A 144,179-nucleotide genomic window follows, 5' to 3' on the forward strand; every position below is an offset into this window, starting at 1 on the left:
GAAGGAATTAAAAGTAGTGAAAATCAGTAGTCTCAAAATGGTACGTCATCTTTAATTGTAGGTAAGAGACTGGCAACAGACCCTCCTTTATTTTACATCCTCCATGCACAAATCTGTTTAGCATAGACTCTTTTCAATATAGCCCATTATACATTGCCAAGTTTTTGAGCCAATATTGCCATGCAATTTTGCAGGCTAGAGGGTATGAGACACTGGCACAATGCTGGGCAACAGGCAACACGGAGACAAAATGTAGTAAGATGCAAAGGCTCAGATCTCATCCTACCAAGACGGCAACTCAACACTTGTGTTTCATGCGCTTCTGTTTGTTTGTTTTTCTGGTGTTTTTTTGTTAGAATCATTCCAAATGCTCTGTAATGGTAATGTATGTGTGTCTACTTCTATATTGTGTTATTGGTGTGTCTATGTCCATTATGGTATGTCTAATATCTGCTGTCTTGGTTGGACCAGGTCTCTCGTGAAAAATATAACTAACCTGGATAAATAAATGTTAAATAAAAATATACATGTCAAACAAACTTGCACATGTATTCATCTCATATAGCTTTTTGTCTGTTGTCTGCCACATGTACTAAAATTGACCATCTAAAAATAGGACTCTCAAGGGGGAGACACTCTAGACCCAAACTGTTACAGACCTATACCCATCCTGCCCTTCCTTTCTCAAATCTTCGAAAGCCAAGTTAATAAACAGATCACCGACCATTTCGAATCCCACCGTACCTTCTCCACTATGCAATCTGGTTTCCGAGCTGGTTATGGGTGCACCTCAGCCACGCTCAAGGTTCAAAACAATATCATAAGCGTCATCGATAAAAGACAGTACTGTGCAGCCGTCTTCATCGACCTGGCAGACTCAATAGCCTTGGCTTCTCAAATGACTGCCTCGCCTGGTTCACCAACTACTTCTCAAATAGAGTTCAGTGTGTCAAATTGGAGGGCCTGTTGTCCGGACCTCTAGCAGTCTCTATGGGGGTGCCACAGGGTTCAGTTCTCGGGCCGACTCTTTTCTCTATATACACTGCTCAAAAAAATAAAGGGAACACTTAAACAACACATCCTAGATCTGAATGAAATAAATAATCTTATTAAATACTTTTTTAATTACATAGTTGAATGTGCTGACAACAAAATCACACAGAAATAATCAATGGAAATCCAATTTATCAACCCATGGAGGACTGGATTTGGAGTCACACTCAAAACTAAAGTGGAAAACCACACTACAGGCTGATCCAACTTTGATGTAATGTCCTTAAAACAAGTCAAAATGAGGCTCAGTAGTGTGTGTGGCCTCCACGTGCCTGTATGACCTCCCTACAACGCCTGGGCATGCTCCTGATGAGGTGGCGGATGGTCTCCTGAGGGATCTCCTCCCAGACCTGGACTAAAGCATCCGCCAACTCCTGGACAGTCTGTGGTGCAACGTGGCGTTGGTGGATGGAGCGAGACATGATGTCCCAGATGTGCTCAATTGGATTCAGGTCTGGGGAACGGGCGGGCCAGTCCATAGCATCAATGCCTTCCTCTTGCAGGAACTGCTGACACACTCCAGCCACATGAGGTCTAGCATTGTCTTGCATTAGGAGGAACCCAGGGCCAACCGCACCAGCATATGGTCTCACAAGGGGTCTGAGGATCTCATCTCGGTACCTAATGGCAGTCAGGCTACCACTAGCGAGCACATGGAGGGCTGTGCGGCCCCCCAAAGAAATACCACCCCACACCATGACTGACCCACCGCCAAACCGGTCATGCTGGAGGATGTTGCAGGCAGCAAAACGTTCTCCACGGCGTCTCCAGACTCTGTCACGTCTGTCACGTGCTCAGTGTGAACCTGCTTTCATCTGTGAAGGGCACAGGGCGCCAGTGGCGAATTTGCCAATCTTGGTGTTCTCTGGCAAATGCCAAACGTCCTGCACGGTGTTGGGCTGTAAGCACAACCCCCACCTTTGGACGTCGGGCCCTCATACCACCCTCATGGAGTCTGTTTCTGACCGTTTGAGCAGACACATGCACATTTGTGGCCTGCTGGAGGTAATTTTGCAGGGCTCTGGCAGTGCTCCTCCTGCTCCTCCTTGCACAAATGCGGAGGTAGCGGTCCTGCTGCTGGGTTGTTGCCCTCCTACGGTCTCCTCCACGTCTCCTGATGTACTGGCCTGTCTCCTGGTAGCGCCTCCATGCTCTGGACACTACGCTGACAGACACAGCAAACCTTCTTGCCACAGCTCACATTGATGTGCCATCCTGAATGACTTGCACTACCTGAGCCACTTGTGTGGGTTGTAGACTCCGTCTCATGCTACCACTAGAGTGAAAGCACCGCCAGCATTCAAAAGTGACCAAAACATCAGCCAGGAAGCATAGGGACTGAGAAGTGGTCTGTGGTCTCCACCTGCAGAACCACTCCTTTATTGGGCGTGTCTTGCTTATTGCCTATAATTTCCACCTGTTGTCTATTCCATTTGCACAACAGCATGTGAAATGTATTGTCAATCAGTGTTGCTTCCTAAGTGGACAGTTTGATTTCACAGAAGTGTGATTGACTTGGAGTTACATTGTGTTGTTTAAGTGTTCCCTTTATTTTTTTGAGCAGTATATATATCAATGATGTCGCTCTTGCTGCTGGTGATTCTCTGATCCACCTCTACGCAGACGACACCCTTCTGTATATATCTGGCCCTTATTTGGACACTGTGCTAACAAGCATCCAAACGAGCTTCAACACCATACAATACTCCTTCCGTGGCCTCCAACTGCTTTTAAAAGTGTATGCTCTTCAACTGATTGTTTCCCTCACCCTCCCGCCCGGTGTCTGGTTAGACTGTGAACTCTCCTTCCAGCCTTCTTCACTCATGCCGCTAAACATACCCTCGTAAAACTGACTATCCTACTGATCCTCGACTTCGGCGATGTCATTTACAAAATAGCCCCCAACACTCTACTCAGCAACCTGGATGTAGTCTATCACAGTGCCATCCGTTTTATCACCAAAGCCCCATATACTACCCACCACTGGAACCTGTATGCTCTCGTTGGCTGGCCCTCACTACATATCAGTCGCCAAACCCACTGGCTCCAGGTCATCTATAAGTCTTTGCTAGGTAAAGCCCCGCCTTATCTCAGCTCACTGGTCACCATAGCAACACCCACCTGTAGCACGCGCTCCAGTTGGTATATTGCACTGGTCATCCCCAAAGCCAACACTTCCTTTGGCTGCCTTTCCTTCCAGTTCTCTGTTGCCAATGACTGGAACGAATTGCAATAATCTCTGAAGCTGGTCTTATATCTCCCTCTCTAACTTTAAGCATCAGCTGTCTGAGCAGCTGTTGTTTTTGTCACACTGCTTTGCTTAATCTTGGCCAGGTCGCAGTTGTAAATGAGAACTTGTTCACAACTGGCCTACCTTGTTAAATAAAGGTGAAATAAATAAATAAATAAAAAATGTTCTGCAAGTACACAAACTTCTGCCAGGCTAACCAACAACGCCAATGCAGACACAACAGCACATCTTGCTCAATTCTATAGCAGTGGAGGCTATAGAATGTCATTACCATGAGCACCTCCTCCCCAATTAAGGTGCCATCAACCTCCTGTGTTCTATAGCTAGAGGACTCCTGATGTCTCCAGGAGTGATAAGTATATATATATAAAAAATCTGTTGTCTAGTACTGTCTTTTTGCTAGCTAAGGCCATCTACTTTATGTGCTGCCTGTGTTCCCAGAAGCTTACTTGGTGTGTGAACTGCTGACTGCTCATAACTTGTAGATGTTTGTTGACACATCAACCAGGATTAAGGGGCAGGGCAATTCTTTGTCATCAGTGTCTGTACTGGAGGGGGAGTGGTTTCACCTCTCCTAGGCAATCAGCAATTACTTCCGGGAGGTGTGCTCTTCACCTCTGCAAGGCAATTATCAATTAGTATTAGCGCTTCAGTCTCTCCCCACTCTCTCACTTCAGTATCTTACCTTGTTATTTTCAGATGATCTAATTTAGCTCTTTTGTAGCTTTGGCAACTGTGTGTGTTTTTTCTATACCTGTTTTCTCCCTCCCTGTAGGTGTTAGAGACACTCCCACCCCTTGGATGCAGCAACCCTTCTAATTTAGTGTACCCTACGCACACAACCCATATGGAATTGCTGGTCTGCCGATTTCATCTCAGCCTACGCTGCCCTTCAGTCTGGTCGTCGCTGCTCATTTCTTCTAAGTGGAGATTTTGTATTTTCTCCCTCATTCGCCTGTCCATCTTCATCTCCTCATTTGTATTCCATGCTGTCACTGTCATTTTTCCACTCAAGCTTAACATTGTTGTCATCTATCACCCACCAGGTTCCCTTAAAGAGATCCTCAATGAGCTTGACACCTTGATAAGATCATTTCCTGATGATGGCTCACCGCTCTTCATTATTCGACTTAAACTTCCCGACGTCTGTCTTTGATTAATTTCTTTCCAACTCTTTTGACCTCACCCTTTCCCAATCCTCTTCCACTCACAAGGAAGGCAATACGCTTGACCTCATCTTTACTAGAGGCTGTTCGCCTACTAATCAAACTGTAACCCCCCCCTCCCTCCAGCTCTCTGATCACTACTTTGTTTATTTTTCTGTCTTCCTCTCCTCCAACCCTAGCTACTCCTCTAACCCTAGCTAAATCTTCTCCAGCCTGTCTCCTGATTCTGCCTCTTCGACCCTACTCTCCTCTTTCAACAATTTATGTTTTGCACTGTCCCCTTTCCTCCCGGCTGGGTCAGCCCTCCCCTCCTGCTCTGCGGCTGAGTGACTCATTGAGCTTACAGAACAGGGCTGCGTGCAGCTGAGCGAAAATGTCGGAAAACTAAACCTATCATCCTTTCACTCCCTCCTCTACCATCCTGTGTATCCGCTGCTAAAGCCACTTTTTATAACTATCAAGCTTCTGTTTCTAACCCTAGGAAACTATTTTCCACCTCCTCCGTCCTTAATACTCCTCCCTCTTGTGGACAACTTTGTCAACCACTTTGAAAAGAAGGTTGACGACATCCGCTCCTCATTCGCTCAGCCCATTGAGTCCACTGGTCCCACTCACACAGAACTACCCTACATTTGACCTCTTTCTCCCCTCTCGCTCCAGATTAAATCCTGCAACTAGTGAGGTCCAGCCGCCCGATAACCTGTCCACTTGATCCAATCCCTTTCTCAGCCAACAGCAAGTGGGAGCCAGCTAGCTGGCTACTGTAGCTATATCACATCTCTTCCATTGAGCTCTCTTCTAGAACAAAAACAATGCGCCCATGTTCATTAGCTTCTTCTCTTCTATGGTATAAGAAGGTGCTCAAAAGCAACTGGGTACTCACGAGCGCCAAACTGTGTTCATATTAATGACTACACTACAGTGAGAATCCTCAAGAGTGCCACCCTGTCAGTACACGTCAATTAACTGAGAACTCACTAGCGCGCCTATGACAGGAAACATTTTTAACACGTCAGCTAGGTAATCAGCTCACTAGCGCCCCTTTGACAGGAATAGTCACCTGACAATTACTAGACAGTAGGAACGGAATGACCTCAGCGAGACTGCTATTATCTTTGACTGCAAAACAAACAAACAAAAAATCTCTCTCTCTCTCTCTCTCTATATATATATATATATATATATATATATATATTATGTTTAGTTGTAGTTTTTTTCTTCTAAACTTTGACCAAAAATCAAATGGGCTTTTCAAGCTTTTTTTTCTAATGGGGTTTTCAAGCTTCTGAATTTGGCGGGTAGATGCTGCCAGTAGTTGCTGATGTTTCAAATAGGCCTAGCTTGTGCATCACTATCACTAGCTATCACTAGCTAACAGGGAAGAAATCTGAGGACAAGCGTGGAGCGTGACTGGGCCAAAATAGAGCAACTTTTGAAATTGCTGGAGCCATTCGCAAACCACGCTAGAAACTTTAAACTGACAGCCAGTCGCTGTCTGATGTGGTGCCATGCCTTCTCAACCTTGAGGCACACTTGCAGTCAACTTCTGCTGCAAAACAGTTGGCACAAGTCCTCCTGACATCACTGCGTGAGTGCGTCATATGCATACTCTAGCAGCCAACTTCGATCCACTTTTTAATCTGATGATTATCTCTAGTGCCGTCCCCAGGGGTTTGAAGGCGGCCCATGTGCTTCCTCTCCACAAAGGTGGTGACCCCTGTGACCTAAAGAATTATCGCCCTATCTCAAAATTGTCTTCCCTATCAAACATTTTAGAACCATTAATCAACTGTCAGCTTAGATCCTTCCTCACTACAAGATGTGTTCACCAGTCTTGTTTCAGGCAGGGTCATAGCACCATATCTGCTGCAAACTTGGTGTTAACTGATGCGGCAAAGGGCATGGATAGGAGGAAGCACTGTGCTGCCCTCTTTATTGACATATCAAAGGCTTTCGATACTGTTGATCGGTCTTTATTAATTCAAAGATTGTCTGCAATCGGTATGGATCAGTTGTCATGTAATTATTTCTAATATTACTTGACAGACAGGACACAATGTGTTTTTTCTGATGGTGTTAAGTCAGGTTTCCTTGATATTACAAAAGGTGTCCCACATGGATCAATTTTAGGTCCTGTACTTTTTACTGTCTATATAAACAATGTTGGTCTATCTGTAAAAAAATGTATCATACACCTGTATGCAGATGACACTTGTGTACACCATAGAAGGTTGGTAGCACCTTAATTGTGGAGGATGGGTTCGTGGTAATGGCTGGAGCAGAATGGGTGGAATGGTATCAAATACATCAAACCCATGGTTTCCATGTGTTTGAAGCCATTCATTTGCTCCCTTCCAGCCATTATTATGAGCCGTCCTCCCCTCAACAGCCTCTATGGTGTACACTATTGACCCAATGGTTGACCAGGCTATTTCAAAGCTTCAATCTGCCTTCATTGCTTTGCAGAAAGCCTTTGTTGAACTGAAATTGTTACTTAATGCAGGTAAAACCAAGTATATGTTATTCTCCAAATCATGTAATAATGTATCTGATTTATGCATACACTACATGACCAAAAAATGTGGACACCTTCTCGTTGAACGTGTCATTCCAAAATCATGGGCATTAATATGGAGTTGGTCCCCCCTTTGCTGATATAACAGCATCCACTATTCTGGGAAGTATTTCCACTAGATGTGGGAATATTGCTGTGGGGACTTGCTTCCATTCAGCCACAAGAGCATTTGTGAGGTTGGGCACTGATGTTGGGTGATTAGGCCTGGCTAGCAGTCGGTGTTCCAATTCATCCCAAAAGGTGTTTGATTGGGTGGAGGTCAGGGCTCTGTGCATGCCGGTCAAGTTATTCCACACCGATCTCGCCAAACCATTTCTGTAGAGACCTCTCTTTGTTCACGGGGGCATTGTCACACTGAAACAGGAAAGGGTCTTCCTCAAACTGTTGCCACAAAGTTGGAAGCACAGAATCGTCAAGAATGTCATTGTATGCTGTAGCGTTGACTTCCCTTCAATGGAACTAAGGGGCCTAGCCTGAGTCATAAAAACAGCCCCAGGCCATTATTCCTCCTCCTCCAAACTCCTCCAAACAACTCTATGCATTCGGGCAGGTAGTGTTCACCTGGTAGCCGCCAAACCCAGATTCGTCTGTCAGACTGCCAGATGGTGAAGCGTGATTCATCACTCCAGAGAACGCATTTCCACTGCTCCAGAGTCCAATGGCGGCGAGCTTTACACCACTCCAACCGACGCTTGGCATTGCAAATGGTGATCTTAGGCTTGTGTGCGGCTAAGTTTTTGTGCTGACTTTGCTTCCAGAGGCAGTTTGGAAGTCGGTAGTGAGTATTGCAACTGAGGACAGACGCTGAACATTTCAGCACTTGGTGGTCCCATTCTGTGAGCTTGTGGCTGAGCCGTTGTTCCTAGACGTTTCCATTAAACAATAACAGCACTTACAGTTGACGGGGCCAGCTCTAGCAGGGCAGAAATGTGGCCACATACTTTTGTATATACAGTTGAAGTCGGAAGTTTACACACACCTTAGCCAAATACATTTAAACTCAGTTTTTCACAATTCCTGACATTTAATCCTAGTAAATATTCCCTGTCTTAGGTCAGTTAGGATCACCACTTTATTTTAAGAATGTGAAATGTCACAATAATAGTAGAGAGAATGATTTATTTCAGCTTTTATTTCTTTCATCACATTCCCAGTGGTCAGAAGTTTACATACACTCAATTAGTATTTGGTAGCATTACCTTTAAATTGTTTAACTTGGGTCAAACGTTTCAGGTAGCCTTCCACAAGCTTCCCACAATAAGTTGGGTGAATTTGGGCTCCTTCCTCCTGACAGAGCTGGTGTAACTGAGTCTGGTTTGTAGGCCTCCTTGCTTGCACACAGTTTTCAGTTCTGCCCACAAATTTTGTATGGGATTGAGGTCAGGGCTTTGTGATGGCCACTCCAATACCTTGACTTTGTGTCCTTAAGCCATTTTGCCACAACTTTGGAAGCATGTTTGGGGTCCTTGTCCATTTGGAAGACCCATTTGCGACCAAGCTTTAACATTCCTGACTGATGTCTTGAGATGTTGCTTCAATATATCCACATAATTTTCCTTCCCTCCTGATGCCATCTCTTTTGTGAAGTGCACCAGTCCCTCCTGCAGCAAAGCACCCCCACAACATGATGCTGCCACCCCCGTGCTTCGCTGTTGGGATGGCTTGCAAGCCTCCACCCTTTTTCCTCCAAACATAACGATGGTCATTATGGCCAAACAGTTCTATTTTTGTTTCATCAGACCAGAGGACATTTCTCCAAAAAGTACGATCTTTGTCCCAATGTGCAGTTGACAAACGTAGTCTGGCTTTTTTATGGTGGTTTTGGAGCAGTGGCTTCTTCCTTGCTGAGCGGCCTTTCAGGTTATGTTGATATAGGACTCATTTTACTGTGGATTCCTTTTGATTTTCCCACAATGTCAAGCAAAGAGGCATTGAGTTTGACGGTAGGCCTTGAAATACATCCACAGGTACACCTCCAATTGACTCAAATTATGTCAATTAGCCTATCAGAAGCTTCTATAGCCATGACATAATTTTCTGGAATTTTCCAAGCTTGTCAACGTAGTATATGTAAACTTCTGACCCACTGGAATTGTGATACAGTGAATTATAAGTTAAATAATCTGTCTGTAAACAATTCTTAGAAAAATTACTTGTGTCATGCACAAAGTAGATGTCCTAACCGACTTGCTAAAACTATAGTTTGTTAACAAGACATTTGTGGAGTGATTGAAAACGAGTTTTAATGACTCCAACCTAGGTGTATGTAAACTTCCGACTCCAACTGTATAGTGTGTGTACATTGGATGGTGCCCTCATTGATCATGTCCCCGCTTAAAAGTATCTGGCTATCTGGATTGACTGAAAAGAATGATTGAGGATCTTTTTACTGAAGAATGTGTTTGTTTTCTATGATTGGGTTTTGCTTTTCGTATATTGATGTGAATATTGATGTGTGCTCGTGTGTAATGGTGTGTGGACAGGGCTCATCTGTGAAATAGACCTCGGTCTCAGCATGACTCCCTGTCAAAATAAGGGTGAAAAAGGGGAAGATATTTTCTCTCAACCGAATGTTCTTTCCACAGGGTACAACAATCAAACTCCCTAAGGGACAATACCTGCAATAAGCAAATACATTTTCTAAGGTTTGCCTGATGTTGGGCCTTAATAGCTTCATGACGATAACAGCATTGTGTTAGGATATTTTCATAATCTCATGTTGAGTTGGGTTAATAAACCGGGAATTCGTTAACTCGTTCCTCTGTCTGGACAATTGTTCATTTATGAACTAGCCAGGTCATTACAATGGTGTCAGAAGTAAAAACGTGGATAAAAGTTAGCTAGCTAGCTAGCTGACTACCGTGGCTAGCTAATGCTTTGTGGAGAACAGGGGTCGAAAATGCTTTGAGGGAATCCGAAAGGGAAGGTGGAGGATGATTATGGCCAAGGAAGTGCGTGTATGTCTGAGGAGATCACCAGGGCCAATTGTGTGCTACCCTATGGGACTCCCGATTGCAGCCAGTTGTGATACAACCCGGGATCAAACTAGGGTCTGTAGTGACGCCTCTAGCACTGCGATGCAGTGCCTTAGACCGCTGCGCCACTCGGGAGCAATCTACTGTGCCTTATGTATCTGTTTTCTGTCTGTCCATCCGTTCGTCTTTTAATCTACTATATTCAGTCCCTCAACACATATTATTTTTTACTCTACTGTATTTGTTTCAAGGTCAAGAAGGACCTGTGCCTGTGGCCTGACCAGCATGCGACAGCCAGATGCTGAGCCCCATGTCTGGAAGCTCTTCCAGTGCTCCACATGCTTTGTCTTTCTGTCTCCAGACAGAGTATTTTCAGAATCGCACACCAAGCAACAGAACAACAGATGAGAGCGTCTGCTAAATGACTCAAATGTAAATAAGAAACAGATAAGATTAGCATTCCTGCAACATTATTCTGTTGAAATGTAATTTGATCTCTGAAAATGTAAGCTAATTGATTACTCACTTGATATGTACATGCATATTGTACTCTCGACATAACTCACCCTATATAACAACTGTTGTACACTACATGGCTCGTCGAACATCTCATTCCAAAATCATGGGCATTAATATGGAGTACAGTACAGTTACACTGATTTGAAGGGGTGTCCACATACTTTTGGCCATGCGGTGTACCTTATTCCTACTTATATATTGTCTGTACTGTCTATACACACCACATATGCATATCCCAGACTCTGATATTGCTCCTTCTGATATTTCTTAATCTCTTGTTTCTTCTTCTCTTTTTTTAATCTTTTTTTTCTTGGGATTACTTGTGTATTTTTAGACATTATACTGCACTGCTGGAGCTAGAAACAAAAGCCTTTCGCTGCACCTGCTTTAACATCTGCTAATCTCTGCACGCGACAAATACACTTTGAGTTGATTTGATTTGTACAAGGTTAATCAATGCATTATGAGTTACAGGCCTTCAACAGAGGAATTTATCCATAAATATCAGCGTGATTACAGGAGCGTGACTAGACATTAACGACACGGCCAGCATGAGCATAAATCCTTCACTAACAGGGTCTGGTGGTGGCAAGGACACAGGAAGACGCACCGCACCGTACCACTTCTCCTTCACTGCCAAGTTGGTAAATTGGAAGACGCTCAGAGCTGTTTCACATTGTCAGGAAAGAGACTATCGACTTAGTGGAGAAGGATGATGATGAGGTGATGAATATGATGGTGATGGTGGTAATGACGATGATGAAGCACTGCACTACTTCTCCTTGACTGCCATTTTGATAAATGGGAAGATGCTAGGAGCTGCCTTACTTATATGCTGTTTATACACACCACGTATTTCTATTCTGACACATGCTCACTCTAATATATCTACTCTGGGTTGTTGATTAGACCCATTCTGTCATTTCTTCAGTTAATCTTTTTATTATTTGTGTATTTGTATTCTATTGTGAGACATTATACTGCACTGTTGGAGCTAGTAACATAAGCATTTCGCTGCACCTGCTGTAACACCTTCAAATCTGTGTACGTGACCAATAAACGTTGATTTGATTATTTTTACGTCGCCAGGGAAGATCGTTTGGTGAAGGATATTGATGTGGTGGTGATGATGGTAGTGGTGATGGTGGTGGTGGTGATGATGGTGGTGATGGTTATGAAGAAGAACAAGACGAACAAGAAGATATTATTAAAGCAATAAGACATGAGAGGAGGAGCGTCTGTAACGTGGCAAAGCTGTGCTGTACAAAAGTCTGAGTACCATCGACCAGCATGGATGTGTCTAATGAAAACTATAGTACATTTTGCAGCCTGTGAAAAGGTGTTCGCTATACGTTTGAACTCGGTCATATAACTAGTTAGTGTGCTAACATGTGATAACATGTAAAAGCAACACGTGATAACATGAATCTATCTACACATGTGAAATAAATGTGACAACATGGGGATGCAACATTTGAATGTGATATCATGAAACTACACCTGACAACTTTTGAACGTTTTTCACATGTATAACTGCAAATTCGATTGTCATGTGAATGTTTTTCACATGTGAAAATGCAATTCCACATGTGAGAGTTAGATTTTCCCATGTGAAAATTTTTTTACATGTGAAAGTGGAAATTACATTTTTACATGTGAAAATGCAATTCGACATGCGAGTTATGTTTTCACATGTGAAAGTTTTTCACGTGTAAAACTGCAAATTTCAAATGTGAATCTAAAATTCACGTGAGGTGAAAACATGTTATTATCCTTCATGTGAAAGGTGGTGTTAAGATGTGAACTCTAAATGTAATACAGGTGAACATATGGTTTGAACAACTGACCTCACGTGTCTCTTGTTTTCATGTGAAAATTTCAGCTCAACATGAAAACTGCACATTTCACATGTGTTTTTTTGTAAGGGAAGTAGTAAAATGGCATGGGGGGGTTAAAGGTAAGTGTTTACCCACCATAAAATAAGCTACCAGGGGCTTCGACTTGTTTGCGTGATAGATCTCAGAAATGACTCACCTATCAGGGAATGGGTGAGTTATAACAACACACAAGGGGGAGGCTACAATGCTTTTTCTCTTTGCTTGATAGCTTTTTTATTGCGTCAAAATGTTACACTCTAGTCGCCTTCACGACAGATAAGCGCAACCCGTTGGCGCTACTAAAGGGAGGCCAGCCAAGTAAGCGCGCTCAGTCTATGCATTCTAATCTGAATGTGGTGGAGATATGAGAAGAGAAGTGCCATTGGATTGCATTCGTCTGTGCCATAGCTTTTGTAGAGAGACAGGCCAACTAAATTCACCTTATAATAATAGTCGTATTATAAGGCTTCGAACAGTTTTATTTTACGCAAGTTTGGATTAATCTGGATTGATCGGATATTAGTGACTATTATTGTTGATTGTTATCCTTTTATCATTATTATTTCTATTTGCATTATACATTATTTTCAACTCCAAATTGCCACACCATAATTGTCTACTACAGTTTCCAAGCGGAATGAGCCTGTTTTGCACCTCCTGAGGATACAAGGCTTGAGTCTGGATTCATGTTCGGAAAAATGAAGTTTAAGTTTTTTTTACGGTGGGCTCTATACGACCACCTCTATCCTACAACTCCGTCGGCAGTTGATATTTCCAATTGAAAACGTGATGCTGTAGCCTATTGTAGTTAATTGACGGTAGAAATATTATAATTGTATCTCCATGTGAGACATTCTCGAATGTGGATCACTGAAAACGATGTATACCGAGGTGGCTAATTTAAACTTCAGCTCTAACGGAAGCATCGACGATCCACTGAGCTCACTGGATCAAGAATGGAACGAGCCCCCAGCGAAAAGACTGTCTCGGACGGGACACCATGTGATGTCCGTCTTCCTTGGATCTATTATGGTTTTTGGTTTCATCAATAACCTGGTGGTATTGATCCTATTTATTAAGTTCAAAACTCTGCGGACTCCGGTGAACATGCTTTTGCTGAACATCAGCGTGAGTGACATGCTGGTGTGCCTCTGTGGCACCACGCTCAGCTTCGCCTCCAGTCTACACGCGCGCTGGTTGTACGGGAAGCACGGGTGCATGTGGTACGGCTTCGCCAACTCTTGTTTCGGTGAGTTTAGTAAACTGTTACGTAACAAAATATTCACCAAAGTAACTATATGTGTTTCTCACAATTACACCATCAAAGCCTCGATGCCTCACCAATGCGTTTAAAGAAATCATTGTGCCAAATAGTAGATTCATTTTATCAACCTGCTAATAATCAGAATCAGCTGCGCTAGGACGTTTAACTCTCCAGGAACCGGGTTGGAGAGTCCAGAACTAGGGACTGTCTGTCTATAGGTCATTTTATCAGATAATGTTGCCGATGAAAGGTGTAGTGTGGGGTACATAGATTACATTATTGGAGCGAAGTGATGGACTTCCACTTTCAGATCTCCCACGTGCCACCATGACTGGGTTAGCCCACTATTGTTCCTGATGTCACACACAGCAGAATTGTTTTATGGATAGTGTGTTGTCAGCAGTTACATCTGTGCCCCACAGACAGTTTAATTGTGACTCATCTGACGTGTGAAATCATTGCTTCTGTACTCTCACTGCCAAGCAGAACAGAAAGAGAGGGAGAGAAATATAGAGACCCATTCTGTCAGCGTGATGATGTTAGTTATCTCACTGTACTTTAGAGATATCTTCAATGAATCTGTCTAGACCCAGATATTGGACGCGTTAGGTCTGTTTTGCTATGCAGTGTGTGTGAAATTGTTTAGTGGAATGGAAGTGGATTCAGGGGGCGGCTATAGGCTACAGATGTAGGATCTTAATTTGATCACCCTTTTGTAGCAGGACATTTTCTTAAAATTCAGGTTTTAAAAATGCTTCTAAAGTTTGTCATTTCCACTATACATTTTGAGACTTGATTTGCCCCTACAAAAAAAGTATATTATTTATAATCCAAATCAAATGCATTGTATAGGTTGTGTACACATATTTTGCAGACGTTAGGGTGCAGTGAAATGTTTATGTTTCTAGCTCTGACAGTGCAGTAATACCTAACAATACATACAGTTGAAGTCGGAAGTTTACATACACCTTAGCCAAATACATTTAAACCCAGTTTTTCACAATTCCTGACATTTAACCCTAGTAAAAATCCCCTGTTTTAGGTCAGTTAGGATCCCCACTTTATTTTAAGAATGTGAAATGCCAGAATAATAGTAGAGCAAATGATTTATTTCAGCTTTTATTTCTTTCATCACATTCCCAGTGGGTCAGAAGTTTACATGCACTCAATTAGTATTTGGTAGCATTGCCTTTAAATTGTTTAACTTGGGTCAAACGTTTCAGGTAGCCTTCCACAAGCTTCCCACAATAAGTTGGGTGAATTTTGGCCCATTCCTCCTGACAGAGCTGGTGTAACTGAGTCAGGTTTGTAGGCCTCCTTGCACTCACACGCTTTTTCAGTTCTGCCCAGAAATGTTCTATAGGATTGAGGTCAGGGCTTTGTGATGGCCACTCCAATACCTTGACTTTGTGTCCTTAAGCCATTTTGCCACAACTTTGAAGTATGCTTGGGGTCATCGTCCATTTGGAAGACCCATTTGCGACCAAGCTTCAACTTCCTGACTGATGTCTTGAGATGTTGCTTCAATATATCCACGTAATTTTCCCTCCCTCATGATGCCATCTATTTTGTGAAGTGCACCAGTCCCTCCTGCAGCAAAGCACCCCTGCAACATGATGCTTCCACCCCCGTGCTTCACGGTTGGGATGGTGTTCTTCGGCTTGCAAGCCTCCCCCCTTTTCCTCCAAACATAACAATGGTCATTATGGCCAAACAGTTCTATTTTTGTTTCATCAGACCAGAGGACATTTCTCCAAAAAGCACGATCTTTGTCCCAATGTGCAGTTGCAAAATGTAGTCTGGCTTTTTTATGGCGGTTTTGGAGCAGTGGCTTCTTCCTTGCTGAGCGACCTTTCAGGTTATGTCGATATAGGACTCGTTTTACTGTGGATATAGATACTTTTGCACCCGTTTCCTCCAGTATCTTCACAAGGTCCTTTGCCGTTGTTCTGGGATTGATTTTCACTTTTCGCACCAAAGTACGTTCATCTCTAGAAGACAGAATGTGTCTCCTCCCTGAGCGGTATGACGGCAGCATGGTTCCATGCTGTTTATACTTGCGTACTATGGTTTGTACAGATGAACGTGGTACCTTCAGGCGTTTGGAAATTGCTCCCAAGGATGAACCAAACTTGTGGAGGTCTACAATTGTTTTTCTGAGGTCTTGGCTGATTTCTTTTGATTTTCCCATGATGTCAAGCAAAGAGGCACTGCGTTTGAAGGAAGGCCTTGAAATACATCCACAGGTACACCTCCAATTGACTCAAATTATGTCAATTAGCCTATCCGAAGCTTCCAAAGCCATGACATGATTTTCTGGAATTTTCCAAGCTGTTTAAAGGCACAGTCAACTAGTGTATGTAAACTTCTGACCCACTGGAATTGTGATACAGTGAATTATAAGTGAAATAATCTGTCTGTAAACAATTGTGGGAAAAATTACTTGTCATGCACAAAGTAGATGTCCTAACCAACTTGACAAAACTATAGTTTGTTAACAAGAAATTTTATGGAGTGGTTGAAAAATGTGTTTTAACGACTTCAACCTAAGTGTATGTAAACTTCCAACTTCAACTGTACATAATCCACAAAAAATCGAAATAAAGAAATTAAGAAAGAACTATCAGAACGAGCAATGTCCATGTCCGGAACATAAATATATATATGTATATAATGGTGTGTATGGACAGTATATGAGTAGAAAAGGTGTGTACAGCAGTAGTTATATGATGAGCCTTGACTAGAATACAGTATATACATATGAAGTGGGGCTCACTGTAAATCAAATGGAGATGAAAGATCAGCAGGAGGAATGGGGATTCACACACTTTCAAAAGGTGGGCTTTGAATATCGTTATTATCATTCAATATAATTGAATATCAAAAAGGACAAATGCATAAGGTTGCCCTGTTGCTTCAAATGCCATTCTGTTACTTCTCCTAATTGCCCCAAGAGGTTTTTCCACCAAAGCTTTCCACAAAAGGTGCACTCATGAGTGGGAATTGAGGAGTGCAGGCCAGGATTTTAATATCATTATCATTTAATTATCATTGAATAACAAAACAGGAGAATGCATAACCATGTCCTGTTCCTTAAAATGCCAATCTGTTATATCTTCTAACGACCCTAAGATTATATTATTCCACCACTGTTCTACAACCTGCTATATTGCCCTTTACCACAAAAACGTTGAACAAATTGTCTCAGCAATAAGTCTGCCAAGGCCTCTTTGCAGCTGTAGTCAAGAGTACAACACTGAGGCGACATGTGTGCCCATGCACACGAGGCTAATTCAGGAGACAGTTTGTAGTTTTTATCCCCTCTTATATCAGGAACTGGTGGCGAAAAGTTTGATTAAACGATTCAGAGACTAAAACCAATAAATCATAATTTTAAAAAGAGCTAATCGATATACAATCCCAAACTCAGCGGCTCTTCTTGCACGCTATATTTCCCTATGTCGGAGCATTGCGAACTGTAGGTTGTGATTTTTGACCTGTTTACTTGTACATTGAACAATACAGCAACTTTTCAGCATGTTTTGTTATTTCTGTACAACATAACATCTACTACGAATTTGGCTCTTTTACAACTGGGGGGGGCGATGGATGTGGTCAAGGAGAACTCCTTCAATATCTTCAATATCTACTCGGAGTATCTCTGCCTTCTAGAATACCTCTCCTCCTCTGTTTATGGTTGGTAAGAAGGTCAGTCTGTTCATGGGATAGCAGAGCACTGAGCCCAGCACCAACTATGCCATAGCCCTGCCTGGCTGTTGGCTTGCTAGGCTACCCTCTGCAGTTGTTAGATAGAGAAGAAGTCTTCTGTGCCTTTGTGTCAACATGATAGTGTTGCACCAATTCTTTTCAGTAATATCAACTGTTGGAGTAATTGTGTCTTATTTTCTGAGCTGATTATTTAGCAAGCAGCTAATGAGCACACCATTTCAAACAATGTGTTAACTGTTTATGACAACCGTTTATTACAGATCTACAAACTAGAAATGAACAGTTTATAAAATACTTCTAAACCCTTATAAATAACCCCTGGTGGGAAGGGTGGGCAACAACACATCCACCACCCTGACCCTCAACCTGGGGGCCCCTCGGGGGTGCATGCTTAGTCCCCTCCTGTACTCCCTGTTCACCCATGACTGCGTGGCCACACACAACTCCAACACCATTATTAAGTTTGCAGTCAACATGATAGTGGTAGACCTGATCACCGACGACAATGAGCCAGCCTATTTGGAGGAGGTCAGAGAGCTGGCAGTGTGGTGCCAGGACTACAACCTCTCCCTCAACGTCAGCAAGACAAAGCAGCTGATTGTGGACTACAGGACTACAGAAATGGAGGGGAGAGCACACCCAATTCACATCAACGGGGCTGAAGTGGAGTGGGTCGAGTGCTTCAAGTTCCTTGGTGTCCACATCACAAAGGACCTATCGTGGTCCAAACACACCAGCACAGTTGTGAAGACGGTACGACAATGCCTCTTCCCTCTCAGGATGCTGAAAAGATTTAGCATGGGTCTTCAGATCCTCAAAAAGTTCTACAGCTGCACCATTGAGAGCATATTGACTGGCTGAATCACCGCTTGCTATGGCAACTGCTTGGCATCCGACCGTAAGGCGCTACAGAGTGTACATCACTGGGGCAGATCTCCCTGCCATCCAGGATCTCTATACCAGGCTGTGTCAAAGACTCCAGCCACCCATGTCATAGACTGGTTTCTCTGCTACCGCAAGGCAAGCGGTACCGGAGCGCCAAGTCTGGGACCAAAAGGCTCCTGAACAGCTTCTACTCCCAAGCCATATGACTACTGAACAGTTAATCAAATGGCTACCCAGACTATCTGCATTGATCCCCTTTTGATCAGTCTATAATTTTAATGGTAGGTTTATTTGAACAGTGAGAGACAGAATAACAACAAAAAAATCCAGAAAAACGCATGTCAAAAATGTTCTTGTAGTTGGCCACCAGGTTTGCACACATCTCAGGAGGGATTTTGTCCCACTCCTCTTTGCAGATCTTCTCCAAGTCATTAAGGTTTCGAGGCTGACGTTTGGCAACTCGAACCTTCAGCTCCCTCCACAGATTTTCTATGGGATTAAGGTCTGGAGACTGGCTAGGCCACTCCAGGTCCTTAATGTGCTTCTTTTTGAGCCACTCCTTTGTTGCCTTGAACGTGTGTTTTGGGTCATTGTCATGCTGGAATACCCATCCATGACCCATTTTAAATGCCCTGGCTGAGGGAAGGAGGTTCTCACCCAAGATTTGACGGTACATGGCCCCGTCCATCATCCCTTTGAAGTTGTCCTGTCCCCTTAGCAGAAAAACACCCCCAAAGCATAATGTTTCCACCTCCATGTTTGACGGTGGGGATGGTGTTCTTGGGGTCATAGGCAGCATTCCTCCTCCTCCAAACACGGCGAGTTGAGATGATGCCAAAGAGCTCCATTTTGGTCACATCTGACCACAACACTTTCACCCAGTTATCCTCTGAATCATTCAGATGTTCATTGGCAAACTTCAGACGGGCATGTATATGTGCTTTCTTGAGCAAGGGGACCTTGAGGGCGCTGCAGGATTTCAGTCCTTCACGGCGTAGTGTGTTACCAATTGTTTTCTTGGTGACTATGGTCCCAGCTGCCTTGAGATCATTGACAAGATCCTCCCGTGTAGTTCGGGGCTGATTCCTCACCGTTCTCATGATCATTGCAACTCCACGAGGTGAGATCTTGCATGGAGCCCCATGCCGAGGGAGATTGACAGTTCTTTTGTGTTTCTTCCATTTGCGAATAATCGCACCAACTGTTGTCACCTTCTCACCAAGCTGCTTGGCGATGGTCTTGTAGCCATTCCAGCCTTGTGTAGGTCTACAATCTTGTCCCTGACATCCTTGGAGAGCTCTTTGGTCTTGGCCATGGTGGAGAGTTTGGAATCTGATTGATTGATTGCTTCTGTGGACAGGTGTCTTTTATACAGGTAACAAACTGAGATTAGGAGCACTCCCTTTAAGAGCGTGCTCCTAATCTCAGCTCGTTACCTGTATAAAACACACCTGGGAGCCAGAAATCTTTCTGATTGAGAGGGGGTCAAATACTTATTTCCCTCATTAAAATGCAAATCAATTTATAATGTTTTTGACATGCATTTTTCTGGATTTTGTTGTTGTTATTCTGTCTCTCACTGTTCAAATAAACCTACCATTAAAATTATAGACTGATCATTTCTTTGTCATTGGGCAAACGTACAAAATCAGCAGGGGATCAAATACTTTTTTCCCTCACTGTATGCTCACACACACACACACACACACACACACACACACACACACATATTGATGCCTCACACATAAGCACACTTTTACACTCTTTACATATGCTGCTGCTACTCTGTTTATTATCTATCCTGATTGCCTAGTCACTTTTACCCCAACCTACATGTACATAGCACCTCAATTACCTCATACCCCTGCACATTGACTCAGTTTTTTTATTATTTTTATTTCACCGTTATTTAACCAGGTAGGCCAGTTGAGAACAAGTTCTCATTTACAACTGTGACCTGGTCAAGATAAAGCAAAGCAGTTACATATGGAATAAACAAACGTACAGTCAATAACACAATAGAAAAAATCTTTATACAGTGCGTGCAAATGAGGTAAGATTAGGGAGGTAAGGCAATAAATAGGCCGTAGTGGCGAAGTAATTACAATTTAGCAATTCAACACTGGAGTGATAGATGTGCAGAAGATGAATGTGCAAGTAGAGATACTGGGGTGCAAAGGAGCAAAAAAACAATATGGGGATGAGATAGTTGGATGGGCTATTTACAGATGGGCTATGTACAGGTGCAATAATCTGTGAATTGCTCTGACCAGGAGATATGAGTCTCCAGCTTCAGGAATTTTTGCAATTCGTTCCAGTCATTGGAAGCAGAGAACTGGAAGAAAAGGCGGCCGAAGGAGGAATTGGCTTTGGGGGTGACTAGTGAAATATACCTGCTGGAGCGCGTGCTACGGGTGGCTGCTGCTATGGTGACCAGTGAGCTGAGATAAGGCAGGGCTTTACCTAGCAAAGACTTATAGATGACCTGGAGCCAGTGGGTTTGGCGACGAATATGAAGCGAGGGCCAGCCAACGAGAGCATACAGGTCGCAGTGGTGAGTAGTATATGGGGCTTTGGTGACTGCACCCAATTTTCTGAGTAGAGTGTTTGAGGCTATTTTGTAAATGACATTGCCGAAGTCATCGCCAAAGTCAAGGATCAGTACCAGTACTCCTTGTAAATAGCCTCATTATTGTTATTTTATTGTGTTACTATTTCCTTTTCTTTGGTGCAAATGTATTACTTTTTAACCCTGCATTGTTGGGAAAGGGCTTGTAAGTAAGCATTTGACGGTAAAGTCTACACCCGTAGAAAAAAAGGGTTCCAAAAAGGTTATTTGGCTGTCCCCATAGGAGAACCCTTTCTGGTTCCAGGTAGAACTCTTTTGGGTTCCATGTAGAACCCTCTGTGGAAAGTGTTTGTCACGACTTCTACTGAAGTTGATGCCCCTCCTTGTTCGGGTGGTGTTCGGCGGTCGACGTCACCGGCCTTCTAGCCACCATTGATCAGTTTCCATTGGTTTTGTCTGGTCTCTTTACACACCTGTTTCATATCCCAGTAATTACATGTTGTGTATTTAACCCTCTGATTCCCCTCATTTCTCTGTCGGTGATTGTTTGTTTGTTATGTACGTGTTGTTTCTGTATCGGTGTGCGACGGGTTATTGTTTTACCCGGATTCTTTTCTACGTTGGTTTTGGAAATAAATATTCCATTTTTAAACCACTCTGTTTTCTCCTGCGCCTGACTTCCCTGCCACCTACATACACGGACTATGACAGTGTTCTACATAGGGCTGGGCGATAAATCAATATCAATAATTATCTAGGTAATTACTTCCCTCAATGACAATATAAAAACGTTGAGATTAATTTTCGATAATGTCGATGTAGAATAATTAGGTACAGCAGTCCATTTCACCACTGTGATGCAGCAAGAAAGTGCGGAGAAGTGACAATATGCACGTGGAGAGGTATACGCCCACTAAAAACCACTTAGCACCTCGAGTGATGGAGTAGCCACTGTTAACCACGAAAATGAGTGATGTAGGCAAAAACAGTGGCAGTGATAGCCATGGAGAAGGAGCGGCTTCCAACGAAGAAATTATTGATTAAAAAAGGGTTAAACTGTTTCAGCTATTTGGAAGTGGTTTGGCTTTTTCAAGTCCGACAAAGAGCAGAGCAATGTTCGGTGCAAATTGACAGGTGGCTACCAAGTCTGGTAATACGACAAACCTTTTTCACCATCTGAAGCAAAATCACTCTTTGGAACATGCAGAAAATTTGACTTTGCGCCACGGTATTGATAAACACCCCTCAAGCACCACCAAATCTAGGGATGTTTGCCCGAAACAGTCAACACTGACAGCGTTTATACCTACGAGCAAACATCGGAAAGACACAAAGACATCACAAATGCTATTATGCATTGCATTGCTAAGGACATGCTACCAATTAGCACAATCGAAAGGGAAGGTTTCAAGAGGCTTATCAATTTAATTGACGCCAGGTACGTGCTACTTGGCCGCAAACATTTCTCACACCACACTGCCTAAACTCTATGCCGAGTTTAGGGAAAAAGTTGAGGAACAGCTCAAGACAGATTTTATTGGTGGAAAAAGAAGTTGCTCAAAAAGAACCAAACCTACCCCAGCACAAGTTGGTGACAGAGTCGCCTACCAGGTGGGGATCACGTCAAAAGATGGTGCAAAGAGTACTGGAGCAGTAGAAAGCCATTTCACAGGTCTTGTCCAGTGACAAGAAGACCCGGCACTTAGCTCCCACCTACACAGATATACCGTAATTTCCGGACTATAAGCCGCAACTTTTTTCCCAGGCTTTGAACGTCGCTTAAACAATGACGCGGCTAATATATGGATTTTTCCCGCTTTCAAATGTTTTTTTCCAAAAAAACATTCTGTGACGTGCTCAGTTTTTTTGGCGGCATGAAGCTTTCATTAGACCAATGAAATTGCCGAACGGGTTAAGGTCAAACAACTATTTTTGTTTACTGTTTAGATTAAATCGAGCGCTCTCAAACTTCCCATCATTCTGATTACGGTAGTCATTTTGTCACCCTGATTCCTGGGGGTACAAGAAAGTATTTGCAGCCACTCGACATCAGTGTAAATCGTGCATTTAAGGTGGCGCTCCGTGTTCAGCGGGAGGCTTGGATGACAAGTGGGGAGAAATCCTTCACTAAAACGGGCCGCATGCGAAGAGCAACTTATGGTCAAGTCTGCCAGTGGGTCCTGACAGAGTGGAGCATTGTCAAAAAATCCACTATCATCAACGGGTTTCGAAAGGCTGGACTGCTGCATGTTGAAGAGGGCTCAGCGGGGGATTTGCCTCCGGATGAAAGTGACGAGAGCGACAATGAAAACGATCCAATATCGGATGAAGCAATTCTGAGGCTATTCAACTCCCACACCGAAGGAGATGGTTTCAGTGCACAGGAGGAGGAAGATGGTGACCAATGACTTTCTTGGTAGGCTACTGTTTACTGCAAATTTTTTATTTTTTGTTACAAGCCGTGTTTCGTTAAAGCCTATTTATTTTTGTTACAAGCCGTGTTTCGTTAGAGCCTATTTATTTTTGTTACAAGCCGTGCTTCGTTAAAGCCTGTGTAAAGTTCATTTGTTTCAATGTACCGGTAGGCACCTGCGGCTTATAGACATGTGCGGCTTATTTATGTTCAAAATAATATATTTTTTTAAATTCAGTGGGTGCGGCTTATATTCAGGTGCACTTAATAGTCCGGAAATTACGGTAGATGTTCTTGAGTCCATCAACCAGGCATTGACCCCACTCCTAGAATTCACAGATGCTCTGTCTGGCGAGTCTTATGTCAGTGTGTTTTACCTGAAGCCAGTACTACACCTGTTCAATACAATGTGTGCCTATGTGTGAGTGTGTGTGTGTATGGCATCAATATGCATGTGTGTGTGTGTTTTGTGTGTGTGAGCATATGTAGTGTGTGTGTGTGTGTGTGTGTGTGTGTGTGTGTGTTGGAATGTCAGTGCAGCATGTGTGCATAGAGCCAGTGCAAGAAAAAGGGGATCAATGCAGATAGTCTGGGTAGCCATTGATGAACTGTTCAGTAGTCTTATGGCTTGGGAGTAGAAGCTGTTCAGGAGCCTTTTGGTCCCAGACTTGGCACTCCGGTACCGCTTGCCTTGCGGTAGCAGAGAAACCAGTCTATGACATGGGTGGCTGGAGTCTTTGACACAGCCTGGTATAGAAACAGAGCTCACCCAAACCATCAAAACGATAGTCATGGACTATCTGAATGAGAAATATGATGACTTCCTGGACTTATCCTTGTTGGTCGACCCTCGGTTTAAAACACATTACATCAAAGAGAAGGTGGGCCACATAAAAGCAAGAGCTGTCTCAGAGATGGTCAATGAGGGACATGAAAACCCAAGCCCAGCACAGGGAGACGTTGCTGCTGCTTCATCACAACTGCCAGCTAAAAAGAGAAAGTCACTGGGCAGTTTTTTCAAAAAGCCATGCTCCACCACCACAGGTCTTACTGAAATCCAGCTGGTAGAAAAGGAACTCAGCTGCTACCTTCAGTCTCCTGATGCTGACAGTGAAACTAAATCCACTGGACTGGTGGAAGATCCACCCCCAAAAAACTTTTCCGAAGTCATCCACCTGGCAAAGCGCTACCTGTGGATTCCTGCGACCAGCTCCCCCTCAGAGCGGGTTTTTAGCACAGGTGGCAACATAGTGACCTGCCATAGGGCAGCTTTAAAACCAAATAAAATGGGATTTTGATTTGAATATGAGTATTTGAGAAGGGTTACACTACTGCAATTTGGATTATACCAATGCTTCCCTCTATTGGAGCATAGTAGTGCTGATGTCAAATTGTAGACAGACTTGTCTTTCTTGCTTGTAACTTGTAAGACAACACCTACTTCAACTCTGATGTGCCATTAGGCTAACAGTTATAATGCATATTGACTTGCACTATTTGTTTTTTCATTTTTTATTTCTTGCTCATGACTTGTAAAGGTTTACAAGTTCAAATGTTATTTGTGAGTTCTACTTCTGACAAATAAATAAGAAACATTAAAAGCCTTGGGTTTGTTCAGGAATTCTTGAGTCTGAAGCAGATATGACCCTTTTTAAACATTATTTGATTAATATCGTGATAATTATCGTTATCAAATGAAGAAAAAAATATATATCGTGATAATGTATTTGCCATATCGCCCAGCCCTAGTTCTACATGGAATTCAAAAGGGTTCTACCTGGAACCAAAAAGGGTTCTTCAAAGGGCTCTCATATGGGGACAGGCGAATAAACCTTTTAGGTTCTAGATAGCACCTTTTTTTCCTACAGTTGTTTTATTGGGCACATGTGACAAATAAAATGTGATTTTGATTTGAATGAGTATTTGAGAAGGGTTACGCTACTGCAATTTGGATTATACCAAATGCTTCCCTCTATTGGAGCATAGTAGTGTTCATGTCAAATTGATTTGTTCATTTAATAGGGTGCAGTACATGGTGTTCCAGAATCCAGGATCTCCAAACCACATTCATTTCACACCCTGTCCTTTTAGTGGACAAAATGTACCCAATATAGGTGTGAGTTTTCCAGAACAGCGGCCCATTCCACAATGACACAGTGAAGGGGACAGACATTTTTCTCACCTACAAGTCCATATACTCCTCCCCTGGCAAAAAAACTGCCATCCAGCCCCCTCTCCACTGGCTGTCACTATTGGACCACCAAGGTGACCTCAACCTCCGAGATGGAATCTGCAGGATGGCGTGTGAACTGTGAATGGCATTGAAATACCAAGACATTTCTCCCTCTGTGAGTCACCCCACACCGAGCACAAAGTCAGCCCCACCCACTCTCTCCATCCATTCCCTGATTCTCAATAGTGCTCAGGGCTTAGCTTAACTCATCCGCAGGTTGTGGGTGGTGGGATACCATAGAAATAAACTTACTAGAACCGGCATCTCCGTTGAAGTCAATCTACCATGATGGGTGGACCAGCGGCCACAAAGTAAAGCAGGAAGAGTAATTATATTATATTTCTATGTGCCATACTGTGCGCAGTTGAAACCCTCTGCAGAAGACGTGCACACAAACTGCACTGCAGTGGTCAGTAATATGCTTTTAGTTAGAAGATCAATATAGATGTAGGAACTTTACTTTGAGCAAAGTGGACGCACCTTGCATTTTCATATAATATCATGTTCAATACTTTAGACTTTTTGTGGCTACTACTGTTGAATAATTAACAGATGTCCTGGGCCTCTGAAGCATCTTGGGTAGTTAAATTAAGAGAGGTTTCCATGCAAAGTCATTATGCCCTTGGCAGATAGCGACGTAATGGGTTACAGCTGTTGAGTGGGGTCCTCGTTCCAAACCTGGCCTCCCGACCATCCGCTACCCAGCAGTACCTAAAATGGAGGTCTGAAGCAAAAACTGTTCCCGAACATCTACTCTTCTCCAAAAATAGACTACAACCGCAAACTTGTAGGTCTATTCTCCAAAAAAACAGCCTCCAAACAGAAGAAGGGATCCACAAACATCTGCACAACCATAGACATTTCTCTTTATCTGGAATGTGGCTTTCTTTTTCTCCTGTGCTCAAGCGTGGCAGGGCCCAAATCTCTGTTCAGAGAGTAATCTGGAGGGGCGCTGATAGACATTATTAAAAAAGAGCTTTGAAGATTAGAACATGCTGTGAGGAGAGGACAATCTTCTGGAGTGTAGGAAGAACTCTCACAGAAATGAACTAACATGGGATGGAGATGGTGGGAGATTGGGATTGAGATTACACAAATCATTATGGTTCAAAGCACGGCGTAATAACTGCTTTAGATTTAAACCCAAAGTGACTGTATGTACGTAGAATGACATACAAGTGTAGAACGATGTACGTGCGTAGAAGGAAGTATGTACACTACAAAATGACTCTCTGGATCAACCCCAACATTTTTTACAAGTAAATGAGTTAGGTTCTCTCAATTGAAAAAAGTACATTTGTTAAAACCAGATATATGATTCAATGCCAACCGTTATATTTGATTAATAAAAAACCTAGATTTCAAGTTGCAACCTATTTCTTTCAACACTCAACTTACTTTTCCCCTTTGGTTAAACCTAATAAATAACATAACTACTAATATACCACAAGATTTTACCAAGTTGATTTTTCACTTTGGAATTAACTAATAAGATTTTCTGCAATTGGGTTTCAAACAATTAAATATATTTCCCGGTAGTCAAGATACTGTATTAAGTTGGTTCCATAACTCAAAACACTTTCTTTAAATAATACTTTTTTTAACCAAATTGTGACCCTTTCTTTAGTATCACAGTACGTACACAGATATCATTTAAGATTTAGTGCTGGCAGTAAACATATAATCATAAAAAAACAAAATACACACGGGTGGCCAAAAATAACCAATCGAAAGCCACGTCCCACAATAGGCCACACACCCAACTCTTCTGATAGGCTGCCGCTACTACATTGCACCCACCGCTATGCAATGCAAATGTCCATGAAGTATTGAAAGCAATTTAGAAGCTTTCCTTCAATAAAAAAATAACATAAACTGTCAAATTTGGCTAGAGCTGGCCGTCTGGCCAAACTGAGCAATCGGGGGGAGAAGGGCCTTGGTCAGGTAGGGGACCAGGAACCAGATGGTCACTCTGACAGAGATCTAGAATTCCTCTGTGGAGATGGGAGAACCTGAAGGACAACTTTGTCTGCAGCACTCCACCAATCAGACCTTTATGGTAGAGTGACCAGCCAGAAGCCACTCCTCAGTAAAAGGCACATGACAGCCCGTTTGGATTTTTCCAAAAGCCACCTAAAGACTCTCAGACCATGAGAAACAATATTCTCTGAGCTGATGAAACCAAGATTGAACTCTTTGGCCTGAATGCCAAGTGTCACGTCTGGAAACCTGGCACCATCCCTACGGTGACGCATTGTGGTGGAAGCATCGTGCTGTGGTGATGTTCTTCAGCGGCAGGGACTGGGAGACTAGTCAGGATCGAGGGAAAGATGAACGAAGCAAAGTACAGAGAGATCCTTGATGAAAACCTGCTCCAGAGCGCTCCGGACCTCAGACTGGGGCGAAGGTTCACCTTCCAACAGGACAATGACCCTAAGCACACAGCCAAGACATCACAGGAGTGGCATCGGGACAAGTCTCAGAATGTCCTTGAGTGGCCCAGCAAGAGTTTGAACCCGATCTAACATCTTTGGAAAGACCTGAAAATAGCCGTGCAGCAAAGCTCCCCATCCAACCTGACAGAGCTTGAGAGGATCTGCAGAGAAGAATGGGAGAAACTCCCCAAATACAGGTGTGCCAAGCTTGTAGCATCATACCCAAGAAGACTTGAGGCTGTAATCACTGCCAAAGGTGCTTCAACAAAGTACTGAGTAAAGGGTCTAAATACTTATGTAAATGTGATATTTCAGTTTTTTTATTTTATAAATTAGCAACAAAACAAATGACCTGTTTTTGCTTTGTCATTATGGGGTATTGTGTGCAGATTGATGAGAGAAAAAAACAATGTAATCAATTTTAGAAGAAGGCTGTAACGTAACAAAATGTGGAAGAAGTCAAGGGGTCTGAAGGCACTGTATGTCCTTTGTGACTCCATACATCTAATTGAATTATAAATTAAGAATGTATGTAATGCCCACTGATATATGTATCACATATATTCAGTCTGTGTGAGTTACTGGATGCTCTCATACATACTATAGTTTGGTAAGTTATCGGTATTGGTTCAATATTTCTTGTTGATCTATTTATAGAAAATAATAATGTTGAGATATTTACATTCTGATACATGTGAGAAAATGTAATTACTCTGTAAGGGCGACTCGGAGGTTGATGAGATACCAAATAAAAAAATGAAAGGGCAAATGAAATGATGAAAACCTTGGGAAATTCATAATGTATAATTTGGCAGGGGGGTTTCTCAAGAGGGAAAATGTTGCTATATATACAATCAGGGACTCTTATGAGATTTCTAGATGGAATTCAATATGGAATATTGGCATATGAGAAACCTGGGCATGATAAACGGACCATGGTCTGAGTCTGACTGTCTTTCTAGTCTCTTGGCGGAGGGAAGAGGGTTAAATGACATGGATGAACTCGGCCGCTTCCTCATCTGCACTGACAGGTCGGCTCCCCTAGGGGTCAACCAGAGGGAAGAGCCAATCACTGGCCTTGCTGCTGTTGCGTCTTTTCCGCCCTCTGGTCCTCGAAGGAGGGAGTGTGATTGTGCCTTGCACTGATTGAGTCAAAGAAATGTAACTGGGGAGCGGAGCCGAGTAGATTGAATATCCAACCTGTAATGACAGGCATGCAGCATGTGCCCACTGTTGCGAACTACAGAGCTTAGCCAGGCTGTTTCTGAATTACACACCGCTTTCTCACCCCTCGATAAATTTGTGGACTTATGTTGAAAGATTACAAGTCGGGGCTCAGAGGTCCTTATTAAAGCAACAGCCTCAGCAGCTTCCTACAGCAACATTTTCAGTTGCAGCAGCATTTTATATAATAATAATACATTGTATGTGTGACTTTCAAGATACCTAGGGACACTTACAGAGTAAAACATAAAATAGCCAAAAGAAACACGACAATACTAAAAGCAAAGTGCGTTACAACAAAGGCGCATGGCACCCCAACAGCAATAACAACGTCAAGCTCATGAAGGCAGTTCAAATCGAGAGGCTACTTGAACGACCTCTGTAACCCGATAGGTAGAAAAAAATAAAAAGAGCTAGACGGTTTAAAACGCTATAGGCTGCTAGTCTGAAAATGTTGTTTTTGAAGATTAGGATGGAGTCCGGATCGGGGAGTTCAGGGGTGAGAGAGTTCCATAGAGTGAAGGCGCAATCCCCCATGAAGCGTAGTCTGGTGAGGGGGGTGACCCGTAAGCCTGAGTCAGAGGATGGAAGGCTGCGGTTGGGGGTGTACATGTGTAGCATGTCAGAGAGACAGGAAGGAGCCAAGCCATGCAAGGATTTGTAAGGTGCGAATTTTGAGCTTCAGAAAGTTTGAGTTTCTCCAACGATTTTCTTTATTTCAAACAGCTGATGCGTGATGGTGGGGGGAGGTCAGAGGTAGGTTTGGATTGAACATAGATTTGTGTGTCATCAGCGTAACAGTGGAATTGGAGACCATGTTGGGGGATGATTTGGCCAAGGGGTATATGTAGATAATGAATACTGTCGATATAAACACCTGGCTTCCCAGTTACCGCTCCAAAAACAAATTATAGAACCTAGATAAACTGTATGGTTAATCTTCCACAATATACAAGCAAAATGTATATTTCTATTCAATGACTTCAACTTTAAGACCTATACATTGACATAACATTACCATTATAATATTCAATTGTCCAACACAATTATCCATTTCTCAAAATGTATGGCCATATTCCACACCATAGAATTCTAATTAAATATTTTTTCTATTACCTAGAATTATAATTAACATTTTTTTTTTCTGTTACCTAGAATTATGAGTGACAATTATTTCTATTAACATAATATATTACATGAATATGAATTGTTGGGCCTGGGGGTTATGTGTGAAGAGCCTGAAGACAGAGAGAGTTGATTAAGATGGGTGGGCATGCTACTGCATGTAGAGAGGAGTCAGTTTGGGCTGATTACTGTCCTCTTGGCAGGACAGGGTAACCGTGACAGGGGGTTTGTTACTCATCTCTGTGTGTGTGTGTGTGTGTGTGTGTGTGTGTGTGTGTGTGTGTGTGTGTGTGTGTGTGTGTGTGTGTCTTCATTATACAGGGGGCTGGAGGACCACAGGGGGTTCCTGTTTGGGCTCTGTAAAGAGTTGTCATTAGCATAGACAGGTTATGTAACTGATGGAGAAAGCAAACGTTCACAGCCGGGAGAGCATCGTGTGACATTTTCCATTGTGTGATCCACTGTAGGAAAAGCACTGGCACATCCGAGTTGCCTTTTTACAGGTGTCTGGAAATAATTTGATTATATCTCAGAAGAAAAGAAAGATCCACACACTGCTATGACCAGTACCACTTCAGTTTATCCATTGTGTGATTCACTGGAATCGGTTCTGGGTAGGATGGAATACAGAATACCACTAGCTGTTGTGACAGATAATGGACCTACGTTATTGGTGGCAGTGATAGGAGTATCAGTAAGGATTTAGAGGGATTTTGACACTTCAGTTGCTCAACTTTGGGTTTTGATTAAGCCATATGTACATGTTTTGGTACCCTTCTCCAGATCTGTGCCTTAACACAATCCTGTCTCAGAACTCTACGGACAATTCCTTCGACCTCATGTCTTGGTTTCTGCTCTGACATGCACTGTCAACTGTAGGACCTTATAGACAGGTGTGTGCCTTTCCAAATCATGCCCAATCAATTGAATTTACCACAAGTGGACTCCAAGTTGTAGAAACATCTCAAGGATGATCAATGGAAACAGGATGTACCTGAGCTTAATTTTGAGTCTCATAGCAAAGGGTCTGAATACTTATGTAAATAAGGTAAGACATTTGCCAAATTGTCTAAAAACCTGTTTTCGCTTTGTCATTGTGGGGTATTGTGTGTAGATTGAGGGAAAAACATAATTTAATCCATTTTAGAATAAGGCTGTAACATAACAAAATGTGGAAAAGGGGAAGGTGTCTTAATACTTTCCAAATGCACTGTAGGTTTAAACTTTAGAACTATAAAGGAAGTTATTATCATGTAAGTGTTTTATAAGTATTTATATTAGTATTTATTTACTCTTTACAAGTATTTATATTTGTAGAAGACTTTGCAGGTTTGAGACATGTAACATCAATCAAATGTATTTATAAAGCCCTTTTTACATCACCTGATGTCACAAAGTGCTGTACAGAAACCCAGCCTAATACCCCAAACAGCAAGCAATGCAGATGTTGAAGCACGGTGGCTAGGAAAAACTCCCTAGAAAGGCCGGAACCTAGGAAGAAACCTAGAGAGGAACCAGGCTCTGAGGGGTGGCCAGACCTCTTCTGGCTGTGCCGGGTGGAGATTATAACAGAACATGGCCAAGATGTTCAAGCGTTCATAGATGACCAGCAGGGTCAGATAATAATAATCACAGTAGTTGTAGAGGGTGCAACAGGTCAGCACCTCAGGAGTAAATGTCAGTTGGCTTTTCATAGCTGAGCATTCAGAGTTAGAGACAGCAGGTGCGGTAGAGAGAAAGTCCAAAACAGGAGGTCCAGGACAAGGTAGCACGTCCAGTGAACAGGTCAGGGTTCCATAGCCGCAGGCAGAACAGTTGAAACTGGCGCAGCAGCATGACCACGTGTACTGGGGACAGCAAGGAGTCATCAGGCCAGGTAGTCCTGAGGCATGGTCCTAGGGCTCAGGTCCTCCGAGAGAAAGAGAGAGAGAGAGAGAGAGAAAAAGAGAGTGAATTAGAGGGAGCATACTTAAATTCACACAGGACACCGGATAAGACAGGAGAAATACTCCAGATATAACAGCGTGACCCTAGCCCCCCGACACAAACTATTGCAACATAAATACTGGTGGTTGAGATCGTTTGCAAATGCACATACAGTACAAGCATCACATGATATTGCCCTTGAAGTGATAAGATATGTTTGGGGTTTTTAAGTGGCTAAATTAAAGTATTACCCGGTAAAACTTGCTATCTAGAACCCAAAATGGTTCTTCGGCTCTCCCCATAGGATAACCCTTTTTGATTCCAGGTAGAACCCTTTTGGGTTCCATGTAAAACCCTTTCCACAGAGAGTTCTACACAGAACCCAAAAGAGTTCTGCCTGGAACCAAAAAGGGTTCCTGTTGGAATCTTTTTTTCTAAGAGTGTAGAAATCCAGTATAGAGGACCATATGCATATGATTACTGGACTTATCACTCCTAGATGATAACATAATACACTGCACAACTTCTCACAGATCCCACTGGACTTAGACTACTGAAGGCAGTTAGCTTTCAAAATGTAACTAAAACATACAGTACTGTTTTCATAATTGCAGAAGCTGCAATATTCTTCTTCATTGCTGTAATGCACACTGGGATGTGTTCATGGGGCTGCTTAAAATAGCCGTATAAAATAGGGAATTTCGTATGTTCCCCCTTCAAAGGTGATCGTTTACTTGGGTGTTAAGGCTCAGTTTAGAAAAGCCAAACAGAACGCATGCAGTTAGTCTGTTTTAAAGGGTAGCCTGCCAGTGCACCATAATCTGTCTCAGTGACTGTCTCGCAATAATCCATGTAATGGGTAATCACGGTATACCACCATCCCTCTTGTTCTCTCTCGGTCTGTCTCTCATTCTCTCTCCACCTCCCTCTCTTTCTCTATCCATCTCTCAGGAATTGTGTCGCTAATCTCGCTGGCCTTCCTCTCCTATGACCGCTACAGCACCTTAACCGTGTACAACAAGCGGGCCCCCGACTACCGCAAGCCTCTGCTGGCCGTGGCGGGCTCCTGGCTCTACTCCCTGTTCTGGACAGTGCCCCCCCTGCTGGGCTGGAGTAGTTACGGCCTGGAGGGGGCCGGGACCAGCTGCTCAGTCACCTGGACATCCCAGACTCCCCAATCTCACTCCTACATCATCTGCCTGTTCATCTTCTGTCTGGGGCTGCCTGTGCTGGTCATGGTCTACTGCTATGGGAGGCTGCTCTACGCTGTCAAACAGGTGGGCTGTCTCACCTGTCCACATGTGTTCAAATGAAAAATGGCTGGAAATCAATCAAACACACCATGCAATGTTTAGCCTACACATATTCTGTTTATTCGCGACTCTTCACGCAAACTTCTTATTCTGAAAGCTGTAATCATCTACCTGTGAAGAAGTGATCTGTAGAAGTGGTAGGTGTTAACAGTACTTACAACCAACATGGATGGTTGGATTTGCCAGTGCACGTGTGCGATTTCATCAATAAAACATCATTAGAAGTGAGGCTTGAACAGAAGGGATAGGAACCAGAGGAGAGTCAAGTTTACTCATGCAAGCCCCAGATCAGCATGTTGGGTCAGGGTCTGAACCTGCTGATAAACCACTGATAATCAGAATGACTTGCAGCATTAAAACTGTCAGTTATTGGGTAGAATGCTGAAGCGCTGTCTAGTGATATCTCACCCTCCTAGTCAGCGTTATCTGGTGTCTCCACCCTCCCGTGTTTAAGTAAAAATGTGTTTGACATACATTAAGATAGTGAACCCAGCTACCCCCGCAAAGTCAATGTATTACTGATTACTAGCACTGTCACCACCGAATTATAGAGGACTAAGCACCGCGAGTAAGTAGCCTTGCACAAGCGAGCCAAAACAGCTCTCCTGTTTCTGTAGCATGAGGCAGCTTGATGTACATCTCCCTGACAGGACGCTAGTCTATCGCAGGGCCTTGCCTCCAATCGATCTCCTTCATGCTGAGTGCCAAGCAGAGACACACCGAGTACCATTTTTACTGTCTTTGGAATGACTCAGCCGGGGATCAAACTCTCAACCTTCCAATCTCAGGGCAGAAACTCTAACCAATAGAACACTGAGTTGGTAGCAGCTACCATCCATTGTTAGGCTGCCATTCAAGTGTCTAATTGCACATACTACCACAGTGGTGATCCTGCAGTTTAACTGCCAAATCACACTTGCATGTTCACAGTCATGTATTTATAGAACAGCTAATGGGCTATCTGCCCACAATATGAATAACATAATGCTGCATCTATACATGTATATATAGAGACGTAATATGCACTCAGTACTACTCCTTCATATGGACTTCCTGTAGAAAGATGCCCTGTCTTCAGTGGTCTGTAGACTGAGATGCATGGAAAGGAAGTTGGTGGTTACAGATTGGTAGGGTTGAGAGAAGAGTGTGCACAAAGAGAGAAACTGAACACTACTTTTACATGATTAAGACTGTGTTCATTGGACAGATGGAGTATCCTTTTTTTTTTTTTAAACACTTGCTTCCATTTCCTCCACTGCAATTAAGACTGATATCCAATTAAGAAAACATCTTGTGACTAGATAATTAGGCAGTTGCCTAGTGCCTGTTTTTTTCTCAGCTGGGATGAATCTTAAGGCTACATGTGTTTCAGAATACTCAGATCAGACAGGTCTGGCCTGGTAATGAGATTGGAAGTGTTTTCCACTTGCGTGACTAAAGCGTAGCCCCGTTAGAATACTTTTTAAAAAGCGCTCTGCCTTCCTGGAAGTTCAAACAATAACTGACGTGATAGGATAGGTAAAGGTAGTGAACTGGAAACCCTGCTTCACTCATCCAGTCAGGTCATTTAATAGCCTATTTTAAAGACAATTAGGGAAGGAAGGGAAAGTCTTTATTAAAATAATTGAAATAGTGATTAGCCTATTACAAGGAAGGATTGTTTTTTAAGTATTGGTGATAAGTATGACACCGATTAGCCTATGTCAAGGAGGCTTTTATATAAAATTCAAATGTAAACATTGATTAGCCTAAGCAGTGAAGGAAGGAAATTACACTTCTCCAAGTATTGGAACAAGACCTTGTATGTCCTTCTACATCCTATGTGATTGGCCTCTCAGGACATACATTCATATACATTTGTGCACAACTTTACGTATGATAATTTCCTCTCAGGTGGGGCGGATCCGTAAGTCAGCGGCGCGGCGGAGAGAGTTCCACATCCTGTTCATGGTGATCACTACAGTGGTGTGTTACCTGCTCTGCTGGATGCCGTACGGCGTGATCGCTATGATGGCCACCTTTGGACACCCGGGCCTTATCACCCCCATCTTGACTGTGGTGCCCTCCATCATGGCTAAGAGTAGCACCGTCATCAACCCCCTCATCTATATACTCATGAACAAACAGGTGAGCAGAACCTAAACCAAAAGTGTCCTCTACTCACCTCCTCTCCTTCGTTACGTTGATGTGAAAGACGTGACCAGATGAAAGCCAATGAGGAGCTTCCACCATTATTTCGTCCACTGGTCAAGTATGTTTCAATCAAAGGGAGGAGACGAGCAGGTAATATGTTTTTAAGCAATTGAGATACAGCCCTTGCCTCTTGAATTGTGGGATATGTAGTTAAACAGCTAGTTACACAAGGGTGAACTCACAAGGCAAGTACGATATCTTTATTCACAACAGTTTAAGTATAAAACAATGGAAAAGAAATACAAATTTTAGACAAACTAACAAATTATGTTCAGTTCAAACTGATTCTGGCTATAGAAAATTCTGTAAAAACAGGATTTTTGTTTAAAGATCCCAAAAGGTGTCAATATTAGTGTTTACCCTCAGCAGTAGATCAGCCAACACTTGACATTTCTATTGCTGGGTTTTTGTGCATTCCATTCACAATGTACACAAACAAGTGAATCATCGTTAAGGACATTTTGTCCATTTATATTTCCAAGCTGAGGCCTCTGCTTTGCTTTTGTAGCGGTTAACTCTTAGACGACGTAGTGCTAACTAACAGTTAACTTCACACAGGGAACATTTTGCACAGTATCAAGTCTATATCACCATTACCAAAAGCCTTAGACCAGGAGCGCAGCGGTCTAAGGCCCTGCATCTCAGTGCATGAGGCGTCACTACAGTCCCTGGTTCAAATCCAGGCTGTATCACATCCGGCTGTGATTGGGAGTCCCATAGGGCGGCGCACACCAGGTTTGGCCGGGGTAGGCCGTCATTGTAAATAAGAATTTGTTCTTGACTGACTTGCCTAGTTAAAAGGTTAAAACATTTATTTAAAAACAATGTGCCTCAAACTATTCCTAGCTGCATTCATTGCATTACACTTGACCAGACTTCTATAGGCAAACAAACCACATTTACATTCTATTTACACAGTGTGGCTGTAGAATCATGTCAAGGCCAGGAAAAGTAACTGGTCAGTTTTACCATCTGGTATCGCGGTACAGTCATTTTAAATAGTGTACGTACGTCGAGGACATGAGAACACGGATAAGAAAGTTTGAGTTCCTTACTCACATACACGAGAGATCAGTGGTTAGGTTAAGACTGGTCCATACAAAAAAAAAAGAGAAAAGTGGTTGTTTTTCCTCATAGACCTACATACACTACTATGCCTGAATTGATCAAATAAGGTCTGCAATATTTTAAACCAAAAGGAACACATGCTTTTTGAACTGCATAAATTCAAACCGACCCTCTCAAGTAAACCCTTTACACTGCACGTTTTCAATTCTCTATTTCAATGCACCTCGTTGAATCAGCAATACATGCCTTTGACCGATGTTCAATATTTTAATCTATAGATCACTTTTCCACATTCATACACAGACCTCTCCCATGTACAACAGTATGTCACAAGAACGATACCTTAAAAAGATGACCCATCTCTCCAGTAGGAATACATCCCTGAAGGACTACTTCATTACACAATACAACATGATATTTCACATGCCCTAAACCCCCCCCCCCCTCCCCCCCCTCCTCCTTACAACAATGACAACTATTGCTATCCTAACCAGCAGGAACAGGCTGGTTTTTCATTTTCCCAGGCTCAGTGAAAACAAAATACATTTCTCTGCAGGCGTCACTTCAGAGTTCGGCCTTTAAACTATTTCACTTCTTTTAATGTTTAAAAACGGCTTGTGAATCAACTATCAGTTAAACACCCTGACAGTCTCTGGTCTCCGAACCGGATGGCCAGAGCAGCTTCAGTTGTTGACACTATCCAGTTCTCGAGCACGCTAGCTTAGCCTCTACAGCCTAAGATTGATTAGTATTGGCACCACTCTCCTCCTCTTCACTTTCATCCCGATTTGCGAGAGAGCAGTCCAGGTCAAAGGTTAAAACGCCAGATCGTGGCCCACAGACGACAGTGCTGACTCAACTTAGCTTCTTCAGTCGCTTGATTAGTATCGGCACGCTCAGTCTCTTGATGGCCATAGGAGGTCAAAGGTCAGGGCCCACAGTTGACCGCGCTGAACCCCGAGAGCGTGACCTTGCCCTTGGTTTTGAGGTCGTGTTGGGAGGCGCTGTTCATCCTCTGGACCAGTAGCTTCTCAAAGAGCAGGGGATGGTATGCCCCAAGGGTGCAGGCAGCGTCGTAGTGGTGCTCGTGGTAGTGGCACAGGTCTGTCTGACGCAGAGAGGGGATGTACTCATAGACATGGACCTCCTCGCACAGCGACATCATCAGGACGATGCCTGGAATTAAAACAGGGCATATATTAATTCATTACAGCAATCTATGGGTCAAAACATTTTAGGGCCAGTTTCCCCAGACAGACTAAAAATAATTTACCACGGAAATTCTCTGGAATCCGACCTTTAGTTTACATCTCTTTTTTTATGTTAGGAAATGTAATGTCTGAAGAAATGGGTTTACACTCTGGTGTTGAAAAACGGGGAGTGACTCACTCTGTGTCTGACACACACACACACACACACTCTTTGTCCCTCCCTTGCAGTTCTACAGGTGTTTCCTGATCCTGTTCCACTGCAAACGGCCCAGTTCTGAGAACGGCGTCTCCTCTATGCCTTCCAAGACCACCGTCATCCAGCTCAACCGCCGGGGCCACAGTAACAACGTAGCTGTCACACCCCAGCTCTCCACCGGCGCCAACCACCATCCCCACACGGTGGAGTGTAGCACTAACAACCGTGAAGTCACCACCCCCGTCTCCGAACAGACCAGCCCAGACACCAACCAAGAGATCACCTCCTGTGGACAGCCGCGTACCCCCCTCACTACCCCCCAAAGCCCCTCTCAACCCACCCCCCCTTTCCCCCACGTGACAAATGCTATCCAGTGATCCACTGTGTTATATGATAGCGTCACCACCGAGAACTCTACAGAGGATACGGTGTTATCCCTGGCATTTGTCATGTGGTGTCGCCCAAAAACAAACTGTCTACACAGTGATCTCTCATGTGGCGTCACGCAACAACTCTCCATAGTGATTTGTCATCATGAGAACGCCTTAGACTACCCATAAAATGATCCATCATGAGGCATTGTGTCAACAGAGAACTCTTCTATACAGTCAGTGACCTAATCCACAACGTTACCCAGACAGAGAAACATCAATATCTAACAAAGGGATCTATTCCACATCATCACCCCAGAAACTAAAACTGTGATCTATTATCTTATAGAACAGGGTGTCCCAAATGGCAGCCTGCGTGTGGATTTATTTGGCCCAGCAAGTTCATAGCAAAAGACTAATAATAATAATAATAATAATAAATTGGAATTTTCATTGTTGGACATAAGACTAAAAACACCATGAAATCAGCTCCAATTGATTTTAAGTTTTGAAATGATTATGCTTTAGATAATGTTATCCGTTTTGACTTGCTGTCAATTGGCAGTAATTATGGTTCTGGCCCCCTGCCCATCCGCTCAAAAACTAAAAATACGTCGGCCCGCGGCTGAATCTAGTTGATGATCCATGTTATAGGTGTGTCAACCGCCCCAACCCATCTAGATGGTCAGCTGTTACGTTGTTACTCAGTAAAGGTGTAGATATCTTCCTGTCAAGTCTTGCCGTGAGAACGCAACAGTGTGGTGCTGTTTACTTCAAAATAAAATCTGGGATTTTTCCTCAACTTCTGTTTTCATATTGTCACACGTGTTACGGTCGATAGACCCCAGAGTTGTGTTAAGACTGCAGCGGCTTTACACTGTTGTCATTACTGTTACAGTACCAAAAAGGCTGTTGTCACAACTGTTACAGTATGCGGTCATAACTGTGGCCATTTCCAATGAAGTGCAATAATAGACGGTTCATCTTCATTTGTTCTAAAGCATCTATGAAGCCTATGTGAATGATGTTGGTGAAGCGGAATGCTTTGTACCGCATCTGTGAGATCAAATCACCTTGGGCCTCATTTCTTTACTCGGTTTTTACATTACACTTCATATCATCCGTTCTTGAAACAATACGAAGGATAATCAATGTTTATACACATAACTAAGGGAGTAAAAATCACACACAACCACGTTCATTTCTAGATCGCACTAAGTTGCTAAATAAAATTTCTCACGCCTACTTCATGGGTATTAAAATCACTATATAGCTGTGGATTAACTATTTAAGATCATATCTGTGCGTAAGAACATTTTCTAGATGATGCACCTGGGTGAACTATGTAAAACTGGCTATTATTACACTGAACCGTTATTAAATGTATGACAATGTGAAGGGACTTCCCATTTCACTGCAGGGTGGGTAGGGTAATAAACCAGAAACAGCTGGAGAATTGTAACAGAAAGTGTGCATGTTTGCAACACTTGAAGCCATCATCCCATTGGGCAAAAGACATATCAATGTTCACTTGTCAGTTTGAAATGTTTAGTTATGACGATGTGGAAACAATGCTGATCCAACCAATATTTGCATGTTGGGATGACAGCCCGGCGTTGTATGAAAGCCACAACCTGTTAAAAGTGACCATCTTTCTGTGCCTGTAGTGTTGAGTCATGCAGTATCTGGCTTTGCATGTTAACATGTGCCTCAGTCTACAAGTCTAAATTATGTACATCGGTACCTACCAGATCCCAGCAGGCAGTCGTCAGCCTCGCACCCCACTGGGCTGCCACACAGTGGCTGCTTGTAGCCATCATACGGCACTTACTTGTCTTTATCCACATGACAAACTGAACAGCACTGCCTCTCACTGCCTAATAAACTGTAACCCAAAAACAGTTAAATAAATGGACTGCAACCCAAATAAAATCCTTCTGTGATTTATGGTCTGCCTCACTGAGTACTGCTGCTGGCAGTGGTGTGTGTGTGTGTGTGTGTGTGTGGTGGTGGCACAATAACGTGCTGAGGGTGACACGACCCCCTCAAGCCCTCCTGCTGGGATTCCAGGAATTGCCATGGTGGCCTATGTTGTAACACCCCCCCCCCCATCCTCATGTAAATTGAGAACAAAACAAGAGGGGAAAAGAAAAACACACAGGAATGAATCACCATTCCGCTGTTCTTTCTGGACTCTCCTATGTACATTCGGTCCGTGTGGACATATTTTATGCAGGTTTAGAATGGTATAGATACCTAAGTATAAACATATGATGTAACTGTGAACTCGCTTTGAAAAAGCGATTCAAAGTGAAAACAGGTTGCTTCGCTTTGACAATAGCCAATTTTTTTGCCTTGCCATAATCTTACCCCTAGTATTCACATCATTTCTCATGTCTCACCGCTCCGCTCTTCCCAGAGTTCCAAAACAGCAATATGGGACACAATACGGGAAAGGGGGATACCTAGTCAGTTGTACGAATGCATTCAGTTAACTGAAATGTGTCTTCCGCATTTAACCCAACCTCTGAATCAGAGAGGTGCGGGAGGCTGCCTTAAATCAACATCCACGTCGTCGGAGCCCGGGGAACAGCGGGGTAAACTGCCTTGCTCAGGGGCAGAATGACAGACTTTTACCTCGTCAGCTCGGGGATTTGCTCCAGCAACCTTTCGGCTACTGGCCCAACGCTCCTACCCACCAGGCTACCTTGAAAATGAGTATTTGCTTAATGACGTTAGAAAATCGATAATCTATTTGATGGAACGCCAATCGTTAACGAGCACCTGTGCCCTCTTGACTGTAACCTTGGAAATAGATGTTGGGGTTGAACACACACGTAATAACAATGAAGCTCTGTTAGATTTTTACCTTGGAGCAGTCGCAGATCTCACTAAAGCAAAGAAACATGCATCCTTCTGGTTGCCATTAAGCAAGCTTGTTTCATTGAACCAAGGATACCACCATATGTGTTCTGAACTAGGCCTGCGGTATGTGCTGCATCTCAACAGTTAATAAAGTTTTGTGAATTCGATGCACGTTGGCTGAAGGGTGTTCCCGTCATAGGGAACAGGGTACCATTTCAGACACAGCGGTCAAACAGATAAACGGATTGGGTGGGTGCCCAGGTGGATGATCAGAGGCGCATGCCCACCTATGAACCCAGAGGATGGGGGGTTAGGCTGGATGTTCTCCTGGGTGTTCCCCTGGATCACGTCCCACAGCTGCCAGATGAACTTGGGGTGGAGGACGTAGAATGGTTGTGTGGGGTGGAGCCGCCGGCGTTCTTCGTACGGGGTGAACAGGTCATAGTCTGGGTTCCTGTACCACTGAAGAGAAGAGGAGACTGCAGTCAGCACCAAGCATCTCTCTTTACGTTATCTGAAATAGAACGCTGCTACTCTCTACAATCACGACAGCATCTCCCGAGGGTCAGACTCACTCCTGTAGCTCAGCAGGGTCAGCATGCTACGCAGCAGTCTACCTGCTACTGTATTTCTAGAGCACCTAAAATCAGTACTTGTATTATGGTTTTATTTGACTACGGGAAAGAACGCATGTTAAAACGCTAATGATATTGCACCAATACTGTGATGCAGATTTGCTTGAATCCATCACCACCATACTGACTGACTCACATCACCACAGGAATCCCCACGCCCCGAGCTAAAATGTTGCATGAATACATGTTCCTTTCATACGCCACAGCTTACACAAGAGTCCGTTAAATCCATGATTCAGTGAACAAAGTCAGGCATGGATATTTCCCTTGAAATGATGACGAGAGACTTTCATAGCACAACATTTTAAAGTCAAGGTTTGTTACACCAATACTCATTCCCTCATTCCCATAGCAGGTATTGATGAATGACTACAGCAGAAATGCTTTAATTAACTCTCTATTCTGGAAGTTAATCTTATTATGCATCCCACATGGCACCCTATTCCCTACAGTACAAGGGCACTAAAATAGGCAATATGGTGCCAGAATTTGACAGAGGTAATCTGCTCAATAAACGTGGGGATGCTTTGACCGCAGTGTGAAAATATCAGCCTTTGATCTGACACCCAGTAACGTTAAGCTGCTAGGTGACAGACACCGTGCTGGTAACTCTTTGGTTCTTCAAACAGTCAGGATAACATGGGGCAAAATTGAGTAAATTATGCCCTTTAAGAATTAGATACAGAACAGTGAAATGTATTCTAGGTCTGGAGCAAATTTCTTGGTAAAGTCTCAATGAATGTGTTCAACCACCCATACAAAAATTGGGTGCATGTAGTACAGTAGGCGATACAAAAACACACATGCACTGCTGCGAGCGCACAAACATGCACGCACGTGCACACAAACAAAAACATACAAACAATGGCTTTCACTTTCAAAGTGGATGCCATTAGAATAACAGCCCTTGATCATTGGCCTTATGCGTGTGTGTGTCCAATCTGTACTTTAACTATTGCCATGCCATTGTGTGTGGCAGACAGCAGAGGTAATGTAAAACACGCTATAACATTGTTCTCCATATACGGTGCCTTCGGAAAGACCTCTTGACTTTTTACACATTTTGCTACGTTACAGCCTTATTCTGAAATTGATAAAATAAAACATTTCTCAGCAATCTACACACAATACCCCATAATGACAAGGTGAAAACTGTTTTTTTGAAATTCTAGCAAATATATTAAAGCTTAAAAACAGAAATATCTTATTTACATAAGTATTCAGACCCTTGCTATGAGACTAGACATTGAGCTCAGGTGCATCCTGATTCCATTGATCATCCTTGAGATGCTTCTACAACTTGATTTGAGTCCACCTACAGTAAATTCAATTGATTGGACATGATTTGGAAAGGCACACATCTGTCTATATAAGTTCCACAGTTGACAGTGAATGTCAGAGCAAAAACCAAGCCATGAGGTCAAAGTAATTGTCCTTAGAGCTCCGAGACAGGATTGGGTTGAGGCACAGATCTGGGGAAAGGTACCAAAACATTTCTGCAGCATTGAAGGTCCCCAAGAACACAGTGGCCTACATCATTCTTAAATGTAAGAAGTTTGGAACCACCAAAGCTTCCTAGAGTTGGCCAAAAGGCCCCTACAGACTATCAATCAGACCATGAGAAACAAGATTCTCTGGTCTGATGAAACCAAGATTGAACTCTTTAACCTGAATGCCAAGCCTCATGTCTGGAGAAAACCTGGCACCATCCCTACAGTGAAGCATGGTGGTGGCAGCATCATGCTGAGGGGATGTTTTTCAGGGGCAGGGAGACTAGTCAGGATCGAGACAAATGAGCAGAGCAAAGTACAGAGATCCTTAATGAAAACCTGCTCCAGAGCGCTCAGGACCTCAGACTGGGGCGAAGGTTCAACTTCCAGCAGGACAACGACCCTAAGCACACAGCCAAGACAACGCAGGAGTGGCTTTGGGACAGGTCTCTGAATGTCCTTGAGTGGCCCAGCCAGAAACCGGACTTGAACCCGATCGATTATCTCTGAAGAGACCTGAAAATAGCTGTGCAGCAACGCTCCCCATCCAACCTGACAGAGCTTGAGAGGATCTGCAGAGAAGAATGGCAGAAACTCCCCAAATACAGGTGTGCCAAGCTTGTAGTTTCATACCCAAGAATACTCTATGCTGTAATCGCTGACAAAGGATCTTCAGTAAAGTACTGAGTAAAGGGTCTGAATACTTATGTAAATGTGATAGTTTTTTATTGGTAATACATTTGCAAAAATGTCTAAAAACCTCTTTTTGCTTTGTCATTATGGAGTATTGTGTGTAGATTAATGAGGGGAAAAAACAATTTAATCAATTTTAGAATAAGGCTGTAATGTAACAAAATGTGGAAAAAGTCAAGGGGTCTGAATACTTTCCGAAGGCAATGTATACAAGGGTACGTTCAGCAATGGAACATTCAGATAGAAATATTTCTATGTCGAACAAACATGCCTCTCTGACATGTAAAATAAGGAATTGCGTCCGCTCTATTAATGACATTTCTACTTGCAACGTTCAACAAAGTTTGCCTACTGAACTGTGTGACAGAGGAGGAAATTCTAACAAACTGACAAGGCCTAAATTTGTGTTTTCATAAGAAAATTAGAATTAGTGTTTGTTTTATTGTGATTGATTTAAGGACCATTCTTAGGCTAGTTACCATCTCTTTCAACTGACAAGACAAACAAATCACATCGCGCATACTCTGAGAATGGAAGATTGGAACCCTGCCGGTGTCTTAACAAAGAAGAATTCCCTTTCACACTTAAATTGCTGTTACATTTTCAACAATGTGTCAAACTACTTTAAAACAGAATGGAGCATCTCCAGAGGTTAGAGGCTGTTGATGAACACTAATAAACTAGACAACCATTTCTCCACCTCACCAGGACTGAGTAAGTCTAAAGTCAGTGGAAAACTTCAGAAGATCTGTCCGTATCGTTCAGCTTTTCCTCATTAACCACCCAGTTGGTCATCATGTTTCCTGGCATCTGAAGATTCACACGTGAACCACATTAAAATCAGAAGACAGCACTGTCACCATTGAGCGTGTTCACACAGTTGGTTAACTGACTGTTAGTTGCACCGGAGAAAAGCCTCTGCTAAAATGTTAACACGACCGCTACCGCTAACAGGATCTCAGGAAGGGGCCTGTGTAAGCCACACACCAGATACCTGAATCTAAAACGCAGACACTTTCTGAATTATTCAGTGAAAACCCTAAGATGGTTTGTATAAAATATGAGGCACTTTATTGTCCATTTAGAATGGAAATGACGTTCTCTCACAAGACACACCATTGCTGGAAGCAGCGCTCCTGGAACAACTGTAGGGTGTTAAGTGCTTTGCTTATTAAGAAGTCATTAATGACACACAACACACTACAGCACGTGACTGACAGTGAGAGAGCAGAGAGACCTACCCTGAGCAGGTCCACAGAGTACGGTGCAGGATCCCAGGCCACCAGCGTCATACCCTTATACAAAGAGCTGGTGTTGAAGCGATGTCTGGGCCGGGCCAGGATCTGCAGGGAGACAAATTACTGATCGCTGTACTGATAGCTCTCCAGCCCCCCCCAGGCTAAATGTAATCTTACCTGGAACTGGAGTATTGGACACACAAATATGCGGCAAGCAATACGAGTACATCTCACCTACAGTCCACATGTACAGATCCCATACGCCAAGTTGTCTTCTCCCAATGATAGGTGTATCATGAATGATTGACTAGATAAGGGCGGTAGTGCTGGGATAGCCTGTCTTAGTGATCTGTCTAGCGGTTTCACTCAGCTCTAGATCAACTCAAATCATATTCAAAAAGGCAGAGTGTCAGTGACGCCACTGTCAATCAATAGGGGGTGCTGAGTACCAAAGGAAAGTCACAGGAGGAGAAGTGGGGGACGTACCTGAGAGTTAATGAGGCGGATGGTGGTCTTGTTGCCCACGTCATTCTCATAGCCCTCTGTAGGAGCAGCGTTGAAGCGAAGCACAGCCTCATGGGAATCTGAGTACAGGGTATGGACGTTAGCGGCATGCATCACCCCAACAGTACCATTACAATGGCATGGTTTATCTACATAAGTAATGTGGTTGGTGAATGTCTCCCTCGAGCCCAGTGGTATTTAAACTTTTTCAGTGGGGACCACATTTCTTCAGCCAGAATTTCTGGGGACTCCATTTTTTTCCCCCCAAGAATTTCACAACCTTAAAATTTGTACATTTAGATTTTTACATAAACAAATAACCTTAAATGTAATTGAATTTTCATGTCTTATAAAAATGAAAAGAAATACAACTGTATTTTTATAATTATCTTCTCAAAAACGTTTGTATATTGTCTCATTCAATAGTCTGTACTCTTAATTTTTTTATAAATGATATATAAACACAGTACCAGTCAAAAGTTTGGTCACACCTACTCATTCAAGGGTTTTCCTTTATTTTGACTATTTTCTACATTGTAGAATAACTATGAAATAACATATGGAATCATGTAGTAACCAAAATAGTGTTAAACAAATCAAAATAGCTGCCCTTTGCCTTGATGACAGCTATGCACACTCTTAGCAACTGTACCGGCAGACAGCGTGTTTGGTGTCGTGTGGGCGAGCAGTTTGCTGACGTCAACGTTGTGAACAGAGTGCCCCATGGTGGAGGTGGGGATATGGTATGGACAACGAACACAATTGCATTTTATCAATGGCAATTTGAACGCACAGAAATACCGTGATGAGATCCTGAGGCCCGTTGTCGTGCCACTCATCCTCCGCCATCACCTCATGTTTCAGCATGATAATGCATGGTCCCATGTTGCAAGGATCTGTACACAATTCCTGGAAGCTGAAAACATCCCAGTTCTTCCATGGCCTGCATACTCAGACATGTGACTCATTGAGCATGTTTGGGATGCTCTGGACCAACGTGTACAACAGTGTGTTCCAGCCAATATCCAGAATCTTCGCACATCCATTGAAGACGTGTGGGACAACATTCCACAGGCCAGTCAACAGCCCCGATCAACACTATGAGAAGGAGATGTGTCGCGCTGCAAAAGGCAAATGGTGGTCACACCAGATACTAACTGGGTTTTCTGATCCACGCCCCTACCTTTTTTTTTAAAGGCATCTGTGACCAACAGATGCATATCTGTACTCCCAGTCATGTGAAATCCATAGGATTAGGGCCTAATGAATTCATTTCAATTGACCGATTTCCTTATGTGTACTGTAACTGAGTAAAATCTTTGAAATTGTTGCTTGTTTTTTTCTCTCCAGTGTATATGTAGTCTAGGCTCTGGTAAACTATAATATTATGCTAATCATGACGCTTATGAGTCACTAACCAAACTCCAACACTAGAGAGCAGCAAACCCTTTTCTTTGGAGGTCTGATTTTATGGGCTGAAGTGTCATTTATAAAAGGTGCCTGCATTACTGTCACGGCTCTTCCTCCTCATTTCAAGGACACGCAGGCTACTCATCACATCAAATGAACAGATCCATGGGGACTGACACGCCAGTCTGATGCCATCAACACAAAAGGCTACTGAATGAATACAAAGTAGAGTGGTCTAAACTTTCCTATAGGCGTGAGGAACTTCCCAGCTTCAGAGCTCTTAAAGGATAGAGGCCAGTTCAATTCTAAGGGTAAATCAAACCTACCAAAGCAATACACTTATGCAGTGATGAAGACTAGTCTGACAATCAGCCAATTAGCTGTAAGAATTTGTACAATCAGTCTGATTAGTAGTACTAACTTGTACTTAGTTAGGATTTTGGAGCTTGCGTGTAATATTGCATTGTCTGTCTGTCCAGACATGTTCTTCATTTCATGTAAATATTTTTTAGAGAAGTAGTTAAAGGGCAACAGCCGAGCCTCAGTTCCTGATAAGCTCTGTGGAACTAGGGTCAGGAGAGATGTGGAAGTCAACATCGAGGTTGAGGCAAGGACAACAGTTGAAGAGAGAAGACACCTCTGGGGGGGGGGGCCAGAGGGGCCCAATCCAACAACACTCCAACTGAAGCCTTCACACTCACACACCTCCCCGCCACGACACTACCAAGAACAGACTTAGTTCCTGCCCAGCAACAGAGAATCTGTTTTTCTTAGACATACAAGGAGATGCCTCTGCCCAGTTGGAAGGTATACATTTGTGATTGTGTGACTTGTATGTTGTGTTATGCAGCTGCAACATCCTGCTGGGTGTAATAAATCTAGTTTGAGCTTTACTTCCATCTGGATTTATACCAGAACTTGGCAGATGTGTCTTTATTTACATTGGAGCTAACAGTTACAAATCCTGCCGATGTTCAGAAAAATGTGTATCACCTGTCCTACGGCACTCACCAATTTCTCTCCCTAGGGAAGAGTTGAGGATAGCCCCGGCCGAGGTGACCACCGCACACGACTTGAACTTTGACCCCTGGCCCCAAAGCTGCTCCAGAGGTCGTGGGGGCACTAGCCTGTCCCAGCCCAGCCCAGAGAAGGGTTGCTCTGTCCCGTCCAGTGTCCTCAACCTGGCCTGCTCCTTCAGTTCACAGAGTACCTCCCTCCTGCTCTGCCTACCCCGGCGCAGCCCGCTGTAGGCCACGTGGTGCCTGTTGAGATGCAGGTAGTCCCTCATGGACTTCTGCAGGTGTGGAGCCAGCATCCCCGCTGAGGCAATGCCCCTCCGCAGCCACTGGACCACTGCCTTGGACTGGGATAAGTAGTATTCATCTCTGCCCCCTCTCTTCTTCCTCCTCCTCCTCCTTCTTCTCAGTCTCTCCCTCCTAATCTTCTCTTCCCTTTCCTGATCCGCCCCCTCCTGGTCGCTCACCTCATTCCAGACCACCTCACCATTCTGGCTCAGCTCCAGGGCCTCCTGTTTTCCCTGTCGGCTGTGGCTGGGGTCCTGGTTGGCGGGGGAAGAGACGGACACCTCGAGAGGAGAAGCCCTGATGCCCGATGGACTGCCCTGGATGGAAGCCAGACGGCGGGTCTCGGTGTGGGTGAGCGAGGAGGGCGAGCGGAGCTCCACATCCCGGGGGTCCAGGAAGTGGGAGAGCAGGGCCAGGAAGATGAGGAGCCAGGCCAGCATCGCCACCAGAACCAGCTGCCTCCACTGCTTCATGGTTGGGGTCATGGTGGAGGACCTGGGAGTCATGGTGGGTGCAGCTGGGGTCCGGTCCCGTCAGCGACCTCTAGAGGCCGACCTGGAAGTGCTCAGGATGAGGCCTAAAGAGATGTATAAGTTTATTAACTTTATTAGTATAGCACATTTTCACACAATGAAGTGGATGATCAACAACAGTAGAACAGCCCCATGTCATACAACACAACCGTAAGTGTAAGCACTATAATAGGGCCCGGGCAGGGTTTCTACTAAGTTAACATATGGAATTGTTTTAAGGTCATACTAAGAAACATTTAGAATCCCTGTAAGTAGCGCAAATATATATTTGTTGAAACATTGAATTTGGCCTTAACGCTATTAGCCCATGGACATGCATTGAATAACATTCATACATGGCAAAACAGATGCGGAAGGCCGACATTAGTGGATGCGGTGGATTGAGATGCATCCCATGCAACAAAAAAAAACCCCGCAGATATCTCTAGCTTAAAACAGAGATTTTGATAGGGATTTCTGTATTATGGTAATTTGATTTTCCGCAGGGTCGCGGACAGAGAGATATAAGAAACACTACAAAGACCAGGATGGACACATCCCCCTTGTTGAAAATGCTTCCTTCCTGCCCTTCTTTCTCCGCTTTGAAGTTCTAAACGGAACTGGACTGTCTTTTAGTTTCGAGACATGAAAGCCTTCCTCTCTCTCGGACGTATCCTGCCCGTGTCAGAACTTTCTATTTAAAATAGAAGGTGCTGATTCCTGCTTTACCAAACAATAGGGAAAATTTAGAATAATAATCCAATCCGTCCTTCCATCTATCCTCGTATTCACCCTTTGATCCTGTTGAGGTTGACTGTAGTTGACAGCATTGTGGCCCTGAGTTGGTTAGGTTAGGTCATGTCTGTTTATATTCTCTATGGGCAGGGCCAGAGGAGGGGTTGGGGAGCTGTGCCTCTCCCACGTACCACAGTAAAAACAGAGTAGACAGACTAAGATTTTTATACGGTGTGAAAAACAATCATCCACAGTGGGCCCTGTTTGTGAAGTGAAACCTGATGTAATGTGATGTGCATCGTTTTTAGGATATTTCTGAGCAAAACGTAAATTGGTGTGCTCACTCAGGGAAAACATTTTGTCCACAGAACATATTGGAATGTGTTCTTCTCCATTCACCACTGTGCCACGTTCTTTCGCAGGAGCAGCCATTTCTTACCACCCTATCCATTAGTTAGCCCAATGGGGGGAACATAATGGATGACCAAATGAACAAGAACAGTAGCAGTCCTTATAATAGCAGGTAAACATAAACACAGGCTGTGGCATGCAGGAGCAGAATGCTCATTGTAGCTCTCACACCAGCACTCGCTAATTGTTGACGGTTCTCCAATTTGTAGTGGAATTAGCCCCTGGAGTCTTTTTTTAGACTAAATGGAGAGCCTTGATGTTTTCGAACAGCAGTGGTAGAGACTGGAGCCATCACAGCTGAGCATTAAGCTAAGACAGAGACTGGAGCCATCACAGCTGAGCATTAAGCTGAGACTGAGCCATCACAGCTGAGCATTAAGCTAAGACAGAGACTGGAGCCATCACAGCTGAGCATTAAGCTAAGACAGAGACTGGAGCCATCACAGCTGAGCATTAAGCTAAGACAGAGACTGGAGCCATCACAGCTGAGCATTAAGCTAAGACAGAGACTGGAGCCATCACAGCTGAGCATTAAGCTAAGACAGAGACTGGAGCCATCACAGCTGAGCATTAAGCTAAGACAGAGACTGGAGCCATCACAGCTGAGCATTAAGCTAAGACAGAGACTGGAGCCATCACAGCTGAGCATTAAGCTAAGACAGAGACTGGAGCCATCACAGCTGAGCATTAAGCTAAGACAGAGACTGGAGCCATCACAGCTGAGCATTAAGCTAAGACAGAGACTGGAGCCATCACAGCTGAGCATTAAGCTAAGACAGAGACTGAGCCATCACAGCTGAGCATTAAGCTAAGACAGAGACTGGAGCCATCACAGCTGAGCATTAAGCTAAGACAGAGACTGGAGCCATCACAGCTGAGCATTAAGCTTAGACAGAGACTGGAGCCATCACAGCTGAGCATTAAGCTAAGACAGAGACTGGAGCCATCACAGCTGAGCATTAAGCTAAGACAGACAGAAACAGAGATGAAAAAAGAGAGATACAGGTCTAAGTTAAGAGTAGATGTGGGGTCAAACATGCAGACTAGGTTTTCCCAGATTATGAGATTAATTATGAAATTAGGAGGTATGAAGAGTCAGAGGGATGATTCCCCCTCACAGCAAGAGCTTGCACAGGGCAGGGAACCACCAAGCCCCAGCCTCTCTCTCAGGACTTCACCCACACAAAGTACATCTTCAAAAGGGTCTTTCCATCTCCTCCAGTGAGCCAGTGCAGTGGAGGCTAGCGTGAATGACACGGAAGGTTCAACTGAAATAATAACCTCTATCTGCATCGGGACTCTGACTCAATGCCTGCCTGCAGAGACACTGTCCTTGGGGCACAGAAAGAAAAGGGAAACTACTGAATGGGGAGAAATAAAGGTGATGAACTGAAATTCCATTGGGTAACCCACTGGCAGTATTCTGAAGAGAGAAGTCTCTTTGTTCCATTCAATTGTGCTTAAACTAGGCTACTAAAGCTAGCCCTCCATTTCAAAAGCAGGATTTGAGTGGAATTAGTATGGCATGGAAGAAAAGAGAAATAATAAAAATAAAAAATATAAAAAATTGGGCTTCCCAAACCTTGTTTTTAGCAAAAAACACCATGAATGAACTCTGCACTGACATCCACAGTCACTGACTATATATTCGCCACTACAAAGCCTTGTGGAAAGCTGGCTGGTCTAAACTGATCCTTGCACCACTAAACCCCCCCTAATAAGGACACAGGGGTCAGAGGTCACACATCTGTCTCCAATCAGAAAGAGACAATCTTGCCCCAGGAGGAACACAATTGGCCCTCTGTTTCTCTCCAACCAGACACTCACAAATTGAACTGGGCGAGCACGAGCGTCATTTGCCTGCCTGAACGCAGTGCTGTAGCAACAACCTGAACGCAGTGCTGTAGCAACAACCTGAACGCAGTGCTGTAGCAACAACCTGAACGCAGTGCTGTAGCAACAACCTGAACACAGTGCTGTAGCAACAATAATACAACGCTCCATCAAGCACACATTAGCTAAGTCAACACATAAGAACACACCCAAAACCTCTGCCCACCCCACAGATACACCCACACCCTCTCCCCACAGATACACCCACACCCTCTCCCCACAGATACACCCACACCCTCTCCCCACAGATACACCCACACCCTCTCCCCACAGATACACCCACACCCTCTCCCCACAGATACACCCACACCCTCTCCCCACAGATACACCAACACCCACACCCCACAGATACACCCAAAACCTCTCCCCACAGACACACCCAGAACCTCTCCACATAAAAACAATCCATCTAGATTTTGACGGTAATGTCAAGGTGTAGGCGAAAACAGAAACAGCATGGCTGAGATAGACAAGGGAAGCCAAACAACAGCTGTGGATGTTTCCTCTGTGCCTCAGATAACTGAGATGATTCATAAAACCACATCTGAGAGAGGGGGAGATAGAAAGATGAAAAACAGAGATAGGGCCTGGTTCCTGCCTTATAGCCAATCACAGACATAGCAGGTATTATGTTCTACAGTAGAAAAGATAGACATCTTCAGCTGCAGCCTGGTTGGGAACTGAACTGACCGCTGGCCCTCTTCACACACCAGCTGGTCTCACAATGGGCCACAGCCGGGGTTTGGCACATGGCCCCTGGTCTCTCCGGCAGTGCCCACGCACACACACACAGTCATGCAAACACACAGGCAAGCGCACACACACACAAACTCACACACACTCTCTCAAACACACACACACACACATACATACATATCTCTCCGTGGAGAGATGATATCCCGCCTGTCCTGTTTCTGCTGACAAAATGCCTTCCTCCATCTTCAATGACACGCCTCGCTAAGCTCCATCTATTCTGTTATCCTCTTCTCTCATGTGCTGCTGGCCTGTTTAGAAAGCACTCCTGCATTGCCATGGCACATAATGCATACTGTATATGCATAAATATAAACTGGTTGGTTCGAGCCCTGAATGGTGATTGGCTGACAGCCGTGGTATACCAAACCGTATACCATAGGTATGACAAAACATTTATTTTTACTGCTCTACTTTCATTGGTAACCATTTTTTTATAGAAATAAGGCACCTTGGGTGTTTGTGATATATGGCCAATATACCACGGCTAAGGGCTGTATCCAGGCACTCCGTGTTGCGTCGTGCCTAAGAACAACCCTTAACCGTGGTATATTCGCCATACACCCCCCCCCGGGCCTTATTGCTTAAATCTACCTCTTGATGTGGTGCATGACAAAAGCTCTTGATGTGGGAGGAAGGTAAAAGTAGCTTTGGCTCCTGGCTAAAGCACCATTGAGGGAGGTTCTCTAATAACCATGGAAGAGGGGAATTTACAGTACACGTTATACCACCAGGCTTATCTACTCTACTACCCCTCATCTCACGTCACATGTAGAAGATGCATAATTACTCAACGCCCACATGGCTGCAGGAGAAAGACGTCAAGCGGTTATTTTCAAGCAAATGTAGTGGCGTTTTGTGTTGGCTTGCGATTCACTTATTTGTCAGTGTTTCTCCCTCGATAATATTACGACTGGGGAGACAGCAAACACATGCTCTTCACTGTATCATGATAATAAATTGTACTTAGTTACAAAGTACCCAGAAACCTTCATGTGACTATGGGGGGGGGGGGCTACTGTAACAGTACTGTATGCTACCCAGAAATATTACATTGCAGTTTTCATTTGTCAGAAATCCTCTCCACTTCCTGATTTGCGCAGATATCACGCAATGCATGGATTGAAAAAGTACATGATAACATCTGTGGTCAGGAAGGAGACAGCAAAGTTCCGTGTTTGTTTGATGGGAGCTCTAGATTAAAGAAAAGTGAGTCACACATATATGGGCTCCTAGGGGATGTGTGGTGATCAGGTCTACCTCCTGTAACCCAGTTTTCATGCGATCTTATCCCACAATGTATGTCAGACTCAGTTCCAGTGTTCGGTGGTAATGGCAACTTATTAACATTCACAAACATCCTGAGGGCCTCGTCAGTCTCCCTGTGGATTCAAATGAAAAGTCCGGGATCGACTGTGGTAATATAAACGATACAGGAGTGAATGAAGAGGTCTTTCTTCTTACCTTTTTGGAGGCAAGTTAGCTAGCCTATCCCCAAAAGAGGAAGTGTGAGAGAGGCATAATGTCTCTTCTTGTGTGGACCAGTTTTATCTAGCCTACAAACTCACCAAGCAGTTTCGTTTCCAGTTTTGTATTAAAGAGAGGAGCAAGACACCAGAACTCTACTCAAATGGCTTTAGGGAGAGAAACCCTGTTTTGTGTAGCCTAAGCCTCGTGACTGAGTCTGTGTGACTGAATGAAATCTCATAACAACTACTGTAGTGGGCCCATCTTACGCAGGCTGGCACCAGAGGTGACTCACACAGCAGGGGCCAGGGGGGTCAAAGCTAAAAAAAAAATTATGAAAATCAAATATAGGGGCTATTACATGGTAACAGAATGACGCTGAACCATTGAGTCGCCAAGTTAAACAACCCATGCAACACAATGCACTACCTTCAATTGGTCACATTGGTGCGAGCCGCACATTCGACATGTTAGATTGATACACGGCTGCTAAGCAGTGGGTATTATATTTATTGTGTTCTAAAGTTTTATTGAATTTGCACTTACTCAGGTGGTAAATTAGCCCCAAATAAAATGTGCCTATGATATTAGTGCACATAAAGATGCAGGGAAATTCATCTCTATTGAACAAAAAAAACGAAAAAGAAAATTCTGGAGCCCTATTTTAACAGTCAAAAATAACAATAGCCTAATTGTTAACCCAAAATGCATGACAATCACTGGATTAGGCTGCTCATTCAAATCACAACATTAAAATATGAAGAAATACCATCTTAGTATTCTCTTACACTTTTTAATAAAGCACCAAATTACTTTAGAAGAGAGATATATATATATATATATATGACGCAGAAATTGTTTTTGGGGTGAGACCAAATCATGGACTGAAAATCCTAGTGGCTCCAGTGCCACCGGGGGAAAATGTCTGTCTGGAGTCATGTGTAATCAGTTACTTCCCAAACTACACTCTTTTCTTCACTGTCCATGATTGGTTTAGATTTGGACTGACCAAATTTCAACGTCCAGTGTCGGTCAGGGTTCAGTGAGTGAAGGGGCTGGTTACAGTAAATGGAAAGAGAGGGGGCTCATAGATAAGTGTCAGTAAGAGCTGGGAGAGGTGACATTAACTGGAGAGAGAGAGAGAAGAGAGACAGGGAAAAAGAGAGGGAGGGGTTGTCCAGACTGTTTTCACACTCTTGGTTTGACCATCACGTGACAGAAAGAAAACATTTATGAGCTGAACAAGACAGTAGCAGGTGACCCAACTGTGGTTTGTGACTACTATGAATTCCCATTGTAGACAATTCAGTTTCAGGTCATTCTGAGTTGTCGTCATTGTCCTTCACTGATTTACTAACAGAACGACGTGTTTGAATCACCTAATAAATCAAACCAAATTTATATCAGTAAAACACTACAGCTAATTGATAGGTATACCTTTACTTGTTAATTCTGTGAGCTTTCATTCTCCTCCGTCCTCATCAGGGAGAGAAATTATAAAATATCTTAAAGAATGTGGGGTTTTGGTAAGAGAATGACAAGACACTAGACAATATTTCTTAAACTTACAGAAGACTAATAATTTCTGCCAAACTAAATTATGAATGTTGATATTAGTTGGCAGGGGCCTTTACTTCAACATTATTGTGTTTTGATTCATTCCTAATAGCTTATAAGACTTTCTGCTAGATGTTTTCTAAAACCCCTTGTCCATCTGTTTGACTAGAAATCAAAGCCTTTGCTTATTCCTAATTTTTTGGAAGGAGATTGGTTTAAAAATGTAGATGCGCCTTAATTTCTCAAAATATAGACTATGAGTTTCATTTGACACCAAATTTGATGTGCTCATGGGGCATTTTACATGGAAATGCCCTATACTGTCTGGAACAAACCATGGAGCTTTCAAAAAGCCCCAGAAATAAATTCATGCTGTATCTTGCAGCATAACGCAGGAAGCTTGTCTTCCAACACATTTCTGTGAAGGTGTTTATTTAACATTCTAAACTGGATGGTTCGAGCCCCGAATGCTGATTGGCTGAATGCTGCATCTTGCATAAGAACAGCCCTTAGCCGTGGTATATTGCCATTCATTGGCTATACACAACACCTCCTCTGGCCTTATTAGGTAACACACCACATGGCGAGACAAGGTGTTCTTTACTGACATGTCATTTTCTCGCCAAATCCCCAAACTTGCGTAGATCTGAGAGAATAGGAAAATAATAAGCAATTTGGTGACAATTTCACCCATTATTAGAGAGCAAAGAGGAGCTATTACCTTATTGACAGCTGTACCTATCCAGGGTTAGGCAGTAGGGGCTATGGGTTGATTTAGGATTGGGTGTTTTAACAAAGGGCTGCAATTGACACACACACACACACACACACACACACACACAGGAGGTATACCCCATTCCCAACACCAGGTGTTCACAGGTGTCCAGTAATTAAGATGTCAGGACTGTGAAAGGGGGCTGAACAGACAGGTCTGGGGCCAGTCTGTAGTCAGCTGGTATCTGGGGCTACTGACCCAGTGTGTCAGGCCAGGTGTCCTGGAACTGGTGGTGTTGAGGTAGCCTGGAGAAGGACTATCAGACAGGGCGGCAAGGCTCTGTCACCCTGCCTCTCACCTGTCTGTCTCTCTGAGCACACACCAGACCATGACACTCCTCAATCGTAAACCCAAATCATTCCACAACCGTAATTTGTGGTCATATGGACACTGAATTCATTAAAATGGACGAGTCCATCTGCATATTTTAGTTTATCATGTCCGAAACGTTAAAAAAAGTCAAATTATAAAAAGATGAGTCAATATAGTCCGATGTGTTTATGATTCGTTGTGCTGTAAGATGTAGCCAAGTTGACTTTTGAGAACCAAAATGTATTCAAATAAAAGCCTTCACATGGCAGCTCGTGCTGACCCTCTCAACACTCATCAATAGGTGAGCAGTGGGATCAGTTCACTGCAGGAATTACGACTGTGTACTGTTCCAAAGTATTGAGAAATATTCCAATTAGACATTAAGAATATAATATCACTGGCGTTTTCAGTTCGATGGGAACCCATATTTTTGTTGTAGGTGAACTAGGCACACATTATGTTTTCAACATGTTATGTAGGCAACTTTGTAGTTCACGTTATATTTCGGATGGAAGCCAGTGGCAATGTTTTAACCATTCTGCATGCCCCCTTTTCTATGGCACAGTTTGAAACCCATTGCGATCTCTATATAAGCGTCCCTCTCATCACAACCCTCTGTTTGAAATATCCATGGTATCGTTGATTGCTCTGTCTGATACAAAGATGGTAAAATGCCTTACCTGAGCTAGTCAAACGCTCTTAATTCCGGCGAACATCGACATTTCTTCAGGTTTAGACCCGGAATGCATGCTTTCGCGCCATCTTCAAAGAAAGAGACAAGTTGCAATCGAACGCTATTCAGTGCTACTCGACAATACACACTATAAGATGTGTAATGTGGCGTTGTGGTTCTTTCAATTGAGGTATGAAAGAACCGTCCTTCCTCGATAATTGTTTTTTTGGGGGGAGAGAGAAGGGTGGGCGGGGCATAAGTGAATGTACTGTGTGCCAGGCGGAGCAGTTTACTTGGCATGATGTGGAATTGAACTGCTAATTAAGGAATGATGTGGAATTGAACTGCTACTTAAGGCATGATGTGGAATTGAACTGCTAATTAAGGCATGATGTGGAATTGAACTGCTACTTAAGGCATGATGTGGAATTGAACTGCTACTTAAGGCATGATGTGGAATTGAACTTCTACTTAAGGCATGATGTGGAATTGAACTGCTACTAGGCATGATGTGGAATTGAACTGCTAATTAAGGCATGATGTGGAATTGAACTGTTAATTAAGGCATGTGGAATTGAACTGTTAATTATGGCATGATGTGGAATTGAACTGCTAATTATGGCATGATGTGGAATTGAACAGATAATTAAGGCATGATGTGGAATTGAACTGCTAATTATGGCATGATGTGGAATTGAACTGCTAATTATGGCATGATGTGGAATTGAACTGCTAATTATGGCATGATGTGGAATTGAACTGCTAATTAAGGCATGATGTGGAATTGAACTGCTAATTAAGGCATGATGTGGAATTGAACTGCTAATTAAGGCATGATGTGGAATTGAACTGATAATTAAGGCATGGTGTGGAATTGAACGGTTAATTAAGGCATGATGTGGAATTGAACTGCTAATTAAGGCATGATGTGGAATTGAACTGCTAATTAAGGCATGATGTGGAATTGAACTTAATTATGGCATGATGTGGAATTGAACTGCTAATTAAGGCATGATGTGGAATTGAACTGCTAATTAAGGCATGATGTGGAATTGAACTTAATTATGGCATGATGTGGAATTGAACTGCTAATTAAGGCATGATGTGGAATTGAACTGCTAATTAAGGCATGATGTGGAATTGAACTGCTAATTAAGGCATGATGTGGAATTGAACGGTTAATTAAGGCATGATGTGGAATTGAACTGCTAATTAAGGCATGATGTGGAATTGAACTGCTACTTAAGGCATGATGTGGAATTGAACTGCTACTTAAGGCATGATGTGGAATTGAACTTCTACTTAAGGCATGATGTGGAATTGAACTGCTACTTAAGGCATGATGTGGAATTGAACTGCTACTTAAGGCATGATGTGGAATTGAACTTCTACTTAAGGCATGATGTGGAATTGAACTGCTAATTAAGGCATGATGTGGAATTTAACTGCTAATTAAGGCATGATGTGGAATTGAACTGTTAATTAAGGCATGATGTGGAATTGAACTGCTAATTATGGCATGATGTGGAATTGAACTGCTAATTAAGGCATGATGTGGAATTGAACTGCTAATTAAGGCATGATGTGGAATTGAACTTCTACTTAAGGCATGATGTGGAATTGAACTGCTACTAGGCATGATATGGAATTGAACTGCTAATTAAGGCATGATGTGGAATTGAACTGTTAATTAAGGCATGTGGAATTGAACTGTTAATTAAGGCATGATGTGGAATTGAACTGTTAATTAAGGCATGTGGAATTGAACTGCTAATTAAGGCATGATGTGGAATTGAACTGTTAATTAAGGCATGTGGAATTGAACGGTTAATTAAGGCATGATGTGGAATTGAACTGATAATTAAGGCATGATGTGGAATTGAACTGCTAATTATGGCATGATGTGGAATTGAACTGCTAATTATGGCATGATGTGGAATTGAACTGATAATTAAGGCATGATGTGGAATTGAACGGTTAATTAAGGCATGATGTGGAATTGAACGGTTAATTAAGGCATGATGTGGAATTGAACTGCTAATTAAGGCATGATGTGGAATTGAACTGCTAATTAAGGCATGATGTGGAATTGAACTGCTAATTAAGGCATGATGTGGAATTGAACTGCTAATTAAGGCATGATGTGGAATTGAACTGCTAATTAAGGCATGATGTGGAATTGAACTGATAATTAAGGCATGATGTGGAATTGAACGGTTAATTAAGGCATGATGTGGAATTGAACTGCTAATTAAGGCATGATGTGGAATTGAACTGCTAATTATGGCATGATGTGGAATTGAACTGCTAATTAAGGCATGATGTGGAATTGAACTGCTAATTAAGGCATGATGTGGAATTGAACTGTTAATTAAGGCATGTGGAATTGAACTGTTAATTATGGCATGATGTGGAATTGAACTTAATTATGGCATGATGTGGAATTGAACTGCTAATTAAGGCATGATGTGGAATTGAACTGCTAATTAAGGCATGATGTGGAATTGAACTGCTAATTAAGGCATGATGTGGAATTGAACTGCTAATTAAGGCATGATGTGGAATTGAACTGCTAATTAAGGAAACAAAATATTGAAACAAAGTTGCTATTTTACTTCTGCGAAGACTATATTTACACCATGCCTAGTTTATCTAATCTTGCAGACAGATCAGAATCACAGTCTAAAGCTTCCACATCAAATATAGCCCTACCCAATACAGCCTGCCACCACAGAAGAGTAGACCAAGATATTTACTATTATTTGCTATCTGAGTCAGATAACATAATGTCATTTGTCTAGAGATTTGTATATGGATAGGGGCGATTCTTGATGCATTGCACACCATAACTGTCACGAGATCAGGCCCTTGGCAGGCAAATTCTCTACAGTGACACTAGTCATTTAAAGCATACATACTGAGTCTGTTGCTCTAACTGTCAGCTAATCTAATCATGTTCAATTGCCTTGCACAGCCTCAGCTCTCCATGGAAAAGCAACACAGAGTAGCGCAGACGTACAAAATGAGATACTAAAAAGAAACACCCCAGGATTTCTGCAATACTGCAGTGCATAAGTGTAGGCTACAAACAAATAAGAATTCCCCTGGGTTTATACTGCCCCTATTCGCGGTGCTTGCTGAAATCAAGAACAACTAGCCTACTAAAATTAAAACAAAATGTCTTATTAATTGCCTTATGCTGGCATTTGTAGTGCCAAAACCGTAAAAGCTACCGACTTTAAGACGTGCAAGCTGACTGTCTTCAGGTTGCTTGAAAAAATATTTTCATACTGTTATACTTTTCATACTACAACCATATAGGCGTTAATCCCAATGAATTTCAAGGACCGTAAACTTGAATTAATTTTAATTAAAAAAATTTAAAAATAAAAATCAGGTATTCAACTGTTTAAGATACAAACACCAAACCAACTTTAAAACGTACAGACTGACTCAGCGTAGATCGCTTGTCAATGGAGATTTGATACTGTTTATTATTTTTCAACTGTAGCCATTTAAAATGCGCATTGAGGCTCCATAAGCTACAATGGGTCATTCCTGGATTCGCCTCTTGAATTGTTTAAACTACAAATACGGAACCAATGTTAAAATGTGCAGGCTGACTTTTGCTTGTCAAAAGATTGTTGAACATATTTATACTTTTGAACCAAAAGCATATCACATTTGCATACAAGATGCATGGGATTTAATGGTCGATTTTAGCATTTGCCACTGCACTTAACCATTTTAGCTACAAACACCAAACCAAATTTGAAATGTGCAGACTTTCTCATCTTAGATTTCTTCAATACAGTAGTTTGCTCCTATTTTTACTTTTAAAACCATAAAGCTTTCTGTACCCCCATTTATTTAAATGGTGTAATGCAGACTCAAACATTCTAAATTGAAATCACTGGTACATAACATTCAAAAATATAAGCGCAACATGCAACAATTTCAATGATTTTACTGAATTAAAGTTCATGTAAGGAAATTAGTCAATTGAAATAAATAAATTAAGCCATAATCTATGGATTTCACATGACTGGGAGGGGCTTTATTACAGACATAAATAATCCTCAATTTCATCAGCTGTCCTGGTGTCTTGTCTCAGATGATTCCACAGGCAAAGAAGCCATATGTGGAGGTCCTGGGCTGGCATGGTTACACGTGGTCTACGGTTGTGACGCCGGTTGGACAGACTGCCAAATTTTCTAAAACGATGTTGGAGGTGGCTTATGGTAGACAAATTAATATTAAATTCTCTGGCAACAGCTCTGATGGACATTCCTGCAGTCAGCATGCCAATTGCACACTCCCTCAAAACTTGAGACATCTGTGGCATTGTGTTGTGTGACAAAACTGCTCATTTTTGAGTGACCTTTTATTGTCCACAGCACAGCACAAATCAAATTTTATTAGTCAAATGCGCCAAATACAACAGGTGTACGACCTTACAGTGAAATGCTTACTTACGAGCCCCTAATCAACAATGCAGTTAAAAAAAAATAAGGCTAAGAATAAGAAAAAAAGTATCAACAGGGAGTACATGAGGAGACTGAGCACGTACCCCTGAAGGGCCCCTGTGTTGAGGATCATGGTGGCAGAGTGTTGTTATCCTACCCTTACCACCTGGGGGCAGCCTGTCAGGAAGTCCAGGATCCAGTTGCAGAGTGAGGTGTTTAGTCCCAGGGTCCTTAGCTTATTGATGATCTTTGAGGGCGCTATGGTGAGCTGTATTCAGTGAATAGCATTCTCACATAGGGATTCCTTTTGTCCAGGTGGGAAAGGGCAGTGTGGAGTGCAATAGAGATTGCATCATCTGTGGATCTGCTGGGGCAGTATGCAAATTTGAGTGGGTCTAGGGTTTCTGGGATAATGGTGTTGATGTGAGCCATGACCAGCCTTTCAAAGCACTTCATGGCTACAGATGTGACTGCTACGGGTTGGTAGTCATTTAGGCAGGTTACCTTAGTGTTCTTGGGCACATGCGTTCTGCATGTGGTATTACAAACTCAAACAGGGAGAGGTTGAAAATGTCAGTGAAGGCACTTGCCAGTTGGTCAGCGAATGCTCACAGTACACATCCTGGTAATCCATCCATCCCTGCAGCCTTGTGAATATTGACCTGTTTAAAGGTCTTACTCACATCGGCTGCGGAGAGCGTGATCACACAGTCTTCCAGAACAGCTGGTGCTCTCATGCATGTTTCAGTGTTATTTGCCTCGAAGTGAGCATAGAAGTAGTTTAGCTCATCTGGTAGGCTCGTGTCACTGGGCAGCTCTCAGCTGTGCTTCTCTTTGTAGTCTGTGATGGTTTGCAAGCCCTGCCTCATCCGACGAGCGTCAGAGCCGGTGTAGTACGATTCAATCTTAGTCCTGTATTGCCCGTTTGATGGTTCATCGGAGGGCATAGCGTGATTTCTTAGAAGCTTCCGGGTTAGAGTCCCGCTCCTTGAAAGCTGTAGCTCTAGCCTTTAGCTCAGTGTGGATGTTGCCTGTAATCCATGGCTTCTGGTTGGGGTATGTACGTACGGTCACTGTGGGGACGATGTCATCGATGCACTTATTGATGAAGCCAATGACTGATGTGGTGTACACCTCAATGCCAACGGAGGTCTGTGCTAGCAAAACAGTCCTGTAGCTTAGCATCTGCTTCATCTGACCACTTTTTTATTGATCTAGTCACTGGTGCTTCCTGCTTTAATTTTTGCTTGTAAGCAGGAATCAGGAGGATAGAATTATGGTCAGATTTGCCAAATGGAGGGCGAGGGAGCGCTTTGTATGCGTCTCTGTGTGTGGAGTAAAGGTGGTCCAGAGTTTTTTGTCCTCTGGTTGCACATTTAACATGCTGATAGAAATTTGGTCAAACGGATTTAAGTTTCCCTGCATTAAAGTCTCCGGCTACTAGGAGCACTGCCTCTGGGTGAGCGTTTTCTTGTTTGCTTATGGCGGAGTACAGCTCATTCAATGCTGTCTTAGTGCCAGCTTCTGACTGTGGTGGTATGTAAACAGCTACGAAAAATACAGATGACAACTCTCTAGGTATATAGTGTGGTCTACAGCTTATCATGAGATACTCTACCTCAGGCGAGCAATAGCTCGAGACTTCCTTAGATATCGTGCACCAGCTGTTATTTACAAAAATACATAGTCCGCCGCCCCTTGTCTTACCAGACGCCGCTTTTCTATCCTGCCGGTGCAGCGTATAACCAGTATGTTGATAGTGACGTCGTTCAGCCACGACTCCGTGAAGCATAAGATATTACAGTTTTGAATGTCCCGTTGGTAGTTTAATCTTCCGCGTAGGTCATCTATTTTATTGTCCAAAGATTGCACGTTTGCTAGTAGAATGGAAGGAAGTGGGGATTTATTCGATCCCCTACGAATTCTCAGAAGGCAGCCCCCTCTCCGGCCCCCTTTTTTTCCACCTCCTCTTCACTCAAATCACAGGGATCTGGGCCTGTTCCCGAGAAACCTGTATATCGTTCGCGTCGGGCTCGTCAGACTACAGGAAAAAAAGGATTCTGCCAGTCTGTGATGAGTAATCGCAGTCCTGATGTCCAGAAGTTATTTTCGGTCATAAGAGACGGTAGTGGCAACATTATATACAAAATATGTAACAAAATAAGTTACAAACAAAGCAAATAAACAAACAAATAAACACGATCGGTTGGGGGCACGTAAAATGTCTGCCGCCTTCTCCATTTCCATTTGTGTGCACCTGTGTAATGATCATGCTGTTTAATCAGCTTATTAATATGCCACACCTGTCAGGTGGATGGATTATCTTGGCAAAGAAGAAATGCTTACTAACAGGGATGTAAACAAAATTTGAGCAAAAATAGCTTTTTGTGCACATGGAACATTTCTTTTATTTCAGCTCATGAAACATGCGACCAACACTTTACATGTTGCGTTTATTAATTGGTTCAGTATACTTTTCTAGTTGCCTTTGCCAAAACACATTCTCCTATTGCCGGTAATCCGCAGCTGGATTCAAAGGCTGTTACAACCCTCCCAAAACAGCCTTCTATCAAGTGCTTAGCAGTGGGGCAGGCAGATGAAAACCAGTTTTAACCGGTAGACTGTCAGTCAGTCTCTAACTCAAATCCCTTCCTCTCTACCCAGCCCTGTGGGTCATTGGTTCATAAGAAGCTGCTGAGCCCTGTATGAAAATTAGACGATGGGAAGACTCTGTGGGATAGGGATGGTGTAATATGCTTTCTTCCCCATCAGTCAAAATACCAGCACTGACAACCTGCTATTTCCCTTGGTTTATGGTTCTGGATCAGCAGGTGTCATGTACAATTTTTTCTACTGCATGCTGTATGGTTGGATTCAGAAGAATATGATCTAATATCTGTACATGCCAGACTTCCTAACAATGTTTTGGGTTGACATAACTAGCTGTTGCTGTCTCGGGGGAGCTAGGGGACATTTCATGTGCTAATACAGTCCCCAGACAGAACCCCAATGCTTTCTTTAGTTCAAACCCCTATGTGCCAAATCAAATCTAATCCAAATGTATTTGTCACTTGCGCCGAATACAACAGATAACGTGAAATGCTTACTTACAAGGCCTTAACCAACAATGCAGTTCAAGAAATAGAGTTAAGAAAATATTTACTAAATAAACTAAAGTAAAAAGGAAAATAAAAAATAATAAAAAGTAACAATAAAATAACCGGTATCGAGTCAATGCGCAGGGGTACAGGTTAGTCGAGGTAATTTCTACATGTAGGTAGGGGTAAAGTGACTATGCACAGATAATAAACAGTGAGTAGCAGCAGTGTAAAAACAAAGGGGGGGGGGGGGGTCATTGTAAATAGTCCAGGTGGCCATTTGATTAATTGTTCAGCAGTCTTATGGCTTGGGGGTAGAAGCTGTTAAGGATTCATTTGGTCCTAGACTTGGCGCTCCGGTACCGCATGCTGTGCGGTAGCAGAGAAAACAGTCTATAACTTGGGTGACTGGAGTCTTTCACAATTTTTTGGGCCCTTTCACACGGGCCCAGTGCCAGCCAGAACTAGGTTGTTTCCACGACAACTTTGGTAATGAGTGGGTGTGTGTGTCCACTGGCCCAATGTGCTGATTTCCTTGCCTGGAATTTGAATGAGATAGCTGTACAGTAATCAGCAAATCTCTTACCCTCAAGGCTGGGTGCTAGGCGCTCTACTGCTCCTCTCCTCTGAAATAACACATTTGGTTTCATCCGCTAAGAAGCCGATACTAACCCTTATGGAGGAACCACATGAAGTGCACACTTTTTCATGTGATCTTATGTGAAGTTAATGTGATCACATGTGACAGCATGTAAAGCAACGTGATAACACGACACTACACGTGAAAACATGATCGCATGGGTAGTGTTCCAAAAATACGTTTTCTAATAATATAATAGATGCAATTTTACATATGGGCGGCCCCACACTGCCAGTGCAAGCACCATGCTCTACCAACTGAGCCATACAGGACCAAATTAAGTTGAATGTGAAATCATGGGATTTTCCACATGTGAAATCGTGTGGTTTTTCTGTAAGGACATTGTCCTTTTCAGAGACGTCATACTGTATATATGAATGGAATCTTAATTAGATATCATGTTTTTAATGCTAAACAGCGATACAACATTCGCTGGTAGCGCATGATTGTATTTCTGAGTGCGTGTGTGCATGATTGGCGGGGTCATTACAAATCCTGTATTAGATAAATGGCGTCATGTTTTTTCAAAGTTTGTTGTGTGCATGAAAGAAATAACGTCCAAACAACATTGAGTGTACTTGTTTAGCCCCAGCGGGAACATCAACATGCATTCCGTTTTAGAGATGCGTGTTCATGAAGCTATCATTGTTTGGAAAGACCAGATAGCATGCCTACTACAGTATATCCTCCTTCCGAACAAGCCTCATGAAAGCGGTAATAGCGGGATTGTTTCTGGCAGACTTAAAACGTGTCTCATAAATATGAGAGGAGTTGGAGAAGGATGCATTTATATTGAATGAAGCTTGAGGAGAATAACATGTAGGCCTACAGTTCCAAATGATATGGCCTGATATGGTGTCCCACTTCGACAGTGATCATTAAATAGCTATGGAGGTGGTATTCTGTTGTGCAACAATGATAGAAATGAAAGGCTTCAGATATTGGTATCAGTGTGATTAATTGTGTCATGGTGAATTACAATTTTCTAGCCTAGGCATCACATAGCAGCCACCTAATGCATCCGTAGGCTCAAATAAACAGAACGGCCACAGCATCGCCGTGAGGTAGGCCATTATGGTGGGTGTTGCAGCAGGCAGCTAAGGATATTGCCAAGGTGATTTCATTTTTTTTTATAAAGTGGGGAATAAATATGCACTTACGTTCTTCGAATAATATTTACAAAACTAAAACAAGACATTTCCTAAAGAAAATATGTGCGCTTGCAAGTCTTGAAGTATTTATGGTTGCAGTGATGTAAAGTACTTACAGTTGAAGTCGGAAGTTTACATACACTTAGGTTGGAGTCATTAAAACTTGTTTTTCCAACCACTCCACAAATTTCTTGTTAAACAAACTATAGTTTTGGCAAGTCGGTTAGGACATATACTATGTGCATGACATAAGTTGTTAGGGACTCTTTTGGAAGAAGCTAGCTAGCTAACGAAGAACAACAAAGAATATCTAGTTAACAGAAGAAAAGAAAGAGAAAATCAGGACAGAAGAAAAAGGATATCAAAGTGAAACAGTTCTCTAAAGACATGAGGCAATAATACAAGAAACAACACTTCTGTAGCTTGTCAACTATGTGTCTGTCTATCCCTGTTCTCTCCTCTCTGCACAGGCCATACAAACGCTTCACACCGCGTGGCCGCTGCCACTCCAACCTGGTGGTCCCAGCGCGCACGACCCACGTGGAGTTCCAGGTCTCCGGCAGCCTCTGGAACTGCCGGTCTGCAGCCAACAAGGCTGAGTTCATCTCAGCCTATGCTACCCTCCAGTCCCTAGACTTCCTGGCGCTGACGGAAACATGGATTACCACAGATAACACTGCTACTCCTACTGCTCTCTCTTCGTCTGCCCACGTGTTCTCGCATACCTCTAGAGCATCGAGCCAGCGGGGTGGTGGCACTGGAATCCTCATCTCTCCCAAGTGGACATTCTCTCTTTCTCCCCTGACCCATCTGTCTATCTCCTCATTTGAATTCCATGCTGTCACAGTTACCAGCCCTTTCAAGCTTAACATCCTTATCATTTATCGCCCTCCAGGTTCCCTTGGAGAGTTCATCAATGAGCTTGACGCCTTGATAAGTTCCTTTCCTGAGGATGGCTCACCTCTCACAGTTCTGGGTGACTTTAACCTCCCCACGTCTACCTTTGACTCATTCCTCTCTGCCTCCTTCTTTCCACTCCTCTCCTCTTTTGACCTCACCCTCTCACCTTCCCCCCCTACTCACAAGGCAGGCAATACGCTTGACCTCATCTTTACTAGATGCTGTTCTTCCACTAATCTCATTGCAACTCCCCTCCAAATCTCCGACCACTACCTTGTATCCTTTTCCCTCTTGCTCTCATCCAGCACTTCTCACTCTGCCCCTACTCGGATGGTATTGCGCCGTCCCAACCTTCGCTCTCTCTCTCCTGCTACTCTCTCCTCTTCCATCCTATCATCTCTTCCCTCTGCTCAAACCTTCTCCAACCTATCTCCTGATTCTGCCTCCTCAACCCTCCTCTCCTCCCTTTCTGCATCCTTTGATTTTCTCTGTCCCCTATCCTCCAGGCCGGCTCGGTCCTCCCCTCCTGCTCCGTGGCTCGACGACTCACTACGAGCTCACAGAACAGGGCTCCGGGCAGCCGAGCGGAAATGGAGGAAAACTCGCCTCCCTGCGGACCTGGCATCCTTTCACTCACTCCTCTCTACATTCTCCTCTTCTGTCTCTGCTGCTAAAGCCACTTTCTACCACTAAATTCCAAGCATCTGCCTCTAACCCTAGGAAGCTCTTTGCTACCTTCTCCTCCCTCCTGAATCCTCCTCCCCCTCCCCCCCTCCTCCCTCTCTGCGGATGACTTCGTCAACCATTTTGAAAAGAAGGTTGACGATATCCGATCCTCGTTTGCTAAGTCAAACGACACCGCTGGTCCTGCTCACACTGCCCTACCCTGTGCTTTGACCTCTTTCTCCCCTCTCTCTCCAGATGAAATCTCGCGTCTTGTGACGGCCGGCCGCCCAACAACCTGTCCACTTGACCCTATCCCCTCCTCTCTTCTCCAGACCATTTCCGGAGACCTTCTCCCCTTCCTCACCTCGCTCATCAACTCATCCTTGACCGCTGGCTACGTCCCTTCCGTCTTCAAGAGAGCGAGAGTTGCACCCCTTCTGAAAAAAACCTACACTCGATCCCTCCGATGTCAACAACTACAGACCAGTATCCCTTCTTTCTTTTCTCTCCAAAACTCTTGAACGTGCCATCCTTGGCCAGCTCTCCTGCTATCTCTCTCAGAATGACCTTCTTGATCCTAATCAGTCAGGTTTCAAGACTGGGCATTCAACTGAGACTGCTCTTCTCTGTGTCACGGAGGCTCTCCGCACTGCTAAAGCTAACTCTCTCTCCTCTGCTCTCATACTTCTAGACCTATCTGCTGCCTTTGATACTGTGAACCATCAGATCCTCCTCTCCACCCTCTCCGAGTTGGGCATCTCCGGCGCGGCCCACGCTTGGATTGCGTCCTACCTGACAGGTCGCTCCTACCAGGTGGCGTGGCGAGAATCTGTCTCCGCACCATGCGCTCTCACCACTGGTGTCCCCCAGGGCTCTGTTCTAGGCCCTCTCCTATTCTCGCTATACACCAAGTCACTTGGCTCTGTCATATCCTCACATGGTCTCTCCTATCATTGCTATGCAGACGACACACAATTAATCTTCTCCTTTCCCCCTTCTGATAACCAGGCGGCGAATCGCATCTCTGCATGTCTGTCAGACATATCAGTGTGGATGACGGATCACCAGCTCAAGCTGAACCTCGGCAAGACGGAGCTGCTCTTCCTCCCGGGGAAGGACTGCCCGTTCCATGATCTCGCCATCACGGTTGACAACTCCCTTGTGTCCTCCTCCCAGAGTGCTAAGAACCTTGGCGTGATCCTGGACAACACCCTGTCGTTCTCCACTAACATCAAGGCGGTGACCCGATCCTGTAGGTTCATGCTCTACAACATTCGCAGAGTACGACCCTGCCTCACACAGGAAGCGGCGCAGGTCCTAATCCAGGCACTTGTCATCTCCCGTCTGGATTACTGCAACTCGCTGTTGGCTGGGCTCCCTGCCTGTGCCATTAAACCCCTACAACTCATCCAGAACGCCGCAGCCCGTCTGGTGTTCAACCTTCCCAAGTTCTCTCACGTCACCCCGCTCCTCCGCTCTCTCCACTGGCTTCCAGTTGAAGCTCGCATCCGCTACAAGACCATGGTGATTGCCTACGGAGCTGTGAAGGGAACGGCACCTCTATACCTTCAGGCTCTGATCAGGCCCTACACCCAAACAAGGGCACTGCGTTCATCCACCACTGGCCTGCTGGCCCCCCTACCTCTGAGGAAGCACAGTTCCCGCTCAGCCCAGTCAAAACTGTTCGCTGCTCTGGCACCCCAATGGTGGAACAAGCTCCCTCACGACGCCAGGACAGCGGAGTCAATCACCACGTTCCGGAGACACCTGAAACCCCACCTCTTTAAGGAATACCTAGGATAGGATAAAGTAATCCTTCTAACCCCCCCCCTTAAAATATTTAGATGCACTATTGTAAAGTGGTTGTTCCACTGGATATCATAAGGTGAATGCACCATTTTGTAAGTCGCTCTGGATAAGAGCGTCTGCTAAATGACTTAAATGTAAATGTAAAATAAGTAATTTTTCCAACAATTGGTTACAGACAGATTATTTCACTGTATCACAATTCCAGCGGGTCAGACGTTTACATACATTAAGTTGACTGTGCCTTTAAACAGCTTGGAAAATTCCAGAAAATTATGTCATGGCTTCAGAAGCTTCTGATAGGCTAATTGACATAATTTGAGTCAATTGGAGGTGTACCTGTGGATGTATTTCAAGGCCTACCTTCAAACTCAGTGCCTCTTTGCTTGACATCAGTGGAAATCAAAAGAAATCATCCAAGACCTCCAAAAAAATGTGTAGACCTCCACAAGTCTGGTTCATCCTTTGGAGCAATTTCCAAACGCCTGAAGGTACCACGTTCATCTGTACAAACAATAGTACGCAAGTATAAACACCATGGGTCCACGCAGCCGTCATACCACTCAGGAAGGAGAAGCGTTCTGTCTCTTAGAGATGAACGTACTATGGTGCGAAAAGTGCAAATCAATCCCAGAACAACAGCAAAGGCCGTTGTGAAGATGCTGGAAGAAACAGGTACAAAAGTATCTATATCCACAGTAAAAGGAGTCCTATATCAACATCGGCTCAGCAAGGAGGAAGCCACTGCTCCAAAACTGCCATAAAAAAGCCAGACTACGGTTTGCAACTGCACATTGGGACAAAGATCGTACTTTTTGGAGAAATGTCCTCTGGTCTGATGAAACAAAAATAGAACTGTTTGGCCATAATGACCATCGTTATGTTTGGAGGAAAAAGGGGGAGTCTTGCAAGCCAAAGAACACCATTCCAACCGTGAGGCACAGGGGTGGCAGTATCATGTTGTGGGGGTGCTTTGCTGCAGGAGGGACTGGTGCACTTCACAAAATAGATGGCATCATGAGGGAAGGAAAATGATGTGGATATATTGAAGCAACATCTCAAGACATCAGTCAGGAAGTTAAAGCTTGGTCGCAAATGGGTCTTCCAAATGGACAATGACCCCAAGCATACTTCCAAAGTTGTGGCAAAATGGTTAAAGGACAACAAAGTCAAGGTATTGGAGTGGCCATCACAAAGCCCTGACCTCGATCCTATAGAAAATTTGTGGGCAGAACTGAGAAAGCGTGTGTGAACAAGGAGGCCTACAAACCTGACTCAGTTACACCAACTCTGTCAGGAGGAATGGGCCAAAATTCACCCAACTTATTGTGGGAAGCTTGTGGAAAGCTACCCGAAACGTTTGACCCAAGTTAAACAATTTAAAGGCAATGCTACCAAATACTAATTGATTGTATGCAAACTTCTGACCCACTGGGAATGTGATGAAAGAAATAAAAGCTGAAATAAATAATTCTCTCTACTATTATTCTGACATTTCACATTCTTAAAATAAAGTGGTGATCCTAACTGACCTAAGACAGGACATTTTTTCTAGGATTAAAGGTCAGGAATTGTGCAAAACTGAGTTTAAATGTATTTGGCTAAGGTGTATGTAAACTTCCAACTTAAACTGTAAGTAAAAAATACTTTAAAGTACTACTTAAGTAGTTTTTTTGGGTATCTGTACTTTACTTTTTATATTTTTGACAACTTTTCCTTTTACTCAACTACATTCCTAAAATAAATAATGTACTTTTTACTGAATACATTTTCCCTGACACCCAAAAGTACTCGTTACATTTTGAATGCTTAGCTGGACAAGAAAATTGTCGAATTTACGCAGTTATCCAGAGAAAATACCTAGTCATCCCTACTGCCTCTGATCTGGCAGACTCAATAAACACAAATCCTTAGGTTGTGAATTTTGTCTGAGTGTTGAACTGTGCCCCTCGCTATCCATAAATAAAAAGAAAATAAGACATTTTTAATGATTTATACTTTTACTTTTGATACTTAAGTACATTTAAAACCAAATACTTTTTGACTTTTACTTTTTGACTTTCGGTTTTACTTGAGTCATTTTTTTTTAAGGTATCTTTACTTTTACTCAAGTATGAAAATCAGGTACTTTTTCCACCACTGTAAGGTTGTTAAATAGTAGTGGTAGTGACAGCAGTAGTGACGGTAGTAGTAGTAATAGGGTTGTCAAAGGTTATGTGAAAGTGAGTTATTTTGGGGTTTGTAAGTGTGGAGTTATTATAGCAGGATATATTGCGCTAGTATAGTAGACTAGATTATTGTAGTAGGATATAGTGCACTAGTATAGTAGACTAGATTATTATAGTAGGATATAGTGGGCTAGTATAGTAGGCTAGATTATTATAGTAGGATATAGTGGGCTAGTATAGTAGGCTAGATTATTATAGTAGGATATAGTGGGCTAGTATAGTAGGCTAGAGTATTATAGTAGGATATAGTGGGCTAGTATAGTAGGCTAGAGTATTATAGTAGGATATAGTGGGCTAGTATAGTAGGCTAGAGTATTATAGTAGGATATAGTGGGCTAGTATAGTAGGCTAGAGTATTATAGTAGGATATAGTGGGTTAGTATTATAGGATCATAAACCGTAGGATGTGTTTTTAAACTCTCAAAATGGTTTAGTTTAGTGGTCATGACCAGTTTCACAGCTCCAGGCAAGAACACCATCTAGACCAGGTATGGAAGTTGCTGGTCACATGACCAGTTTCACAGCTCCAGGCAAGAACACACTCTAGGCCAGGTATGGAAATCGCATTACCTAGGAAATACAGATTCAAGGAGAAAGACACTATGGGGTGAAATAGTTCCTCTTGCATCCCCATGTGGATCAGTTGAATAAGAAATGCCTCACTAGAATATGTCTCATCCAAATTTCAGAGCACGGAATTTCAATGTGGGATTTGAAAGGATGAGGGAGCTTTGTTGAGGTAAGAGAGAAAAAAGATGCTATTCACTTTGGAACTAAGCACAGTCTGCACACTTGTGTTCGCCAAGCAGCTTGTAGGCGAGGAGAGAGCAGCCGCCCAGTTCACAAAATATAGAACTTGGAGATGAGATGACTGGCTCAGAGACAGTTCAGTCAGGATCACTTTGACACGCTACATTCAAGATACAAGATGGCACTGTAATGTATGGCTGCCGTCTTAAGAGCTCCGATGCATATTTGCTACTTTATTATTGCCATGCATCAAGGCTCAGACCAACTAAACCGCTTCTATCCTCTGGCCATAAGACTGTTAAATGGCTAACAACTACTGCTCTCTCTCTCCCACAGACTATCCACACTGACTCTATGCCTATCCACAGGTCTCTACCCAGTCAGACACAACCTGCGCTGCTGCTAAAATCATTACTCCAATTATTAGATTTATTTCTCCATTACACTGCTGTCTATTGACTATTGATTGCGTTTACCATTAGCATTTATCTATTGATCCTGCTATTGGTCACTATTATTTCTCTTTGCTATATTCTCTTTACCTGCTCTAACCACTAGGTAGCCTAGTGGTTAGAGCGTAACCGAAAGGTTGCAAGTTTGAATCCCTGAGCTGACAAGATAAAAATCTGCCGTTCTGCCCCTGAACAAGACAGTTAACCCACAGTTCCTAGGCCGTCATCAAAACTAAGAATGTGTTCTTAACTGACTTGCCTAGTTAAATAAATAAATTACCATTATATACCGAGTATACAAAACATTAAGAACACCTGCTCTTTCGCTGACATAGACTGACCAGGTAAATCCAGGTGAAAGCTATGATCCCTTATTGATGTCACTTTTATTTATTTGTATGCTGCTGCTAATCTATGCATAGTCACTTTACCCATACATACAGTTGAAGTCGGAAGTTTACATACACCTTAGCCAAATACATTTAAACTCAGTTTTTCACAATTCCTGACATTTAATCCCAGTAGAAATTCCCTGTTTTAGGTCAGTTAGGATCACCACTTTATTTTAAGAATGTGAAATGTCAGAATAATAGTAGAGAGAATGATTGGATATAAGGCAGGAACCTGGCCCTATCTCCCCCTCTCTCAGATGTGGTTTTATGAATCAGCTCAGTTATCTGAGGCACAGAGGAAACATCCACAGCTGTTGTTTGGCTTCCCTTGTCTATCTCAGCCATGCTGTTTCTGTTTTTGGTGCGATTATTCGCAAATGAAAGAAACACAAAAGAACTGTCAATCTCCCTCGGCCTGGGGCTCCATGCAAGATCTCACCTCGTGGAGTTGCAATGATCATGAGAATGGTGAGGAATCAGCCCAGAACTACACGGGAGGATCTTGTCAATGATCTCAAGGCAGCTGGGACCATAGTCACCAAGTAAACAATTGGTAACACACTACGCCGTGAAGGACTGAAATCCTACAGCGCCCGCAAGGTCCCCCTGCTCAAGAAAGCACATATACATGCCCGTCTGAAGTTTGCCAATGAACATCTGAATGATTCAGAGGACAACTGGATGAAAGTGTTGTGGTCAGATGAGACCCAAATGGATCTCTTTGGCATCAACTCAACTTGCCGTGTTTGGAGGAGGAGGAATGCTGCCTATGACCCCAAGAACACCATCCCCACCGTCAAACATGGAGGTGGAAACATTATTCTTTGGTGGTGTTTTTACTAAGGGGACAGGACAACTTCACCGCATCAAAGGGATGAAGGACGGGGCCATGTACCGTCAAATCTTGGGTGAGAACCTCCTTCCCTCAGCCAGGGCATTGAAAATGTGTCGTGGATGGGTATTCCAGCATGACAATGACCCAAAACACACGGCCAAGGCAACAAAGGAGTGGCTCAAGAAGAAGCACATTTAGGTCCTGGAGTGGCCTAGCCAGTCTCCAGACCTTAATCCCATAGAAAATCTGTGGAGGGAGCTGAAGGTTCGAGTTGCCAGACATCAGCCTCGAAACCTTAATGACTTGGAGAAGATCTGCAAAGAGGAGTGGGACAAAATCCCTCCTGAGATGTGTGCAAACCCGGTGGCCAACTACAAGAAACGTCTGACCTCTGTGATTGCCAACAAGGGTTTTGCCACCAAGTACTAAGTCATGTTTTGCAGAGGGGTCAAATACTTATTTCCCTCATTAAAATGCAAATCATTTTATAACATTTTTGACATGCGTTTTTCTGGATTTTTTTGTTGTTATTCTGTCTCTCACTGTTCAAATAAACCTACCATTAAAATTATGTGTCCTGCCCCCCAAAGGGCTGTGAGACATAGGTTTAATCCTTGACACATGATAAGTGGGATGGGGCCGGAGGGGCAGATCTCGGATGGACAACCATACCCTATGCCTGAGACGATACCGGGTAGCCGGGGTCCGGTGGCGGTCCACTTCTCGCCGATACCTGGAGGTAGTCTTGAGAAGAGCCAACTTGGCCCTCTTCCAGTTACGACGAGACAGCGGCGGACAAACATCTGGGCCTTGGGTATGCCGTCCTCTTCCTTATGCTCCGGGAAGAGCGGGGGCTGATAACCCAGGGAACACTCGATATGCGAGAGCCCGGTGGCAGAGCAGGGGAGCGTGTTGCGTGCGTATTCAACCCACACGAGTTGCTGGCTCCAGGTGGTGGGTTTGGCGAAAAGACAGCGAAGAGTCGTCTCTAGGTCTTGATTGGCTCACTCCGACTAGCCATTGGACTGAGGAGAAGCAGAATAGGTGAATGGATGATCTCTGCATGTATGGTTCCCACCGTGAAGCATGGAGGAGGAGGTGTGATGGTGCTTTGCTGGTGACACTGTCAGTGATTTATTTAGAATTCAAGGCACACTTAACCAGCATGGCTACCACAGCATTCTGCAGTGATATGCCATCCCATCTGGTTCGCACTTAGTGGGACTATCATTTGTATTTCAACAGGGCAATGACCCAAAACACACCTCCAGGCTGTGTAAGGGCTATTTGACCAAGAAGGAGAGTGATGGAGTGCTGCATCAGATGACCTGGCCTCCACAATCACCGACCACAACCCAATTAAGATGGTTTGGGATGAGTTGCCCCACAGAGTGAAGGAAAAGCAGCCAACAAATGCTCAGCATATGTGGGGAACTCCTTCCAGACTGTTGGAACAGCATTCCAGGGGAAACTCGTTCAGAGAATGCCAAGATTGTGCAAAGGGTGGCTACTTTGAAGAATCTCAAATATAAAATATATTTTGATTTGTTTAACACTTTTGTGGTTACTACATGATTCCATACGTGTTATTTCATGTCTTGTCTAGAAAATTTTACAAATAATGAACAAATCTTGAATGAGTAAGTGTGTCCAAACTTTTGACTGTTAATATAAAATTCTATTCATATCGGTAGATGAATTTATTTCTACTGGATGCCATTTATGAAGATTCTTGATTGTATTTTTATTAGTGCTGTCAGAGTTAATCAGTTAACTCGAGTTAACTTTTTATCATTTTTGTGCACTTTTCTTCTCATTAATAATTTCCCTTGTCTGAAAGCTCTCAAAATGCACTGACAACGTCAAAATACATCATCTATACAGCTAAATACAACAATGTATTTACAATGTATCTGTAAATACAACAATGTATCTGTCTAAACAAGTTGACATTGCGATTATAGAAAGTATGCTTTATCAATTTACCAGATTTTGCTTACTGTTACTTTGGACAGAATCAAGACTTCAATATTCTTGTAAAGCCTGGAGAAATGTAACCACTACCAAATTATAGACAGAGCTATGGAGTCAAGTACTGACCATCCATAAGCATGTTTTGAGGCTATACAGTGTTTGTTTAAATGTACTTGTTTAGAAACATTGGAGTAAAAATAAGCTTATATTTTGGGTTCTGATGGGCTACAACAGTTGAACTAAGCTCATGAGGCATTGATATGAGTCAATGGGTCCATATCATTCATTTATCATTCTTAAAATGGATGTAGAAACTACGGATTGTCCCTTTTTAAATTACAGTTCAATTTGAGCAAATTCTGAATATGCGATTAATCATGATTAATCTCAGCAAATCCTGCGATTAACTCGATTACATTTTGAATTGTTGACAGCACTAGTTTTTATTTTTGTGCGTTTTGCGCTTGAAGAGCAAGTCTAAGTGGAAGTGGTCACACTTTCCCATCGTGTATCATTCAGATATGAAAAATCTTTCCACCCTTCATCATGATTCTGAAGGATGGTAATCAAATGTATAAGCCTTCTGTTTGGCTGGTGGGCCGAATCCAGAGCCCATTCCTCACTCAGGAGGGTGTACCATGCCAATGTGTCATGTAGTAAGCTGTCATCATCCCTCATCTACCCCCTCCAACAATTTTCATATTTTCATGTAGCTCTGCTCTCTGCAGCATTCTCTCTCTCCTCTTTCATCTTCTTTAAGCTTTCCTCTCTCTCTCTCTCGCTCTCTCTCTCTCTCTCTCACATCAGGCAGGAATGTGAGGAACAGAACACAAAATCTCCCATCTTTGAATAACCTTGCAGCGGCTCAGTCCTAGCCATCCTTCCATATCCTCTTTGCTTTGGGAGGCTGAAAATTACACCCTTCAGCTCTCCAGTCTACTGAGTAGAATCTACTCTGCCAATTACCTGTGACCCGTATTCATCTGTCCCTCCAGGGCGCCCAGCCATCCTCCTCCAAATGGGTCAGAACTGAGCTTAGCATGGTGCCCAGTACTCTCCAGCTGTCTCTCACCCACAACAAGGGCTGCGGAAGAGAAGTTTCTCTCTCCATCGCAGTCTGAAAGCTTTCTGGGCCCATTAGTTTAGTGGGTGGGAGCTGTGTTCTACTTGTGTGTGTGCGCTAGCCTACTTTTGCACTACTTCTCCAGATTTATTTTAAACCCTGCTACTATGATAATGCCTTCTCATCTCCCGCTGTCTCTCAGAGAGCGCTTGTAAGTGATATATTATTGTCTGTCAGCACACAAATTCCAGGAAAAAAAAGCTCCTGTGAATAAAAAGGGGGAGTATTGTTTCTTTATCCACCTGTCAAATAAAAAGAAAGCTGCAAGACTGGATGGCGACTAATAAATCGGTCCAATGATTAGATCATGTTGACAACAAAGACTAAAATGTGGCGTTTCATCAGGTGGATACATTTTAAGTAACAGTAAGTAGTAAGACACCAGTCTTCTCTCTCAAACACACACCCTCCGCCAACTCTAATGGGGCATTTCATTCAGTCAAACATATTCGATGCTCAGTCTGCTGACTGAGGTGGGGCTACTACTGCCGCCCCTGTGTGCTGCAACTCAGAATATACATGAGTAGAAAGTAGTCTCCCTGTACATTTCTGAAATGGAATTGTATCGTCAGGTGAAGCAAATACGCAGTCACGCGTGCATGAGCGTGTGCACATACATTATATACAAATCATTTCTATTCAAAAATGCACTGCAGAGAACACCAGAAGAAGAATTATCACAAAAAACATTGAATTATTGTAATGTTTTTTTTATGTCAATTAATCCCATAAGGGATGGGTTGCCAACTGGCAATTTGTCATTCCTTCATGCATTCATTCATTGTAATCCATGAATTCATTGTCATTCATTCATTCATTGTAATTCATTCATTCAAAAATGTAATTCATACACACACACACACACATTGCCCTCTATACACAGTACTGTCTGTCTTGCATGCTGCTGACACACAAACATCACAGCAAGTCATGGTTTACTTACTATGCAACACTCAAATTGATTAAATCCTCTTTGCTAACAGAAGACAAGGATGTCAAACAGAACAACTCCTTTCCTCAAACATGTAAGCCTATCTTCCCAACACACACATAAGGACGACAAAGTCTAATCCTTTGTCTTTCGCTTCTGCAGCATAGATTTACAAACTGGAGATTAACAAAGAAAATTGGCTGCGGATTATTTTTCTTCCTGTTTTAATATGATGTTTATTCCACCATACAAACTGTACAGAGCAGTACGCACAGATATGCAGGGACAGATTGCAGTTAGTCCCCGTCTCTGTGACAAGACAGGAAGTGACAGCTGGTGGGACTGTGAAAGAGGAGAGGAGGTTCAGTAGGAATGAACTGAGTCAGGCTGTGTGACTGACTGAGCATCTGGAATAAACAGGAAGCATTCAAATTACAGTAGGAGCCGAAAAGGAAACTAGGCTACCCTGAGACGTTAGCTCAGTCACGAACCCTCTGGGTGCATTGATCCTCACAAAATGGACTATGGCCTTATTACTATATCTCAATGGGTTTGTTAACCTACAGTGTATGGGCAGAGCAAAGCAGAAGTAAGTTCTACTTTACAATAACTTACTGTATGCTCTGATAGTCACCTGTATTCTGCCGTAGATAAGAGCTATACAGAGTCTGAATGTACAGAGCAAGCTGGATGAGGAAGGGTTTAAGGGACTGGTAAATATGTAGTCTCAGATATCCCAGACCTTCGGAGCATTGTGAGCTAGGCAATGGCCAGAACATTGGAATATTGAGGGAGGCAACCTGTATGTCTCTAGAGAGACTAGTAAATATGTGTAAAAGGAGTGAACGGATGCTCCAATGGAGACACAGTAGGAACTGATTTCCTGCCAAACACCTGCCACCTTGTTTGGAGGACAGAGATATTCATTTCTCAATATTGAACCAACGTCTTCTCTGTAGGAGAACAGCCTGGCAATCTTATATAGGGAAACAACCTGTTTGTGTCTCCACATCCTTCTCTTTGTACTTCAGAGCGGTGATGATGGGAGAATGTAAATTGATTGATTACAGTCTGCTTCTTGGTCATAATAAGGATATTTATGAGAGACGGAAGACAAAACTCACATCAAAAAGCGTTCGCGCCGATTACCCAGGCAGGAATAGACAACTGGCACAAAGACAAAAAGATCCAGATGACATGTTGTGTTTACTCTGGGTAGATGCGTCACAGTGTGGTCTGTGTTTTCCTGTGATTCCTCTGCATGTCCAGGGGGTGAAGATCAACATGAGAATAATAGATCTGATTAGATGGCTTTGATGTGACCTCCAGGAAGTAGAGTGGTTATTCCCAGAATCTCAGGCAGGGAGGGAGGGGGTGAGAGAGGAGATGGGGAGGGGGAGTGGATAAAGGGTTGGTGATAGACTGTAGAGTACTCTGCATGTAACCCTGTCTGTGTTGCAGATTGATATCATAGTTTGGATTCTATGAACAAAAGGAAGTTAGGGGAATTATTATTATTCCTATACAGTGTTGGTATGTACTACATGTAGTTTAACTAGTAATTGAAGTACATTTTACAGTAGCTTGGTGGTAGTTGGACTAAAGTCTTGGTAGTGTTTTAGTAGTTTAACTTTATTTTGCCATGTAGCGGTGTAGCTAATTAATGGAACAGCACACAACTTTTTTTTGCTAAAATAATATTTTAAAAAATGATTAAGTTGGCAAGAATTTCCTTTCTTTTTCGGCAGCAGACCCGCCTAATTCTCAATTTAAATATAGTTTTTGTGTTTAATAGGCTAAATTACACATTCTGACTGAAGAGCGATCTGTTTTCTTGCAATTTGTAGTCTATGAAGTTTCAGATTTAGATATAAAAAAAAAAATCCGGAAGTAGTTTTGTATATTCTTCTTAAGGGTAGCTTTGGGGGAGCTTAACTTCTTCCAGTGTGAAGTAATTGGTAGCTTGATAAACTGTGTTTTCAGAGTCGGTTCCCCAACACTGTTCCTAGGCTTGAACCTACTAACTGCTTATTATCGGAAACTGACAACAGGCTCCTCCTTCTCCTCCTAGCTCACTAGTGATGTGAGGAAATGGTGATTGTGTAATAACACAGGGCTGAGGGCCTTCTCAGAGTATGTAAGTGGCCAAGAAGCCCTGCTGTGTCTTCCAACCGGCTGGTGTCAGAGTGCCAGGCGGACTGATAGTAGCTGCCAACCTCAAATGAATGCAATATATCGACTGTCAGAGACCGAGATTATAAATGGCTTCTACTGATTTACAGTCTGAGTCAGAGATCACGTCTGTGTGTCTCTGTGGTTTTGAGAGACAGAAGGGGAGATGAGAGACAGGGAGAGAGTGAGAGATTTTTCATCTGCGTCTCGGTATTGGAAACGGAGAGATGGAGAAAGAGACTTCTAATGTCTCTCTCTCTCTCAGTATTGGGAGGGGGTAGAAGGCGAGAGAGAGAGAGACAGTATCGAGTGACACATAGATCCCTCTATAAACACTTTCTCTCTCTGCCAGCCAGGCCTCGGCGGGGGTGTTTGGCACTGAAGGTCAGTCACCATGCCAGTAGTATAGCTTCAGACAGAAGAGTAGCCACTCAGAACCACAGAAAAAACAAACACTCATTTGTCCCTCAAAAGGATAAGTTTCATTAGTTTCACAGCAAAGTAATTGGGAGATTGTGATTTAATATCGCTGCTCTGTTGAGCTTACAGCTTGAGTTGAGATAAGCTGGTGGATGAACATGAAATAACACGGAAGCGTGACATAGGACAGTCAGAAACACACTCTCCAGAATAGACTACCATCTTTGATATTGAGAAATACGTATCTAAACGAATGGACTTTATGATCAAGTGGACCATCTCCCAGCACCACAACCATACCCAGGAAGGATGGTAGTAGCCTCTCCACCAAAGTTGGGGTCAATTCCATTCCCTGTCAGGTGGAACATGGAACTCCTCAATTAGAGAATAATCTAATTCTGACTGAATTAACTTCAGACTGACAGAGTTGACACTCACTCTGTTGTTCACTTCAAACACACATGGGTAAAGGATTCCATAGGAATTTTGGAGACAAGAGACATCCTTTATATATACAGTATATATTTTGATATATACACTGCCGGTCAAAAAGTTTTAGAACACCTACTCATTAAAAGTGGTTTTCTTTATTTTTTACAATTTGTAGAATAATAGTGCAGACATCAAAACTATGAAATAACACATATGGAATCATGTAGTAACCAAAAAAAAAAGAGTTAAACAAATCTTATATTTGAGATTCTTCAAAGCAGCCACCTTTTGCCTTGATGACAGCTTTGCACACTCTTGGCATTCTCTCAACCAGCTTCATGAGATAGTCATCTGGAATGCATTTCAATTAACAAGTGTGCCTTCTTAAAAAAGTTAATTTATGGAATTTATTTCCTTCTTAATGCATTTGAGCCAATCCTTTGTGCTGTGACAAGGTAGGGGGGATACTGAAGATAGGTCTATTTGGTAAAGACCAAATCCATATTTATGGCAAGAACAGCTCAAATAAGCAAAGAGAATCCATCATTACTTTAAGACAAGACGGTTAGTCAATACGGAAAATGTAAAGAAATGTCAAAGTTTCTTCAAGTGCAGTCACAAAAACCATCAAGCGCTACGATGAAACTGGCTCTCATGAGGACCGCCACAGGAAAGGAAGACCCAGAGTTACCTCTGCTGCAGAGGATAAGTTCATTAGCTTTACCAGACTCAGAAATTGCAGCCCAAATAAATGCTTCCGAGTTCAAGTAACAGACACATCTCAACATCAACTGTTCAGAGGAGACTGCGTGAATCAGACCTTCATGGTTAAATTGCTGCAAAGAAACCACTACTAAAGGACACTAATAAGAAGAGACTTGCTTGGGCCAAGAAACATGAGCAATGGACATTAGACCTGTGGAAATTTGTGGAACTCCGCATGTGTATTTCCCAACGTAAAGCATGGAGGAGGAGTGATGGTGTGGGGGTGCTTTTCTGGTGACACTGTCTGTGATTTATTTAGAATTCAAGGCGCACTTAACCAGCATGGCTACCACAACATTCTGCAGTGATACGCCATCCCATCGAGTTCGGGCTTAGTGGGACTATCATTTGTTTTTCAACAGGACAATGACCCAACACACCTCCAGGCTGTGTAAGGGCTATTTTACCAAGAAGGAGAGGGATGGAGTGCTGCATCAGATGACCTGGCCTCCACAATCCCCCGACCTCAACCAAATTGAGATGGTTTGGGATAAGTCGGACCGCAGAGTGAAGGAAAAACAGCCAACAAGTGCTCAGCATATGTGGGAACTCCTTCAAGACTGTTGGAAAAGCATTCCAGGTGAAGCTGGTGGAGAGAATGCCAAGAGTTTGCAAAACTGTCATCAAGGCAAAGTGTGGTTATTTGAAGAAATTCAAATATAAAATATATTTTGACACTTAACACTTTTTTTTTTTGGTTACTACATCATTCCATACGGGTTATTTCATAGTTTTGATGTCTTCTCTATTATTCTACAATGTAGAAAATTGTAAAAATAAAGAAAAACCCTTGAATGAGTAGGTGTTCTAAAATGTTTGACCGGTAGTGTATATACACTTTATATACAGTATATAAATAAGCAAATTAATGAAGAGATGGCAGCTAGTGTAACTACACATCGTCATGAAAGGCCCACAAAACTGCCGGACGAGCAAGGATAGGGCACAATCAGAGTATTGTACATCGTTATTGCCTCGTTATTGTTATTCTTATTGTGTTACTTTTTATTATTACTTTTTATTTCAGTCTACTTGGTAAATATTTTCTTAACTCTTCTTGAACAGCACTGTTGGTTAAGGGCTTATAAGTAAGCACTTCACGGTAAAGTCTACACTTGTTTTATTTTTTGCCTTTTGTCAAAGTTTGATTTGATGAAAGACGTGAACAACAGCACAGAGACAGAAATGAGCATCCGAAGGAAACGGCCCCCACTGTAGCAAGTGGGAGAAAACAATTACAGTGCTGAAAATAGAATCAAATCAAGTCCAGAATTCAATCTCCACAACACAAACCTCAAGGTGCCTTAAACGTTGGTAATACAATATATTGTGTTCCTATATGAGATAGTAATACAATCTTAGCTCAGCGATCCACTCTTCTGTTTCACATATTGTAGTACTACGACATGGCTTCAGCAGTTTAGAACTGTAATGTCCTTGAACATTCTATATAATGGAAAGCATCCATTCTCTGCTACCTCTCTCCTCACGTCTGCTTCCCCCCCCTCTGAATTCAAAGCACTGTGCCTTCCAATTCCCTCACTCTCTCCACGGGAACTAAATCACTCCATTTCATCTGCAAATTGAGCATTGACCACTTAAAGAGGTGCGAATGATGTACCTGTTTTCTCCACGCACCGCATATAGATGTCGGACAGGCTCATTCGTTCCATCCCCCTCCTCTCCTCTGAGTCTATCTATAGGACTTTGAAGGACGTGGAAGAATCGTGTGATCAAGGTAGTGGAAGGGTTAAACAGAGGTAGATTCTCTCTCTAGGGTGGTGAGAGAGAGAGAGAGAGAGAGAGAGAGAGAGAGAGAGAGAGAGAGAGAGAGAGAGAGAGAACCGTGATTACCCATTACATGGATTATTGCGAGACAGAGAGGAAAACAAGTTGTGTAAAGGAATGTGTTGTTAACCCTTTCACTTCATGTTGGTTTCTCAGGCTACTCTGTGTGGTGGGATTGAGATACAGATGATATTTCTACACTTCAATAAACCATGCTAGACAATTGTAGAGCCAAACACAACATATGCAAATATGGTGTTATCCTGAGTGCAACATCTTTAGCATGTTTACTGTGACAATACTTCAATTTGGAAGCTGCATGTTTGTAATATGTCTGAAACTTTGGCAAGCTGAGTTGTTGATTAACCCAGTGAACGGTTACAGGGTAGACCCCAGAGAGGCTGGTTGGGGTCGAGACTAGGAGCTCTGACTGTGGGAACAGATGAGGAGGAGGATGACTCCATTACATGTGCTCTCTCTTCCTGGAGCCAGACTTTCCAGTGGGGGCCAAGGAAGAGCCGGGTTATAGTGTCAGCTCTCCCACACACACACACACACACACACACACACACACACACACACACACACTGATCAGCACTCAGCACTGGGGCTAGTGGCTGAAACACAGGAGCAGTAACTAAAGTTGAAATCTGCCTCTCTTAGATTGACTGTACTCCGCAGTCAGGACGCTCCTGTCCTAGACACGTGTTTGCTCATAATGACAGTTGATTCAGCAGGAACGTGTTTGGCATGGCAGAATGATCATCTGTGTATGGAACACAGAGAACTCTTAGTGCCCATCTATTAGGGGTACTTGAGTCATGCAGCATTACCATAATTACACCAAACATCACCCGCTCTCTCTGTTCTGTACATCCTAATGTGGTGACTCATACTAGTAGATGCTGAGTGACCAGGCTTCTCCACCAGGACTCAATTCTCTCAAGGGTGCTTCGACCTAGCATGTGTTTTGTATGAAAGGCACATTCAGTACATTCATACGACAATCTGAACATGTACATATTGTGCCATTGTAAATATTTTGGAATCCAAACACAGAAATGTAAAATGATATTTTACTTGACGTTGTCACACTAACACTGATTGCACCTTTAGACTACAAAAAACAGCTGTTTTCAGCTTTTTGTTAACCAATAATGTCACTGGCATAATTCCCTGCCTAAGCTGTAATAGCTTTGTCTGTTGAATTGACATCAGCAGCATTTATCTTTATCCATTGAATTCTTCACTGTGAATCTATCACCAGGTCTTTGTGTATTCTGCCATATAAATCCTGCCCTACTTTTGTGGATCAAATTTAGACAGAGAGAGTACATGCTGAGTTGCATGAAAGTGCTTTAACTCTTTTCACTACTGACAAAGGCTGTGAGGAATATGGACTCACTCCAAGCATTGGGCCTGCCTTGATCCTCTCCAATGTAACCATTCTTTGATGCAGTCCCTTTTTTTCTCTATAAGCCCTGTGTAATTGCACACACATTGTGAAAGGCGACATCAGCTGTGGTTGGAGTCTAACATTCTAACCATTTATGGACTTGTCACACTATCAATAGTCTATCCTATTTTTGTGCAACAACACAATTATGTAGCTTTTCAGACTTTTATTGAGATGAAAGCTGATGATGATGACGACGACAATTGTGTGTGTGTGTGTGCGTGTGTGTGTGTGTGTGTGTGTGTGTGTGTGTGTGTGTGTGTGTGTGTGTGTGTGTGTGTGTGTGTGTGTAATAAGGCCACTGAAAGCTCCACAACCACAGCAGAAGCCACTGGAGAGCACATTAGGCCTGCGGTTTGATCACTGAACACGCTCGTCTCCTAATGCAATCAGGTGATATGACCGCAATGATCTCTCACCCTTTTAAAAGCCACAGATCCTCGGCTACACCGTGTACCAGTCGACACACAGGGTACTGTAACAGAGACAAGTCAATAAGTAACCTATAATCGGGGGTTTCACCCCAGTGTAATACACGCTGACTGATAATAGTTGAGGGATCGCGAGGCAAGTTAGAACTCAAAAATACTTTTTACTTGGAAAAAACAGAAAAAAAGTCCAATCTTCTTGTGTGTAGACTACACATTGACATTGTAGTAGACAGAAATCATCCTTCAGTTATTTTGAAAAATATTGTGGTTCTTCAGGCCTGAAGGTCCTGGCAGAGAGAGGAAGGAAGTGTTTTGTTGAAAGGAGCTGCAGCCACACAGTCAGATAACCACTAACAGGGAGAGGCTAGGGGGGATTACTGGAGACGACAGTGAGTAGGGGCATAATTTGGTTTTCGGGCCATGCAGGGTAACTGCTGGGAGTTCCATGACAAGAGGTAATTGGAGAAACACACACACATACACACACATACAGTTAATGAGAAGTAACTCGAGATCCCTACTGATAGATTAGATGATGGCTCTGTTATTTTAAAAGAGATAGTTACAGGGTAAGTCTGAGTTCATACCTGCTTTGACATGGTAGTGGCTGGTGGTTATATTTTAATTTATGACTGGCCAACTAGATCAGACTTCAGGACTAGAGCTTCTTAAAGGCGCCTTGTGGCTTGGACCAATTCTATAACTCAGTTTACAGATTGACTGGTGGTGGTTAGCAAACCTGATCCAGAAGCCTGCAGGCAGGTTTTAATTGCTGTGGTGATGGGTCATACCCAAGACAATATGGGAGTCAGGCTGTTTGCATGCAATAGTACTTGCATGTTACAACAGAAAGGCATCTTACCTGCCGTACACCCTAATCAGAACGCACAACCACTCATCACATCTCTGGAAAATATGGCAGTGCTTTTTTTCCTCACTCTGAGACAGGAAGGTACCCACATGAAATAATACTGCAGTTTACTTTAGAATATTACAGAACTTACTGTAGAATTCTATAGTAAACTGTAGTATACTGTAGAATAGTATACTACACACACTGTATTATCCCTCAATCATGTGTAGTACTGGTAATGGAGTCAGGCGCAGGACACAGAACTGAGTAAAAACGTACTTTACGCAAATAAATCACAAACTAATTCCATACAGGGAAAACAATCCAGCTCGACACAAAAGAGCGACCACTTAACAAAGAACAAACGCGCACAAAACCATGTAGGAACCAGAGGATTAAATAGGGAATAAATTATAACGTAATGGAAACCATGTGTGTACAATCAAGACAAAACAAATGGAAAAAGAAACGTAGATCGGTGGCGGCTAGTAAGCCGGTGACGTCGACCGCCGAACGCCGCCCGAACAAGGAGAGGCACCAACTTCGGCAGAAGTCGTGACAGTCCTCCCAGACACACTAGACCCACTCCAATTCACATACCGCCCCAACAGGTCCACAGATGACGCAATCTCAATCAAACTCCACACTGCCCTTTCCCACCTGGACAAAATGAACACCTATGTGAGAATGCTGTTCATTGACTACAGCTCAGCGTTCAACACCATAGTGCCCACGAAGCTCATCACTAAGCTAAGGACCCTGGGACACCTCCCTCTGCAACTGAATCACCCAAGTTAGAGACTGTTTTCTCTGCTACCGCACGGCAAGCGGTACCGGAGCACCAAGTCTAAGACCAAATGGCTCCTCAACAGCTTCTACCCCCAAACCATAAGACTGCTGAACAATTCATCAAATCAATTTACATTGAACCCCCTCCTCCCTTTTGTATACTGCTGCTACTCGCTGTTTGTTTGTTACCTATGCATAGTCACTTCACCCCCACCTACATGTACAGATTACGTCAACTAGCAGGTGCCCCCGCACACTTACTCGGTACCGGTGCCCCCTGTATTTAGCCTCGTTATTGTTATTGTGTTACTTTTTATTATTACTTTTTATTTTAGTCTATTTGGTAAATATTTTCTTCTTCTTGAACTGCACTGTTGGTTAATTAAGGGCTTATATGTAAGCATTTCACGGTAAAGTCTACACTTGTTGTGTTCGGCGCATGTGACAAATAAAGTTTGTATTTTTGTATATATATTTTTTGTACCTTTATTTATCTAGGCAAGTCAGTTAAGAACAAATTCTTATTTACAATGACGACCTCCCAAAAGGCAAAAGGCCTCCTGCGGGGACGAGGGCCTGGGATTAGAGACAACAACATAGCAAGGCAGCAACACATGACAACACAGCATAGTAGCAACACAACATAACAACAACATGGTAGCAGCACAAAACTTAGTACAAATATTATTGGGCACAGACAACAGCACAAAGGGCAAGAAGGTAGAGACAACAATACATCACACAAAGCAGCCACAACTGTCAGTAAGAGTGTCCATGATTGAGTCTTTGAATGAAAAGATTGAGAAAACTGTCCAGTTTGAGTGTTTGTTGCAGCTCGTTCCAGTCGCTAGCTGCAGCGAACTGAAAAGAGGAGCAACCTAGGGATGTGTGTACTTTGGGGACATTTAACAGAATGTGACTGGCAGAACTGGTGTTGTATGTGGAGGATGAGGGCTGCAGTATATATCTCAGATAGTGGGGAGTGAGGCCTAAGAGGGTTTTATAAGTAAGCCTCAACCAGTGGGTCTTGCAACGGGTATACAGAGATGACCAGTTTACAGAGGAGAATAGAGTGCAGTGATGTGTCTTATAAGGAGCATTGGTGGCAAATCTGATGGCCGAATGGTAAAGAACATCTAGCCGCTCGAGAGCACCCTTACCTGCCGATCTATAAATTATGTCTCCGTAATCTAGCATAGGTAGGATGGTCATCTGAATCAGGGTTAGGTTTGCAGCTGGGGTGAAAGAGGAGCGATCACGATAGAGGAAACCAAGTCTAGATTTAACATTAACCTGCAGCTTTGATATGTGCTGAGGGAAGGACAGTGCACCGTCTAGCCATACTCCCAAGTACTTGTATGAGGTGACTATCTCAAGCTCTAAACCCTCAGAGGTAGTAATAACACCTGTGGGAGGAGGGGCATTCTTCTTTCCAAACCACATGACCTTTGTTTTGGAGGTGTTCAGAACAAGGTTAAGGATAGAGAAAGCTTGTTGGACACTAAGAAAGCTTTGTTGTAGAGCATTTAACACAACATCCGGGGAGGGGCCAGCTGAGTATAAGACTGTATTATCTACATATAAATGGATGAGAGAGCTTCCTACTGCCTGAGTTATGTTGTTGATGTAAATTGAGAAGAGTGTGGGGCCTAGGATCAAGCCTTGGGGTACTCCCTTGGTGACAGACAATGGCTGAGACAGCAGATTTTCTGACTTTATACACTCTTTGAGAGAGGTAGTTAGCAAACCAGCCCAAAGACCCCTCAGAGACACCAATACACCTTAGCCGGCCCACAAGAATGGAATGGTCTACCATATCAAAAGCTTTGGCCAAGTCAATAAAAATAGCAGCACAATATTGCTTAGAATCAAGGGCAATGGTGACATCATTGAGGACCTTTAAGGTTGCAGTGACACATCCATAACCTGAACGGGAAACCAGATTGCATACCCAAGAGAATACTATAGACATCAAGAAAGCCAGTCAGTTGATAATTTACAAGTTTTTCCAACAATTTTGATAAACAGGGCAAAATAGAAATAGGCCTATAACAGTTAGGATCAGCTTAATCTCTTGCTTTCAAGCAATGGGAACCTCCCCAGAAAGGAGAGACAGGTTAAAAAGTTTGGAGATAGGCTTGGCGATGATAGGGGCAGCAACCTTAAAGAAGAAAGGGTCTAAACCATCTGACCCAGATGGTTTTTTGGAGTCAAGTTTAAGGAGCTCCTTTAGCACCTCGGACTCAGTGACTGCCTGCAGGGAGAAACTTTGTAGCGGGGCAGAGGAAAAAGAGGGAGAAGCATCGGGGATAGTCGCATTAGAAGGGGTGGAAGATGAGGAAATGTTGGACAGGCAAGGAGGCATGGCTGAGTCAAATAGGACTCCTGACTTAATGAAGTTGTGATTAAAGAGCTCAGTAATGTGCTTCTTGTCAGTAACAACCACATCATCAACATTAAGTGACATGGGCAGCTGTGAGGAGGGTTTATTCTCCAGGTCTTTAACCGTTTTCCAGAACTTCTTGAGGTTAGACCCACAGAGAGAGAGCTGCTCCTTAAAGTAACTAACTTTGGCCTTCCGGATAGCCCGAGTGCACTTATTTCTCATTTGTCTGAACGATAGCCAGTCAGGCTGAGTATGCGTGTGCCGAGCCTTTCGCCAAATGCAATTCTTGAGGTGGAGTAACTCTGCAAGATCACGGTCGAACCAGGGGCTGAACCTGTTTTTAATTCTCATTTTCTTTATGGGGGTGTGTTTGTTAGCAATACCACTGAAAATATCAAAAAAGAAGGTCCAAGCGTCTTCAACAGAGGGGATCAAGCTGATTCCATACCATTTTACAGAGGCCAGTTCATGAAGGACAGCTTGCTCATTAAAGTTTTTTAGCAAGCCTCTATGACAAATCAAGACAGGTCATTTCATTGAGCAGCCATTACGAACACAGGCTGTAAAACAGTGATCACTAAGATCATTACAGAAAACACCAGACTGATACCTATCAGGATAACATCAAGGAAAGTAGCCTTTTCTGGGTGTTTGGAGTCATACCTTGTGGGATTTTTAATAATCTGAGAAATATTTAGGGAGTCCCATTGCTTTAGGACTTGGTCAGGTGGTTTAGCATGTCCCAATTTAAGTCACCAAGCAGGACAAATTCAGACTTAGTGTAAGGGTCCAAGAGAGAGCTTACGGCAGGTAGGGTACAGGCCGGTGCTGATGGAGGATGATAGCACCCAGCAACAGTCAACAAAGAGCTATTTGAAGGTTTAATGCTTAAAACCAGCAAATAAAATTGCTTGGGGACAGACTTGGTAGAGACAACCGTGCATAAAGGTGATCCTTGGTAAAGATTGCCACTCCCCCAACCGTTGGAAGATCTGTCTTGCCAAAATAGGTTATAACCAAAAAGGTTAACAGTAATATTCAAAACGCTCTTCCTTAACCATGTCTCAGTAATGACCAACACATCTGGATTGGAGCTGTGAACCCACACTTTCAATTGATCCATTTTAGGTGATAAGCTTCTAGTGTTAATTATGTATAGCTTTCTTGGAACTAGGTTAGTGGTAATCAGATGAACGGCATCTTGGCTGTTTTCTGAAAGTCATTCGGTGGAAAAAATAAATCTGAGCTCAAATTACATCTCAGGCCAGCCAGGGAACCATGGACCATTTTCTCCCATCATGCTTAGAAAACGATATTCTTTCTCCTCAGGTTCTTTAGACAGAGAGTGGCTAACTAGGATAAGGACAGAATCCATTGTCAACACAATACAGAGGCCTGTACAAGATTACAAATCGGCACTACACTGGAGAAAGGAATAATGGTGTGACAGTGTCAATAATTTTTCCTGTCATGTTCAAAATGTCCTTGTCCTCAAATTACAATTTTTTTCTAAAGTGAAGCTACATTCTGCTTATAAAACACGGACTGTGATTCTCTTTAGTGTCCCTTCATATGTGAAGAGATAACCGTAATTTCCAGAAGCCATTCAGCTATGAGTGTTTCATGCCTTACTTACTTAGAGCCAGATGTGCCTTTGCCAGGCATATAGTCTGTCTAGCTCTCCTTCCTGTCTTCAGACTTTTACATCAACAGCCCAGGGAGGGAGAGATGCTGCTGCCATTACTCTAGCTTCTCAACCCGCAGCCTGCAGTCTGAGTGGCCCATCCCCATAGTAGCCTTTATGTAGCTTGGTCAACCCTGATGAAAAAAAACAGCATAGACCAGCCTTCATTTTGTTTTCAATGGTGACCAGTCTTTGCTGTATTTTTGCTGGTGACCAGCATAATTTGGTTACCCACAAAACCAACATCAAGTCACATTATGCTGACTTGCAAAGTGATATCTAATTTCCATTGGAATCCAGCCTGAGTGGAGATGTCCAACAATTGGAATGTTATCTTCACCCACAATCTGCATTCAGAATGACTGCCAGCGTAAAATAGATGAATGAGACTAGCTAAGCCATCTAAACTGGAAGAACCAATAAGTGCAATAAGTCCAACTAAAATATTGGATTAGTTTAGTAAAATGTATTTAATCTTTGTGCAGCATAAGACAAATTAATTGATACATGAATCTATTAATCTACATGCAAAAACACAGACGTTGAAACAAACAATTCTAAAATTCAAACTGCAATAGACCATGCTGGGAAATATGATAATAATGGGTGTGGTTTTGCAGACCAGCTTGACCAGTTAGACCAGTTTTACACAACTCCAGTACTCAGGGGGCCGGAGTGGTGTCACACCTTTTCCCCATCCCTAGAAAACACAGCTGATTAAACAAATTTCATTCTAAACTGAAGACCATGATTAGTTGATTATTGGAATAAGGTGAATTAGTTTGGGCTGTGGCAAACGTGTGACACCAAACAGGCCCCCGAGGACTGGAGTTTCACATCCCTGAGCTATACCATGCTGGACCAGCATACACAAAACAAACAAAAAAAGGGGTTCTTTGTCAGGGAAAGTAAAGCAAACAACAACAAGTTAGTGATTTTTTTACAGCTGAATTAAGGTGTTATTGCTGTAAAATGACAGTATGCTGCTGAATGCTGATTACTAGTCTATACCTCACTTGGGATTTGAACCCAAAACCGCTTGCATACTAATGAACCGAATTTCCTGCTACACCACCAAATCTGTGGCATGACAGAGATTGATCACAGATTTAATTGCAAAAATACATTCATGCACTTTGCTAAAAGTTGCCCTGAATCAATTAAATAATTTTCTGATTACCTGACATCACCAACATAAAAAATAGCTGTGCTCAGGGACATGTGATGCAAAGTGTGCATAGATGCTTTGGGGATTTGAACTTGCAAGCTTTTGGGTGGAAGGACATTAATGTGTTAGCAGTGTCACCGGGTAGTTTATTACCAAGAACATACATCCACACAATCTCAAAATTAGGGTTGGGTTAGGGTACAGTGCTGTTCCCTGGGGTTCAAAAAGGTCAAAGGTACACATACGATAGGAACACATAGGAACTCATGGAACTGGTCTGTTCCTTTTAGGGTACATGTGTGGACAATCTAGTATAATGGTACATTTTTTCTACCCAATATTTTCATAAAAGGTACAATCATCTGCTTTGAAATGTAGGTGGGGGCAATGAACCAGTGGGGCTCATTATCATATTTGGTGGTGTAATCTAATATATGTGTATTTGTGCCAACCGTCAGTGGAAGTGTTGTACCAGTTTAAGTGGTTGATGGTTATGTTGTCAGAAGTTAAGCACCTCTTTTAACACTGTCAGTTCTGCAATTGTTGTAAAAGCATATGACATTTAAGAGCGTCCTTTGCATTTCACAGTAACCTAATGGGAATGTGTTGCCTGGAAATTGCTCTAATGTTGTATTACTACATGGCAACCAGCTGACAGTAAGTTATTGCAAATTAAACAGGTACTTCCCAGTGACCAACAGCCATTACGTTACTGGAAATGCACAGTAGACGGTAACTTACCGTCAAATTACAGAGAATTTTTAACAGTGTGTGCCTAAAGCACATGAAATATCCTATAAGTCATTGGTTCTATCTGGAACCAGAGGGTTCTTCATTACAGGGTTCTGTTTAGAATCCAAAAGGGTTCCCTTACAAGGACAAATGACAGAATGCCTATTGGTTCTAAACTTTAATTTTTTTTTATCATACCCACAGATCCAGTGGCATAATAGGAAATTCAGGTTGCTAGCAACCGAGAGAGAGGTTGTGAATTAAATTCCCAAGTGATGAGAATTTTAATGTGATTGTTCAAAAGACCAATTAGTTGAAAAAATATCTGAATTTGGGCTACCTGCATAAACCAGTGGCTCCCTCTCTCTCCAGAATGAACAGAGCTAGACCAGTGGCTACCTCTCTCTCCAGAATAAACAGAGCTAGACCAGTGGCTACCTCTCTCCAGAATAAACAGAGCTAGACCAGTGGCTACCTCTCTCTCCAGAATAAACAGAGCTAGACCAGTGGCTCCCTCTCTCTCCAGAATAAACAGACCTAGACCAGTGCCTCCCTCTCTCTCCAGAATAAACAGAGCTAGACCAGTGGCTACCTCTCTCTCCAGAATAAACAGAGCTAGACCAGTGGCTCCCTCTCTCTCCAGAAGAAACAGAGCTAGACCAGTGGCTCCCTCTCTCTCCAGAAGAAACAGAGCTAGACCAGTGGCTACCTCTCTCTCCAGAATAAACAGAGCTAGACCAGTGGCTACCTCTCTCTCCAGAATAAACAGAGCTAGACCAGTGGCTACCTCTCTCTCCAGAATAAACAGAGCTAGACCAGTGGCTACCTCTCTCTCCAGAATAAACAGAGCTAGACCAGTGGCTACCTCTCTCTCCAGAATAAACAGAGCTAGACCAGTGGCTACCTCTCTCTCCAGAATAAACAGAGCTAGACCAGTGCCTCCCTCTCTCTCCAGAATAAACAGAGCTAGACCAGTGCCTCCCTCTCTCTCCAGAATAAACAGACCTAGACCAGTGGCTACCTCTCTCTCCAGACGAAACAGAGCTAGACCAGTGGCTCCCTCTCTCTCCAGAATAAACAGAGCTAGACCAGTGGCTACCTCTCTCTCCAGAATAAACAGAGCTAGACCAGTGGCTACCTCTCTCTCCAGAATAAACAGAGCTAGACCAGTGGCTACCTCTCTCTCCAGAATAAACAGAGCTAGACCAGTGCCTCCCTCTCTCTCCAGAATAAACAGACCTAGACCAGTGGCTACCTCTCTCTCCAGAAGAAACAGAGCTAGACCAGTGGCTACCTCTCTCTCCAGAATAAACAGAGCTAGACCAGTGGCTACCTCTCTCTCCAGAATAAACAGAGCTAGACCAGTGCCTCCCTCTCTCTCCAGAATAAACAGAGCTAGACCAGTGGCTACCTCTCTCTCCAGAATAAACAGACTTAGACTAGTGGCTACCTCTCTCTCCAGAATAAACAGAGCTAGACCAGTGGCTCCCTCTCTCTCCAGATGAAACAGAGCTAGACCAGTGGCTCCCTCTCTCTCCAGAAGAAACAGAGCTAGACCAGTGGCTCCCTCTCTCTCCAGAAGAAACAGAGCTAGACCAGTGGCTACCTCTCTCCAGAATAAACAGAGCTAGACCAGTGGCTCCCTCTCTCCAGAATAAACAGAGCTAGACCAGTGGCTACCTCTCTCTCCAGAATAAACAGAGCTAGACCAGTGGCTACCTCTCTCTCCAGAAGAAACAGAGCTAGACCAGTGGCTACCTCGCTCTCCAGAAGAAACAGAGCTAGACCAGTGGCTCCCTCTCTCTCCAGAAGAAACAGAGCTAAACCAGTGACATCCCGGGGGATGTATCCGCCATTCCACTCCACTCGGGAGAACCCTCCGCCAACTGAGAGCTGTCAGACAGGAGGTGCTAATTCACTTTGGATGCGTACCAAAAGTCAACCTATTCCCTACACAGTGCACTACCTTTGATTAGGGGCTATAGGGCTCTGGCCAAAAGTAGTGCACTATGTAAGGAGTGGGTTGCCATTTGGAACTTACCTCTCTGCCTCTGTCAATGGCAGCTCTTCAAAGGCAGCATTAACACACTTTCCCAAACCTCCTGCTTTCATTAATGCTGTCCTCTGTCTCCACTGACACAGTCCGACAGCTGGGTAAGCAAAGTTAGTTTAATAAAGAAATGCTTTGTGTCAAGATGCACACTTGGCTTGGGTGCCTAGGGAAAGACTTACTCCATTATAAGTACATTAGAAGAATCATGAAGTAAGTTTTCCATACACAAAGGGATGTGTGTGTGACTGTTGTGTGAAGAAGTGTACTAGCAGTGGTGTAAAGTACTTAAGTAAAAATACTCTAAAGTACTATTAAAGTTGTTTTGGGGGGGTATCTGTACTTAACTTTATTTTTGACTACTTCACTCCATGCCTAAAGAAAATGATGTACTTTTTTCTCCATATATTTTCCCTGACACCCAAAAATACTTGTTACATTTTCAATGTTTAGCAGGACAGGAAATAGTCCAATTCACGCACTTATCAATAAAAAACATCACTTGTCATTCCTAGTGCCTCTGATCTGGCAGACTCACTAAACAACACATGTTCGTTTGTAAATGATGTCTGAGTGTTGGTGCGCCCCTGGCTATCCGTAAATTAAAAAAACAAGAAAATAGTGCCGTCTGGTTTGCTTAATATAAGGAATTTGAAATAATTTATATTTTTACTTTTGTACTTAAGTATATTTAAGCAATTACATTTACTTTTGATACTTAAGTATATTTAAAACCAAATACTTTTAGACTTTTACTCAAGTAGTATTTTACTAGGTGACTTTCACTTTTACTTGAGTCATTTGCTATGAAGGTATCTTTACTTTTACTCAAGTATGACAATAGGGCAATTTTTCTACCACTGTGTACTAGTTTCATTTCCACACTGTATGTGCTGTCTTCTACCATTGCCATGTCTTCTACCATTGCGGCCCCAAGTGGCAAGGAGAAGTAGTGACACGAGTTACAGAGCGCAAGAGAGAGAGAGAATAAACTTTTGTTTATAGTCTACTTCACTTGCTTTGGCAATGTTAACATGTGTTTCCCATGCCAATAAAGACATTGAATTGAGAGAGAGAGGGGTTGAAGGTTGGGAAGGAATACGTTTTGAGGGGGATCATGATGGCACAGGGAAACGTAAAGCTGGAATCAGTCATTGTAAAACTGCTACGTCAGTTCGCGATATTACAACAAAGACATTACTTCAAACAGTGAACACTCCCCCCCCTCTCTGAAATCATTGCACACAATTGCATGCGCAATAGAACAGTAGATTAGCCTATGTATTGCAGAGGACAGTCATTGAGGAGTGTTGCTAGCGTGGCATATTCCATTGGTGGCCTGAAGATATTTTATTTCTGTGTCTCTCTCTCCTGCACTGCCCCAATTATGTAATCAGGACATCACCCAGTCCTATGCTCTGAGTCCAGACACACTTTGGTGAGTCACTGGATTGCTTGTCCAACATGATTGTTTTCAGGTGATTTTGAAGTCGGTACAATTCTTTAACCAATACGATTTTAGCTAGCTAGATAAGCTAGCAAACGTTGCCAATAATAAAGTTAACTAGCTTGCTTAACATTGACAATATGGTCAAACTAGCTACATTATACACATTGATAAATAAGTTTGTGATTGTCAAAAACGGATTTGTTGTCATCTTTAGGTTGAAAAGGTGAAAGGCCAGTGGCGAAACGTCACCACTCGCCATCTCGGGTAACAATATTTTCTCAGAGTTTTACGCTTGTAATTACGACTTGGAGGGTTGTTGAAGTGAAATTCCCCAGTCGGAACTACAAACTTCCAATAACTCCAATTGCATGTGAATGTCCCGAAACAAAACAACGTATGCAAGACTCAGTATTTGTAGGCAGAACGCATCGGAGTATGATGCTATTGCATTGACAGGTACGACTCAGGCCCATACTCTACACAGACCAGTGAGCCATAACCAGCCAGAGCTGCAGTAGGCCTATATGCAAATAGACTATTTCCATATATATATATATATATATATATATATCTGTGCCATTCACTTTGAACTGGACTGTGAGCAGTCATGAGTAGATGCTATTGTTTTGAGATTAAAACGTGTGCACATTTGTTCATGTCCTTTGCTAGTTAGTGAGTTATTAGCCCAGTTATAGATAATTTGTTGTCAGCAAGTGATTGTTTCCTACAAGAGCACAAAATGTGTGCATTCCTAGCCATTTTTGAAAAGTGTGCCAGGTAAAGAGCTTTTTTTTTGTCTTAAAGGGGCAGTGTTACATTTTGAGACAGGCTTGAATAAGATAAGTAGCCAACAGGCAAAGAGTAGCCTCATTTGTCTGATTCTCTGTAATAATGGTATGGGAATAATGATGCATTTTATTTTGTAAAGTGATTTCTTGCATCAAACAGCATAAAATTTTAAGTCACCTCCTTCTCTGAAGGACAAGTGGGGAAACAGGTTAATGTCACGCCCTGCGTGTTTTTTCAATAGTCTAATGGAATGTAGGCCTACATTGAACATCTCACATTGTCTGCTACTGTAGACTGAATGATAGAACAGCTATTTCCATGTTAAAATGTTATGGGATGCATTTTCTCCATTGTTTTTGATGGTAGGCCTACATTACAATCAAATAGCCACAGCAGCCTACTTGACCGCTGTTAAAACTAAAACTCAAAGTGGATACAGCCTCAGTGTTCACAGTAAACGCAGAATTTACACAACGTTCAAGTTTGCACTAAGCAGACCTGAAATTTGTTCAGCGCCACCCAACAAAATGGAGGGAGCATGGGCTACACTTCATGTGCGCAACTCAGAAATCAAGCGTTGCTTTTCAATGATCAATGAGAGAAGACAAATATGCTCTAAGATGGCAGCGTAGCCTTATACATTGTTGAATTACTTAATGGAGCAAGAATGTATTTTATTTAACAACGGAGCATTTTCTCAATTCAAACGTGTTACCTGCAACTAGCGATGGGAGTTTAGAAGACACTGGTTGCTTCCAAGTCGAGAATGAAGAAAGTATTGCCATGTAAATGTTGGTCAAAAATGTGCTGCTTGCGGGTAAATAGCACCATGTTGTCAATGGCTAATGACGAGAGCCGTTTTATTCCATCAGCTAATGCACTTTACTAGTGCCGTCTCCGACATAGAGTTGCCGGCTGGCAGCCGTTTGTGGTCTGTCTGCGCTACAGCCCTTCAACTGCAGGCCACTATTAATCAAGCTATCTTCCTCCTGATATTTGACTGGAATTGCCCTGGTCTGATCGGGGTTTGGGGTCTAACGTTCTAACTCTACAATCCATACTGGTTTCATATAGAGAAATCAATGAACAAGTCTCAAATGTAGTGAATATCAATCATGACTATCATCACAAATCTAGTCAATATTACACATTTTAATTGTAAATAGAATAAACAATTGAAATGATATACAACCTCTGAAGACAAAGTCGCTAGCTGTACTAGCCTTGCATTTTTTTAATGGATCATTAGTGGTGTTTAGACCAGTATTGAGCTATGCCCCTTCCATTATAATCAGTCGAGTCAGATTGCTGCTGGTAAAATGATTGCTCATTATATACACTTCAAAAACGGTTTGGATCAATCGACAACAGTACAGGTAAGATGCCAATTCCTGAACATAGCCTATCCTAGACCCCATGAGCTTAGGCGTTGATGGGCTATCTGACATATCTCATCAGCGTGTGTGTAAATCCTGGCGTTGCAAAAACCAACTAATCACCATTTCAGTTCTAACTTACCCTTTTTCCTTCCCTTCAGATTTCCAGCAGGTCATTATCTCTGAAGAGGAGTTTCCCCCTGAGCAGCAGGAGTGGAGCCCCAGTCTGGGGCAAGATGACTGGAACCTCATACAGATTAAAGAGGAACAGGAGGAATTCAGTATCATCCAGGAGGAAGACTCTGTATTCACTCCTGCCTGGGTGAAAAGTGACTATGATCAGTACTCAACTCAGTCCTCACAAACCCAAAGTGAAGAGTACAAAGACAGAATGGCCTCTACTGAACAGATCAAAACAGAACCTAAGGAAGATGATTCCTCAGAGCCAACCAATGACTTTCGGCCTTTGCGCAAATCGAAGAGGATGCAGATGCAGACAGAAAAAGGACAGAGCTTCCTTATCTGCTCTAAGTGTAGAAAATCCATGGGTCTGAAATCACCAGTGTAAAGGAGTCACATATAAGAGAAACCATATCACTGTCAGTATTGTGGCAGGTGTTTTCCTAAGATAATAAATCATATTTTGCACATAATTTTGCTGTAGTGATTGTGGTGAATGTTTCACTTAGATGGGAATACTGAATTCTCATACGATCATGATAGACTCATGAGAGAATCTGCATCCTGTGGTGAACGTGGCAAATGTTTTTTTTTCTTCAAGTTGGATATCTTAACTATCACATGTTTCTTTCGAGTTCATTATCTGAATAGTCATAGGAGGATTCACACAGGGGAGAAATCATATCACTGACAGGTCTGTGGCAAATGTTTTGCTCAGATTCGTTCTCTGAAGTATCACAATATGATTCACACAGGGGGGAAAAATCTCATGGCTTTCATTATTGTGGCTAATATTTTCCGTCATAAAAGTAGTCTGACGAAGCATATGAGGATTCACATGATATACATCATATCATTGCCACTTTAGTGACATGTCTTTTAGCACTGGCGGTAATCACATTAGTGATAAACTATATTTCTATATATCTTTCACTCCTTCCAATCTGAATCGTCTGGGGAGACGGAGGGGAGGAACCACATTAATACCATGACTGGCAAATCTTTCACAACTGCCTTTCATATGAGACATTCACACAGGGGAGGAATCTTACAAGTTTTCTGTAGAAAATTCTTTAGTGCCAGAAGTGCATTGAATAGTCATCAGAGAACACACAGAGGAGGAATCGTACAAGTCAAATGAATGCTTCAAAACAAAGCCCAAAGGCTCACCCGAGGAAACACTTGATTGACCTTTACTCTGAGGCCCGCTCTCCATTAAAGGTCATAATCAGGACATAGTCTACATAACCTGTCATTTTCCATTCTGTGAAACTATTTTTCCACTGAGATCAGAACATTGTGTAGCCCACCAGAAAGATGAGACTATGCCCTGTGCGGGAGAAGGGCATCAGACAGAAGATTGAGAGGCACATTTTGTAACTTCCACCTGTGAGTGGAGACCTGGATCTTGGGTGAATAATATGCTGTATGCCTTTGGCTATTTGTAATACTTCAAATAGAGTTACCATTGTTCATAGTTTTTAACTTGATTATGTTGTATAGTCATCTTCTATGACTGCCAGTTTCACTTCCGGATTGTGTTCTTTTTCTGTTTGTGTCAGTAGGTGGTAAGACCACAAACACAGCACAGCATCCCCATCAGAGGAGGCTGGTTGGAGGAGCTATATAGGACAGGCTCATTGTAATAGCTGGAATGGAATTCATGGAACAGAGTCAAACATGTGGTTTCCATATGTTTGCGTTTGATACCATTCAATCAATTCCATTCCAGCCATTACAATGAGCCTGTCCTATATAGCTCCTCCAACCAGCCTCCTCTGGTCCCCATGCACTATAAGAGGTACAGACCACAGATAATGGAGATAACTACATGTGGGAAAGAGTTGTAATAAGGTGATCTAGAATGATCATTTCTTGCATGCACTTAATTGAAAGACAACACATTGGGCACGTTCGAGCGGGTCACCTTTTGTCAAACCTTTTAAAGTGTGTTGCACTATGGGGACAACAAGAATCCGACTTGTGCCTACATCAACTTTACAACAACCATGTGATCAAAGGTCATGGAGTTTCGACTGCAGTCGACTTCAATTTTCTGCAGTTGCTCCTCACCAGCTGCAATTGGCAATCATCGCCTGCATTGTGGGAAGCATTACCTGTCAACCAATCATTAGCGTTTTTGTTTGACCCACACGAGTGGGATGAAAGATGTGACTGAAACAGGAGGCAGCTTTGCTGCGATTCATATGTATACAGTAGATGTGATCAAATGAATGTGTTATTTGAGGCACCCTCTCCTCAACTGATCAAATCAAAATCAAATCAAATGTATTTATATAGCCCTTCTTACATCAGCTGATATATCAAAGTGCTGTACAGAAACCCAGCCTAAAACCCCCAAACAGCAAGCAATGCAGGTGTAGAAGCACGGTGGCTAGGAAAAACTACCTAGAAAGGCCAAAACCTAGGAAGAAACCTAGAGAGGAACCAGGCTATGAGGGGTGGCCAGTCCTCTTCTGGCTGTGCCGGGTGGAGATTATAAAAGAACATGGCCAAGATGTTCAAATGTTCATAAATGACCAGCATGGTCAAATAGTAATCACAGTGAACAGGTCAGGGTTCCATAGCCGCAGGCAGAACAGTTGAAACTGGAGCAGCAGCACGGCCAGATGGAGTGGAGACAACAAGGAGTCATCATGCCAGGTAGTCCTGAGGCATGGTCCTAGGGCTCAGGTCCTCCGAGAGAGAGAGACAGAAAGAATTAGAGAGAGCATACTTAAATTCACACAGGACACTGGATAAGACAGGAGAAATACTCCAGATATAACAGACTGATGATACAGTGTACACACATTCAGTATATTTACAGTTTGAGTGTGTGATATGGGGGTTGGAGACATGTTTATTTCAACATTACAAAGAAAAACTTTTACCAACAATGGAAACACTGCCATGTTACACTGAGCCTTGCTGTTGGAAACCACATCAGTGTCCGACTTTCGGCTGCAGCAGATGCACCTCCCCAACTTTCGTCTGCAGTCGGATGATTCAGCCTTTCCACTCAAACAAGCCCATTGTAACACTGGTGACTCCTGAAAAACTGGTTTAGGACTGAAGTGACAGTGTGTGCTAAACCAGGGAATGCAGATATCAATAACAATTCCAAAGAATGTTATTGAATTGGGACTGGTAAAACGGTGTAATGCACTTGACACAGAGGGCTCTATTCAATCTGCATTGCTGAAGCTTTACAGATTAAGCGGTATACTTTTAAAGGTGATTTCTGACTGAGCTGACATATACAGCATTTACAGTGAACGCCGTCTCATCTAACATTGCCTTTATATTTCAATCGCCCTGTTACGCTGAACTTCCACGATACAGATTGAATAGAGCCCCGAGTTTACACTTAACAGGAGTCGACTGTAAATCATTACATAATAATCATCATTTGTATTTTAAGCACTTTTCAAGACACGCAAAGTCACTTTAAAAAATAGGGCTCTATTTGATCCTTATTGCAGAAGTTCAGCGTTATGGCGTGATTGAAATTTAAAGGTAATGTTCCCTCATTAGCGGAGACTGCATTCAGGGTAAACACTGTAGATGTCGGCTCAAATCAGAAATTACCTTTAAATGTCTATCATACAATCTGTAATGCTTCAGCGAAAGGGATTGAATTGAGCCCATAGTGAGATAATCAACACATTTTTAAAAAGCGCTAAAAAAAAGAAAAAAATCACATTAAAATAAGCAAGTGTATAAAAGTACACGAAACATAAGGACAGACTAACCATTTAAGTGACCTAGACAGGAAATAAAAGCTAAGACAACAGTTAAGCCTGTGTGAAGATGTGTCTTTAGTGTGGGCTTGAATGTGTGTATGGATTGTGAGGTTCTGAGATGGAGAGGAAGGGAGTTGCAGAATTGGGGGCTGCACTACTAAAAGCACGGTAGGTCTTCCATGGAGCAAAATCTGGTACGAGGGACGGTGGGGAGGCCAGAGTCAGAGGAGCGCAGTGAACGGGTGGGAGTGTATGGGTGCAGGAGGCCAGTGTCAGAGGAGCGCAGTGAACGGGTGGGAGTGTATGAGTGTACCTCTTAAGGGAAGTATTCATGAATTCTAGGCTACGTCAAAGAAAACTACGGTTGCAGAGACTTTATGCACAAAAGAAAACAATAGTTCATTCTAAAAGTTGCCACATTCACTTCTTCAATGGTAATGTTTGAAGTATTGTTCAATATAATTATAATAGGGAAAATAGTGTACATTATTAGTAGTCCTGCAAGTTATAAGAGCATACAATTACAATTCTTCATAATGGCACAGCATTCCATACTTTGTGGGAAAGGGGCAGAAATACCATTCAAGTTGATTTGCTTCTGAGTTCGTTTCACATTTGTTTCAGCAATCATAAATACTCTGATCAATATCTCTTATCAGCTTATAAAATTACAGTGCACGGAGAATGGTGACATTTTTATTTAACCTTTATTTAACTAGGCAAGTCAGTTAAGAACAAATTCTTATTTACAATGACGACCTACCCCAAACGACGCTGGGCCAATTGTGCACCGCCCTATGGGACTCCCAATCAGAGCCGGTTGTGATCCAGCCTGGAATCAAACCAGGGTCTGTAGTGACGCCTCTAGCACTGAAATGCAATGCCTTAGACCGCTGCGCCACTCGGGAGCCCTAAATACCTATGCCATACCTATGGAGAAAAAATTAAAGCAGCAATATTTTACTTTCTGGGTGACCTGACCAAATTCGCATAGAAATTTTAGTTATAAATGTGTCATTCTCATTGAAAGCAAGTCTAAAAAGCGGTAGATCTGTTCTATGTAAGCTATTTCTATGCTTCCGTTCTTCTGTTTAGTTTGTGTATTTTACTTTCGGTTTTGCACACCATCCTCAAAAACAGTTGAAAATACAATATTTTGGGTTTTTGAAATGATATTTCACAGCTGTTTAGATGGTACAACGATTCTCTACACTATACGTTGCTTGTTTTATCACATAGGGCTCTATATTGGGCTGGTGTTTAGGTGGAGCTAGTGTCAAACGCACTTTAGTTTGCAATTTCCTCATAAAAACAGGCCCAATGGCATTTCCCAGCCCTAACGCCAGGTAATCTACCTGTCTAACATCAGCTCGCTTGGGCTCAGATGGGAGGGGTTTAATTATTTGAGGGGTGTCCTTAAAAACATGATCCAAAGTGCTAATCTCAGTTAGCGCTGGTAGGGATATTTAAGACCAACCAAAAGCCAAAAACCAAATGCAATTGGTTATGGCAGGAATATTGACAGCGGAAACGCAGCCTATCCGGCCGTGACGCACACTGCCCATACAGTGTATTCGGAAAGTATTCAGACCACTTGACTTTTTCCACATTGTTACGTTACAGCCTTATTCTAAAATGTATATATAAAAATAATAATACAAAAAAATCTACACACAATACCCCATAATAACAAAGCAAACAGGTTTTTAGAAATGTTTGCAGATTTAAATATAAAAACACGATACCTTATTTACATAAGTATTTAGATCCTTTGCTATAGGTTCAAAATTGAGCTCAGGTGCATCCTGTTGCCATTGATAATCTTTGAGATGTTTCTACAACTTGGAGTCCACCTGTGGTAAATTCAATTTATTGAACATGATTTGGAAAGGAACACACCTGTCTATATAAGGTCCCACGGCTGACAGCGCATGTCAGAGCAAAAACCAAGACATGAGGTCAAAGGAATTGTCCGTAGAGCCCCGAGACAGGATTGTGTCGAGGCACAGATCTGGGGAAGGGTACCAAAACATTTCGGCAGCATTGAAGGTCCCCAAGAACACAGTGGCCTCCATCATTCTTAAATGGAAGATGTTTGGAACTACCAAGACTCTTGCTAGAGCTGGTCGCCCAGCCAAACTGAGGAATCGGGGGAGAAGGGCCTTGGTCAGGGAGGTGACCAAGAACCCGATGGTCACTGACAGAGCTCCACAGATCCTCTGTGGAGATGGGAGAACTTTCCAGAAGGACAACCATCTCTGCAGCACTCCACCAATCATGCCTTTATGGTAATGGCCAGACAGAAGCCACTCCTCAGTAAAAGTACAACAGCCCGCTTGGAGTCTGCCAAAAGGCACCTAAAGGACTCAGACCATGAGAAACAAGATTCTCTGGTCTGATGACACCAAGATTGAACTCTTTGGCCTGGATGCCAAGCATCACGTCTGGAAGAAACCTGGCACCATCCCTACAGTGAAGCATTGTGGTGGCAGCATCGTGCTGTGGTGATGTTCTTCAGCGGTAGGGACTGGGAGACTAATCAGGATCGAGGGAAAGATGAACGGAGCAAAGTATAGAGAGATCCTTGATGAAAACCTGCTCCAGAGCGCTCAGGACCTTTGACTGGGGCGAAGGTTCACCTTCCAACAGGACAACAACCATAAGCACAGCCAAGACAATGCTGGAGTGGCTTCGGGACAAGTCTCAATGTCCTTGAGTGGCCCAGCCAGAGCCCGGACTTGAACCAGATCGAACATCTCTAGAGAGACCTGAAAATAGCTGTGCCGCGACGCTCCCCATTCAAACTGACATAGCTTGAGAGGATTTTCAAAGAATGTGGGAAACTCCCCAAATACAGGTGTGACAATCTTGTAGCGTCATACCCAAGAAGACTCTAGGCTGTAATCGCTGCCAAAAGTGCTTCAATAAAGTACTGAGTAAAGGGTCTGAATACTTATGTACATGTGAAATCTGTTTTTTTATTTTTAATACATTTGCCAAAAATTCTAAAATCTTGTTTTTGCTTTGTCATTATGGGATAGTGTGTAGATTGAGGAGAATGAAAAAATTTATTTTATCAATTTTAGAATAAGGCTGTAACGTAACAAAATGTGGAAAAAGTTTTTCCCCCCCATTTCGTTTTATTTGGTTAAAACCCAAGCATAGCCTCCCCTCCGCTGAGCGAAGTCGGTTTTCTTTTTTGTCCTACCCAATGTAATCAAGTAGGCTAGTCAAGACCTTCGATAAAGGGATTGGCTCATGAGACCGTTGGGGAAATCAATCTTACGTCACCAAAGCTTTATTAAAATATCTAATTTCAGAGGAGCAAAACAGTGAGCTGGCATTCCCTTTTTAGCTATGTATTGTAGGCAGGCCTACATTATTTTAGCCATGCTTTGGACTTGCATAAAAACCCCTTCATGATCTATTCCATGCCCATCATGAAATTAGAGATGTGAACCTCGTGTTTAGAAGGTATTTTCCTGCAACAATTGTTTGTTTTCCGTTTAATATTTTTAAATAGGCTACCCTTACCATAGGCCTACTTTAACGAAGGCTGGTTCAACAGCAGCATGCGTCACGTCTTTTTGCCAATTTTATGATATCATTACATTTTACATGTATTTATTGTTGTTGAGAAAAAACAAACAGATTTATTAAAACCAAAGTAAACAAAAAAACAAGCAAACTTATTAGAATGATTAAACTTCTGGAGAAGTGTGAATGCGATCTGTAAGATGGTTCCAATTTGTACAGTACCAGTCAAAAGTTTGGACACCTACTTGTTAGCAGTTGATGTTATTCTTCAGTAACACAGACCCCAAAGCAAATCAGGGGGAGGGAGAAAAATGGGTTTATTCAAAGAGAACAAATCATGGTTGTTATGCTGAGAAGTAGCTGTTCATTCTTCCCTGTCCTCAGTGACTCTCCACAGAACAAAGGGACAGGATGTCATTTATAATCCCCAACCCTAGTCTGTGGTTGACCAATTAGAATTCCTTGCAGTAAAATTGGGCCAATGGCCAAATAACTAGTATCCTGTTTCAGGCTCAATGTATAGACAATTCAGACCAATGAGATCTTGCCACATGTAGCTATGAGTCCAGGACTGAATCCCCTACACAGATTCTAACCAGATGTTGAACTGAAAAACAACCATTTCAATTGATCGTTAATTTCCTATTGACCTCTAGTCCTCTGCATTGTGTATTACCTTAAAATAGTCTTACATACTCATTCAAGGGTTTTTCTTTATTTTTTACTATTCTCTACATTGTAGAATAATAGTGAAGGCATCAAAACTATGACATAACACATATGGAATCATGTAGTAACCAAAATAATGTTAAACAAATCAATGTAGGCACCATTTGCTTTGATGACTGCTTTGCACACTCTTGGCATTCTCTCAAACTGGAATGATTTTCCAACAGTCTTGAAGGAGTTCCCACATAAGCCCAAACCAGATGGGACGGCTTATCGCTGCAGAATGCTGTGGTAGCCATGCAGGTAAAGCGTGCCTTGAATTCTAAATAAATCCCAGACGGTGTCACCAGCAAAGCACCCCACACCTCCTCCATGATTCACGGTGGGAACCACACATGCGAAGATCATCCGTTCACTGACTCCGCGTCTCACAAAGACATGGCAGTTGGAACCAAAAATCTCAAATTTGGTCTCATCAGACCAAAGGACAGATTTCCACCGACCTTATGTCCATTGCTCATGTTTCTTGGTCCAAGCAAGTCTTCTTCTTATTGGTGTCTATTAGTAGTGGTTTCTTTGCAGCAATTTGACCATGAAGGCCTGATTTATGCAGTCACCTCTGAACAGTTGATGTTGAGATGTGTCTGTTACTTGAACTCTGTGAAGCATTTATTTGGGCTGCAATTTCTGAGGCTGGTAATGAACTTATCCTCTGCAGCAGAGGTAACTCTGGATCTTCCTTTCCTGTGGCGGTCCTCATGAGAGACTGTTTCATCATAGCACTTGATGGTTTTTGCGAATGCACTTCAAGAAACTTTCAAAGTTCTTGAAATTTTCTGCATTGACTGACCTTTAAAGTAATGATGGACCGTCGTTTCTCTTTGCTTATTTGAGCTGTTCTTGCCATAATATGGACCTGGTCTTTTACCAAATAGGGCTATCTTCTATATTCCACCCCTACCTTGTCGCAACACAACTGATTGGCTCAAACACATTAAGCAAAGAAATTCCACAAATTCACTTTTAACAAGGCACACCTGCATTACAGGTGACTACCTCATGAAGCTGGTTGAGAGAATGCCAAGATTGTGCAAAGCTGTCATCAAGGAAAAGGGTGGGTACTTTGAAGAAACTCAAATATAAATTATGTTTTGATTTGTTTAACACTGTTTGGTTACTACATGATTTCGTATGTGTTATTTCATAGTTTTGATGTCTTCACTATTATTCTACAATGTAGAAAATAGTAAAAATAAAGAAAAACCATGGAATGAGTAGGTGTGTCCAAACTTTTGACTGGTACTGTGTATAAAACATTATATTTGGAAGCAGTAAAACGGTGAATGGACAATCTCCCTTTATATTAGATCTTCGTCCAGCTGCTGTGAAAAGTTTGTATGTACTTAAAACTCTCCATAGTCAGCTTTGTTTTAATATTATATGCCCACGGGAAGCAATTATGGTGCCTGTAAAGTGTATTTACACATAACCTATTTAAAACAATTTGTTTCGTTTTGAATTATTCGCTCTCATTAGACCCATAGAATGTTTTACAAAAGTACATCTATCACACATCTAGAGCATGTATTATGCAGAGTTTACTTTCCTTTCTGTGTCCAAACCCTGACTTTTAATTTCCATCTTCTGATGCAGGTCAGTGTTTTTTCCATCATGAATGTTGTTCTGGAGGCAGCTCTGCATAGTGGTCACTTGCTGGCACAGCCACAAAGTCATAAAATCTGATTTTAAAGCTAACCTTACATTTTTGTTTTCATACATTTTTACAATATAGCCAATTTTGACTTTGCAGCTGGCCCATCTAGAGGAAATTGCTCAGTTCTGCCTCAAGGACAACACTCATCCAAATAAACATCAACCAAAGATCTCCCCCAAAAAAATTCTGTTTTAGTCCTGTTCTCTTTCCTTGTGGACTTTATTCATATGTTTCAGCAGCTGAGCCTTACGACTGAATCATAGCCTGAGCCGCAATCAGTTTGTGCATGGTTAGGTTCCACATGATACTAAAGCTTTTCCCACAGCTAAATGGTTTCTCTCTTGTGTGAATCAGTATGAGTCCGTTTGTGCACGTTCAGGTGCCCCTTCTGATAGAAGCTTTTCCCACAGTCACCACAACTAAATGGTTTCTCTCCTGTGTGAGTAAATTTATGTTTCTTTAGGGAGTCCTTCAAATTAAAACTTTTCCCACAGTCATCACAGCTAAATGGTTTCTCTCCTGTGTGAGTCAGTTTATGCATGTTTAAGGGCTGCTTGCGATTGAAGCTCTTCCCACAGTCACTACAGCTAAATGGTTTCTCTCCTGTGTGAGTCAGTTTATGCATGGTTAGGTGTCCCTTCTGTTTGAAGCTCTTCCCACAATCACTACAGCTAAATGGTTTCTCTCCTGTGTGAGTCCGAACATGTTCGGTTAGGTTCCTCTTGAGACTGAAGCTTTTGCCACAGTCACCACAACTAAATGATTTCTCCCCTGTGTGAGTCAGTATATGTTGGGTTAGATTCCCCTTGCGATTAAAGCTCTTCCCACAGTCACCACAGCTAAATTGTTTCTCTCCTGTGTGAATCATGTGCTTGGACAGATCTCCTTCTAATTTGAAGGTCTTTCCAAAATAGGGGCAGGTGCTGGTTTTCCCATCGTGACACTGTCTGACATGGGCCTTCAGTTTACAGGTAGATCTGTAGAACTTTTTGCAGAATTGGCATTCACTGGGTTGCTTCTTGGCGAGAGTCACATGCATCTGCAGGTCAGCTTTTAGAGAAAACGTTTCACCACAGTCACAGCAGCGGAGAGTTTTTATAACTGTAGTGCTGGGTTTGGATCTGTGTTTCTGAAATGGTGGGTTGTGAGCCAATGGTAGGCTGGAATCTAATGTTGGGTTGCTATCAAGTCCTATTGGGTCACTGCTTTCGGTTGTGCTGTGGCTGGATGCATTGTTTTGATTATTTGTAGGGCCACATGGAATGTTGAGAACCTTTAGATGAGTCACAGTACCAAAAGGTGTGAGATTCACTTGTTTCGGGTCCCACACTCTGTTCTCCACAGTCTGGATTTGAGGAGGAGTCAAGGGGTCCACCTGATCACATTTACTTGTCACACAGGCAGGAGTGAAAATTGCGTTTTTGGTATTATAGAGCTCTTGAAGCGGTTCTTCCTCCTGACTGATTTGCTCCTCTTCCTCTTTAATCTGTGTGGCTTCAGTATTCTCCTGTCCCAGACTGAAGCTCCACTCCTGCTCACAATGCTGATGCTCAGGGAGAACCTCCTCTTCAGAGACAGCGAGAGAGAGCTGCAAGGAATCTGGAGGGAATGAGAGGGAGGGCTGAGGTTATCTAGTCTTTAGACATCAGGGTTACAGTGAATTTGAATTGAAAAGAGCAATCTGCAGTTCCAACAATAACAAAGTGGGTACCCGCCACTTTTTTGGTAAAGGGGTGAGGCTTGCTAAATGGAACCACTCTCAAATTCATAGACAGAGCTATGGGTGTAAGAACTGACGAGTTATGATATCAAAATGACAGTTTTAAACATGTTGAGGCTATAAAGTGTTTAAGAATTACATTGTTTAGAAACACTGTAGTAAAATAAGCATATATATTTGGGGTTCTGTTGGGGTACTAGACATCCATAAATTATATTCAAGAATCCATGGGTATATTATTAATTTTAAAGGTAAAAAAAAATGTATGTACCAATCGCAGATTGACCCTTTAAGTCAGTAAATTCAAGAAGTAAACTGAAATTCCAATTCAAATGATCGAAAATCTAGAATCTATTTCCAATTACTTCTCAATAAACTAAAGAGAAAAAGCGATTTATTTCAAAAGTTTGTCAAAAAAATGTTTTATTTATTATAAATTCAAATCACTTCCAGGTTTTCATGACAGTCAGTTTTTCTCCGTGCTAGTAAACCACCCCTCTAGAGGTAAACATGTTAAATTATTAAATAGTTACTGTTATGCATGCGTTTTATAAACTGCTATGTTTAACACTATTTTTCTCCTTTATATGTCTATAGCCCGTAGCACCAGTTTCCACCTCCTTCAAAAACCCCTGCAGCTTCCTCTAGAGGTATTGATGTAAAAAAGTGAAATGCTTTTCATGAAACATGCCCTGCCTAATAGGGATGTTTTTTCCATGGCCAAAAAAAACACGAAGCAGACAAAATACTTTGGTCCTTTAACAACCTGCTGTATGTAAAATATTGTGTCCTATAGCTTGGAAAATACATAAATGTGAATCTGGATGAAAATATAATGATGTGTTTGTTTCTAACACGTTGTTACATTCGATCGGGTTTTCCTGAAGAAGTTAAAGCCGCTCCGTGTCTTGGTTCTTTGCCACGACACTAACGAGAAAAGACAATTGTCACGCCATCTATAGCACCACCCTCAGGTACTTCATAATCTTCTCTCGGTTGTATCAACTACTATTGTTGTTGTAATACCTCTATGTTCTTCAATTTGATTTTGTTTTTCAAATACAAGTAGCTGAAAACACCATCTGCTGTGCCCGCTGCGGGAGCGTGATCCACCTGCAAGCTCCCCTCAGGATCGCGAGTCGGAGGTGCCGTGTGTGTGAGTCGGAGGTGCCGTGTGTGTGAGTCGGAGGTGCAGTGTGTGTGCTGCGACTTCTGCCAGCACTGGACCCAGAGGAGGCAGTGGAGCTGGACTTTTAATGTGATATGTGTGACAATATAGGGATGGAGGTCGAGATTTAGTTGTTGTTTTGTTTGCTTTGATGTATGTATTTATGAATCTAATATCTATAGCTATATATTTATTCAATCCATGTCGTGTTCTTCCTTCACTGAGATTCCAAGTGTATCACTGCAACACCAACACAGTGTTTTACTGTTCACGTCAATGCACATCACTGAAATGAATGTTTTATTTCATGTCTATAATTCATATTGCTATTATTTTAGCATTAAACTAGTATCTACTTTGTCAAAACATAAGATAAATAAGTAAATAAGACATTATTTGGTTCCAACACTAAAAAGATGTTGGTTGCGCAGCAGGGTATGAAAGGTGGACAGGTGAGTAAATGTTTTTAAACCAAAAAGCTAACCAACTAGCCAGTTCTCTATTAAATGCTTAGGAGAAGAGAGCTAAACTCTAGAAAAAAATAAACGGCCCTTTTTCAGGACCCTGTCTTTCAAAGATAATTCTAAAAAGCCAAATAACTTCACAGATCTTCATTGTAAAAGGTTTAAACACTGTTTCCCATGAATTATAAACAATTAATGAACATGCACCTGTGGAACGGTCGTTAAGACACTAACAGCTTACAGACGGTAGGCAATTAAGGTCACAGTTAGGAAAACTTAGGACACAAAGAGGCATTTCTACTGACTCTGAAAAACACCAAAAGAAAGATGCCCAGGGTCCCTGCTCATCTGTATGAACGTGCCTTAGGCATGATGCAAGGAAGCATGAGGACTGCAGATGTGGCCAGGGCAATACATTTCAATGTCCGTACTAACAACAACTGTCCGAGTTACACCAGAAACGCCCAATCTCTGCATCAGTGCTCAGACTGTCCGCAATAGGCTGAGAGAGGCTGGATTGAGGGCTTGTAGGCCTGTAGTAAGGCAGGTCCTCACCAGACATCACCGGCAACAACGTCGCCTATGGGCACAAACCCACCGTCGCTGGACCAGACAGGACTGGCAAAAAGTGCTCTTCACTGACGAGTAGCGGTTTTGTCTCAGCAGGGGTGATGGTCGGATTTGCATTTATCGTCGAAGGAATGAGCGTTACACCGAGGCCTGTACTCTGGAGCGGGACCGATTTGGAGGTGGAGGGTCCGTCATGGTCTGGGGTGGTGTGTCACAGCATCATCGGACTGAGCTTGTTGTCATTGCAGGCAATCTCAACGCTGTGCGTTACAGGGAAGACATCCTCCTCCCTCATGTGGTACCCTTCCTGCAGACTCTTCCTGACATGACCCTCCAGCATGACTATGCCACCAGCCATGCTGCTCGTTCTGTGCGTGATTTCCTGCAAGACAGGAATGTCAGTGTTCTGCCATGGCCAGCGACGAGCCCGGATCTCAATCCCATTGAGCATGTCTGGGACCTGTTGGATCGGAGGGTGAGGGCTAGGGCCATTCCCCCCCAGAAATGTCCGGGAACATGCAGGTGCCTTGGTGGAAGAGTGGGGTAACATCTCACAGCAAGAACTGGCAAATCTGGTGCAGTCCATGAGGAGGAGATGCACTGCAGTACTTAATGTTACTTTTGATTTTAACCCCCCCTTTGTTCAGGGACACATTATTCCATTTCTGTTAGTCAAATGTCTGTGGAACTTGTTCAGTTTATGTCTCAGTTGTTGAATCTTGTTATGTTCATACAAATATTCACACATGTTAAGTTTGCTGAAAATAAACGCAGTTGACTGTGAGAGGACGTTTCTTTAAGTTTTTTGAGTTTAAGTCTATTTTTTAACACAATTAAATGGATATAATAAGGTGGCCATTAACTGGGGACCAAGTGTCGATTACATTTTAATTTTGCTAAACCACTTATCAAACACCCGATAATAGTAACTAGTATTTCAAACATGCAAAATGCTAAAGTTAACCAGTTAGCTAACATGTTTACGACACCAATAATCACAAAACATTGACGGCTTAATAACACTGTCGAAAATAATATATTTCAAAAACATTGTAGAATGATGCGATCATACATGGTTGTGTTGTACATACGAACCTATCCGCAGCAGCCTCCGTAGACGATCATTTTCCTCTTGGTACTCAGCTACCGTTTTCTCAACTGCCCCGAAAATTTCGACAGCAGCAGCCATTACACGCTCATGTAAAAACTCACGCAGCAACTGTAGTTGAGACATTTTCAATCGATTGAGAGTTGAGCGTTCAACGAATATGGCTTTGTCCACGAAAAAATTATGTTGATCACAAACAAAACAAAATCCGCTCCAAAGATGATATACTGAATCAGCGCTACAAGCGACTCGTCAACAACAATAAAATAAGTATTTCCGGGTCACGGAAGTTCGGAAATGTTCATTTGCATTACATTTGGGTTTTAAAACATGTTCCAAGGTCAAATAAATGTCCCCAATGCAATACACTGTATACATGAAATACATATTGGCTTATAGAGAAAAAACTATTCTAGGTGCCAAAGTAGAAGTGGGATTGGGTACACCCACTAGGGTCTGTAAAATATAAAGTACCAGTACTGTATATATGGTGTTATTTCATGAGGGACTGAGGTCTATACGCCCAGCAACACTTTCTATTCCACCCACCCCATTGGTCCAAATGCAATACACTACACGCCTATAAATCACATATTGGTTTATAGAGAGAAAAATATTCTAGGTGCAAAATTAAAAGTATGATTGGGATTACTCACTAGGGATAGTAGAATCTATATATGGTGTTATTTCATGGGGGATTGAAGTCTAATTTACTTGATTTATTCCTGTTTGCTCCCATTGGAGCAAAAGGCCTCAACAGTGCATCTCCAACATAGATTTTTGAATTGAATTTATTTGGGGTAACAGACATATACAACAAAATGTACAACGTGGACCTAGAAGATATCACTCAATAGTATTAATTAACACGCTTGTTTCCAAAGTGGTCCTCATTTGAACAAGATACTGATATTTATTATATTCACCATGAGGAACATGATCATGTTTTATGGAAGTAATAAAATATACTGCTTATAATGTACAATAGGTCTAGCTACATACATAAAAATAATACATTTATTTTTCTTCTTTTAGGAACCTAAATGTCACTTTTGCTTCATTGCCAGCAACACTAAATATATCATATCATTACTTAATGAGATCCATGTGTTAGTAAAGCTATAAGGCTAGTATACTTTATTGTGCATATGTTCCATAATTGTTGCCTGTATTATTCATTTTACACAGTTTACAGGACATCTTATTTTGAAGGATTAAAAAACGTGACCTGTAAGTGCCTTGTAACTCTTGTTGCAATCAAATGAATGTCAAACAACCATAGAGATAGATAGAGGACTCATCTTTATCTGTGCCATTATGGCGTCTGTGACAGCATGGGCAGTGCCATTGAGGCTACAACCCATAGGAATACCCACTCAGTTGACTACTTTGACTACTTTAAAATGGCGGAAGCCCTCAATGGCGCTGCCAATGCTTAAACAGCCTTTTGGCTGCCTCTGAGAATAGTATTGAAGTTTACACTGACTCTGTGACTATGCAAGTGCATAGAGGATGTTGTTCCCACTGTGACAAACCAAAAACTGTGGATAGATGGCAGCATTCGAGCAAAACTGAAAGCGTGAACCACCGCATTTAACCATGGCAATGTGACTGGGAACATGGACATATACTGTACAAACAGACTAGCTCTGACTTACGTAAGGCAATCAAAGAGGCAAAGCGACAGTAAAGGGACAAAGTGGAGTTGCAATTCAACTGGTCAAACATGAGATATACACTATATTTCCACAAAAGTATGTGGACACCCCTTCAAATAAGTGGATTTGGCTATTTCAGCAACACCCGTTGCTGATAGGTGTATAAAATCGAGCACACCTCCATGCAATCTCCATAGACAAACAGTGGCAGTAGAATGGCCTTACTTAAGAGCTCAGTGACTTTCAACTTGGCACCATCATAGGATGCCACCTTTCCAACAAGTCCGTTCGTCAAATTTCTGCCCTGCTAGAGCTGCCTCGGTCAACAGCGAGACAATTCCCCCGTGCACAAAGCAAGGACCATACAGAAATGGTTTGTCAAGATCGGTGTGGAAGAACTTGAGTGGGGGCTATCGTGGTGGTTGCCATTAAAACAGAGAGGAGGATTGCAGTTGAATGGTCTGGTGCTGTTTTATTATTGCAGTTTGAATCATGAAAGGATATTGCAGGATGAATGATGAATGGATATTAGCATGGTTAACTAGGAAAACAAGGAAAGACAAATGAAAAGTCACACAAGAATCCCACAGGAATTTGGGCCTCTGAAGGAATTGTGCAGGTTTTGCCTATGCTTCTACAGGATTTCTGCATTTTGCTTTGCACAAGATCTTGAGACTAATACAACCTCATATAGTTTGTCTGAGGTTAAGATTACTCCAGTGCTAAATCCTTTATTCAAGTTGATAGCATGATAAACACAAAAAAAACTATGATTTTCTCAATGCTAAACAATGATTCTGAAACGCATAGGAATAACTCCCACAGTAAGAGAATACCCCAAATACAACGTTTAGCGCTCAACGAGTTCTCTGGGTAATGCACCTTCTAGTCTCCACGCGGTAGGTGGCGCTTTCTAGCTTTCTGTCTATCTTAACTCGACCCGGATGCAGTCGCAAGGAAGGACACCGTTATCAATGATGGAGGAATATTGATGAAAATTAACCAGATGTTCTCACAAATATGACTATTTCTTGAACAAGCTGGCAAAAAAATAAAAACTTTATTGGACGTTTTTAATCTTCATAGTAGTGGTTGTCACAGGTTTCACAAAAGCAAAGGGTTTAAAATGTCGGAAATGCGTGTTTTGCATCAACGGATAAGTTCAGTCATCATGGACATACTAGCCTCCGCTGCGGTTACAGAGATTTGTACGTTAGTAGAGGATTGTTGTGGAGCATTACGTGCAGAAGTCTCTCAAAGCAAGGAGCAAATCAAAATACTAGAGAAGCAACTCAGCCTGGCTGAGTCGAGTTACAGGTCGGTGAGTTGCAAAGGTCAGACGCCTGTCAGCAGCGGCTCACGGATCAATAACAGTATTTCGGGCAATTCCCCCGCGGCCAATGAAGATGATGCGGACGACACTCACGATGACGAAGGTTGGCTACCAATTTGTAACGGGCTGTTGTCAGCCTTTGAGCTAACGTTAATCATTGTAAACCAAGTAATAGTCAAGTTGATCTCTCTCTCTCGTAGCGCTGTACTCGTACTCCTAATAGAGAGCAATATTAATGGCAGTGGTGTAAAGTACTTAATAGATTTTTATTCGTTTTTGAGAAAATCTTCAGCTAATGTAACCTTTTGTGAATTTTTAAAGCATTAATTTAATAAAAACAAGCACAACGAATTCAAAGGTGATGTTAACTGACGGATATTATCTCATAGATCAAAAAATGTATAATATCTCCTAAAGACAAAATCCCACTCCGCGCACGTAGATCAAGGTAGTCAAGGCTATCTTTGGCGTAGCTGTCATAACGATGGGCGAGTAGTTGTTTTTGAAGGGTGTTCCTGAAGTAATTTATTCACCCTGACGTCCGACAGCGAAAAGATGGCAGAAGCGAACGCTGATGTGGAGCGTGAATATAATGCCGGGGGTCTCAAGGAGAATTGGAATATTTTCCAAAAGAATAGAAAACGGACCAAAGTTGCAAACGGCGGTGAGAATGTCCTGTTTTGTTAATGAGGAGCGGCTGATTGGATTACCAATTTTGAAGAATCCATTTGATATCACCAAACTGGTGGAGAGAGTGCTGGGTTAAGTGAAGGCTGTGAGGATCACGAGAGGCAGGCTTGTTTACATGTTTTGTTCTTCTGAGGATAAGAAGGAGAGTGTGTTGCGTCTCACCCGATTTTTAGAAATTTTATGTGTCCAGGGGTGTCCTGTTCCGAAGAGACAGAAGGGGGGTAATATCTGGCGGTTCGTGGGGGAGTCAATGTTGCACAGATTAAAAATATTCCCGGAGTGATTGATGCTCGTCGGATGAATCGTGTGGTGAATGAAGAAAAAGTGATGACTATCCTCCTTTTTAAAAATTGTTTTATATGGAGTCTCTCCCTACTCAAGTGCAGTTGGGATATATAAACTAGTCAGAGCGTTTGTTCCAAGACCAATGCAGTGTGATCATTGTAAAGCTCTTGGACATGTTTCAAGTGTTTGCAGAAGGGAAAAGCAGAGATGTTGTGGAAAAGTTCGTACGATGCGTTTTTAAAAGTGATGAAAATGGGACATGTTGCAATTGTGGTGGGAACCATGAATGCCCAACAAGGGTGAAATAGAATGAGGTGGGCACAGGGCTGTCCAGCGCATCTCATATGCGGCGACTGTTAAAAGGGTTGAGGGTTCGATTGGCGCTCCTGAGGAGTCTATGGTGTTGGATAGGCCTTCACTGAAGGCTGCGGGGGTTGCCGTTCAACAGCAAGAAAGACCTAGATATGTTAAAGTTGAAGAATGTGGCCTTTATAGCTACAGTGATTAATGGCACTGCCGAGGCGGAGAGGAAGTCCAGGAAAATAGATATCATGGTGGATGCGGAGGAACGGTTCCTGGGAGTGATAGACTTCTCGGTGGAGGAGTTGCATGGAGTATTGTCACAAGCCATTACCACCCTCTCAGGTCATAGAGCCTGAGAACGGAGATTTGAGTTTTGGTTTTGTCAATGTGGTGTTTTGTTTTATTGTGGGTGGATTAAGTTAGTTTCCCTGTCATGTATGGGTTTTATTTTGACCTTGGTTTTTTTCAACCCTGTCCAGTTGGTGGCGGTAATACACCCCTTTGGGTTGTAGTCTGCCATAAAACCCACAGAAGAAGAAGATGATCTCCTAAAGTTGTTAATCTCAGACCTTATTTTCAGCATTTATCCCAAAACCCCTTTCTTTCCCTATTAATTTCCCCCTTAGGAATGGCTGAACGAATCAGACTTAAATAATTTCCGTCTTAAAGGCCTACAAGCTGGCGAGCTCTATTATCCCATTATCCCCAATGACAAATCAAGACGTTTGAAATTGTCTTTTTCTGTCAGCTTGCTAGGCTAGCAGTATTTAAATCTTCTTGATTTGTCAGTGGGGATAATGGGATTGCGGTACGTTTTCCTGAGCCATATCCCGCGCCGGCTCCACGCTGTCCTGATCGTGGCATAGCACCATTCCGACGAGAGAGAGAGAGAGAGAGAAGTAGTAATGAACGTCTAGTTGGATTTTTATGACTTGCAAGCTGCCGCTGGGCCGCTATGACTGAAGTGAGCAACATTAACAATGGGTAAAGATGGTGAAATTGGATGTTCGCCTTCCAATGAAAAGTCCTGTCTTGAAACTGATGCACACAAATAATGGAATCATAATGCCAAACAATGTTTGAATCTCGTTACATAGTTTTAACTAAATACAATAATGAATTTGACTATAAACAGAAATCTGTTATTCTCGCTCCGGATGTATTGAATTGAATAATGCTGCCTGCAGCATACAGTTGCAGACCCACTGTGGCAGCCGTTTGTGGGCCTTGTGCACTACAGCCCATCAAGTGCAGACCGCTGTTATTAATCAGCAGCATCCTACCTCCCGCTAGCCTGACTACTCATCCGCATCGCTTCGGCCAAACGCCAAGCCCACTAACATTTCTCCTCCACGATGAGTCTGGATCATAAAGAATGATTGTGGCCCTAAGGCCCTATTAGCATGGGTAACACTTTTGAGGGCTTCCATCATTTTAATGTAGTCAACAGAGTGGGATTTCCAACTTCGTGGGCTGATCGCTCCTGGTGACAGTTTCAGACTGAATGTATGGCGCAGTAAAATTAAATTCAGGATGAGTCGTCAGGCAAACCTCCCTCCTCATATTTGACTGGAAATGTCTGTGGTTTGATCGAGGGTTTGGGCTTTGTCCGCTCTAGGATTCTAACTCTACAATCAATAGTGCAGGTTTCATATAGCGAGAGAAATTAAGAAAGAATTTGCATCACAAATCCAGTCGATATTAATAATGTTACATCTGAATAGAATAAATGATCCGCTCCTCGTTCTAGCATCGCTTCATCATTTCTCTTAACATGTATGGATCCAGAACTTAATCGAGCAGCTAATCAGCGTTTTTTTTAAATGGACCATTAGTGGTGTTTAGACCAGTATTGAGCTATGCCCCTTCCATTATAATCAGTCGAGTCAGATTGCGGCTGCTGGTAAAATGATTGTCCATTAATACACACTTCAACAACTGTTTTGGTCAATTGACAACAGTACATATAAGTGCAAAATCCTGAACTATCCTATGGGCTATCTTTAAAAAAAAGAATCATGGGCTATCCTATCCCCCATTCTGTCCGATAGGTGTTTATGCGCTATCTAATCAGTGTGTAGCTGCGCTAGCAGCGCTAGTATTTACACGTTGATGGGAATTAACTTGCGAAAGAGCTGAATAGTCCAACAGAAGCCATAAATGAAATAAAATTCAACTTCTACTTTTTCTGTTGATTGTCTGTAGGCTTGGTTCTTATGCAGGGGGGAATGAATAAATAAATAAAAATCAAATGGAATGTACATTACCAGCCAAAAGTTTGGACACCTACTCATTCAATGGTTTTTCTTTATTTTTAACTATTTTCTACATTGTAGAATAATAGTGAAGACATCAAAGCTATGAAAAAACACATATGGAGTCATGTAGTGACCAAAAAAAGTGTTAAACATATCGAGATGTAGTTTATTTGAGATTCTTCAAAGTAGCCACCCTTTGCCTTGATGACAGCTTTGCACACCCTTGGCATGGCATTCAGGTCATCTGATGCATCACTCCATCACTCTTCTTCTTGGTCAAATAGCCCTTACACAGCCTGGAGGTGTGGGATGGCCTATCGCTGCTGAATTCTGTGGTAGCCATGCTGGTTAAGTGTGCCTTGAATTGTAAATAAATCACTGACAGTGTCACCAGCAAAGCACCCCCCACAACATCACACCTCCTCCATGCTTCACGGTGGGAACCACACATGCAGAGATAATCCGTTCACCTACTTTGCGTCTCACAAAGACACGGCGGTTGGAACCGAAAATCTTTAATTTGGACTCATCAGACTAAAGGACAGATTTCCACCAGTCTAATGTCCATGGCTCATGTTTCTTTAGTGGTTTCTTTGCAGCAATTTGACCATGAAGGCCTGATTCACGCAGTCTCATCTGAACAGTTGATGTTGAGATGTGTCAGTTACTTAAACTCTGAAGCATTTATTTGGCCTGCAATTTCTGAGGCTGCTAACAGCAGCAGAGTTAACTGTGAGTCTTCCTTTCCTGTGGCGGTCCTCATGAGAGCCAGTTTCATCGTAGCGCTTGACGTTTTCTGAGTCTGCACTTGAAGACCCTTTTAAACTTCTTGAAATTTTCCGTATTGACTGACCTGCATGTCTTAAATGACAGCCCATCATTATTTTATCTTTGCTTATTTGAGCTGTTCTTCCCATAATATGGACTTGGTCTTTTACCAAATAGGGATATCTTCTGTATACCTGCTCTACCTTGTCACAACACAACTGATTGGCTCAAACACGTTAAGAAGGAAAGAAATTCCACAAATTTAACTTTTAACAAGGCACACCTGTTAATTGAAATGCATTCCAGGTGACTACCTCATGTTTAACACTGTTTGGTTACTACATGGTTCCATATGTGTTATTTCATAGTTTTGACGTCTTCACTATTATTCTGCAATGTAGAAAATAGTTAACGATTAAGAAAAACCCTGGAATGAGTAGGTGTGTCCAAACGTTTGACTGGTACTGTATAATTGAACAGAATTTCCAAACATGGGTCTGTTGTAGACCGATGCAGTTCCTCAGCGTGGTCAGTTCCTCTCTGCTTACCTCATGTCAAAATAAAAGTCCCCCACAAGTTCTTGCTTTTTTTTGTGCAGGTATGGCGCAGGTAAAGGACTTTTATTTTACACGAGGTCAGTGAAGAGGAAGTGGGTCTACAACAGACTCATGCTTGGAAAGTCTGTTTAATTTATGTTCAATTAGATGCATAAGGACCAAGCCTACAGACAGTCGGCGGAGTAAGTTTTAAATATAATTTTTTTCAACTTCTGTCCTCCGGCAGACCTTTTTTTTCAAGCTAATTCCAAGGGTCGCTAGTGTGTAAATACCAGCTAATCAGCATTTCAGTTCTAACTCATCCTTTCTCCTTCCCTACAGATTTTCAGCAGTTCATTGTCTCTGAAGTGGAGTTTCCCCCCGAGCAGCAGGAGTGGAGCCCCAGTCTGGGACCAGAGGACTGGAACCCCATACAGATTAAAGAGGAACAGGAAGAATTCAGTATCATCCAGGAGAAGGAAGACTCTGTATTCACTCCTGCCTGGGTGAAAAGTGACTATGATCAGTACTCAACTCAGTCCTCACAAACCCAAAGTGAAGAGTACAAAGACAGAATGGCCTCAACGGAACAGATCAAAACAGAACCTAAGGAAGATGATTCCTCAGAGCCAACCAGTGACTCTCATCCCCAGTGCAAATTGAAGAAGACATGGACAGAAAAAGGACAAAGCTCGAATGGTAGAAAATCCATGGATCTGAAATCACCAGTGCAAAGGAGACACACAGAAGTGCAACCATTTTGCTGTAGTGATTGTGGGGAACATTTCACTCAGATGGGAAAACTGGATGCTCATAGGAAGGCCCACACAGGAGAGAAACCGCATCGCTGTGGTGAATGTGGCAAATGTTTTACTCAAGTTGGTTATCTGAACTATCACAGAAAGACGCACACAGGGGAGAAACCTCATCGCTGTCATGATTGTGGCAAATGTTTCTTTCGAGTTGGTGATCTGACACTTCATATGAGGATTCACACAGGGGAAAAACCGCTTTGCTGCCAGGTTTGTGGCAAATGTTTTGCTCGTCCTAGTAATCTAAGGTCTCACATTAGGATTCACACAGAGAAATCTTATAGCTGTCATTATTGTGGCAAATACTTTCGTCATAAAGGTAATCTGTCAGCGCATATGAGGATTCACACAAGGGGAAGTCATAATGTCGCTATAGTAGCAGATCTTTCACCACTGGCGATAATCACATGAGCGATTTTAAAGTATATTGCGGTCAGGATTGTTGTAAATGTTTCACTAATTAGAATATGAGGAGACCGAGGGGAGGAACCACATGCTACCATGACTGGCAAATATTTCATTATCTTAGGTCTTCTGAGATCTCTTTTGTTCGAGGCATGGTTCACATCAGGCAATGCTTCATGTGAATAGCAGACTCAGATTTTGTGAGTGTTTTTTATTTTATTTTGCAGGGCAGCTCTAACCAACATCTCCAATCTCGTCTCATTGATTGGACGCCAGGTTAGCTGAGTCCTGACTCCAATTAGCTTTTGGGGGTTCACATACTTTTTCCAACCTACACCGTGAATGTTTAGAATAATCTATTCAATATAGACAAGAAAAATACAATTTGTGTTATTAGTTTGAGCACACTGTGTTTGTCTATTGTTGTGACTTAGAGGAAGATCAGATCACATTTTTTTTGGACCAATTTATGTGGAAATCCAGGTAATTCCAAAGGGTTCACATACTTTTTCTTGCAACTGTATTCCTCCGGCAGATACACACACACACACACACACACACACACACACACACACACACACACACCCCTTTTAAACTATTCAGAGTCAAAGATAGATCCAACCCTTGGCTTTCATCTTAGCTCATTCCGATTAGAAGTCAGTCTTGGGCCAATTCAAGGAAAACTGACTCTGTAGTGGACTGGCAATCTTTCAGACAGTTGAGAAACAGATGTACTGTTTTTGATTAAGAAAGCTAAATCAAGCTACTTTTTATGCCCTGCTGGTGATTCTTCACAATTTGGGAAAACAGTCAATGTACTGAAGTGTACAAATTCCTTCTCTTCCCTGCCTAAGCAAGTTCTGTCTGACTGGCATCATAACTGAGAAGAATGGGATAAGTGACGCTTTTAATCATCATTTTATCTCGGCAGGCTTTTTATTTGCGAAAAACTGGTTTAATTGACCCTGGTCAGTCAATCAACTGCTCTTCCCTCTGCCAGCCTCTTGCTGACACGATGGTTAACCTGTCAACTTCTAGTGAATCTTTTGTTTGTTTTCAATTCAACAATTTACTATCTGTGACGTGCTCGATGCCTTTTCTTAAGATTGATGTTAAAAAACAAATCCCCTGTGGCTGATATTCTTGATACATTTTTGCTGCAGCTCACTGCCCCCCTGATTGCTGTATTATTAACCCATATTTTTAACCTGACAACTATATATCTGGTACTACCCCTAAAGTTTGGAAGGTGGCCCATGTACTCCCCCTTCACTAAGGTGGTGACCCTTGTGACCTAAATAATTATTGGCTTATTTCTAAACTTTCTTGCCTTGCTATAATATTAGAATCCTTGATTAATTCTCAGCTAAGAACTTTCTTATCTTTGAAATGTTTTCTAAATGTACATCAGTCTGGTTTTAGACCAGGTCATAGAACTATCTCTGCTCCATCCCTAGTTATAAATGATGTGGTTAGCTGTATAGATAAAAGGCAACATTGTGCTGCCCTCTTCATTAACCTGTCAAAGGCTTTCAATACTGTTAATCACTCACTGCTAATTCATAGGCTTTCAATTGGCCTAGACCAGGCTGCATGTAACTGGTTTAAAAATTACTTGACAGATATAACTCAATGTATATCTCCTGATGGTGTTAAAGGATGATTCTGGGTCCTGTACTTTTTACTGTTTACATTAACAATATCAACTTGCCTGTCAAATTGTAACTTGCACTTGTATGCCGATGATACTGTTGTGTATGCTATTGCCCCCACCCTGTTGACCAGGCTCTATCTGAACTTCAGTCTGCCTTCATTGTATTATAGAAAAACTTTATTGACCTAAAATTAGTACTGAAAACGAAGTAATATCTTGTTCTCTAGAGCGCATAAAGTCTGATTTTTAAGCATATGTACTTTGGATTGTGTCCCTGCTTACAAATATCTGGAAAGATGAAAAGGTGCCTTTTAAAAAGCATATTGATGACTTAAGAAGCTAAGAATAAAAATGTGTTTCTTCTATAGAAATAGGTTCTGCCTCTCGCTAAATAGTAGAAAGCAGATCATTCAGTCGACATTCCTAACGGTCCTAGACTATGGCGACATCGTCAATATGAACTGCCACTTCATTAAAGCTGTTAGGTGCAGTTTATCATAGCCCACTGCACTTTTTTTACAGGTGACAATTTTAGTACTCATCACTGCATTCTCTACCAGAAAGTTGGTTGGCCTTCTGATGTCACGTAGGTTGATACATTGCCATGTTTTCATTTATAAAGCTCTTTTACAAAAAGTTCCACTGTACCTACCTAACATAATTACTAGACTGTAGACATACAAGTTACCACACCTGGTCTCATGAAAGGCTAAATGCATATTCCTTTGGTCTCTCTTTTAGTTTTCTTGCACCTTATTTGTGGAACAATCTTCAAAATGTTCTTTAAATTTGATGGTCTGGCACCTTTTAGGGCAATTCAGAAGGCTGATTGAGGACCTTATTACTGATAAATGTTTTTCTTTCTTTCTGCTTGCATTTTGTATTTATATTTTTGTGTGTATTCTCTGTAATTTATGTAATTCAGGGTTCATCTGTAAAAGAGACCTTTGTCTCAGTATGACTCTGATAACCTTTTATTAAAAACATATTTCATCTGGACTTTATGAAAACTGGAAATCACATATCCTGAGGCTGCATTTATTGTAGCTGCGGATTTTAACAAAGCAATTGTGAGTAAAACACTACCGAAGTTCTATCAATACATTGACTGTAGTGCTCGCGCTGCTAAAACACCCAACTACAGCTACTCCAATTTCCGGGATGCCTACAAGGCCCTCCCCCGCCCTCCCTTCGGCAAATCTGATCATGACTCCATTTTGCTCCTCCCTTCCTATAAGCAGAAACTCAAACAGGAAGTACCTGGGCTAAGGGCTATTCAATGCTAGTCTGACCAATCGGAATCCACGCTCTAAGATTGTTTTCATCACATAGACTGGGATATGTTCTGGGTAGACTGAGAATAACATTGACGAATACACGGATACGGTGACTGAGTTCATCAGGAAGTGTTTTGGAGATGTTCTACCCACTGTGGCTTAAAACCTACCCTAACCAGAAACTGTGGATAGATGGCAGCATTCATGCAAAATTGAAAGTGCGAACCACCGCATTTACCATGGCAAGGTGACTGGGAATATGGCAGAATACAAACAGTGTAGTTATTCCCTCCGTAAGGCAATCAAACAGGCAAAATGTCAGTATACAACACCTCCACTTCGCTGATCCTCAACACAGGGGCCCCACAAGGGTGCATGCTCAGCCCCGTCCTGTACACCCTGTTCACACATGACTGTGTGGCCACGTACACCTCCGAGTCGATCATCAAGTTTGCAGATGACACAACAGTAGTAGGCTTGATTACCAACTGACGAGACAGCCTACAGAGAGGAGGTGATGGCCCTGGGAGTGTGGTGCCAGGAAAATAACCTCTCGCTCAATGTCGACAAAACAAAGGAGATGATCGTGGACTTCAGGAAACAGCAGAGGGAGCATGCCCCTGTCCACATCGACGGGACCACAGTGGAGCAGGTGGAAAGCTTCAAGTTCCTCATCGTACACATCACTGACGATCTGAAATGGTCCACCTACACAGACAGTGTGATGAAGAAGGCGCAACAGCGCCTCTTCAACGTCAGGAGGCTGAAGAAATTTGGCTTGGCACCTAAAACCCTCACAAACTTTTACAGATGCACAATTGAGAGCATCCTGTCGGGCTGTATCACCGCCTGGTACGGCAACTGCACCGCCCGTAACCACAGGGCTCTCCAGAGGGTGGTGCGGTCTGCCCAACGCATCACCGGGGTCAAACTACCTGCCCTCCAGAACACCTACAGCACCCGATGTCACAGGAAGGCCAAAAAGATAATCAAGGACAACAACCACCCGAGCCACTGCCTGTTCACCCGCTATCATCCAGAAGGCGAGGTCTGTACAGGTGCTTCAAAGCTGGGACCGAGAGACTGAAAAACAGCTCCTATCTCAAGGCCATCAGACTGTCAAATAGCCATCACTAGGCGGCTTCCACCCAGTTACGTAACCCTACACCTTAGAGGCTACTGCCCCATATACATAGACTTGAAATCACTGGCCTCTTTAATAATGGAACACATACTGCTTTACTCATTTCATATGTTTATATACTGTATTCTATTCTACTGTATTTCAGTCAAGCAATGTCAGAGTGGCATAGCTTATCTTAATATTTATATATTCCTTAATTCCATTATTTTACTTTTAGGTTGTGTGTATTGTGAATTGTTAGATATTACTGCACTGTTGGAGCTGGAAACAAAAGCATTTCACTACACCTGCAATAACATCTGCTAAAAGATGTATGTGATCAAATAAAATTGGATTTAACTCTCATATAAACGGTGGATGGAAACGTGGCTACTGTGTTTGAAACATTCACACAGGAGGAATCTTACAAGCATCTGTCAAATGCTTAAGTGCCAAAAGTGCATTAAATAGTCTTTAGAGACTACAAACGGAGAATAAACTATATAGGCTAAGTCATGATTGCTTCAAAACAAAGCAAGGCTTAAGCAGACACATGGAGAGAATGCACTGGAACATGACTGTGCCCTGTGTAGGGAAGGGCATCAGACAGACGATTGAGTCACATTTTGTAACATTTTGTAAGAAATACAGTTACTATTGTTCATAGTTTTAACTTGATTATATTTGTCACCTTTTCTAACTTTGCCAGGCAATGACTGCACAATCTGTCATAATTGATTCAACAATAGTGATAGGATTATTTTGATCTGATAAAACCCACGTTGATGCAAGCTGTAACCTAGTCTAGCTCAAACGGCCACTTAAACTGGTTCTATTGAATCCAGTAGAAAGCCTTAGATTCCAGTTCAGCCCACTAGACACCAGTAGCCATTCTCTACCTGAACAAACTGTAATTTCACCTAGGGAATTGATACATTATTTACGTACAGATGTATGATACCTACTTCGGTGTGTAGTTATTGTGTGTTTTGCCCAAGGTTTTGAAGGTGGCCCATGTACTCCCCCTTCACAAAGGTGGTGACCCTTGTGACCTAAATAATTATCGGCTTATTTCTAAACGTTCTTGCTTAGCTAAAATATTAGAATCTTTAACTAATCCTCAGCTAAGAACTTTCTTATCTATGAAATGTATTCTAAATGTACATCAGTCGGGTTTTAGACCAGGTTATAACACTATCTCTGCTGCATCCCTAGTTATAAATTATGTGGTTACTATTGTGTTGTTCTGTGTTAATAACATTTAGGCTACGTTACCCAGCAGGCTATGTGTGTGTGTGGGGGGGGGGCTAAACAATGAGTTTTCTAGCGGAAGTATATGTTCATTAAAAGTAGTTAAACCTACGCCCCGGTTTGTCATTATACAAGGAACAAACATAACTGTAGCTGTATAGATAAAAGGCAACATTGTGCTTCCCTCTTCATTAACCTGTCAAAGGCTTTCAATACTGTTAATCACTCACTGCTAATTCAGAGGCTTTCAATTGGCCTAGACCAGGCTGCATGTAACTGGTTTAAAAATTACTTGACAGATATAACTCAATCAGGGGCGAAAATCTGATATCAACTTTGGAGGGGACAATTACATTACATTTTCTCAAGGGCAATTCCTGAGGGGGACACCAAAAGTAGTGCTGTAACACATAGCCTACGTTGTAATATGGTAAATGTATATTGAGGAACCAAAGAAATAAGGTGTTTTCCGTACTCCTAACTACCGGTACCGAAAACGACACAACTAATCACAACAGCAATACCATTGCCTTTAACAAATCTTAGTTCAGTCACCAGTTTAAGTTGAGAGTGGGGGTATCCATGGCATTTTCCAATTATGTTCCTATTTTACAAGTTTAAAAAAATGAGAACCTTTCATAATGTTGCCAAACAAAGACTCAACAAACTTACCTGAGACTCCCTGTCTCTGCCAGTCTGTCCCTGCATATCTGTCCCCAACTCTGCTGTCTGTGTGCCATCTGTTGCCTGCTCTGCCTAATGACATCATTGTGAAACATTCCATTAGCATTTCACTTCTTTCTTATGAACATTTTATCAACTAGTCTGAGATATTAGGCTACTAGGGTTCTTACTTTGCGTTTTGGTGTACTGAAAAATACTCTGATGTCCGTCTTTTTTCTGCCATTTTTCTGCCATTTTTCTACCTGGCTGGCTACACACACACAGTATGTAGGTTATTTACAGTAGGAGATGGGCTTCTATCATCTTATCTTCTATCATTCTATATGGGCTTCGATCTAAAAGGTAGCTAGCAAATGTGAAACGGATTGCAGTGACAAGAGTTGACAGCTGTATGAGTTCACCATTTACACAACATATGCTGCAACCTTTTGTAATTTTAATCGTTTGTTTCATATTGGCTGGCTTCTAACAATAGCTGAATTTGCAAAGCTAGCGAGCACCAATTCAGTGGTGTTTGCTATAATCTTTGCTACCCGGGTTAAATAAAGGTGAAATAAAATATATAAATAAAAGTTCCCTTGCGACAATTTAGCTTTTGCAACGAGACCATTAAATATATTTAAAACAATGGTAGAAGAGAGTGTAGTTCTGTTCAGTTTATCGCTAACCTTATCACAGGGACTTTGAAGCACTAACTTACATGCATGCTGATCTTGGAATAAATTGACGATAGCAAAGATTCCATCTTTGACGACGCCACATAAATAGAATAGGTACTAGCTAGCTTAATAGTTAATATTTGCGCGCTAGCTCTGCATATTCAGCTAGTGTGTGTGCGCGATTGACTGGATTAACCTCACGTCAGTTACGTTCATTCAGTGCCTTTCAGACAGTAGATACGACCTCTACGTTACCTAGCAAGCTAAGGAACTGGCAGTGGATCAAACCATTGTGAGGCAAAGTGTGGGGGGGGTCGCAATCTTTTGAAACTTAAAAACGCGCTATTAAGTATCTATAATCAGCACAATTGCTTTCATTGCGTATTATTAATATTATTTAAATTACATAGTTATGTTTCAGTGATATATTGGGGGGGGGAAATCATATTTTTCCCAGGATGGGGGGGTCGTGTCCCCCCCGTCCCCCCTGGGATTTCCGCCCCTGAACTCAATGTATATCTCTTGATGGTGTTAAATCAGGTTTTCTGGATATTAGGAAAGGTGTCCTTCAGGTTGATTCTGGGTCCTGTACTTTTTACTGTTTACATTAACAATATCAACTTGTCTGTCAAATTGTAACCTGCACTTGTATGCCGATGATACTGTTGTGTATGCTATTGCCCCCACCCTGTTGACCAGGCTCTATCTGAACTTCAGTCTGCCTTCATTGTATTATAGAAAAACTTGATTGACCTAAAATTAGTACTGAAAACTAAGTAATATCTTGTTCTCTAGAGCACATAAAAATAAATCTGATTTTAAGCATATGTACTTTGGATGGTCACTTTTTACCCACTATTGAGTACTTTCTTCCTTTGAAGTCATGATAAAACATTTTATGGGAAAGTTATGGAATGATTTCTTGAAAAGAGTGGGAACCCTGTTTTAAAAAAACTAAACAAATATCACATAATTACTTCGAGAGATCCATGGGTTTTATAACTAGTATAAGATCATTTTTGCCTTTATTATTCATTTTACAGTTTCATGTAACATTACTTTTACCTTGAAGGATAAACAAACACTTGCCCCGGAAGTTCTTCATTACTGTTGGCTTCACGGGTGACAGAACAACGCGCGCTAGCTAGCAATAGGCATTATATGACAAAATGTCTAAATTGGAGTTGTTGAGAGTGATTTTTAACCAACGATGTACAGGCGCTGCAGATGCCATATTCAGAGCCGTTGCAAAAACGATATCAGAGTACCAGGACAACGTTTATCTATCGAAAGAGGACAACGGCCGTCTACAGGGACTGCTTGACGTCATCCTGAAACCTGAGATAAAGTTGTATAGAGCAGGTTTGTTACTTTCTCAGTATTCATTTTATAAACGTTTGTAATGTTGAGGATTTAATTAAATGAAGCAGGAAGCTAGCCTAAGTAACGTGGCTAGAAAACCTTTGATGTGCCTACAGCTAGCAAACTCGGCAGCCATGTTGAGTTGCAGTTACACATAACCAGGGGTTGTCACTAGTTTCCACAGCCAAAGTCAGTCGACTCTATTGTAAAAATGAATGAAAACAAACATTTGTTTTTGGTATTAAAGGTTAGGTATAAGGTTAGCATTGTGTTTAGGGTTAGGTTTATAATCAGATTTTAAGAAGATAAATTGTAGAAAAGGCGGGGTTTATGACTTGGAAACAGACCGTGGAGCATGTATTGCTACAGTGTGGGCAGTATCAGAGGGAAAGAGAGGCTGAGATCTCGAATGAGGGAGAAGGGGATACAGGAAATTAGTTTAACGAGTATGTTGTCATTAGATATAGTCTCATACTTGATCTTTTTTAAGAGCAACGGGGATGGCAGATGGGTTTTAGTTTCTCCATGACAGTAAATGGCGGTAATGCACCATAACGTTGGATGCCAACCGGCGATAAATCACACCAAATAAGAAGTTTAGTACTTTGGTTGTGGTAACTAACTAGTGACGACAATATGTCTGGGGGCATCTTCATTACGCCGATGCTGTTGCAAAACAGTTATTAAACAGAAGCGAATGAAACGGTGAGGGACCTACCAGAATTTGTCAAATAGAAACTCTTGTTTGCTCTTACTTCCGTTTGGTTTTTAAAAAACGGTGAACGGTTTCCGTAATGAAAACGACCCAGATAAACTGTGTGAGGAGATGCTTGTCTTCTCCCTAACAATTGGATTTGATGTCCACAGAGCAGAACGGCGGGCTGTCAAGCTCCAGCCTGTTCCTCTCTTTGGATTGGTAGATATATCTCGTTATTTGAATACTTTTTGGAATATTTGATGAGGGGTTTTGAATAGAGGTCGACCGATTATGATTTTTCAACACCGATACTGATTAGTGGAGGACCAAAAAAAGCCGATACCGATTAATCGGCCTATTTTTTTTTATTTGTAATAATGACAATTACAACAATACTGAATGAACACTTATTTTAACTTAATACATCAATAAAATCAATTTAGCCTCAAATAAATAATGAAATGTTCAATTTGGTTTAAATAATGCAAAAACAAAGTGTTGGAGAAGAAAGTAAAAGTGCAATATGTGCCATGTAAGAAAGCTAACGTTTAAGTTCCTTGCTCAGAACATGAGAACATATGAAAGCTGGTGGTTCCTTTTAACATGAGTCTTCAATATTCCCGGGTAAGAAGTTTTAGGTTGTAGTTATTATAGGAATTATAGGACTATTTCTCTCTATACGATTTGTATTTCATATACCTTTGTCTATTGGATGTTCTTATAGGCACTTTAGTAGTGCCAGTGTAACAGTATAGCTTCCGTCCCTCTCCTCGCTCCTACCTGGGCTCGAACCAGGAACACATCGACAACAGCCACCCTCGAAGCAGCGTTACCCATGTAGAGCAAGGGAAACAACTACTCCAAGTCTCAGAGCGAGTGACGTTTGAAACGCTATTAGCGCGCACCCGCTAACTAGCTAGCCATTTCACATCGGTTACACCAGCCTAATCTTGGGAGTTGACAGGCTTGAAATCATAAACAGCGCAATGCATTGCGAAGAGCTGCTGGCAAAACGCAGTAAAGTGCTGTTTTGAATGAATGCTTACGAGCCAGCTGGTGCCTACCATCGCTCAGTCAGACTGCTCTATCAAATCATAGACTTAATTATAACATAACACACAGAAACACGAGCCTTAGGTCATTAATATGGTCGAATCCGTAAACTATCACGTTTATTCTTTCAGTGAAATACGGAACCATTCCGTATTTTATCTAACGGGTGGCATCCCGAAGTCTAAATATTCCTGTTACATTGCACAACCTTCAATGTTATGTCATAATTACGTAAAATTCTGGCAAATTAGTTCGCAACGAGCCAGGCGGCCCTGACTCTGCATGCAATGAACGGAAAAGAAGTGACACAATTTCACCTGGTTAATATTGCCTGCTAACCTGGATTTATTTTAGCTAAATATGCAGGTTTAAAAATATATACTTCTGTGTATTGATTTTAAGAAAGGCATTGATGTTTATGGTTAGGTACAGTCGTGCAACGATTGTGCTTTTTTTCGCAAATGCGTTTTTGTTAAATCATCCCCCGTTTGGCGAAGTTGGCTGTCTTTGTTAGGAAGAAATAGTCTTCACACAGTTCGCAACGAGCCAGGCGGCCCAAACTGCTGCATATACCCTGACTCTGTTGCAGAGGTGACACATTTTCCCTAGTTAAAAGAAATTCATGTTAGCAGGCAATATTAACTAAATATGCAGGTTTAAATATATATATATACTCATGTATTGATTTTAAGAAAGACATTGATGTTTATGGTTAGGTACACGTTGGAGCAACCTTTTTCGCGAATGTGCACCGCGTCGATTATATACAACGCAGGACAGGCTAGATAAACTAGTAATATCATCAACCATGTAGTTAACTAGTGATTATGATTGATTGTTTTTTATAAGATAAGTTTAATGCTAGCTAGCAACTTACCTTGGCTTCTTACTATATTCGCGTAACAGGCAGGCTCCTCGTGGAGTGCAATGTAAAGCAGGTGGTTAGAGCGTTGGACTAGTTAACCGTAAGGTTGCAAGATTGAATCCACAAGCTGACAAGGTAAAAATCTGTCGTTCTGCCCCTGAACAAGGCAGTTAACCCACCGTTCCTAGGCCGTCATTGAAAATAAGAATGTGTTCTTAACTGACTTGCCTAGTTAAAAAATATTATTTTTTAAAAATCTGCAAATCGGTGGCCAAAAATACCGATTACCGAAATCGGCCATTCCGATTAATCGGTTGACCTCTAATTTGTAGTGGCTTTTTAGACTCCCCTGGCCCATAGACTACTTTCAAGGTGAAGAGCCAACTAGCATTACATTGTGAAAGGATAAACTTATACTTCAACAGGAACCCCATTGTTTTATGTCAGAATCTATCTACACTGTCAGTTGAGGATGAAGCGTTGCCTGACATAAGATGCTTATACATTCGAACTCCTCTTTTCTCCTTCCCTTCAGATTTTGAGCAGTTCATTGTCTCTGAAGTGGAGTTTCCCCCTGAGCAGCAGCACTTTGAACAAGAGTGGAGCCCCGATCTGGGGCAAGATGACTGGAACCCCATACAGATTAAAGAGGAACAGGAGGAATTCAGTATCATCCAGGAGGAGGAAGACTCTGTATTCACTCCTGCCTGGGTGAAAAGTGAGTATGATCAGTACTCAACTCAGTCCTCACAAACTCATAGTGAAGAGTACAAAGACAGAACAAAACCTAAGGAAGTGGATTCTTCAAAGCCAACCAGTGGCTCTCGGCCCCAGCCCAAATCTAGGAGGACACAGACCGAAAAGGGAAAAAGCTTTATCAGCTCCAAGGGTACAAAATCAATGGATCTGAAATCACCAGTGCAAAGGAGGCGTCACACAGAAGATAAAACATTTTGCTGTAGTGATTGTGGTGAACGTTTCACTCAGATGGGAAAACTGAATTCTCATAGGATCATGATACACTCCGTAGGTAATCACTTTCGCTGTGATGAATGTGGCAAATGTTTTGCTCAGTGGGGATATCTGGATTCTCATATGAGGATTCACACAAGGGTGAATTGTGGAAAAGTACTCACTCAGTCTGACCGCTTCAAACCCTCCTTGACCACTTTGAAGGATCGCACAGGAGAGAAACTTTATTGCTGTGGTGAATGTGGCAAATATTTTTCTAACACTGGGTCCCTGAATTATCATAGGAGGTCGCACACAGAGAAGAAATCGCATCGCTGCCATGATTGTGGCAAATGTTTTTATACATTTATAGATCTGAATATTCACAGGAGGATTCACACAGGGGAGAAACCATATCGCTGCCAGTTCTGTGGAAAATGTTATAATCAGCAGACTTCTCTAAGTTATCACATGAGGAATCACACAGAGACATCTTGTAACTGTCATTATTGTGGCAAATATATTCGTCATAAAGGTAATCTGACAGCGCATATGAGGATTCACACGAGGAAAATCAGATAATTGTTTCTATATTAGCAGATCTTTAAACACTGGCGGTCACAAGTGCATATGAGGATAATCAGATGAGCAGTAAACTATTTTGCTGTCAGGATTGTTGTAAATGGTTCACTCATTCCAATCTGAATCGTCTGAGGAGACAGAGGGGAGGAACCACATTAATACCATGACTGGCAAATCTTTCACAACTGCCTTTTGACACTGCGTATGAGACATTCACACATTTCACGTTTTCTGTAGAAAATGCTTTAGTGCCAGAAGTGCATTGAATAGTCATCTGAGAAGGGGTCACCTGAGGACACACTTGATTGACCTTTACTCTGGTAGCCCTGAAGCCTGATCTCTATTGAAATCAAATTTTATTGGTCATGTACACATATTTATCGGATGTTCTTGCTGTTGTAGCAAAATGTTTGTGTTCCTAGCTCCAACAGTGTGGTAGTATCTAACAATTCAAGAAATGCCTTGTAAGAAACAAAGGATCCAATTCGGGAAAGTTGTATTACTGTTCGTAATGCTGGTGAGTTACCGCCGCTCTGATATCCAAAAGTACTTTCCGGCTGTATGTAATAACACACAAAAGAATTCTGGGCTAATAATGTAAGAAATAACACACACAAAAAAATACTGCCAAGTTGCTTAGCTAGAAGCAAAGCTTCCATGTCTGTCGGCACCATCAATGCATAACTATAAAAGGCCATAATCAGGACATATTCTGCTTAACCTGTCATTTTCCATTCTGTATTGGCTGTAACTTTCATTAAGTGTGAAGTTGTATTTTTCCACTGAGATCAGAACTTGTATGGTTAATTGTGTAGCCCGTCTCTTCCAGAAACAATTTTGTGTGCTTCATTGTTCAATATCACCCATCGTCTATAATGATGCATGCATGTCTCGTTCAGAATTAATACTCTTGTCACTCAGAAGAATAATTTGCCTTCGAGCCATTTGCCATTTTAGCAGTTGTATCTTGAAGAGGTTGCTGACTTTGCAGAGCGATCGCACAGTAGGCCTACTGTTTGCAACATGAAATACTTTTTCTGAACTTGATGACCGCCAACTGACTTTCTCTTTTCACACAGAAATCTTCATTGGAGCTTTCAAGGCCATGATACACTTGGAATTTGTTGAGGTAATGTTGCTACTATATCATGGGCTTAAGAGTACACATGGAGAGAAACATGACTGTGTCCTGTGTGGGGGAAGGCCATCACAGAAGATTGAGGCACATTTTGTAACTTCCACCTGTTGAGTGGAGACACGCCACAGTTGTTAATTTAAAAGTCATCCAGTTTTTCAGAAGTATCTGATTACAATATGTTTGCTGGTAATGTAACTGATTAGTTGCATAAAGAGAGAATCAGAATCAGCAAGTAAACAAAACAACATAAGGACAGACTAACCATTTGAAGTGAACTAGACAGGAAATAAAAGCTACAACAGTAAAGCCTGTGTGAACTTGAATGTGTATGGGGGGGGGGCTGCACTTCTAACAGCATGGTCACCCATGAAGCAGAGCCTGGTATGAGGGATGGTGGGGAGGCCAATGCCAGGGGAGCAGACTCGGGCGGCTGAGTTTTGAAGTCTGTCCTGTGTTTTGGCAAGGAGTCCGTAGAAAATGGCGTTGCAGTAGTCCAGGCAGGATAAAACGAAGGTGTGAATGGAGATTTCAGCAGTGGGGTCAGTAAGAGAGGGTCTCAGTCGTGAAATGTTTATGAGGTGGAAGAAGGCCAACTTGGTGATTTTACTTCCCAAAAGATTCAATCAATATCAAGAATGAACAGCATTAGGTCAAAGTGAATGAGGAAATAGTCTTGGACAGAAGGAAGGCACTATTATCTGGAAAGTATGTATTTTGAATTGATCAATAACATCATTCTGATTCATCACCCTGAGAGACATTCCAAAACAAACCGGAATCCCTGTTTTTAATAACGTGAAAACAGACTTTGAACCAGAGATGTGAGTTTCCTATAGTACTCTGTACTGTTTAATAATTACATAATTTAAATCAAACTTGATTCACTTAAGAAATGTACGCCTTTCAGTAGTTGGTATTCAGACTAACCTTATGTAGGTGAGCAATGAGATTTGTGGGTGTGGCTCCCTTGCCGCGCACTGAATACATTTTGTTCAACCCCAGAAAACACCCACTGAGTGGCAGACTGAATTGATCAAGTCATTTGTTCGAAAAAAAAAATGTCTGTTCATTTCTCTAAAGCGATCTCTTTAAATAATGTGTACCTTTTTTTAAATTTGAATTTGATCAGCACAAGACTAATCTAGCCTACGGAGAATGCGTTCAGAATATGGAGATCAATGAAAGATAGCCACAAAAACATAGGAATATTTGTCTCTGTTTCAGAACCCATGGGTAGATTTAAAAACCCTCTGATTATTACACATTTATCGTAAAGTAAGTATTGATGAATCCTAGGTTACTTCAAGGAAAAATATGGTTGGCGAGCTTTTATCCATAAAATAAAACTATGGTGTGTACATTATTAGGATATAAATGAACCCTGATTGCCCGCACTGATCATGGAACTAAATCTTGCGCTGCATGTCAAGTTCAAACTATAATGATTAGGTCTGCACTCCATTATTGTTTTATAAGTCTACATGTCCCGATTTATACGAGGCCTTCATTAAATAATATCCACTATTACTAGCGACCCTCAGTAACAACCAAAGAACGTAACAGCGTTTACAGAGGAAACAAAGTAATGTAGGCTAAACCAAAACAATGTAAAGGAATTATACGAAATGTAGGGTACCAACTGAAGGGAACTAACACTAAACGGGTTAAATAAGTGTGGTTAATACTGACGGTCACTACCTATATAGCGGCGAATAACATTTGACAGAAAACAAATAGTAGGAAACAGGAAATGTCGTAGTATATAATTAAAGCATTCAGAATACGTATAGATAGAGCAGTGCAAAAAAGGGAATCAAGTTACATTTACATGCGTAACTCAGGTCTGAATTACCCCAATATAATGTTTTACGAAATTACATCTATCACACATCTAGAGCATGTATTATCCAGAGTTTACTTAACTTTTTTTTCAGTTGTCCAAACCCTGCCTTTTAATTTCCATCTTCTGACGCAGGTCAGCATTTTTCGTTATGAATCTTGTTCTGGAGGCAGCTCTGCAGAGTGGTCACTAGCTCGCACAGCCACAAACTCATACAATCAGATTTGACCCTAACCTTAAATTAAGACCAAAAAGCAAAAACAATTTTTCATTCATTTTTTCAATATAGCCAATTCTGACTTTGCAGCTGGCCCATCTAGCGGAAATCGCTCAATTCTTCCCCAAGGACAACACTCAACCCAATAAACGTCAACCGGCTCTTCTGACAGATCTTTGTCTAAATATTTTTCTTCTGTTTTAGTCCTGTTCTTTCTTTGTGGACTTTATTCATATGTTTTAACAGCTGAGCCTTACAACTGAATATTTTCCCACAGACAGAGCAGCCGTATGGTTAGGTTCCCCTTGACACTGAAGCTTTTCCCACAGTCACCACAGCTAAAATGATTTCTCTCCTGGGTGAGTCAGTTTGTGCACATTCAGGTACCCCTTCTGATAGAAGCTTTTCCCACAGTCACAACAGCTAAATGTTTTTACTCCCGTGTGATTCAGTTTATGCATGGTTAGGGGCTGCTTGTGATTGAAGCTCTTCCCATAGTCACCACAGCTAAATGGTTTCTCTCTTGTGTGAGTCAGTTTGTGCACGTTCAGGTGCCCCTTCTGATATAAGCTTTTCCCACAGACACTACAGCTAAATGGCTTCTCTCCTGTGTGAGTCCGAACATGTTGGGTTAGGTTCCCTTTGCGATTAAAGCTCTTCCCACAGTCACCACAGCTAAATGATTTCTCTCCTGTGTGAATCATTATGTGCTTGGAAAGATCTACTTTGAGTTTGAAGGTCTTGCCACAAAAGGTGCAGGTGCAGGTTTTCCCATTGAGACAGTCTGACATGGGCCTTCAGTTTACAGGTAGAGTTGTAGCATTTCTAGCAGAATTGGCATTCACTGGGTCTCTTCTTGGTGAGAGTCACATGCATCTGCAGGTCAGATTTTAGAGCAAACGTTTCAGAGAGTTTTTATAGCTGTGGTGCTGGGTTTGGAACAGTGTTTCTCCAATGGTGAGTTGTGATCCAATGGTGGGCTGGGATCTAATGTTGGGCTGCTGTCAAGTCCTATTGAGTCGCTGCTTTCGGCTGTGCTGTGGCTGGATGCATTGTTTTGATTATTTGGAGGGTCACAGGGAATGTTGAGAGCCTTAAGCGGAGTCACAGTGCCAAAAGGTGTGAGATTCACTTGTTTAGGGTCACATACTCTGTTCTCCACAGTCTGGATTTGAGAAGGAATCAAGGACTGAAGTGGGTCCTCCTGATCACGTTCACTTGTCACACAGGGAGGAGCGAATATGGATTCTTTGGTATCAAAGAGTTCTTGAAGCGGTTCTTCCTCCTGACTGGTCCCGACTTCCTCCTCTTTAATCTGTGTGGGCTCAGTGTTCTCCTGCCCTAGACTAAGGCTCCGCTCCTGCTCACAGTGCTCAGGGAGAACCTCCTCTTCGGAGAGAGCTGCAGGATGTCTGGAGGGAAAGAGATGAGGAGTAGAGGTTATACAGTCTTTACACATCAGGGTTGGGGTGAATTTAAATTAAAAAGGGCAATCTGCAGTTCAAACAATAACAAAGCCGACACCCCGCCATTGTTTTGGTTTAGAGCTGAGGGATGGGGCTCATTAAAAATGATCGTTTTAACCATGTTTTAAGGCTATACTGTTTTTGATAATCACATTGTTTAGAAACTCTGTGGTAAAACAAGCTTATATTTGGAGGTCTGATGGGGTACGACAGTTGAAGTAAGCTTATGATGCATTATATTAGGGTTAGGGTTAGTTATATTCTTCAAGATTCAATGGGTATATACACTGAGTGTACAAAACATTAGGAATACTTTCGTAATATTGAGTTGCACCCCCTTTTGACCTTAGAACAGCCTCAATTCGTAAGGGCATTAACTCTATAAGGTGTTGCAGTTTTTGAGACAAACCGGTGCACCTGGCACCTACTACCCAGTTCAAAGGCACTTAAAACAATTGTCTTGCCCATTCACCCTCAATGGCACACATACACAATCCATGTCTCAAGGCTTAAAAATCCTTTATCCTGTCTCCTCCCCTTCATCTACACTGAATTAAGTGGATTTAACAAGTCAAATCAATAAGGGATCATAACTTTCACCTGGATTCATCTGGTCAATCTATGGCATGGAAAGGTGTATTATTTAGGTGTTCCTAATGTTTTGTACAGTCAGTGTATAATTAGTTTTAAAGTTTTTTGAAAACATTTACAAATTGCAGATTGCCCCTTTAAGACAGTAAATTCTAGAAGTCAATTGAAATTCCAATTCAATAATTTAAAAACTATAATCTATTTTTGATAAATTCTCAAATCTATTTCAAAACATATGATTCATTTGTAAAACTAATGAGACATTTGGTTGCAGCACACACAAAAAAAGTGGGTGAGGAAACATGTTTTAATTAACAATAAGGCACAAGCGGCAGTACTATATAATGAATACAGTCATGGTTAAATGGCGTTGTTCGGCCTGACGCGAAGCAGTTATTATATAGAATGATATATATTATGTAGTCATTATATAGCACTGACTCGCATGCGTTATTGCTTTTATAAAACAATTACCAACATATTGGTCAGGTTGTCAATGCTACAGACTTGTGCGTGTCAGTCCCATTTTCGTTTGTTTTAGCTTTTTTTCTATTGGCATTTACTTGGATATATCCATAATAATGTTGATGCGTGATTTCGCCTGGCTGAGAAGAAATGTATGTCTCGTCTGGACACTTCACTTTTTTTGGCAAAGGTGAAATCACAATTCAAGAGTGAAACATCCTTTCCGAGGTCAGACAGCAAGGCAAATGCCGCGTTCACGTGCTATCAGAAACCTGGAACCTCAGAGTTAAAACGGACACTTTTTAAAGCGTATAGCTTCCTATTGTTTGAATCTATTACTTACCAATTGGGAAACTCATCTTTCTACAATGAGTTAGTAAGTCAGACATTTCTGAGGTTCCTAGTTCCGACTAGCACGTGAACGCAACATTATAGTAACCCCCGCTGTTACAAACCAAATGGTAGTTTAGAAGCAAGGAGAAATAATGTGCGAGTCGAGATACATTCAAGAGATGATTCAGACCGCAACATGATCTCATGAAGTGGAAGCGCAGGGATTCAGATGGAACTGTTAGCAGGCAAAGGTGTGCCTGTGTCTGCGAATATAGCACGGCTTGGAACGCTGCTCCTCCAATCAGCATTCAGGATCCATACAACCCATTTTACAAGGCGCAGCAGGGTATGTAATGAAAACTTGACAGGTCAGTAATTGTTTTTACCGGAAAGCTAACCAACTAGTCAGCGATCTAGGAAACACTTCAGAGAAGAGGTTCAAGTCTCTTTTTAACTAAATTAAAACGGATATACCTCGTTATTTAAGAAAATAATAAGGTGGCCACTAACTTGGGACCATATGCCGATGGAAATAGGCTAGCCGATTATAGTAGTATTTCCAAAGAAATGTCAAACATGTTAATTGCTAACCATTAGCTAAGATTTTTACGACACCATAATCACAAAACATTAGGCAGGTTTTTATTGACCCAGGTTTATACGACAAACTCAATGTCACAAAACACACAGCTATAGGATAATTTTTTTAAAGATCAACAAAAATTGTATCCGTAGACGGGTGGATTTTTCTTTTGTCTAACTTTATTGCGACAAATTATTATAGAAATGGGATTTTTCAAATAAATGATTGCCTAATAATAAGGTAATAAGGTTGTGATGTCATCACTTATCTAACTATAAATTAGTACATTCGTGCGTTCTATCCATGCTCGCTCTTGCGAGACATGAAGCAGATACACTACATGTCCAAAAGTATTTGGACTCATGCTTGTCGAACATCTTATTCCAAAATCATGGGCATTAAAGGAAGTTGGTCCCCCCGTTTTATGCTATAGCAGCCTCCACTCATCTGGGAAGGCTTTCCACTAGATGTTGGGGACTTGCTTCCATTCAGCCACAAGAGCATTAGTGAGGTTGGGCACTGATGTTGAGCGATTGGGCCTGGCTCGCAGTCGGCGTTCCACTTCATTCCAAAGGTGTTTGATGGGGTTGAAGTCAGGGCTCTGTGCAGGCCAGTCAAGTTATTCCACATCGATCTCGACAAACCATTTCTGTATGGACCTCGCTTTGTGCATGGAGACATTGTCTTGCTGAAACAGGAAAGGGCCTTCCCCAAACTGTTTCCATAAAGTTGGTAACACAGAATCGGCTAGAATGTCATTGTATGCTGTACCGTTAAGATTTCCCTTCACTAGAACTAGGGCCTAGCTCAAACCATGAAAAACAGCCCCAGACCATTATTCCTCCTCCACCAAACTTTACAGTTGGCACTATGCATTGGAGCTGCTAGGGTTCTCCTGGCATCTGCCAAACCCAGATTTGTCTGTTGGACTGCCAGTTGGTGAAGCGTGATTCATCACTACAGAGAACACGTTTCCACTGCTCCAGAGTCCAATGGCAGCGAGCTTTACACCACTCCAGCCGACGCTTGGCATTGCGCATGGTGATCTTAGGCTTGAGTGCTCGGCCATGGAAATCTATTTCATGAAGCTCCAGATGAACAGTTCTTGTGCTGATGTTGCTTCCAAAGGCAGTTTGATACTTGGTAATGAGTGTTGCACCCGAGGACAGAATTTTTATGGGCTATGCGCTTCAGTACTTGATGTTCTCTGTTTTGACAGGGAAAGAGGTGTTGAGAGTCTCATGCCAGTCCTATGACAAGCACAGTTCACTCTTACCCCTGTTGATGAGGGTGCAAGTGGCTGCACAGTAGTCGTCCACCATTTTTGTTGCTGTGGAGCTGGAGCGACTATCTACCGACGATGGTGATGTCATCCATGTATGCCCCAGCTTTAAGCCTCTCCCCATGGGCCCCTGGCATCTGGTAGACAGGGATTCCTATTGTTGACCTTATCTTCTGGAGGAAAGTCTCTAGGTAGATGACATACAGCAGTGGGGCTAAGGGGCAGCCTTGG

The 144,179-nt window shown here is 42.3% G+C and overlaps 5 protein-coding genes across 6 annotated transcripts; 3 read left to right on the forward strand and 2 right to left on the reverse strand.

The window, feature by feature from the left end:
- The first annotated feature begins 12,739 nt into the window (after positions 1 to 12,739).
- On the forward strand, positions 12,740 to 40,518 carry LOC106574444 (pinopsin). The gene is made up of 4 exons (XM_014150342.2): positions 12,740 to 13,665; positions 33,171 to 33,496; positions 35,426 to 35,659; positions 38,233 to 40,518. The coding sequence occupies exons 1-4, from the start codon at positions 13,296 to 13,298 to the stop codon at positions 38,575 to 38,577; spliced, it is 1,275 nt and encodes a 424-aa protein (XP_014005817.1). The 5' UTR covers positions 12,740 to 13,295; the 3' UTR covers positions 38,578 to 40,518.
- On the reverse strand, positions 35,911 to 84,761 carry LOC106574443 (beta-galactoside alpha-2,6-sialyltransferase 2). Of its 2 annotated transcripts, none has more exons than XM_045697630.1 (6): positions 84,621 to 84,761; positions 48,418 to 49,287; positions 45,979 to 46,076; positions 45,496 to 45,597; positions 41,724 to 41,898; positions 35,911 to 37,969 (listed from the first exon to the last, which is right to left on the reverse strand). In XM_045697630.1, exons 2-6 carry the CDS (start codon positions 49,214 to 49,216, stop codon positions 37,722 to 37,724), a joined length of 1,422 nt encoding a protein of 473 aa, XP_045553586.1. In that variant the 5' UTR covers positions 49,217 to 49,287; positions 84,621 to 84,761; the 3' UTR covers positions 35,911 to 37,721. The 2 variants fall into 2 exon arrangements, with proteins under 2 accessions (XP_045553586.1, XP_014005816.1); XM_014150341.2 differs by lacking the exon at positions 84,621 to 84,761 and adding an exon at positions 57,806 to 58,036.
- A 25,236-nt stretch (positions 84,762 to 109,997) lies between these two features.
- Positions 109,998 to 115,112, reverse strand: LOC106574438 (zinc finger protein 664-like). The gene is made up of 2 exons (XM_014150336.2): positions 114,815 to 115,112; positions 109,998 to 111,396 (listed from the first exon to the last, which is right to left on the reverse strand). Exons 1-2 carry the CDS (start codon positions 114,951 to 114,953, stop codon positions 110,123 to 110,125), a joined length of 1,413 nt encoding a protein of 470 aa, XP_014005811.1. The 5' UTR covers positions 114,954 to 115,112; the 3' UTR covers positions 109,998 to 110,122.
- A 2,329-nt stretch (positions 115,113 to 117,441) lies between these two features.
- On the forward strand, positions 117,442 to 126,528 carry LOC106574441 (gastrula zinc finger protein XlCGF48.2). Its single transcript, XM_014150339.2, has 2 exons — positions 117,442 to 117,921; positions 123,001 to 126,528. The coding sequence occupies exons 1-2, from the start codon at positions 117,612 to 117,614 to the stop codon at positions 123,879 to 123,881; spliced, it is 1,191 nt and encodes a 396-aa protein (XP_014005814.1). The 5' UTR covers positions 117,442 to 117,611; the 3' UTR covers positions 123,882 to 126,528.
- Positions 126,529 to 131,622: 5,094 nt separating this feature from the next.
- On the forward strand, positions 131,623 to 137,477 carry LOC106574440 (oocyte zinc finger protein XlCOF8.4). The gene is made up of 2 exons (XM_014150338.2): positions 131,623 to 131,885; positions 135,036 to 137,477. The coding sequence occupies exons 1-2, from the start codon at positions 131,693 to 131,695 to the stop codon at positions 136,031 to 136,033; spliced, it is 1,191 nt and encodes a 396-aa protein (XP_014005813.1). The 5' UTR covers positions 131,623 to 131,692; the 3' UTR covers positions 136,034 to 137,477.
- Positions 137,478 to 144,179: the final 6,702 nt, after the last annotated feature.

This window comes from Salmo salar, chromosome ssa16 (assembly GCF_905237065.1).
Source record: "Salmo salar chromosome ssa16, Ssal_v3.1, whole genome shotgun sequence".
Classification (NCBI taxonomy): Eukaryota; Metazoa; Chordata; class Actinopteri; order Salmoniformes; family Salmonidae; genus Salmo; species Salmo salar.

Coding starts and splice junctions, on each gene's coding strand:
- LOC106574444 (XM_014150342.2), top strand. CDS start 13,296: ATGTATACCGAGGTGGCTAATTTAAACTTCAGCTCTAACGGAAGCATC. Junction 13,666..33,170: donor CTTCGCCAACTCTTGTTTCG/GTGAGTTTAGTA, acceptor TCCATCTCTCAG/GAATTGTGTCGCTAATCTCG. Junction 33,497..35,425: donor TGCTCTACGCTGTCAAACAG/GTGGGCTGTCTC, acceptor ATTTCCTCTCAG/GTGGGGCGGATCCGTAAGTC.
- LOC106574443 (XM_045697630.1), bottom strand. CDS start 49,216: ATGACTCCCAGGTCCTCCACCATGACCCCAACCATGAAGCAGTGGAGG. Junction 46,077..48,417: donor TTCCCTAGGGAGAGAAATTG/GTGAGTGCCGTA, acceptor CCCTGTACTCAG/ATTCCCATGAGGCTGTGCTT. Junction 37,970..41,723: donor CCCATCCTCTGGGTTCATAG/GTGGGCATGCGC, acceptor TTTTAATTCCAG/GCATCGTCCTGATGATGTCG.
- LOC106574438 (XM_014150336.2), bottom strand. CDS start 114,953: ATGTCTCAACTACAGTTGCTGCGTGAGTTTTTACATGAGCGTGTAATG. Junction 111,397..114,814: donor ACGGAGGCTGCTGCGGATAG/GTTCGTATGTAC, acceptor CATTCCCTCCAG/ATTCCTTGCAGCTCTCTCTC.
- LOC106574441 (XM_014150339.2), top strand. CDS start 117,612: ATGTCGGAAATGCGTGTTTTGCATCAACGGATAAGTTCAGTCATCATG. Junction 117,922..123,000: donor CGACACTCACGATGACGAAG/GTTGGCTACCAA, acceptor CCTTCCCTACAG/ATTTTCAGCAGTTCATTGTC.
- LOC106574440 (XM_014150338.2), top strand. CDS start 131,693: ATGTCTAAATTGGAGTTGTTGAGAGTGATTTTTAACCAACGATGTACA. Junction 131,886..135,035: donor GATAAAGTTGTATAGAGCAG/GTTTGTTACTTT, acceptor CCTTCCCTTCAG/ATTTTGAGCAGTTCATTGTC.